General features: G+C 40.2%; 1 protein-coding gene and 1 long non-coding RNA gene across 2 annotated transcripts; both read right to left on the bottom strand.

Moving 5' to 3' along the window:
* Window positions 1–53,176: 53,176 nt before the first annotated feature.
* Window positions 53,177–119,083, bottom strand: LOC124551317. The gene is made up of 6 exons (XR_006967812.1): window positions 118,985–119,083; window positions 63,360–63,411; window positions 59,860–59,943; window positions 56,139–56,192; window positions 55,905–55,985; window positions 53,177–53,335 (listed from the first exon to the last, which is right to left on the bottom strand). It is a non-coding gene; the product is annotated as an uncharacterized LOC124551317 (long non-coding RNA).
* A 5,066-nt stretch (window positions 119,084–124,149) lies between these two features.
* Window positions 124,150–140,250, bottom strand: LOC124550737. The gene is made up of 6 exons (XM_047125457.1): window positions 140,244–140,250; window positions 139,741–139,792; window positions 138,493–138,580; window positions 137,037–137,120; window positions 124,404–124,457; window positions 124,150–124,234 (listed from the first exon to the last, which is right to left on the bottom strand). Exons 2-6 carry the CDS (start codon window positions 139,787–139,789, stop codon window positions 124,150–124,152), a joined length of 360 nt encoding a protein of 119 aa, XP_046981413.1. The 5' UTR covers window positions 139,790–139,792; window positions 140,244–140,250.
* Window positions 140,251–144,179: the final 3,929 nt, after the last annotated feature.

The following is a 144,179-nucleotide window of genomic DNA, read 5'->3' on the forward strand; positions in this document are numbered from 1 at the left end:
AGCACTTTTTTCTGATTTGTTTCGAAATGCTTTCAAAGAAATAGTTGAGTTTATTTTATTGCGCATCATATGTATTTGGTCAAAGCAGACGTGCGGGATCGGACGCTTCCGTATTTAAAATTATTTGGTAACGAAATTTTATGTGGCATGAACAAAGGATAGAGTGGCATAGCCAAGTAAATATGTAACACGTGGAGCATATCTACAGCAGAAGTAGACGTTCTAAACTTAAGCATGAAATTTAGGTAGGATAGTGTAGCCTTAAACCTGTTTCCGGTGGCCCGATTTTGAATTAAAACCGTATTACAGATTCAACATGGCGAACACGTGGAAAGGCAGTACACGTAAAATGGCTCCCGCTATTCATATTTGACTGGGTAACACTTCTGTTCAGCATCGTGCTTAAACTCTTGCGGTCCTGAACATATGTAAGTAGTAATGCTAGAAATCTACCGCGATCCTAAATCGGAAATAAACCACGTGTTTACCTATGCCGCTTTACAGCTAACGTACTGTGTACAAAATGCAGGCGTCTGTGCAGGGAAATGCGTCACAACATAAAATACCAGATACATGTTACTTAAATCGACTAGCAATGCATTCTTCATCACTCAACAGACTCTGCCGTCTAAACTATTTGTAAAATACTATTTGCAAACGCTTACCGTCAGCCATTACAGATGTTCGATTATCAAACACTCAAACAGCAACTACACCTGATACAGCAAGAATAGAACTGCGCTCGTTGTCTCGCCTGAGTGACTCATCATTGCTTTAGCTGTGCCAACATATACGACTTTCTTACGCCATGTTTCGTGGTGTAATCGATTACATGTTGGATTATTTTGCACCAACAATAGGTAATGAGCATCATAAACAAATTCGACAACAGAGCAAAAAATAACTGATGACAGGAAATTCACAGAACATGAAATTCTGCTTTAAAGACATAAATCCCAAAAATATCCGTAGCGGTAACAGAATAATAGTGAAGTATTTTGTCGATTGTTCTACCAGTTTCCGAAAAATGGTACAATTATCAACATTTCCTCAAAAAAATTGTATGTAACGGAAACAATAGCAATAGTAAAACCATTTAAATAACGAGCAGTGTACGAGAGATAATGTTATGGCCCGATTAAATTTTATGTACCGCAGCCACGACGTAGTGTGATTAGGCCCATGTTGTCAGCGCCCCTTGAATGCAGGGAAATATGTGGCATTTGTGTTAATTTTTCGTATACCCGCAAACGATGTCTTATAAGATGTTTCGTTGACGAGAATAATTAATTTACTGAGATGACGATGGTTTGCCCAATTAGCTATTTGTAAACAAAGGCGAGAGTGCTGATAGATATGACAAAAGAAAATTGTGCATTTTCTTTTCTCGAAAGATCAAGAACGACCAACACGGGTGTAATCGACAGATAAGCACAATAGACGCCACTGACAAATTTCTTAAATACAATCCGGCGTGGGTGTCATACGATAGCGTGAGAAGGAAGTTTATCTGAAATCGGCCACGTGACGACCCTCGCGCTGTGGAGAGAGATCTTTGTCTAGACCACCGAATTCGCGAAAATGTTGCTAAGAAATAAGATTGCTATGATACATCGCAACGTATAAGTTCTCTGGCATGAAGTACGATACAGTTAACTGTGTAGTTTTTCTAATAAGAATTAACTGACACATATACAAGACCTCTTAAAATTTTGATGATATGCGTTTTATTTCAGATTATAGTGGAAATAGGGATTTGTGGAAGGCACTCTGCGGAATATATGGTTTCAATTTTACAATCAGGAAGGATTTGTACAGACATTTGAGAACTTTCCATGAAATCGACGTAAATTAAAAAGCAAATAATGAAATAAGTAACATGCCAGTATCTTACAATATGTTTACGTACAGTGTTTCCCTCGATCGCCACTAGAAAACGCATATGCCAGTTCCTCAAACACTACTAAAAGAAATGTGATACAGTATTATAGTGTAATGTTGGTTTTTTGTTTCAGATGTATATAATTTATAAATTTATTAGCACGTGTTTCCCACTCAATAAATAACATGCTTTTAGTTTCACATTTCTTACCACACTTTTAAATAATTGTACACAGAGTGGTGTTTTTTTACATGCTGTACCAGAGAAGAGTTAAAACGGAATGAATCTGAAAAAAACAAACAAGAAATGTAATTTGATTCGTTGGGACAAAAATGGAGAAATCTGCTCTGATCTTACGCCTTCAAAGATAATATACATAGGACAAATTGACTGAACTGTTTCAGATATGAATATGCTGGGTATCCAATACATTTAGTGTACTGTCACAAAGTCTTTTGTAATCAGCTGCAGTAAATCAAGCTCATTAATGAGTGTGTCTGTTTTTTAAAAGAATATTCACATTGTAAGGCTAATGTCCTCCCTTAATATTAATTATTGGCGTTACAAAAATTTTAAGATTTGAGTAAGTCCTAGCAAGGCTGTAAAGTTCTAAAAAATTTTATGATCTACTGGCTGTGTCATAACATCAGCTTGTTGCTCATTTGTGCTAACATGCATTAACACAACTTCTTCACAAAAGCTTTCCCCCCCACAAGCAAAATTTTGACATATATATGCTTAAGTTTGATGGAGCTGTGGGGTCTTGCAAAAGATTGTTACGGGCATATTATCTTCATGCAGTTCAACAGCTCTTTGACTGCCAGAAACACTATGTTACATAGTACTGTGCTGACAGCCTTCACTATTCGTCATACTTAAGGCTACCACAGAACCTCTGCTTCAGAAAAGAAGACGGAAAACTGGCACTTACCAACAAAGAAAACTGTGAAGAGCTCGCGAAGTACTTTTCAAAATTACTAAATTGCCCGGAACCTAACTCAACCTTCGAACCCCGAGAACCGGCCAACGCACCGGAAGACTCACCATCACCAACGAAAGAAGAAATCCTCCACTGCATAAAGAAACTGAAAAACAACAAGGCAGCCGGTGAAGACGGAATAACGGCAGAACTGCTGAAGAACCTAGGACCAAACTCGCTAAACGAAATCACACAAATCATACAGAACACCTGGACAACCGAAATCATACCTGACGACTGGAAGACCGCACTCATTCACCCGCTACACAAGAAAGGTGACAGGACAGACACAAACAATTATAGAGGAATTTCCCTGCTACCGGTCATCTACAAAATTCTATCAACCTGCCTTCTCACCAGAACGCAAGGACAACTGGAACCCGCCATCTCGGAATACCAAGCGGGTTTCAGACCCAACAGAGCCTGCCCTGAACAAATCTTCAACCTGAAATCAATCATAAAATCCCACATGACAAGCCCCAAAAAAATCATCTGCACTTTCGTCAACTTCAAAAAGGCTTACGACTCGATCGACAGAAAGTCCCTCATCCAAATCCTCAGAGAAAAAGGCCTAGACCAAAAGACCCGAAGACTAATCGAACAGACACTAACCAATACAAAATCCAAAGTCAAATTCATGGGCGAAATCTCGGACCCCTTTGAAATCCACACTGGCCTAAGACAAGGAGATGGACTATCCCCGCTATTGTTCAACATCGTCCTGGACAAAGTAATGAGCGAATGGGAAGCTGAAGTCAGGAGACAAAACACCTGGAGACCAGTCACATTAGGAAGGAAAAGACTGGAAATCCATTACCTAGCATTCGCAGACGACCTAGCGATACTGACCTATGACCCAACATCAGCAAAAACACAGATCGAAATCCTGAAAGAATGCGCCGAGAAAGTCGGCCTACAAATCTCTTTTGAAAAAACGCAAGTCCTAACAAGAGAAGGCGACGACATCACAACCAAGTACGGCAAAATTAAAGGGGTCACACACTTCAGATACCTAGGCGAAATCATCGAACCGACCGGAACAGAGAAACTGGCTTACAAAGACAGACAACAGAAGACACGGAAATCACTAGGCATGGTACGAAACGTCTACAACAAACAATGCATTTCCAGAAACACCAAGATCAGACACTATAACACAGTGATCAAACCCGCCGTACTGTATGCCAGCGAAACACTAGCACTCAACAGGAAAATCAAAATTGAAGAAATCAAAAAAGAAGAACGCAAAATCATGAGGAAAATTTTAGGAGGAAGACCCACACCAGATGGCTACAGACTACAGAAGAACTCGACAGTAGAAGCATATTCGAACATCGAGAACCATATGAGAAAAAGTCGCCTTAAATTCTACGGACATTTAGATAGACTCCCTGAAACAAGACTCACCAAGAAAATTCTAGAACACATCAAGACACTTAAAGTCTCGACACCCTGGATGGAAGGAGTCCGAAAAGACCTACAAGCAATTGGCACCACAAACACCACAGACAGAAGCACCTTCCGAAAACACATAGACAATTGGGAAGTAAAGTCAGAAGCGCTAAAACAGCGGACCAAACAAGAATGGTCTGAGGAGAGAAAAGAGGCCCTCTCCAAGAGAATGAAGGAGTACTGGAAGGACAAGAAGAACAAGCCTTCAAAGTCATAAGCTTAACGATTTCCTTTTAGGGAAAATTCGCCAACAACAATAATAATAATAATAAATAAAAAAATAGGAGTGCAGGTTAGCTACTACAAACAGCATAGTGAACGCATTATTGTGGCCAAGATAGACACAAAGCCCATGCCTACTACAGTAGTACAAGTTTATATGCCAACTAGCTCTGCAGATGATGAAGAAATTGATGATGTGTATGATGAGATAAAAGAAATTATTCAGGTAGTGAGGGAGACGAAAATTTAATAGTCATGGGTGACTGGAATTCGTCAGTAGGAAAAGGGAGAGAAGGAAACATAGTAGGTGAATGTGGATTGGGGGGAAGAAATGAAAGAGGAAGCCGCCTTGTAGAATTTTGCACAGAGCATAACTTAATCATAGCTAACACTTGGTTCAAGAATCATAAAAGAAGGTTGTATACCTGGAAGAACCCTGGAGATACTGAAAGGCATCAGATAGATTATACAATGGTAAGACAGAGATTTAGGAACCAGGTTTTAAATTGTAAGACATTTCCAGGGTCAGATGTGGATTCTGACCACAATCTATTGGTTATGAACTGCAGATTGAAAGTGAAGAAACTGCAAGAAGGTGGGAATTTAAGGAGATGGGACCTGGATAAACTGAAAGAACGAGAGGTAGTAGAGAGTTTCAGGGAGAGCATAAGGGAACAATTGACAGGAATGGGGGAAAGAAATACAGTAGAAGAAAAATGGGTAGCTCTGACGGATGAAGTAGTGAAGACAGCAGACGATCAAATATGTAAAAAGACGAGGGCTAGTAGAAATCCTTGGGTAACAGAAGAAATATTGAATTTAATTGATGAAAAGAGAATATATAAAAAGACAGTAAATGAAGCAGGCAAAAAGGAATACAAACATCTCAAAAATGAGGTCGACAGGAAGTGCAAAATGGCTAAGCAGGGATGGCTAGAGGACAAATGTAAGGATGTAGAGGTCTGTCTCACTAGGGGTAAGATAGATACTGCCTACAGGAAAATTAAAGAGACCTTTGGAGAGAACCACTTGTATGAATATCAAGAGCTCAGATGGAAACCCAGTTCTAAGCAAAGAAGGGAAGGCAGAAAGGTGGAAGGAGTATATAGAGGGTTTATACAAGGGCGATGTACTTGAGGACAATATTATGGAAATGGAAAAGGATGTAGATGAAGACGAAATGGGAGATAAGATACTGCGTGAAGAGTTTGACAGACCACTGAAAGACCTGAGTCGAAACAAGGCCCTGGGAGTAGACAACATTCCATTAGAACTACTGATGGCCTTGGGAGAGCCAGTCATCACAAAACTCTACCATCTGGCGAGCAATATGTATGAGACAGGCGAAATACCCTCAGACTTAAAGAAGAATATAATAATTCCAATCCCGAAGAAAGCAGGTGTTGACAGATGTGAAAATTACTGAACTATCAGTTTAATAAGTCACAGCTGCAAAATACTAACGCGAATTCTTTACAGACAAATGGAAAAACTGGTAGAAGCGGATCTCGGGGAAGATCAGTTTGGATTCCGTAGAAATGTTGGAACACGTGAGGCAATACTAACCTCATGACTTATCTTAGAAGAAAGATTAAGAAAAGGCAAACCTACGTTTCTAGCATTTGTAGACTTAGAGAAAGCTTTTGACAATGTTAACTGGAAAACTCTCTTTCAAATTCTGAAGGTGGCAGGGGTAAAACACAGGGAGCGAAAGGCTATTTACAATTTGTACAGAAACCAGATGGCAGTTATAAGAGTCGAGGGGCATGAAAGGGAAGCAGTGGTTGGGAAAGGAGTGAGACAGGGTTGTAGCCTCTCCCCGATGTTATTCAGTCTGTATATTGAGCAAGCAGTAAAGGAAACAAAAGAAAAATTCAGAGTAGGTATTAAAATTCATGGAGAAGAAGTAAAAACTTTGAGGTTCGCCAGTGACATTGTAATTCTGTCAGAGACAGCAAAGGACTTGGAAGAGCAGTTGAACGGAATGGACAGTGTCTTGACAGAAGGATATAAGATGAACATCAACAGAAGGAAAACGAGGATAATGGAATGTAGTCAAATTAAATCGGGCGATGCTGAGGGAATTAGATTAGGAAATGAGACACTTGAAGTAGTAAGGGAGTTTTGCTATTTAGGGAGTAAAATAACTGATGATGGTCGAAGTAGAGAGGATATAAAATGTAGACTGGCAATGGCAAGGAAAGCGTTTCTGAAGAAGAGAAATTTTTTAACATTGAGTATAGATTTAAGTGTGAGGAAGTCGTTTCTGAAAGTATTTGTATGGAGTGTAGCCATGTATGGAAGTGAAACATGGACGATAACTAGTTTGGACAAGAAGAGAATAGAAGCTTTCGAAATGTGGTGCTACAGAAGAATGCTGAAGATAAGATGGGTAGATCACATAACTAATGAGGAGGTATTGAATAGGATTGGGGAGAAGAGAAGTTTGTGGCACAACTTGACTAGAAGAAGGGATCGGTTGGTAGGACATGTTTTGAGGCATCAAGGGATCACAAATTTAGCATTGGAGGGCAGCGTGGAGGGTAAAAATCGTAGAGGGAGACCAAGAGATGAATACACTAAGCAGATTCAGAAGGATGTAGGTTGCAGTAGGTACTGGGAGATGAAGAAGCTTGCACATGATAGAGTAGCATGGAGAGCTGCATCAAACCCGTCTCAGGACTGAAGACTACAACAACAACAAGCCTTAAAATTCTGATTCTGTTGACAACAGGGGCACTGTAGGCTGTTTCGTAGATGACTTTGAAAAGACAACCACTTGTGGACTTGTATGTCCTCTGTGACCAGCCCAGTCAGAGTGAACATAACCAATTATGGTATAAGTACAGTTTTTATCCTTAGCACACAACAAGCTCATTTTATGGTTCACGTAATTTAATGCAGCACAAATTTTAAAACATTCCATAAACACAGACTAGCTTATGTTTGGTACCTGGTCACAATACTTATAGCTACATGAATATCTAGTATGGAACCTAATGTGACATACATCAATGATCCCATTAACTTTTTACATCAGTTCTCAATGTCTTTTTTTTCTTTTTTTTAGGTTAGCAGAAGAGCCAACACCGTGTTACGAATGGAGGCCGAAATGCATGTGTTTTAGCTCACACAGGCTGGTCTGAGGAGGGAAGAACTACACTGACGTGAGGTCTGGAACATGACAAGGAATGAGAATTCAGAAAGCGGACGTAATTAGTTTGATACTTAATTTTAATCCATTAATGATGAAAGTCGCTCTTGACGGTACATGAGTCACAATATTATCTGTTCAGAATACATTCTTGAAGAAATTATAGTAACTGAATATGGCGCCTTGTAAGGTCGTAGCAAATGACGTAGCTGAAGGCTATGCTAAACTGTCATCTCTGCAAATGAGAGCGTATGTAGACGGTGAACCATCGCTAGCAATTTCGGCTGGACAACTGGGGCGAATGGTAGGGAGTCTCTCTAGACTAGACCTGCCATATGGCAGTGATCGGTCTGACATATACTAATGGACCGCAGCCGATTTAAAGGCTACCACCTAGCAAGTGTGGTGTCTGGTGGTAACCCCACATTCCTCCCCTGCAAATCAGCGGATGATTGTGGTATAAGGCCTCAGCCCGCCGTAAGGAGGACCCCATGTTGACGTATGCGACGAGCTGGGGAGCCTAACAACAGGAGAGGCTGTGCCACCCACACCCTGTCATTTGGACTGTGGGGAGATAGGGAATGCCTGAAAACCTACTCCAGGGTGCACGCCAACGTGCAGTGTATGTGCCCGTAGAGAGACAGGAGGGACGGAAGGGTCAACCTCCATCGGCCCGGGGCACCCGACAGGCGAAGACGACATATGGTCCGGAGCGGGCAAGGGTTCCATGTTGGAGGACAACTGGTCACGGGGAGCGAACAGCGGCGTGTGACCCAGGGGGGCGCCTGGCGGATGCAGCGACGCATCCACTGTGGGCATCCCTGGCAGGAGAACAGGCGGCAGCGGTGGCGCATCGCCATGGGTCAAAATGGAAGGCAGGGTCGGTAACACATGGGGCTGAGGCGAGCCAGTAGATGCGTCCCTGGGGCGCTGACCGTACAGCACCATCGCTGAAAGCAGACGGCAAGCGACAGATCCCGTGCGACGGCAGAGGCGCAGCTGATTGAGATGCTGGCGCACCTCACCAGAGGCCCCCAAAACCAGGTACATAGTGCGTCCGAGGCAGCAGAGAATGCGCCCTTCGAGCCAATGCCGTGAACCATGATAGTGACGGTAGTAGACAACGTCGCCTTTGGCAAAAGCACGTGTCTGCCCCTGCACAGGAACCAGATGCGGTGGATGTAGCAAAGACATCAAGGTTTGATGATGGTAACCGTGCAGCAACTTAGCCAGCGAGCGACCATCTCGGGGCTGAGAGCAATACGAGGACAAAAAGAGCAGTAACGCATCCTCCCGAGAATGTGACTCTTTAAACTGAAACATCTGTGAATTGAAAGTCTTGACGAATCGTACAGCAGCACCATTTGACTGTGGCGAAAACGGCGCGGACATCAGATGTTGAATACCATTGGCTTTGCAGAATGACTGAAATTCTGCAGACATGAATTGTGGGCCATTGTCGGAAACAATTGTCTGTGGAAGACCTTCAATGCAAAAGATAGCAGATAACACCTGTATGGTTGCAGATCATGTCTTGGAAGACATCCAGGCAACAAAAGGAAAATTCCTGAATGAATCTATCACAGCCAACCATCGAGCATTCCAGAATGGACTAGCAAAAACGATGTGTAAGCGTTGCCAACGGAAAGTGGCTTTTGGCCACGCAAAAAATTTCTGCGGTGGTGCTGATTGTTGTTTGGCACACACCATGCAAGAAAGGCACATATTCATAATCACAGGATCCATTCCGAATCAAGTACAGTGCTAACGAGTAAGTTGTTTGGTTCTCACTATACCCCAATGTCCTCAGTGGAGAAGCTTTAAGACAGAGGACTGTAACGAACGTGGGACCATGACCCTGGACTGATCATTATCAGAACACAACAGCAAAACACCACGTTGAACAAAAAGTCTCTCCTTGTGAGCAAAATGTCGGCCAACCAACAGGTCCCTGGTCCATAACTTTGACAAGGGCCATTCTGTAGCAACAAAATGCAGAACGGTAGCAAGGACAGGGTCGGCAGTTGTGGATGTAGCTACACGACAAAAATCAATTGGAAATGATTCAACCACGTCATTGGTTTCCGAATCAATGAACATGCAAACAAGTTCGGAGGAATCGAATGCCCTATTCTCATCAACAGGGAAACGGGACAATGCATCGGCGTTTCCATGCTTAACAGTGGACCGATACAAGATATCGTAGTGGTACTGCAAGAGTAAAATAGACCAGCGAATGAATTTCTGTGCTGTACATAAAGGTACAAGCTTGTTTGGATGAAAAAGTGATGTCAAAGGTTTGTGGTCTGTGATTATGGTAAAGTGACGACCATAGAAGAAGTCATGAAACTTTGTAACACCAAATACGAGAGCCAATGCTTCTTTCTCGATCTGTGAATAATTACTTTGCACAAACGAGAGCAATTTGGACGCAAAGGCAATAGGTCGATTGCGCGAGCCATCTTTGTGCGCCGGCCGGTGGGACCGAGCGGTTCTAGGCGCTTCACTCTTACGGTCGCAGGTTCGAATCCTGCCTCAGGCATGGATGTGTGTGATGTCCTTAGGTTAGTTAGGTTTAAGTAGTTCTAAGCTCTAGGGAACTGATGACCTCACATGTTAAGTCCCATAGTGCTCAGAGCCATTTGAACCATCTTTGTGCACGAGCACAGCACCCATCCCGGAATCTGATGCATCCACCATCAACAAAAGGGGCTTCTGGAGATCGAATGGCATAAGGCAAGTATTGGAAAGCAATGCCGATTTCAACCGGCGAAAGGCACATTCGCATTCCGTCGTCCAGACGAACGGAACACCTTTACGGCATAAGCGATGAAGCAGAGCTGAAATGGAAGAGACATGCAGCACATATCTGTGATAATAGTTGATTTTTCCCAGCACACACTGTGGCTGCTTCAAATTCTGCGGCGAAGGCAAGTCTTGTATGGCACGGATGTGTGTGGGACTGGGATGTATGCCTTGGGCATTGAGTACATGGGCCAGGTAAGGCAAGTCACGAGCAAGAAACACACATTTGTCCTTCCGTAAGCGAAGACCATTGTGTCGCAAGACCTGAAATAATGTTCTGAGATTGGCTAAATGATCTTCTTCCGTCTTTCCAGAGATCACAATATCGTCCAGACAGTTTGCTGCAGTAGGGACCGACGCACAAACAGTTTGTAGATATTGCTGAAACAATGCAGGGGCGGATGCACACCCGAATGGCAGTTGTTTGAATTGATACAAACCAAGATGCATGTTAACCACCAAAACGCGCTTAGATTCTTCATCCACCGGCATTTGCAAGTACACATCTGCTAGGTCCAACTACGAAAAATATGTGCCTGGGCACAGTTTGTCAAAAAGATCTTCCAGGCGGGGTAAAGGAAAATTTACAATCACTAGTTGTGGATTCACTGTTGCCTTGTAGTCCACACAAAGTCTCAATTTTCCGGAAGTTTTTGGCAAAAATACTAAGGGTGATAGCCAGAGAGAAGCCTGCACACGTTCAATTACACCTTGTGATTCCAAATCATGTAGGCATAATGTTTTTGCAACGCCATCACGCAATGTGTGGGGAACATTGCGCGCTCTGAAATATTTCAGTTGCGCGTTTACTTTCAGTTCCAGATGTGCTTTATAGTTCTTAGTGCAACCGAGGTCCAGTGCAAAAATGTTTGCAAATTCTTCACATAGACGAGAAACACTGTCTGAAGCCATAGTCTGGTTCACTGATAGGATCTTATTTATTATAGACAAACAACTGAAATAAATCGAAACCAAACAAGTTCACTGCAAAAGAAGAACAAAGGACGTAAAATGACAAAAAATGTGTTTGTCATTTGTATGTTGCAAGAAGGCTGCACTGTCCTAACACAGGGATCTCTTGACCTGAATTGCTAGTTATTACAAAAGTTGCGGCACACAACGGAGGTGTGCCCAGCTGTTTGAAAGTGTCGTGATTGATCAGTGAAACTGCAGCTCCGGTATCGAGCTGGAATGGTATCACTTCGCCGTTAATGTCCAAGTTGAAAAAAAGTTTATTTTCCTGCTGACGAAAAGAGCGACTGTCTCGCGCAACGTGAACGGACACTGGTACAAAATCACTTGCGACTTGACGAGAGTTCTGGCGATGTCGATGCACACTATTTGTAGTATGAACACAGTCACTGTTAGAGAGAGTGGCACTCGGCAGAGTGGAATGAATGACATGAATTTCCATGGGCAAAGTTTCGCGAGCCTGAGTATCCCTGGTTCGGTTCCAGCTCCGGCGCGAAGCAAAGGGCCTGGAATGGTTTTGAGTTTCCGATCTGAGCTTTTTCTGGCAAACACTCTGAACATGTCCTTTTTTATTATAGTAAAAGCAAATAGCTTGGCATGACAGGCAATTCTCACGCGAATGTTTAGTAGCACACCACAGGCATGATTTGAGCACTGCATTTGCTTGCCGGCACGGCACACGTGGCTGAGAGCCTGGCGGCAGCAGCGCGGCCGGGTGCGAGGGCTGTTTACTGCTCCGTGCAGCTCGCCCGGCAGGCCGATTAACCTGACACATGGCTGGCGAAATTTCGAATGATTCTTAAGCAAAGTCAAGTGTGTCCTGCCTATCCAATATGTCCATCACTTGTTGAAGACAAGGATTGACTAGTTTCAAAATCTGTTCCCTTAAATGAACATGAGAAACGTTCTGTGCAACTGCATCACGTACCATAGTATCTGAATATGGGAGTCCACATTGACACTCAAAAGCACAATCCCTAGTAAGGCCTTGCGAGGTTGCAACCCACTCCCACTTAGTCTGACCTGCCATACGTTTTGTACGAAAGAAGGTATACCGTTTCGCAACTACATTGACTGATTGTTTGAAATATGCATCTAACGCAGACAAAATTTCTTCGTAGGACAGAGTTGCTATGTCACGTCGGGGAAATAAATTGACTATCACACAGTAGGTTTGCACACCGACGGACGACTAAAGAAAAGGCTGCCGCTCGTTACTTTGAATTCTGTAGGCGGCGAGATGGAATCCAAATTGGCGTGACCACTCCGTCCGGCTTTCCAGTGCAGCATCAAAAGGTCTGAAGGTTGGTGCAACTATGTGTTGTGGCTGCATTAGCGGTGGAGCGGCGGCTGCCGCATCGTTTTGCATTGCACGTTGACCCTGGATGAGTTGTCCAAGGGCATCCAGTAATGCCTGCGTCTGCTGATTCTGTAAGCGATAAAATTCGGACAGTACATCTGGAGATTGCGGTGAAGCCATTACATTAAATCAGGGCAGTCTCAACGACATATGTCAGTACAGGTAAAACACCATTTTTACTCCTCATCACCAATTTTGGTTTAGCAGAAGAGCCAACACCGTGTTACAACTAGAGGCCGAAATGCACGCGTTTTAGCTCACGCAGGCTGGCGTGAGGAGGGAAGAACTATACTGACATGAGGTCTGGAACATAACAAGGAATGAGAATTCAGAAAGTGGACGTAATTAGTTTGATACTTAACTTTAATCGATTAATCATGAACGTCGCTCTTGACGGTACATAAGTCACAATATTATCTGTTCAGAAGACATAGTAACTGAATATGGTAGATCGTAGCATATGACATAGCTGAAGGGTATGATAAACTGTCATCTCTGCAAATGAGAGCGTATGTAGATGGTGAAACATCGCTAGAAAAGTCGGCTGTACAACTGGAATGAGTGCTAGGATGTCTTTCTAGACTAGACCTGCTATGTGGCGGCGCTCGGTCTGCAATCACATGATGGCGAAACGCGGGTCCGATGTATACTAATGGACCATGGCCGATTTAAAGGTTACCACCTAGCAAGTGTGGTGTCTGGCGATGATGCCACAACTTTCATATTATTCTCTTTTCAAACCACTTTATTACATGAGAATTGAAACAGAAGTACATTAATATACTGTATATCAAAAACTTTTAATACTTTTTCAAGACAGGAACCTTCACAATTAGTAACAGTACCCTTCAGTAAATTTTGAAAAATTTTCATTTCCAATAAGTTCTTAATCAGACCTTAATCCTTAATTCTGAAGTTATCACTTGCTAACATCTGTAAGGCATCCATTCCAATTAGGGAAGTTGAAGCTATCAGCAGATCATCAATGTAAACAAGTGCGTTTTATTGCCCTTTTCAGACTTTCTCGCGTCCGTCGGCCATCGTAATTTAATGCATATATTATTATTGTTATTATTATTTTTTGATTGTTGCCGACTTACGTGGTGGGCCTTAATAAAAATGATATTTAAGTTGAACAATGTAATAAACTTTTCATATTACTTTCCTCGGCTAGTCAGTTCACTTTAAAGCAAGAAATCTTTAGTTATTAATTAAAATTGCGGCCCACACGCGCGCGAGAGTATTTTTCTTACCTCCGTTGACCATTGTATTGTAGTCGGAGTCCTGGCTCTGGCTCTCAGCTATGCTACTGAAAATAAGAATCTTAAAGCTAAGTATTTCTGCAACTTCGTGCGGCTGTGGAGAAAAATTAATATTATGCTAATAGCGGGCGAGTTTTCAGCTTCCGTTAAATTTTCATAAGTTAATATCGCCACGTAATGGCGTCGTTGGCTGCATCGGCCGCTGCGATTGTTGAGCTGTAAATTACTTGAATGCAGGTTAATTCAAGGAAGGCGGACATGAAATCGGGATCACCTCTTACAAATTAAAAGTGCCCAATAATATTAAATCAGTATATTATATGCTTAACTCATACAAATATGCTTACATTCGTCAGCACACGCAAGATGTCCCTCTAGACACATTCAAGACAAAAGAAGAAGTGAAGTCGACTAAAAAATTAACAAAAGAGCGTATCTTGTCTCTTTAGATCATTCTGTCATAAATTATTTCTTTGCAATCTAAACCTACACAGAGAAATTATTATTTTACGGCTACATGATAAATATTTGGCACTGGGGACGCTATATTGCCCCCCGAAATGTTTATGTCATAAAAATGTTCGTGTTTTTTGACATAAATATTTCCACTTTCGTGTCCACAGTGTCCACACACAGATTTTTCTTTCATAGTCTATATATGTCACATCGTATATTTTCACAGTAGTAATTACTGAGGTGTGTTGCGCACAAGGTGTAATACAGATGAAGTTCAAGGTATACAACCACGAGTTAGTCCAGAATATTTGAAGTCCCAGGGGTGTCAACTGTTCGCTCCCCATTTGGCGCGGCCGTAGGGAAACCTGGGGAAAACCTCGGCGGAGCGACAGACTAACTGCTTTGGTCACTTTCACTTAATTGTTTCTGGAATGTCATTGGAGTACAGGATGTGCATACAAATATTTTTGTTGCACTATGCAAAAAATGAGGTCATTAAAACAATTGATTGCGGTGTCGTTGATGATCTACGCCGCGACATTTGGCTCGCGACGGCGTCGGTTGGTGTGTTCGGTGCTCGGCGTTCGCGGCGGCTGCGGAGAGGTCAACGCCCGCTCGACGCCAGCGTGTGTCTCGCCGTCGCGGAACGTCAGAATCAGCTGATCGGCTGCACCGTTGGCGATGCGCTTCTGTCTCGGCCGGGCGTGGCGGAGTGAGATGATATCTGCCCCCCGCTCTTGTTGGCAGGAGTCAGCTCTGCTACGCATCTCCGACGTAGTACATGAAACACACACACAACCAACGTAATATTTGTTTCCCGCTGCAGATGGTTACGCTAGTGGGAAAGGAGCATTTATTAGTGCGGCAGTTGTTGATAAGTTTTCGCCAGTTTCCGAGTGTCAAGCTAGCACTGTCTTGCAGAAAACATGACATGGATCTTCTCCCGTGAATGCAGTTTTGATGCAATACTGTTTCCATTACACGTCAGTTTTTGTCTTGATAAAATTATTTATGTTTTCGCCGCACTCGCAGGCACTGGTGAGTGTCCCAATACGAGCTTAGCACAAACATTCGCCGTTTCTGCGGTCGCTGTTTTGCAACAGTCCACGCATCGCATTCCAATCTCGCATTATTGTGCTCACTGAAACTACAGTCTGTCCCAAAAATATTGACTGTGGGTTCACTTCACGTTAACAGTTCACATTTATAAGCAAATTCACAGTTTTTCGTGCGTAATATTGGCGTTTGGCGTCCTCACCGCTGTTGAACGTTCAATACTAGCACTTCACTGTCCATATCACAGTTTCACCTTCACAGTATTTCACACTGTTTAAAGTAACTGTTTCGATTAGTTCACAAACACTAATGTATTTCATTCAGTCTGAACTGGATTTTGGCTTGTGCTGGATTTTACCAGTCTCTCGCACTACTTGTCTCTTTTCCTTTTCCACTTAGAGTCGTACTTGCCTTCAGATTTTTTGACTATACAATTGTATTTCCGTCTCATCTGAGGTAAGTCCCCATGTCATGTCTGCCCACTCATTGCGTACTTGCCCTCCAGAGCCAGGCTCGACTTTACAAAACTTTGCCTCTCGCATTATTGTACACATTTTATAATCTAGGCCTAGCGTGCAAGTTCCTAGATTAATGTTAGATTTGTGACTTTTGTTTGCACTACAAATTCGTGCAAATCTCTGCCTTAGCAGATGGCAATATATTTTAACACTGCTAAGCGGTAGTCGCGTTTACTGATTTGCTTTGTACCTTGTCCACAACACATGAGGTACCTTGGGTGATGTACTCCCTGCACTCATGTTGTTTAGTAAATTATGATTGAGCATATTTCGAGATCGGTATAGACATAAATACATGGAACAACATATACATTATAATATTAAATTTTCATAAGTTTCATTACTACTACAGTTCAAAAATATTCATGACACTCTAATGAAAAATTCTTTCATCATTACACGTTATTGAAATTTTTTTTTTATATATATTTTTTTAGCATTTTTCAACATGAAATTTTTAACATACTCTTAAACTTACGTTCATTTTTTTCTTCAAAATGCAATTGCTTAAAAATATTATTATTCCTTAACATCTACAAAATTGAATCGCACTAATCTTGTGTGCCTCCTTGTCTTTAAATATTACACTAAAATCGGAACATTTACACACAGAAAAAATACACTATAAACTTAACCTACTACACACAAATGTAAACGTTGCTCTACTGAGCGAACTTCTTTAAGTCTTTGTAAGTATTTTTCTTATTTCCTTGGTAATTGCCTCCTTCTTCGACCACGGGATGGTGTAGTTTGCGTGACAGAAAGTATCGTGAGGTACCACTTCGATGTTATAGGTGTAGCCCTCGATAACACCGGGTTTTTCCGAAAACACATTCTCATAATCTGTAAGTAGCTGAGTCAATTCGTTTTGTTGTGCTTCAGTCAAATGTTCTGACTCCCTAACTTTCATGGCTATCAGTTTCCTTTTTTTCTCTTTGTCTTCAGTAATAAAATCTTTAAAATATACTTGTCTTGTACTTAAGTCAGAATATAAATTCATTACCTGTATTCCTTCGAATCTCGTTTGAAAGCTCTGGCAATATTTACCGTGCACTTCCCGTGTCCTCAACAACGGCAAAACTACACGTCTATCCTCATTCATAAGGCTTACTTCCCCGCACAAGAGGTCGATTTTTGCGTCCCTCTGGCGTAAAAATTCCATCCCCAGGATGCAAGCAACACCTAATCCCCTAACTACTAGGAACGAGCTTTTCATTGCTTCATTTCCTACCGTAAACTCGACTTGCACCTGGTGCTTTATGATATGAGATTGTGCACCTATTGCACCTGTAACACGACAATTCTTCACTGGCAATACTGGTATTCTATTATTTTGACTCAAGTACTTGTAAAAATTTGCGCTCATGACATTGGTTGACGGACCGGTATCGACTATTATGTGTATTGGTGCTCCATACATATCTGCTTGCAATATAGCCTGCACAACACTTTTGTCGGTTCGGTTACATGTCTGCGGTATGTCTACAAGTTCCCTTTTCTATTTTTGTTCCTTCATTGTATCTCAGCATACAAAGTTTATGGCTGTCATCCGTGAATGTGCCCTCACTACACCATCCTGCAGCCAACAACGGAGAGCGTATTGTGGCTGTCTTTAGTTTAACGGATGAGCATTAGTGGGTTGACAGTTGTCTGTGACTTCCACTAACCTCACATTGTGGTTCTGGTTGTTGTTGCTACTGTTGAGTTGGCCGCCCTGCCTCCCCGATGGTGTATTTTGATATTGTGTATGGCTCTGGTTTTGTGGTGGTCGGTTGTAACTCCCTGACATGTTCTGTGACGGACCTGGGTTGGCGTTCCATTGTGGCGCTGTGTTTTGTTGCCACTGTGGTATCGGTTCGTTACGACCACGCCACTGGTTTCGGTTGTTCCGCCATTGCGGATTGCCGTTACCATTATATCCATTACTCATGCGTCCATCATGATGTCTCTTTCGATTTTGACGATTATAACCGTTGCTGTTACAACCATTGCCACTCTTTGTGCCTCGATTCTGTTGCCGGTGCTCTTGCCTATTCCCATTGTTACTACCGTTACTGTGGCTGCTATTGTAATCGGCTTTGTGTTGATTATAGCCTGCATGGTTCCACTTGTTTTCGGTTTTTATATCTTCAATCAATAGGTCAACAGAATCCACTATTTCCATGAATTGTTCTATATCGTATTCCGGCACATTGATGAAATATCTTTTAATTTCACTGGGCAACTTCATTTTTATTAATCTGATTATGTCACGATCGGACATTGGCTCGTCCCAGTACCTGGTTTTGTTTATATACTTTTCGAAATATTTGCGTAACGTTCCCATCTTAGGATTGTACGTTTCTGGACTGTACAACTCCTTTCGTAGTCTTTCTTGGACGCTATTGGACCAGAATTTTTGCAAGAATGCACCTTCTAACTGTTGCATCGTTAGACATTTTTCGGACACGTCGGTGGCCCACAGTGCCGCGTCACCTTGAATAAAGGAGACCACAAACTGTATTCTTTGTCTTTCCGTCCATGTCCTGGGAAACACATTCCTGAAGCTCTTAATAAATACAACAGGGTGGACATTTCGTTTTTCGCTATTGAAGGGTTGGAATGTCCTGTGTTTTATTGCATTGTCCTCTTTTTTGCACATCTGATTGCTACATTCTGGGACATTCATCACTTCGTGATGTGCGCTGCATGGTATCGCGTGTTGTTCGTGCTCATAATTCGCATTAGGTTGCGGTTGCGCACTTGCACCCTGCCTACCGTCAGCGTTATTACAGTAATCAGTACGCGGAGTCGGATTCATGATCTGTCCGCCACTGTTTACATTGCTTTCCAACGCAGACAGTCTCCGCGCGACCTCCTGTTGCCAATTTGGCAACTCCGCAGTCACACGGGATTTGATCTGTGTTAATTCGGCACGTAGTGCGGCAGCGCTAGCGTCAATATTTACACTCGCGGCTGCAGTCGCTTTTTCTACAGCTGTTTTTACGTCGCTTTCAATCTTTGCAGATATCTCGCGATCCTTTACTTCTAGCCATTCATTTAATTCTTTTTCTACTTTTTGAGCTTGCACTTCCAAATATGCGTCAATACTTTTCCGTGCATCTATCTCCACATTATCCACGCGGTTGGTTAAAGTCTGGACATTGTCTTCAAGCCTAGCCTGTGATATCTGTAATTTTTGCATCTCTCCGGCTAAGCTTTGCACAAGACCGGGGATCTCTTTGCAAGCGTCCCGCATCTCGGCAAGTTCGCTTTGGATACTATCTAGCTTTGCTTCACTGCGCTGCTCTTGCTCAATGAGCTTTTGCGTTAATTTTTTCTCCTGCTCATGCAGCATCTGAGCCAGTTTTTCGTCTCTTTCCCTATCTCTTTCTTCTAACCTGCGCAGAAATTCAGCAAAAGGGTCTGCAATCGGTGAGCATACTGGTGCCCCGCTTAATCTAGCACTCGATTGGCCCCCCTGCCCAGGCAGTGGAGTTGTTACTCTATTCCCATTCTGCTGTGGAGCGTCATTCACCGACCACAGATCCTCGCCCCCCACTCCGGAAATTATGTTATTCGAGGCAGTGGCTTGGGATTCGTTTACGTATTGCAAATGATCCTCACTTTCCATATTAACAGAATTTTGTTCTTCTGGTACGGATGCTTTAGGTTGTCCTATCTTACCCATACTAAATTCACTTTAAGCCACTGACAAATCTTTAACACTGATACACACACGATTAATTATCCCCTCCAAAAATAAACATTAAATACACAAAACGAATAATTATCCCCTCCAAAAATAAACACATAAATACACAAAACACCGAAGATATCTCATGTGCACATGGGTTCGATATTCCACACAGAGCTACACAGGATGCTTGCACAATAGGCCTTACCTTACTTATTTTTCTTTCTCGCAATCCTCTTTCTTTTCTACACTTTTTCCTCTCCAGATCTCCTCAGGGTGTGGTTTTGTTGTTGTACATGTAAAAGAATTCATACAAGCATTAATATTTTACAACAATTAGACACATACATAATTACATTCAATACAATAGAATGATATTAATCGGGCCCCAAAGTTGCGGCGCCAATCTCGCGTCCGTCGGCCGTCGTAATTTAATGCATATATTATTATTGTTATTATTATTTTTTGATTGTTGCCGACTTACGTGGTGGGCCTTAATAAAAATGATATTTAAGTTGAACAATGTAATAAACTTTTCATATTACTTTCCTCGGCTAGTCAGTTCACTTTAAAGCAAGAAATCTTTAGTTATTAATTAAAATTGCGGCCCACACACGCGCGAGAGTATTTTTCTTACCTCCGTTGACCATTGTATTGTAGTCGGAGTCCTGGCTCTGGCTCTCAGCTATGGCACTGAAAATAAGAATCTTAAAGCTAAGTATTTCTGCAACTTCGTGCGGCTGTGGAGAAAAATCAATATTATGCTAATAGCGGGCGAGTTTTCAGCTTCCGTTAAATTTTCGTAAGTTAATATCGCCACGTAATGGCGTCGTTGGCTGCATCGGCCGCTGCGATTGTTGAGCTGTAAATTACTTGAATGCAGGTTAATTCAAGGAAGGCGGACATGAAATCGGGATCACCTCTTACAAATTAAAAGTGCCCAATAATATTAAATCAGTATATTATATGCTTAACTCATACAAATATGCTTACATTCGTCAGCACACGCAAGATGTCCCTCTAGACACATTCAAGACAAAAGAAGAAGTGAAGTCGACTAAAAAATTAACATAAGAGCGTATCTTGTCTCTTTAGATCATTCTGTCATAAATTATTTCTTTGCAATCTAAACCTACACAGAGAAATTATTATTTTACGGCTACATGATAAAAAATTTGGCACTGGGGACGCTATAACTTGAATACAAGCAGTCCTCATAACCACTGCTCACAGATCCTAACTCAGCTATTGCCTTTTTCAAATTTAACATCCATAATTTGAGGGAGTGCTTTAAACCATACAGAGCCATGGATCGAAGCAGCTAAGCCTAAATGACAACAGGTTTCTCACCCAAGAAAAGCTAAATTGCAATGGACATACGTGTTTCTACATCTGAACAAATGTATGTACAATCTTGAATTAAAGTAGCAGGAACTTGAGTTGATTTACATGTATTCCTGAGTAACTGGAGTAGTTGAGATACATTTATCCTGTAAAATCTGGATTCTTCTTAACTGTCAGCCTCCAGATTCTTCTTAACTGTCAGCCAGCCACATTTTGCTGAGTTCTATAGCCTTCTACAGGTTATTCTCTCTAAATTTTACAACAGAGACCATGTTACAGGTATTGTTATTTCAATGATAATGTATGTGAAAATGGGAGAAGGAAGGAGAAGATGTCATGTATAAATCCATCATACAACCATCACTTGAATATTGTTTCTTGTTGTGGGAACTTTTCCTAAGTTAATTAACTGTAGGGACAGAAAAATTCAGAGAAGAGTTGCTGTGCTTGTCTCATGTTTGCTTGGGCAGCATTTGAGTGTCACAGGAATGCTCAAGAAACTGCATAGGGAGACTTCACAACAAAGACATCTAAGCAAAAGAAGCCTTACTCTTAAAATTCCATTAGCCCTACTACATGTTCCAAAATGAAAACAGACATGTGTTATTCCAACATAAATACAACATAATGAGACTGCCCTCAAAATTAAAATAACTCAGGCTACATCTACATCTACATCTACATTGATACTCCGCAAGCCACCCAACGGTGTGTGGCGGAGGGCACTTTACGTGCCACTGTCATTACCTCCCTTTCCTGTTCCAGTCGCGTATGGTTCGCGGGAAGAACGACTGTCTGAAAGCCTCCGTGCACGCTCTAATCTCTCTAATTTTACATTCGTGATCTCCTCGGGAGGTATAAGTAGGGGGAGGCAATATATTCGATACCTCATCCAGAAACGCACCCTCTCGAAACCTGGCGAGCAAGCTACACCGCGATGCAGAGCGCCTCTCTTGCAGAGTCTGCCACTTGAGTTTATCAAACATCTCCGTAACGCTATCACGGTTACCAAATAACCCTGTGACGAAACGCGCCGCTCTTCTTTGGATCTTCTCTATCTTCTCCGTCAGACCGATCTGGTACGGATCCCACACTGATGAGCAATACTCAAGTATAGGTCGAACGAGTGCAGTGTTGTAATGACACTCTTTGTATATTACAGTAATATTACTTTTCTGGTCATTCATTTAAAAGGAATGATTAGAGAGTATTGCTTACCATTTGGAACGTGAGTTATAACGTTAACTTTCCAAGAGAATTACACAGAAAAGAAATATAACAATATACAACATTTTCGTTAAGTAAACATTTAATCAGTAACGTAAATGTTATCCAATAGTGAATTATCTCTCTGACCATGATGCACAACTAGTCAAACTAAATTGTATCATACAAAACATATGAATAAATGACCAAACAACAGAAACTTTCAATGCAGTCTTACAAAAGATTGATTAGAAAGATGTATGTAATGTGAAAGACATCAAATCCAACGAGGTGAATGTATTTATATACTGGATACGATCAAGCTCTAACAGCTGCTTTCCCAGTGAAATGACATAGTATGGATCAAATAAGCCCTGGATTATAAAAGGAATCAAAATATGAGCAAGGGAAAGGAAAATGTTTGAAATGATAAAATAGGACTGACTTTGTATTGGGAGAAACACTGTACTGTACTCAAGAAAGTGATCAAAAATCTCTGTATACTGACTGAAATCAACACCTGAGATAATAAAATTAAATCTATTGAGCAAAAGCTAAAGGAGAACTCAGTTAAGCAGTGTGGTGACTTTAATAACAAAGAAAGTAGTCCATTAATACAAGATAGCCAGAGAGGCAATGTTCTTAACAATCACTCCCTTGAAGTAATGAGTGTTGATCGAAATGTAAGGTTCCCTTCATTTTTACAAACAGACGACATTGATTTTCTTCGTAGAAATTTACACTGTTAGAAAGAAGAAACTTTTTAGCTCTATTTTTACACTTAATTGTAACTTTTTCCATGCATTTTTTTAGATGGTGCTCCAATTTCTGATTCCCCATGCCGTAGAACTCCGCCACCAACCCACTGAGGCACTTCACCTCTTCTTTCGCTTCATTGGCACTCCAGAAGCGGTGGCCATCTTCATGATCCTTTAACTTGGGGAATAAGTGTTAATCGCTAGGCACATGGTCTCCACTGTAAGATGGGTGGGGCATGTAAGTCCAACTAAAGTTTGTCTTAAGTTCTTGGGTTTGGTGGGAGACATGAGGTCGGGCATTATCGTGAAGCAGCATTACACCCACTACCAGTTGTCCTGTCTGGTGGTTCTGCATAGCTTGCCTGAGTTTCCCTACTGTTTCAATATAACTGTATGAGTGACTGTTGTCCCAGATTCCTTGAAGGCTAATACCAGTATCCCCTTACAATCCCAAAAGACAGTCATCAAGAATTTGCAGGCAGAAGGAGTTTGTTTAAACTTCTTTCCATCTGTTGACCCTGAGTGATGCCACTGTTTGGATTTTTCTTTCGCTTTGGGAGTGAATTAAGCACCCACATGGCGTATTCCATGACTATGGAGTCCAACAATCCGTCCTTATCTTCTTCACAATGTAGAAGAAACTGGTCAGCACAGCAAAGTCATATATCCTTGAGTTCTGCCATCAGAATACACAGTACCCATCGAAGGCAACAATTGTGATACCCCAATTTTTTCCTCAAAGAGCTTTCAACTGTACCGTAAGAACTCCCAGCAAAATGTTTACAGGTGCACTGAACGGACATACACGTCACCATACACGTGCATCAGCTGACAATGAATATCCATGCATGGAGTCCCTTACATGTGCAAAAGCGAATTATGAATGAATATTGCACTTCCTTTGCTGATGGCTCCTTAGACAATACAGCTGCACACAGCAGTGTTGACAGTTTTTCCTAGCACCTTCCAGTGCAGTTGGAGATCTTTGGGAACGTTACTTCAGGATCAACCCTCATAGTTCATAAGATCTGCATGGAAAGTTCAATACTGCAATTCCATCTCCAAATTTCTTCTTGCTTCCCTATACCCCTTGCTCAATATACAAACTGAACAACATACAGGATGGGATACAATGCTGTCTCACCCCCTTCTCAACCACTGCTGCTCTTTCATGTCCTGTGACTCATAGCTACTGTCAGGTTTCTGTACAAGTTATAAATAACTTTTCACCTTCTGTATCTTATCTCTGTTACATTCAAAATACCGAAGAGTGTATTCAAGTCAACATTGTCAAAAGCTTTCCCAAACTCCACAAATGCTATAAATGTATGTTTTCCTTTCTCTAACCTGTCTTTTTAGACAATTTGTAGAGCTGGTATGGTGTCACATGCTTTCTACACTTCTCCAAAACCCACACTGAAGGTCGGCTTCCATCAGTTTTTCTATTCTTCTGTAAATAACCCACATCAATATTTTGCAACAATTACTTATTAAACTCTTAGATCAGTAATATTAACACTTGGCAGTATCTGAGTTCTTTAGAATTGAAATTATAGTAGTCTTCTTGAAGTCTGTCTTGTATATCTTGCACACCAGGGAAATGAATACTCAAAGCCCTTATCATCACAGTATAATTTCATATTGTAACAGTACATTACACCTACATCTACATCTAATCTCTGCAAAGCACAATGGGGTCCATAGTGGAGGATATGTCCAATGTACCAGTTACTACCATTTCTTCCTGTTCCATTAACATGTGGAGTGTGGGAAGAATGTCCTATCTGGTATGGGTCCCACACACTCGAGCAATATTCCAGAACCAGTAACACAAGTGATTTGTAAGAAATCTCCTTTGTAGATTGGTTGCACTTGCCCTGTATTCTACCATAAACTGAAGTCTCCACTGCTTTATCCATGACTGAACCTATGTGATCATTCCATTTCATACCCCTACAAAGTGTTACAGCCAGGCATTTGTATGAGTAGGCTGACTCCAGCAGTGAATCATTGATATTATACTCATAGGATGACTCTCCACCCAAATCAGCATGCTGCGTCCTCCCTACCACAAAGTCCTCAATCCAGTCACATAATTCACTTGATACCCCATATGATCATACTTTTTGCAAGTATAGTTATGGTATCAAGTGAAATGCTTTTCAGATGTCAACAAATACTGCATTTACCTAATTGCCTTGATAGAAAACTTTCAGTATGTCATTGGAGAAAGTGTGAATAGGGTCTCACATGATTAATATTTCAGGAATACTTGCTGGTTACATTGATGGGATCATCCTGTTCAAGATATCTCATTACGTTTGAGCTTCAAATATATTCAAAGATTCTACACAAATCAATGTTACCTCCCTTCTTGCACATGGGTGTGCCCATTGCATTTTTCCAGAAACTGGGCAATGTTTCTTGTCAAGTGATCTACAATAGATTATAATTAGAAGAAATGCGTTGTGGTGGTGGTGGAGGGGGGAAATCATCTGAAAGTTCTGTATAGAATCCAACAGGGATTCCATCGAGCCCAGGATCCTTGTTCATTCTTAATGATTTCAGCTTTTTCTCAACATCAATGACAGTAATACTTATTTCACTCTTCTTTTTATTTGTACTAGGATTATACTGGCGTAATTCTTCTGGGATTTCCTTTGTAAAGGAACATTTGCAAAATGAGTTAAGTGTTTCAGCATTTGCTTTTCTACCCTCAGTTTAAGTTTCTGTCACATTTACTAGCGACTCGACAATAAGTTTGGTGCCACTAACAGCCTTTACATATGACCAGAATTTCTTTGGGTTCTGTGAAAGATCACAGGTCAGTATTCTGCTATGGCGCTAAAGGCTACATTACCCTCTACACAGCCAAATACGTTTCATGCTGTATCTCACTATCTATAGCCCTACGCTTCGATTTACACATTTTATGCATTAATCTCTGTTTTCTTATGATTTTTTAAGTAGTTTACAGGACATACATAAATATTTCTGCTTGTTTTAGTTGTTCTTTGTTCTTCGGTAATCATTGTTGCCACAAGTGCAAAATGGTCACTGATACAATTTCTGATGTGAATATCATCAAATGGGTCAGATCTACTTGTTGCCATTAGATCCAATATATTGGCATAATGAGTGGGGTTCCAAACCATCTTTTCTCAGCAGGTTTCAGAGAAGGCATTTAGTAAAATTTCACAGGACATCTTATCATGCACACCACTAATTAAACTGTAATTTTCTCAATTAATTGTTGGGAGATTAAAGTATCTGCCAATGATTACAGTATTATTGGTGAACTCATACATAAACAAACATACAACATAACTAACACAACATTAGTACTGAATATTATTTTGTGGACCTATATTGAATTCTCACATTGAATCAAATGCCTGCTGTCTAAGCCAGTTATTTGTGGTGTTTTGAGTACAGTGTCAGACCTCACACATGTGCTAGCAGTCTGTTAATTATTAGTAACTGTAAACCCAAGTGTATGTAACCAAGTGTGGCAGATGGGATGTCTGTCTGCTGCTTTTAATTCCTCTGATGTTGATGAACTGTCATTGTTCATGAGGTGTTCCCTTCCTATGAGTGTACTGAACAATTTAGAATAAAGAGGGACATTACTATTTGTACTCTTTTTTTTTTTGTAGTATGGTGTACAATTCTTCAATTTTCAGTCTAGAATTGTATCTGATTGCCTTCTTTTGCCAACTAAGAATTGTTTTCTTGTTTGTCGGGAATTCTCTATTACAGTATTACACTATTTAGATTAGAGATGACAGCAGAGAAAGGCATCTTTTCTACACGAGAGAAGAGAATACTAACATTATCTTCATAACTAACTGTGTACTGACTGCTTCAAGGTGATTTTCACTTTGATACTTGAGTGTGGCTAAGTATTTCCAGCTATAACATATATTGTGGCATATGCGTATAGAGTGGACACATACAAAATACCACTTCACAACAAAGCTGCTAATCAATCAACACATGTAATAAAAGTAGAAGCAGCATGTCCCCATATTTCGCTATAGCTGTGCACCCTATTTGTGTAGCACTGTAAGGGTTATATGGTATGGTAGCCCTTTCTTCCCACATCCATGAAAGTGGTTTTGTTTTGGAACTGCATGAATAGGTTTAAAAGATATAGATGCCAAATGAGAGCTTCATATCAATGCGATTATTACAGAATGGTGCAAAGCAGCTGGGAATCGAGTGCCAAAGTTTCTGTGACTGGCCAGAGTGTTCCATAATGGCTTAGAATGTTTTGGAATACTGTAAAGTCTTCCAGAAGGTTTGAGAATCTTCCACAATGTTTCAGTACATTGTAGAGCAATATTGAACATTTCATCACCCTGCTTTGTGTTGGAGGGGATCTCTAGGTCACACCCAAACCTCCAGATGTCAGACACTGAGATCAGTACGAAACATTGTGTGTCGATAAAGTGTCAATCAAAACACCGACTTAGTTTGTACTGTATGCTACCATCCAGGAGAAGATGTGTAAACAGTCTAGGCAAACAGTATCTATAAGCTCTAAACATGAATATCTCTGGTAGGTGAGTTGGTAAAGTGTCAGATCATTCTAGTAAAGGTCATGAGTTCAGAACCGTCTAATGGCAATTTATTTTAACAGATGACATGTGAAATTGTTATATGGGAGAACATATTTCTGCTATGTAAAAGGATTTTTCAGAGTATGTAGCAGTGTATTTTTTGGTAGCCCGCTTTTCCTTCGTTAGTTGAAAGTAGCAAACCTACAGAGTACATTTTTATAAATAGGTGTGATTATCCATACATATATACACTATAGGTTTAGTAGTTTGAACTAATGAAGCGAAAGCAGATTGTCAAAAGGTCAGTGCTACAAACTCGAAAATGTCCTTTCCCTATCCCTTACACAGGTATGTCTTGCCTATACTCTATACTTTTGATTTTACTATTAATTACTGTTCATGCATCTTCTATTGGATGACAGCATACATCACAACCAAATCAGTGTTTTGGTTGATACTCTATCAACACGCAATGATTAGTACCAGTGTGTCTGACATCAGGAGGTTTAGGCATGTGAGAAGTGTATATGTAGGCAATGGTGAGACAACTGCTGCATGAGTTCCCATCTGTCAAATTCTTCTGGATTCAGTAAAAGTTATGGACTCTGACCAGACACTCATTATGTATTCATTACAGTAGTTAGCAGCCTTACCAGTGGAGTATTCTGTCGGCTCTAGGATAAAAGGACATTTTCACCTTCTCTTCTGCATCACACAATGACTGACTTGTACTGGATAACATATTAGTGATCAAAATAAACCTCATACAAATAATGCAGTTGACATTACTTTCCATTGGGTGTTCATGTTGTCTACATTCCTTTGAGCAGTGTAAGATGCAGTGCACTTGTGGTGATGCCAGATGCAGCTCAACTATACTCAGTGCTGCACAAAGCTCAAAAGGAATATTACAGACAATCAGAACAACAGGTTATAACCCAAAGAAACCATCATTTGAAGCAGAAGTAACTTTATTTCTCTAGACAGTGATGATGCCCCACTTCTCACAAACATGAAGTTTGTCATGGTCACTTATATTCTATGATCTATGATGGCAAGGGACTTTCTGATCAGTCCAGTAATTTTACTCAGGATTATTACTGATAACACCACAGAAAATCTTGTATCCTCTCACTGTGTAACTGTATTTTTGGAAATCTATTATGGTCAATCAAGGGAAAGTGAAAATGAAATAATGTTAAGTGGAAGTGGATTGTTTAAGATAGTGAACTGTGTAGTAAGTGGCATTTTACTGTGTTGTGCAAGATTAACATTTATCAGGATGCTGTTATGTAACAGCAGAGAAGATACTGCCTGTGGTGAACTGACAAGAAAGAAACAGAGCAGTGAAGAAATGAAACAAATCAAGAGTGTGAAGTGTGTTTAGCTTCAAAACCTAAGAGAATGAACAGACTGAGAGAAAACAGATGAACAAAATAAATTAGGAATGAGGATCAAGTGAGACACTCAGCAATCTGACACGGAGAAACTGCTGAAGAAACAACATTATGAAACAGAATAAGCATGGTTACAATGAGTTTAGTTCATGAAACGCATCATTCACAAGCACAGGAGCAGTATATTAATGTATGAGAAATGAAAAGGAGATGTTGAGATTATAGTTTGGCAGATGGATCATTCCATTATGATACCACTTAAGACTACTGACACAAACACATCATCACTTGCAAAATGGATCAAGTGATTCAGGTCTGTGGCACCAAGAAATACTTTAGTGAAACACCAGGAATGTGTTCCTTGAGCAGAAAATTTCAATTAATATCACTGAAGGTGTCTTTACAAGAATTATACGATGTCTGGGGAAAATACCAAGTCAGAACATTTTCTATAAAATATGAGAGCAAGCAATACCTCCTTTGAAATAGCATCATTTTGTGCTACTTACATGATCAGTGAAGAACATAAATTCATCACTCTGTTTTCAATTAATGGAGAACTGTCATGGAGTGAGATCATACCATTGCCAAACAAATTTTATACATTTTTGAACGAATATTCCAGCGGCTATGAGCAAATGGAAATTCCACTGCTCACTCTATTTCACAATTTTACCATTTTATGTATGAACATTTTGCAATGTTTCTGAATGTTTTAGGATGATCTAAAATATTTTGCAATATTCGTGTTGTTCTATAAAGAAATGTGTAACAACCATGTAGTAAACAAAAACAATTCAAGTAACACAAATATGGTTTTATTCATAACCTGTAACAATAACAGAAATAAGTCTCAATCCACATGTAACAAGACACAGAACAAATGATGTGAGTGGTACAACTAGAAGAACAGAGAGGATCACTGAGTGTTGCTCTGCCCATTTATATGCACAAGTCCCCAGCAGATGGTGCACTGGAGACTGCATGGTACCCAAACCTCCCATAGGGGGCCTCCAGCGGCTGCCCTGGGGTGATACATTTGACGACTAAGTCAAGCACACATGCGCAGTAACATGATCTCTCCATAGTCATGCTAACTAGTAGCAGTTTACAGAATACTTCATTTCAAATTAGGTTACTGTAATTTAATTAAGTGGATTTAACAGTACTTAGAAATAGTACGACTTTCTTTGGGGAGCTTGTTTGCCAGTAGGACACCTTGAGATCAAGTATACTGAAGTATTTTGTATTGTAATACTTTAAAAGCTGTAGGTCCAAGATGTCTGGTCTCATGCACACTGTTAAAAAAATCTTATTGATACCTCTAGCATCAAGAACTAAACTTACAGACCCATCTGGTTTACTTACTGGTAATATAGTACTCCAATAGGGTGAAAATGAAGAGTATATAATTTCCCATTTGATCATATGATTGATCTCTTCCCTTACTGCCTCTCGTTTTGCCCATCGAGTAGGATATTACATTACACAAAATGTTTCATGTGGTTGAACTTCAAATTTATATTCATAGTGTTTGATTACTACAGACTTCTTACTGAAAACATCTGCATACTTAAAGAACAACTTTGAAAGTTCTTGTCGCTGCATATCATTGAGCATCAGTGATTCACGTAGTGTATGCTCTACCATTTTGTTGCTAACATCAGTGTTTGCTTCTCGTTTGGGATCAACTTTGTAAAATTCAGATTTGGAAACGAATATTGTGCTGTTACATTTGAATCTGGTGTGTTTTTATTACTTTTATCACGTTTTTTGACTAAATCAACAGAAAAAATTTAATCCTTTATGTAAAAGTGGCATTTACCATTACCTATGTCAATCTGTGTTCTGTATGTTCTAAATGTGTCCGTGCCAATATGACAACGAGAAGCTTGTGAATTATAAGAAAGTTGCACTTGTCTGTAAAATGTTCAATTTGTAATGGAATATGTGCCTGATGTGTCAGCAATTTTGTGTTACTGCCTGTAGCAGTTCACACCTAGCAATTCTGGACAGGATAAGTTGGAAATTGCCTCTCTTCTTCAATTCACAGAAAAATGATTTTGACATTAGGTTTGTATATGAAACTGTATCTAAAATTAACTGTGTGTCAATATTAACTATTTTCAGCTTAATAATTGCTTGTACTTGTTGTCCCTGCATATTATTCATTATATCTAACTCATGCTGATGGAGAGCATCCATGACGTTCCTTGTTTGTCAAATCTTATGAAACAAGTTTGTAGTTTTCCTTTGCTGTACAGCATAAAGCATGTTGTAGTTGGCACATGCCGGCCACTGCTGTGGCTAACTGTTTGTTTGCATTTGGCGTACGGCATTGTGATGGTGAATTGTAATTTGAACATGTATTGAAATTACTCCTTTTTCAAAATTTCTTTTAAATCTTATGTATTTTCCATTCCCATACTCGTTACTTCTGGGTATGTAACTGTACTGTTTTGCGTACCATCACCGCTGTGTGTTTAGATCACATTGCATGGCCTGATGTACGTAACTATGCAGTTGTGCCCGATTTTCTGTTGCTCTATTCAGAACAGGTCTTTCTTGATATATTAAGTTGATAGGATGAACCACTGACAGAAAATATGCAGTGTCATGCTCTGGCATTGACTAATTTTTCTCTTATGTTCCATGCTAGACGACTTTTCAAAATTTTTAATATTTCTACCTGTGATATTGGTTTCATCCAGTAGAGTGTCTTGCTCAGGTATTCGTGTAGACTACCTTACTTGGCAATGAATGATGCGGGGTTGAAAACCTCGTGTGTCAGTCTGTCCTGTACTGCCTCAGACCAGTATTTGTCAAGGAAAGCTCATTCAAATTGTATGCAAGTGCTGGAACGTTTGGCTATTTCAGTTTCCCTTGAAAGTAAATAACCTCGTGTATACCCCACAACAAATCTGATTTTCTGTGCTTCTGTCCAGTTGCATGGGAATACAGAAAAAAAAGCACTGATAAATACTACCTGATTCTTTCTTTTACCTTTGGTAGTGAATGTAGGAAACTGTCGATGTATCAGCAAACCTTCATCTGCAAAAATTGTTGATAGACATGTGGCATTTTTGGTCATATTTATGTTGTTATTGTAGTTACCTGTAATTCCAGTTGGTAATTGCTCAAGTGTTGGAGTTGTGGTTAAGTTTACATTTAGCGCTATACTACTTCATTTATGGATAAATACCGACAGGTTGTGGTGTGCTCCCTAGCATGTGGCTTATTTACATGCATATTGCAAGATCTGGTAATATTTTCTTCTAAAAGATTGCAGATCCTACTTTCCATGGCTTATAGGCTAATGGTCAATGTTTACCTTGCTCACTATTTCATTTTATTTTTTCTGAATAGCTTGTTCTACTACATCTATGTATAACTTACAGTCAGTTACTAACAAATGTGTAGAAGCCGGTTAATTGGTAGGAACATTTTGCATGATGTGATTCTTCTCTAATTAGTAAATATAACAAGTGTATTGTTAACATTTGATACCTAAGTGTTTATATACGATACAATTAATAGAGAGACTAGAATTGACCCATGTGTTTAATATATAAGGGTCTAGGTAATCATTGAAATGTGTCAAATAATCATTTTTAACAAAGCTGAGGATTGTTAAGAAAGTATAAATATTTACAGTCATGTTGGCAATGATCATGAGTAACTATTAACAACCCCATTATTACGAGTAGTTAAGAATGTTATAATTGGCGGAGGAGCTGGGATACAGTGTAATTATGTAAACTAATCTTGTATTTTGTTTCAGAGTTGGCCTGCTTGTTGAAATAATAGTCCATTTTTGAGACCAGTACAAAGAAAAAGTGAGTAACACTACAAAGGACGTAATGATACTTATCTGAAATCGCAACTTGGAGAACCAACTGTAAGTACAAAAATTATTTACATTTTTATTTTTTGAAATTGTTTTTCATCTGCATTGTCATTATGGAGGAAAATGGGGAGGTTAACAACAATAGGGAAGTTGATGGTAAGGAGGAGGTTAATAGAAACTTGCAAAGCAGCGTAGATATTATTGATAATAATGTAGTTGATCGAGAAAATGAAATCGAAGAGGATAGTGATCACAGCAGGGCCAGCGCAAGGCACTGTGGCAGGACTGTCATGTTTACGCTGGAGGAACAGAGAGGGAGAAGCAGTTTGGCGTACACGCCAGTATTATGAGTGGAGCGCTGCCAGCCTGTTACGCGCCGTGTGTTTACTCACAACTAATTTTGCAGAAGATGAAATCTAATTTGGAAATTCGAATGCAGCGTTTGATACTGCTGTTACATGTTTAGCCTGAAGCAATTTTGCTAAGCTCTTCAATGGCAGTTTCCAAGTGTTTTATTCTTCCCGCATTATGGAAAAAAATGGTTGAGCATTGCTACAGTCAAATGGCTAGAAGTATTCAGAATGGTAAATACACTGCAAGTAATTTCAAGGGATGAAGTCATTGCTAATAAGCCTGGCATAAGTTGGGTTTTGACATATTTTTGAAAATTTTTGCTAACCGTTGCTGAGTGATAGCCGGACATTTTGGTTTCTGAGCCATGAAACACCTGTCTCTGCATGCATGAACAACAGACTCTGACCAGCACTTTTGTTTGACAAAACTACTCACACACTATCTCTTTGCCAATATTTATTTACTGTATAATCCATGTGAATCCATGTTTCATTTTAGTTAACTACTGGTTGCTAAGATTCTGATGAAAACCTGAGAAGGTATGGTCTTTTAGCAACAATGCCCTCTTGTCCACACAAAACAAGATGTTAATTTTGACACCTTCTAAAACGAAAATCCATAGACAGAACATTGCTTCTAAGGGTTTCCTAGCTAGCTTTGAAACTCATTTCTGTTTGACAAAAGTTGTGCAGCTTTCGCAAAGTTCGTATTTCCTTCTATTGTTCATAATGCCATAGAAATTGCTGCCTGATAATACATTTATCCATATCATCAGTCACATACTGATTGTGAGCTTCTTTTTCTTTGGCGCTAGTTTAACTGTAGCCTCACTGTACCTCGTCATGTGACCTGCCGCGTCAACACTTCGCCTTTCTAGGGAATAGGTACTGTTGCGTTCTCTGCAACAAAAACTACAGAATTCGTTTCGGTAGTTGTTCGAGGGAGTCAGGACTAGACAGAAGCACTTTCATTGCGTTTCGTACGAACAGAATAATTTGTGCGTCTGAATTTCTTGCAACTTGGGATGTAATAGGTAAATGCTTTTCGTATACAGGGTGTTTCAAAAATGACCGGTATATTTGAAAAGGCAATAAAAATTAAACGAGCAGCGATAGAAATACACCGTTTGTTGCAATATGGTTGGGACAACAGTACATTTTCAGGCGGACAAACTTTCGAAATTACAGTAGTTACAATTTTCAACAACAGATGGCGCTGCAAGTGATGTGAACGATATAGAAGACAACGCAGTCTGTGGGTGCGCCATTCTGTACGTCGTCTTTCTGCTGTAAGCGTGTGCTGTTCACAACGTGCAAGTGTGCTGTAGACAACATGGTTTATTCCTTAGAACAGAGGATTTTTCTGGTGTTGGAATTCCACCGCCTAGAACACAGTGTTGTTGCAACAAGACGAAGTTTTCAACGGAGGTTTACTGTAACCAAAGGACCGAAAAGCGATACAATAAAGGATCTTCAAAATATCCACGGGTGTGCTGCCGGTCTATAGTGTCCAACGGGCACAATATTTCGGCGATCATACATGTCGCCATCATCAGGTGAACTGACGGACTGAGCTCCTGTGAATGTGCCGGCACGGAGATCCGTACACTATGGCTGCTCAGAGGGAACTGGGTTCGGTCGCGGCGGCGGCCGATTTAAATACCCTCCGCCCGCGGCGCGCTCCCTCCGCCGTCCGCGCCCCGCGCCACGGTCGCGCGGTGGAACAGATTGCGAAGGCGTCTTGAGATGACATCGGAGTGATGGCTCTGTCCGCCGTGGTCGTCACAACTATACGTTTGCTCGATTTACTCTTGATTAACCCGATCGCTGGTTCCCAAGCCTTGCTAAGATTATAGCCACAGTCACGGTTTATGAGGTCGTCATTGGTGCGAATTTCGATGGCCTCTCTAACAACGCTGTCCCAGTATCTCAACGTCTGTACCAGAATCCTCGTGCGGTCATATTCCATGGCGTGATTTTCCAACAAACAATGTTCAGCGACCGCCGACTTGCTCGGATACATCAGGCGAGTGTGCCTCTGGTGTTCACGGCATCGATCCTCGACGGTACACATCGTCTGACCAATATACGACTTGCCACATTGACACGGAATCTGGTACACGCCGGCCTTCCTCAAACCGAGGTCATCTTTGGCGCTCCCCACCAGTGCACGAGTTTTATTTGGAGGACAGAATGCAAGCGATTTTCCCCGAGTGCACCTGTGTATGGAACAAATACACCAGGAGAAACTCAAGAATCACAATAAAGGATCTGTTTGAAAAATTTCAACGGACTGGGAACGTGACGGATGAACGTGCTGGAAAGGTAGGGTGACCGCGTATGGCACAGAGGGCAACGCGCAGCTAGTGCAGCAGGTGATCCAACAGCGGCCTCAGGTTTCCGTTCGCCGTGTTGCAGCTGAGGTCCAAATGACGCCAATGTCCACGTAGCGTCTCATGCGCCAGAGTTTACACCTCTATCCATACAAAATTCAAATGCGGCAACCCCTCAGCGCCGCTACCATTGCTGCACGAGAGACATTCGCTAACGATATAGCGCACAGGATTGATGACGGTGATATGCATGTGGGCAGCATTTGGTTTACTGACGAAGCTTATTTTTACCTGGACGGCTTCGTCAATAAACAGAACTGGCGCATATGGGGAACTGAAAAGCCCCATGTTGCAGTCCCATCGTCCCTGCATCCTCAAAAAGTACTGGTCTGGGCCGCCATTTCTTCCAAAGGAATCATTGGCCCGTTTTTCAGATCCGAAACGATTACTGCATCACGCTATCTGGACATTCTTCGTGAATTTGTGGCGGTACAAACTGCCTTAGATGACACTGCGAACACCTCGTGGTTTATGCAAGATGGTCCTCGGCCACATCGCACGGCCGACGTCTTTAATTTCCTGAATGAATATTTCGATGATCGTGTGATTGCTTTGGGCTATCCGAAACATACAGGAGGTGGCGTGGATTGGCCTCCCTATTCGCCAGACATGAACCCCTGTGACTTCTTTCTGTGGGGACACTTGAAAGACCAGGTGTACCGCCAGAATCCAGAAACAATTGAACAGCTGAAGCAGTACATCTCATCTGCATGTGAAGCCATTCCGCCAGACACGTTGTCAAAGGTTTTGGGTAATTTCATTCAGAGACTATGCCATATTATTGCTACGCATGGTGGATATGTGGAAAATATCGTACTATAGAGTTTCCCAGACCGCAGCGCCATCTGTTGTTGAAAATTGTAACTACTGTAATTTCGAAAGTTTGTCTGCCTGAAAATGTACTGTTGTCCCAAGCATATTGCAACAAACGGTGTATTTCTATCACTGCTCGTTTAGTTTTTATTGCCGTTTCAAATATACCGGTCATTTTTGAAACACCCTGTAACATACAATTAGTATTGTGCATGCATGTTACTCATAAGTTAGAATTTTTCTCATTCAAGATTGCAGAATAGCAAAATATATTTTTCTTATGATCTGTTACTTCAAAAATTGACAAGTCAGCAAATAAGCACGCATCGTCCCAATAGCTAGAATGAAAATAAAGCGAAGAAAAGTGAAATGATATGGCGATGACTAATTTGTTACCCCTTATTCCATGATCAGACAGGAAAGAACCGACACCTGGAACTTACAACAGTGTCGAGTGTCAGTTCTTTGAAATGAAAAACCACAGTTCAGCGAGTTAATATATTTTGACCTGCATTAGTACCCATCAATGTCCCGGTGTGTATTTATTACGTTATTATGTTACTCCATCTCCTTATTCTTCCTCTCTCCATTGTCTTCCACCCAACTCTTTGAGCAGTTCACCTGTGTCCGTAGCGAAATTTGGCCTAAAATTCAATTTCACGTGGCTCAGTTATTATGACTTCATCTCCTGAACAATGTATCCTACAGTAATATAATTTTCCATTCACGTGCAGTGGGATATCAGGAAATTGTCTGCGAAGTGTTGCAAATAAAGTTAGTACACTAACATCAACAGTTTCTGTACAAACTCACCCTCTTCCCCTTTCTGATTTGGACAAATAGTTCAATTGTACAGTAACAGTCTAACAAACTAATTTAAACACGTAAATTTTAACCAGAAACAGTAATTTCATAACAGAGGCGAATGGAAATATGTAGTTGTGAAAAAAAGTCACGAAGAAAATAATTATAGAATCGTAATTACACTAATGTGTAGAAGTCTGTTAATTGATAGGAACATTTTACATGATATGAATCTTCTGTAATTAGTTAATATAACAAGTGTATTGTTAACATTTGATACCTAGGTGTTTATACACGATACAATTAATAGAGAGACTAGAACTCAGTCATGTGTTTTTAGTATATAAGAATCTAGGTAATCATTGAAATGTGTCATTTGTTTTAGGATGGGAGTTTTATTCGTTAGTTAATAAAATAATCATTTTAAACAGTGCCGAGGATTGTTTGGGATTGTTAAGAAAGTATAAATAGTTACAGAGATGTTGGCAATGTAGGTCAGTCTTGTTTTGGTATTTGTGCAAGCTCCTTTTGTATTGGAAGTATTGTAGGCTAATGGAGTAGAACTCTGATTTTGTTTTGAAAGTATAATAAAAATGATTAAACTTAACGCAGGATTGAAGTAAATTAACTCTCCAGTAGTTAATTTACAGTGACTGTCAATGTACTCAGGACGTCGACTGCGGCAGATGATGAGTAACTATGAACAACCCCATTACTATGAGTAGTTAAGAATGTCATAAGCTAGAGGTACACCTTCATGGTTTGTTTATTTTGTTTAACAACATGGCAAATTTTTTTACTGTCAAGCACAACTCATTTTGTGTTGCTTCGATATACGTCTTCACATCTGCAATTTTCTTTATCTGTTGCTCTACTAGTTATGATGGTCATTAAAAGAATCTACCTTCTGTTTGAACTCCGTAATGTTATTGTTAACTTCAGAAAGTACTTCAAGCTTTGCTTGTTTTTCATATCATTCAATATTTCGTCAATTTCAATGTGAACATTCTTGGCTAAGTCGTTGAACTTCTGTGGGACTGACTCGCAAATACTTGTTTTTGTTCTTGTTTCATTGTATTTAGATCTTATGTAACACTTTTGTTGCTAGTTTACTGTGTTCATATCTTGTGTCAAATTATCAATTTCAGTATTCGTATCTTGTTCCATATCACTGAAATTGGTGTGCACATTATCTAATTTCATGTTTATGTTAGGTAATAACTGTCATAGCAGTCCATCAGTTGTACTACTGTGGGTACTGTCAGCTTTGTAACACGTTGTCCAGATTCATATTTGTATTGTCCTGTTTCATTCGTAAGCAGTATGTCTCTCTGGGAGCTGCATGACATTTGTCTTGTCAATTGTAAACATTGTGTTGTCAAAGTTATTCTGCTGTGGAGTGTCGCTATCATTTGTCACACCTGGGACACTCATCTCTGACCTACTTGAACTTTTTGCAGTAGACATGCATGGCACCTGAACTTCAATTGTTCGTTTGCACAGTTCTATACCACTTCAGCTGATTGCATTTTCTTTATTGCTATCAACAATGGACATACATTTTTCTGCCATGTATGAATATGCAAAAATAAAAATTTCACAAAAATGCTAAAATTTCCATATGCTACTTATTGCACTTAATTGTAATTTACATGATGTCAAATTCTGTTTTACATCTATTATGATATGCAAACTATTGTGTCGCAATTCTTTATGTTTTACTGGCAACGTGTAACACACTGGAAGATTCCGGTAAATTTTCCACAATAAAATTCAAGGAAGGGAATAATAAGGAAAAGCTACGTATTTACATTAAAAGAGGTGCTACCAAGCCTAAGCATATAAGCAACTTGCAAAGCCATCCTATCTTTGCTGCGCCGAACAAAACTGCTTACTCTGGAAAATTTCACATAACCAGGGTCCAGTTCTTATTTCTCTCCAAAATTTTGTTCCTTTTTACTTTACTTGCTTCCCATTGTGATTAATGTAAACAGAAAATACAGATGATTAGTTTTTGTGACTAATAACAATGTCACAAAAATCTCTTTCTATAACAATAGTTAACAAACCCTACTTACACAACTGGCAGCCTGAAGTAGTGGCACTTATCTCACCAGTTTTATTATAACAATAATAGAATTGGAAAAAATTAATGGATAGTACAATTGCATTTTTTAGTAAATGATCTGTGTGTACGAAATTGTGCTAGTCTTCCTTCACTTTACCTTGCGTCCCTTCTTTTTTTGTATTTTAATTATGTCGTATTCTGAAAGCTATTATACTTCTGTTTATCTTATGAAATAGGACCGTGGACTTCTTCTCACATTTCATTTCAATTGTAGATGCAGGCAGCTGACTCCAAGGACACCAGTGCCTTTCAAGATGACGGAAATCCTCCCAGCTGCGCTCCATTTCACTTCAATAAAAATAATTAATGCTGTTATTAAGTCTTCTCTTATTCCGAATCACACATAATACAAAGCACTCATTGCACATCTTACTTCAAGCAACACATTGAAGCAATTCTGCATACGAGAGAGTGAAACAAAAAAAATGTACAAAGAAAAGTGAATAATGTTTTTTTGTTCATTTGTCTGCTCCTTACTGACCACTCATAATTAATGGCTTTGCTGACGTACATAGTCAGTCTTTGCTTCTGTCATAATCAGTATTTCATTTTTTGTTCTTTAATGAATTCTAACTTTACCACATCCAGAACATCTTTCACCATGTACCTACACACTGTTATCCTGACAAACTTTTGTAAAGACTCAATTAATTAAAGCTTATGAGCTTCCATGCAATCAGTCGAATGGTATAAGAACGAACAGAAGAAAAACAAAGATGTATTTGTCTTTATAGTTGTTGTATTTATGTATGAATGAATAAAGTCAAAACTAGAAAATTATACACAACACAGTAATATAAGACAACCAGTCATGCAAACTAATCCTTTCCACAAACTGCTCTCTGCACATCGCAGTTTGCTGCACTGATACTGAAAGTGTTTCAGTTCTGTGGCAATACTACTGGAATAGACATATTAAAAGGCATTGTCACTTTTTAAAGTTTCCAGCTTTCTCTTCTTGCTACCTTTTGACTGAGTGCCTGGTGTGTATTTTTTATTACACCAGTAACAGATTTGTTGCAACACACAATAATTTTCAGAATGTTTTCAATCATTTGATCGTCACACAAATTAGGCTACTCAAAATTTGATGACAAATTACACAATATCAATCCCTCAGCGTGTCTGGTTATACTCCTGCAATATGGGCTTTTCATAATAAAGATGAACAAGTTTGAAACAGTGATATAGCTGTAGCCTGCATTGCAACCTTAATGATAAATGGCCTTATGCCAAGGAAGCTACTTCTATCTGAGTACCTTATATGTGTAACAAACTCTTCAAAAATGTAGACAATCAGTTTTTTCTGCGCTTAAAAGTATTGGCCTGATTGATACATGTCGATGTGACCCAGCCAGTTGTTGGCTTTCCAAAGTGGTCTTCAAGAAGATCAGTGTGAAATTTTCCAGGCTAAGTGGATTTCACATACGCAATATCTGTAATCTCAAGACTGGAACATGTAGGCAACTTCAGAGCAGATAATGTTTCTTTTGTAAAGACTGATATGCCTCTTGCCTCCCCGTCCATTTATCAAGATGAGCTAGAAAGTATTTGAGTTAATGAGCTGCTCATCTGTATTTAACAATGCAAAATCCAGGACAGTATATTGACAATTTTATGAAAAGGGTGTTGCTACTCACCTTATAGTAGAGATGAGTGGTGCAGTCAGGAGGAGCAGGGCAGGGTGGGGCAGGGGCGGGGGCAGCGTGAAGGAGAAGAAAGAAGACTGTGCGCACTTGTGGAAGAGTGCTGTTTAGTGCTGTAGTGGGATCAGGAAAGGGGATATGAGGGTAAGGATATTCTATGGTGACATGACAAGCAACAAGCTGTCTGCGTCAATGGTCACCAACAAACTATGGCCAAGAAACAGCTGGACCACCCAGTTGTGAGCATGCTGCCAACACAACCTCCTTCATTTCAAGGACTGCTTCACAGTATCTGCCAAGTGGATTCTACCCACCAATACCAGCTTTTCTGAATTACACAGGTGGGAACTCTTCCTGCAACATCTCCTGTGTCTTTGAAACCCTCATGGCCTCAACCTGGGTCAGTCACCTAAAATGTTAACATCTGTCTTTGTGAAAGTTCTTTTAGTATTCAATGCAATAACATTTTTGTTTATGAAGTTCATGCTTGCTAATTATTTGATCAATGTGTAATCATAATCAGTTTGAGTTTCAAAAGATCCAATATTTATTGGTCACAGCAATAATGAGCCATCCCCATTGGCTACACTGTCTCCTACCACAAGGAGTGTGTGCTTCTTGATTGCAATAGATCTGGATCCTGTCAGCAAAATGATTTATTTAGACAGACAAAGATACCAATACCGCTTTCAGAAGAATTTCTTCTCTTGGCAGACGCAGTAGCTTATTTGCTTTATTTATTTATTTTCATTGGATCAATACACAACATACATTTTATGGACCCAGTCAAATTTGTATTGCAAGAGTTGAAGTAGTATAATATGCTTAATAACTAGCATTTAGCAAATTATGACTGTATACATCACTATTTGAGTACCATACCATACCTTTTAATTACAATTTGCTTACATCATCTAAAAGTTCTGGTTGGTTGGTTTGTTTGTGGGATTAAAGGGACCAGACTGCTATGGTCATCGGTTCCTTTTTCCAGAACTTAAAATACCCACATAGAGTAAAAACGACAATGGAAAAAAGACAGACGACACAGGACAAGAGAAACTTAGACAAAGACCAGACAGGACGAACTAAAATCACACAGAGTGTGATGGTGGTTGGCCAACCATAGAGACAAAAAAAGGAAAAGCCAACCACCGAGAAACATATTAAAAGATCAGACTAAAATCGTAGGCCATAGGCCAGAATCAACACAAAAAGACAAACACTTACATTAAGCGATAAAAGCCCCCTGCCCGAATAAAACGCAAAACTAAGCCCGCCATAGCAGTGTCATCAGTTAAAAGGGCAGGGAGCGTATCAGGCAGCGCAAACGTCTGCCTGAGCACACTTAAAATTTGACAGTCCAACAAAATGTGGACCACTGTCAAAGCCGACCCGCACTGACATAGAGGCGGGTCCTCATGCCGCAGTATAAAGCTGTGTGACAAGCGGGTGTGGCTAATGCGGAGCTGGCAAAGGACTACTGAGACCCTGCGAGTGGCTCGCAGGGATGACCGCCACACAGTCGTCGTCTCCTTGACAGCACGGGGTTTGTTAGGGGTGGTCAGATTGTGCCATTCAGCGTCCAAAAGCGTGAGAACTGCACGGCCTAAGACTGCCCGCAAATCAGTCTCCGGGAGGCCAAAGTCCAGAGATGGATTACTGGTGGCCTCTTTCGCCAGGCGGTCTGCATGTTCGTTGCCGGGTATCCCAACATGGCCTGGGGTCCACACAAGTACCACAGAGCGTCTGCAACAGGCAAGAGCATGGAGGGACTCCTGGACAGCCATCACCAGACGAGAGTGAGGGAAACACTGGTTGATAGCTCGTAAACTGCTCAGGGAGATGTTACAGATAATGAAGGATTCACCTGAGCAGGAGTGGATATACTCGAGGGCACGAAAGATGGTGACCAGCTCAGCAGTGAAAACGCTGCAGCCAGCCGGCAAGGATCGTTGTTCGTAATGGCCCCTAGAGTTACAGCATAACCGACACGACCAGCAACCATCGAACCGTCAGTGTAAAAAAGCCCTGATACACGCCTAGGATGGAATAAAAGCGGCGGCGGAATGCTTCCGGAAGGATAGTCCTTCGAGCCCTGTGCCAATTAGAGCCAAAGGCATGGGTGGGGCACACACCACGGGGATGTACGCAGAGTGGCCTGGAAAGGAGGTGGAAGAGGGAAAACCGCAAGCCCAGACAGAAGCTCTCTGATGGGGACCGTGATCGTACAACCCGACCGGGGCCGACGTTCTGGGAGATGGACATGCGCCTGGTAGAGCCGTAAGAGGGTAGATCGGTTGGCACCCCAGCTGGTGTGGCTCAAGCATCGCAGAGCATTTAGATGCCACCAACACATCTGTATAAGCTGCCGAATATGAGGCAGCCAAGTCAACCGGGCATCAAAAACCACTCCCACAAACCTATGTGTGTTCACCACAGCAAGAAGTTTGCTGGCAAGATAAAGCCGCGGCTCCGGGTGAACAGTGCGTCGCCGGCAGAAATGCATAATGCAGGTCTTTGCTGCCGAAAACTGGAAGCCATGTGCTACAGCCCAAGACTGCGCCTTGCGGGTAGCGCCCTGCAGCTGACGTTCAGCAGCTGCAATGCCAATAGAGCTATAGTAAAAGCAGAAGTTGTCAGCACACAAGCAAGCTGAGACAGACGGTCCCACCACCACAGCAAACCCGTTAATTGCTATTAAAAACAGGCAGACACTTAGAACAGATCCCTGTGGCACCCTGCTCTCCTGAACTCTAGAGGAACTATGGGAGGCCGCAACTTGCACACAGAAGGTTCGATGCGACAGAAAATTTTACGTATACAGTTGCACAGAGATATTCACTTATGCTGTAATAAGTTCTTTATAACAGTTTTAAATTTATCCTCATTTTCCAGCTCTTTGATATGTTTTGGTAGTGCATTAAAAAGTTTGATGCCTTGATTACATACATGTTTCTGACTTCGGGTCCTTGTTACAGCTTGACAGATCTAGATTTATCCCAACTACACTATTTCCTTCTTCCAATTTAGTGATTATTTCTTTTGTGTATTCCAGTACAACTGTTTCGGTACTTCTTCCAACTTGAAATCCATGCTGATTACTGTTTATCGGAATGTGGATATTAAGATAATGTGTGACACTATATTTCATTAGTATCTCTAAAACCTTAAGAGAAAGTTGGGAGAAGTGAGACAGGTCTGTAGTTTTCTATTTTACGCTTATCACCCTTTTTCAACAGGGGAACGACTTTAGAAATTTTCAGTTTCTGTGGAAACACGCCCTCAGCCATTGACAAGTTTGCTATGTGCACCAGTGGTTTCGCTATTTGATTAGCTGTTTTCTTTACTAGTATTACTGGCACCTCATATACTCCAGCTGACATCTAGGACTTGAGACTTTTAATCACTTTTAAAACTTTCTTTTCATTTGTTGGAACTGCCATCATGCTGCTGGTTGCCTTGGGTGCTTCCATCTTAATCTGCTCCCCAAAATTCCTGCTTAATGTCTGGGGTACATTTAAAAAGTAATTTATATAATTAGGCATGGCATATTTATCTACCATTTTATTCTCCTCATCTTTTAGAATAATTTCCTTGTCTTTGATAGGCACCCCAGTTTCTTTTCTCACAATTTCCCATGCTGTTTTAGTTTCATTTCTGGACTGTTTTATGCCCATATCATTACTTAGCAACTTTGCATTTGCAATTACTCTGTGGTATATTTTCCTTTACCTTTTAACATATTCTATAAAATCAGTATCTGTACACTCCCTCAACTCTGAATTCAGTTTTTTCATGTTTTCACATGATTTCTTAATGCCAAGAGGCATCCAAGAACTTGACTTTGTGTATCCAGTAGACTTGACTCTGGTCAGTTTCTTTGGAAAACACATCTCAAAGTTCATCATATAAATCAATGCAAATATACAATATGCCTCATCTGTACTTGTTTGTTTCATAACATCTAACCAAATTTTATTTTCTAAGATACTTAAGAACTGTGACAGCTGTCCACAGTGAAGTTTCTTTTGTAAATATTATTTACACCTTGATCTTCCTTTGACCTTAAAGGGATTTCTATGGTGAGAGCACTGTGGTCAGATAATCCTAAATCTATGTTTGTTACCTCTATGTCAGTTGCTGACATATTTGAGAAAATGTTATCTATGAGGCTATTGGAGGTGTTTGTTATTCTAGTTGAATTGTTTATGTGTGGTCACAACTTCCAGTAAGAAAAACAACAGAAACAAGAAACCTGTGGTACAACAGGATTTTTGGTATCCGGTCATAATGAAAACTCCACGTTAACAGTGTTAAACGAAAGGAGAAATACCATTGGTGCTCACTCCCCTGTTCTAATGATTATGACTAAATGTGCAATGGCTCAAGAAAAAATATTGTGAACTTTAAATAGCAGTAAGTAACACCCGACCTGATGTCTTGTTTATAACTGAACATTGCTGTAAGGACCATGATTTATTAGTATTCATATTAATCCATTTAAACTGGCAAATCATTAAGAGTAGGAAAATTGGAAAAGGTGGTGGAGTCAGTATTTACCTTGGACAAGAGTTAGAATTTAAAAAGAGATGTGAAGTAGAGAATTTAAGTATGGAAAAGTTTTTTGAAGCAGGTGCTGTCCAGCTATATGGCCTGATGAAAAGAGTCAGTCATAACAGTGTATAGGTCACTATGTGGAAACATAGAAGTCTTTTTTGATAAATTAGAATTGTTGGTAAATACATTTTACAAAAAAGAAACTCCAGAATGAGATTTTCACTCTTCAGCAGAGTGTGCGCTGATATGAGATACTGGCAGAAGTAAAGCTGTGAGTACCGGGCGTGAGTCGTGCTTCGGTAGCTCAGATGGTAGAGCACTTGCCCGCGAAAGGCAGAGGTCCTGAGTTCGAGTCTCGGTCGGGCACACAGTTTTTATCTGCCAGGAAGTTTCAAAAAGAAACTGATTATTCTTTGTGGTGATTTCAATATTAATCTTCTAGTTGAAAGTCAACACCTCAGAAGGAAGTTTAGGAAGTGCCTCTGCTAGTTAAATCAGACGAACGAACAGATCACGAGGCTGGACAAGAACTTGCCAGCATCAGACATGGATTATATGACAAGGTCATCTGTGACAACAGTTACAGATGCCACTTAGAGAAGCATAATGAACTTGTGTACCATACATACTTATGATTCACTAGCGTAGCAATTCTGCTCATAATATTCAGTAAGCTTTCATGTGGCAATAGTTGTTTGTTTTAGTTACTTTACTTTTTGAACATTAAAAAGAACTTTTTGGTGCAAAAGCGATACTAGTCCAATTTCTTCAATTCATTAAATAGGGAATTATAATTGCGTTGATAGTCTAAATAAGGTTGGATGAAGACAACACCAGTTAATGAAGTTCTTCTATTTCAGGAATTAGTGTTTTACTTTGAAGAATGAAAAATGTAACTTATTTGGTTATTGCACCAATGCATTCATCTGACTGTGCATTTGAAGCAGGAACAGCAAAAGTGAAAAAAATGGTCCTAGTATTACGGTACCTAAAATTTCTGTTGTTGCAGAGGGTATTAACCATGTTATACTAAATTTCATGTTCTTAACAAATTGCCCTTAAATAAATTGCAATTTCTTCCTACATGGGGTTGAAAGTGATTGCCAACACCTCCGTGAGTTTATGCATGACATATGTACATCCGCCAAGATACTTCTCAGGAACTACTCTTCTACTCTATACAGGTTTTCTCAATTCACCTGCCAGTTTCAGTTTTTATAATGAACAGTGCATTGGATATGGCATAAATGTAGACATCAAGCTATGATACAAACCAAACTGCAGTTTTTAACCACAATCATTACTTCCATATCAGATTTGTTGGCTGTGCAACAATTTTTTCACCTTTCAAACTTATCTATATCTGGGTCTGAACTATGGATTGGTTTGTCACCACAACCACAAAAAAGGAGAAATTAGTGAGCTTGCACACTGAACCCCACATGTAGTTTCTGACAACCAAATTAATTTGGCTCTGGCACTTCAATAAACAAAGCTGATTTAGAGGAACATGGCACACTGATAATCTCAACAATTATTGATGCTAAGTGACTAATCATGAGTGTCATTACTGCTACAAGAGCAAGATCAATGTGAATCCAGGCATTTGGGTCAGTTAATAGCCTTTCACAAGGTCAGCAGTCAGTGGCTTTCAGGAGTGGCTCTAAACTGGCAGAGGCTGGTAGCACCACTTCTGAAGGTTCTACAGAGTAAGATAACCATGATACACTGATCACTTTATACAGAAACTCTCAAAATGAATACTTCAACTGTTTCACTTTATTATTGCAGGTGGCAGAATGAAAGCACCACCAGGTGATCCATCATGTCTAGAAAGTTACCGGAAGCATCCATGCAGTACTGTAAATACATATTCCGTCTTGTTATGCAAGTATTCACTTAGGCAGATGAAAAAAACATTTACACAGGCTGAAATATAATTAACTTTATGAATGTGTAAGAAATAGCTTTTGGACCAATGTTACTGGAGAATGGTGAAAGTTTTATGAATAAATTTAACAGCTAGGGAGGTGGTACTGAATCTAGTTGAGGAGAACAATTTATGGCATAATATGACTAAAAGATGAGATCAATTTATAGAACAACACTGCAGTACAGCGTATAGACCTGCAATGACGACAAACAATGTATTACAGTGTTCACAATACACATTTTTATGGGACTTCAGAGGATACTTACACCTTTCAACAGCAGTGAAGCCACTGTCACTACAAAATACTCAGTCCAGTTAATACTGAAAATTAGCTATGTATTTCAGTTGAGGCTTGTTAGTTACACATAATAGGATAAAGATGTGAACAATGAAGGTGAAGAGAAACATGTACACAAATTATTTACCTTATTAACACCACTTGGATTTCCACATCACCACAGAGGTACCAAGAATGATGCGTTACTCTATATTTTACATGGCGAGTTCCCCAGTAGGCCTATGAACCATGGTAACACACAATCAAGAATATATGTGTTTTGAAGATACAAGAAAATACCATGTATCAGCAAAATGTGTCACCAAATATGAATAAGAAGGGACAAAATTAAATATTTTCAGATATCTATGTAAGAAGCTTAGCAAGTGTTATGGCTACGTTGAAAATCAAATACAAAGTAACTGGCATTAACAAGCCTTGTGACCTACAGGAAGCACTAAAACATGTGAGACAGGGATGAAAAGGATTCAATGATCATTAATGGCAGAGCAAAAGTTGTCAATAAAAATCCAAACAACAATGCAAACAGGGTTCCAAAAGGAACTTCTGAAAGAATTCCACATGCAGCAAGTGTTTTTTCTTGTAAGCATTCCACACAGGCATGGTCTAAATGAAGCCTGGCGTGTTAATAAAGACTAACAGTACAAACAGAAAGTTCAAGAATACACATAGCTATGTCTTCTCCTGGAGCTACAAGCTCAGAAAAGGAACATTTCATGGAACATGTCCTGCACAAGAATGACTTTAAAAAACCATGCTGTGCAAACGAATGCCAGATAGTATAAGCTATCCAAGAAAAGAAATACAGATCAATCCCACAGTCAACAATGAAAGAAACAATCTATATCAGAATGACAACCACCACTGACTTAGGAAAATGAAGGAGAAACATCATCAGCCCATGTAGAAGAAGGCATCACTGATACCACCAGAAAAAGCATTATCATTCACAGAGCACATGGCAGGAAATTGGGGGAGGAGGAGAAAGAACCAAGAAACACAAAAATCTAGATGACTAGGTTTTCTGCACCAGCCTCAGGAGGGGTGGGGGTAACAAAAATATAGATAGAAATACAGATGTTCTACTATTGAAGTTTAACACTACAGTATACAGTATGCATGGAGTGAAACAGATGAAACAGAAGTAACAGTAGCAGCAGCACTAACAAATTTCAATATTATAGTACATGAATATTATTTAATAACAAACGGAACTATAAAAAAGTGGCCGATTTCTGTAGGCATGAATAGAAGTGTGGAGGGACTGCAGCACATGAAAGGAGGAATTGCATTCCGTGATCAGCGGACAAGTGAAAAGAAATGTAATAATTTGAATTAGCAGGAATACTGACGATGCTTAAAAGAGAAAAGTGTTTGACATCAGGGCTAGGGTTTCTGAAGGAGCTAGATCTGTTCTCACCCATGACGTCAGTGAATTCTCTTGCATAATGGCAGCAGGTGATCTAAACATGAACTCATTGGAAGACAACTGTGATATTGAAACAGCCCTACAAGGTGCAGTCAAATTACAGACACACAGATCACTAATTATCAATTTACCACTTTACAGTCGAGTTACAGGTCTTAAATAGAGCCACTGCAGACGGCAGTCACGAAGATACAGGAAATTACAGACCAGTAAATATTACATCAACATTATCTAAAACAACACAATGTAATTAAAGCCAATAGTTTATTTTATAGGAGAAATATGCCCAGCATGGCTTCAGGAAGTGTAGAACTACCAGAACAACAACATCTGTCTGTTTAGTTTTTGTAACTAAGGCACTAGGTAAACAGACATTTGTGGCATATTTCTTGAATATTCAGCAGCCTTTGTGTGTGCCACAACATTACTACTAGATATTGTCCTTGACTGTGTACTGGGGAAAGGAGCTGGTATAAAATTATCAATGGAAAATGAAGATGTGTGGAAAGAAAAGTGAACAGCTCTATTACAAGTATCTGTTAAAATTTTTAATTTATTTAAACAGTGTAAATTCTAGGTCAGAATATAAACATTATTATGGAAAGGATACATTGGTACTCACTGTGAAGACTAATCACTGAGATCCAGATAGACATGATGGAAAGACTGACATATCAGTTTTCAGCCAAAACCTTCTTCAGAAAAGACACACACTGAAGTCCCTATTCCACAATGTGCCTAAACAATAGACCTGTGCACCAGCATCCCAAGCGTGTATATCTGTAACTGCAGGACGGTTCACGTAGACCTATTACAACATCCTAGCGTTCATGCTCAGTAGATAGTGGTAACGCACGAAATGTGAACATATGTGTCATCCGTTTGAATTATTCAGAAGAAAATGGATATCATTACTTATTAAGTAACAGTTATTCTCTCATGTAGGTTACTACTGTTCTGAATTAAAGACTAAACAGTTAGTTTTATATTACGACACTCAGTTGCACAGGTATATGTATTTATACAACATTTTGCACATGGAGTACCCATCTGCGTTTGGAGCTATTGCCCTGGTAGTGACAGTAAATCTTCAGATTAGAGCAGAACGACGACAAAAATAGAAAGCCAGACATCGAGTTCAATCCTGGCTGAAAAGAAGGGACAAAGTCAGGGGATTATATTCACTGCTTATGAAAGAACTGGGGGTCTAAGATCTGCACGAATTTCGGGGCTTCGTGAGGATGGACATGACCTGTTTCGAGAAGCTGCTGTCTATAACAGAAGATGGAATCACCAAGTGTGACAGTCATGAGGAAGGCTGTCTCACATTCTCGAAAATAAGAATTAAATATATGCTTATACATTTTGTGATTTTACCAACCTAAATCATGAATAAAATACATTATGTTTACAGGCAACTGGGGAATCTTAAGAGTCTGGCTTTTAGCCACAGAATAGCACAGCACACTATTTCAAAAGTCTGTGTGGGTGCTACTCAGTTTCGCAGTCATCTGTCACACTAAGTGAAACTGCAAGGACTTTCTCCCTTTCACTGCCAGTTTCCCGTCTCTGGCATGCTGAAATAAAGGACGAGATGCAATCTAATCAAATATGAGCTTTCATAAGATAAGGTATTACGATACAAATCGAAAATCACCCTGTAACATTACACACATACTACTCGGAAAGAAATGATTTTCTACTACCTTATTAGGATACAGTGGGTCATGCATACACCTTTCCTCACTGTATGCCTGATTTAGGACACTTAATGCCTCTTTGCTCCATTTCATTTCTAGAATATGAAGCTATTAATGGAAAAAATCCTTTTGCAAACAGCTAGTATGAGAGGGTCTACTGCAAAAAAATTCAGACATAGCAATCATGTGTACACACGTCTGCTTTGGTGAATGAGTGCAAATTTCTTTTTTCTGATGAATGCTTTGACTGAAAGCTTATATATAATAGTCTTTTCATCATGCCTACCTGGAAATCAGGATGTCATCTTTATAGTGAATAGCAATCTATCCTTTCTATTCTAAGTTTGAATTTCTTTCATTCCTCGTCTTACACATCTGGTTCTGTAGGACAAAAAGGAAGAGTGAATCTCCAAGTCATGGAGTGAGTCAGTACATCAAACTGACATCCGATAATTAATGATGGAAAATTAAAATGTACACCAATTCAATCTAAACAACATTATGCTTGTGTATATTAGCACAATCAACGTAGTAACACTAGAATCAGTTTAATCATTTTTCAGTAATTTCCCAAGGATGTGTGCGAGTACTTGACCTACTACCTTTCTTTTTACATGCAAATGATGTGCCTCAAAGTAGGTGGAAATACTTCATTTCTAGTAATTTCAGTTTAACAGTCGACTTACAAACAAAACATTCTCAAAGTATGAAACTGGGAACAGTCACTTCAATAATATTTATCTTTTATAAAATATTAACATATCCACACGTAAGCAAATACATGCTACCAAAACAATTTGAAAAATTGTTTTGAGCTAAAAGAATTCTTGGATGTGGTATGGATATGTACTCGAGATGGGACAATAATAAATAACATCTGCCGTGAATTGAGTTCAACAACATTTCTGATGACAAAATGTCACTACATCATACACATGGACGCTACTAACAGCGTACCATGGGCTACATAATTCACAACTATTTTATCGTATCGTGGCCTGTGGAAGTTCTGCAAATACACTCATACAAACATACGTGAAGTTAAAAAAGAAAGCTGTAAGATATACTAAAATATGACTTTTTAAATATACTCAAAGGCATAGATTTAAGGAACTAAACGTTAAGGCTAAAGGGCACTTTCAGTGACAGCAGCTCCCGCATTGTGCGCAGATGTTGGCAAATTGTGAATGTTGGTCACAGCCAAACAGGTGATTGTATTCAAGAGCCAATGAGAATGGATTCCTTCAGTGGAACACACAAATTAATTACATTTCTTTTTGATATGCAGAGCACCAGAGTAATTTTTGCTCATCTGGTTATTAGGAATTGCAGATTTGGTTAATGTTTCATGTACTTTGTTAAGAAGAAAGTGCTGACAGACTGACCAGTAGCATAGCCTGAGGCCTATGTTATGTTTGAATGTAACACTCTGGTTGAGTTACCGAGTGCCAACAAGTCAACAAGAATATGTGAGAGTTCTAATAGCTTGACATATAGTGCAGCTGGAGAGAGATGTTCATCATTGCAATAACGTACTGCCACTTCTTATTTCTGATTTTGCCTCAAATTCTAACAACTTAGTCAAATTCTAATCTACTGGAACAAAAACCAGTTAACTTTACTGACAAACTATTAAATATAGGTATGAGCATTCAGGTTGGCTATTGACAACTGACTCCTGATCCATCAGATTCAGTTCTCACTGTTTATCAAGAGAGTTGTTACCGTCATCAGTACACAATGCTAACGCCACCAACAACCTAAGTGCAATTTCACTAAAGACTAAACAGTATGATCACTGCACTTTAAGGAAACCAATATGTATGTAAAAACTAAGAGTGATGCAGTATTAACCACATGCTTATGATTTTAACAGAAGGGGAAATTGTAATCACACTAAAGCAAACATGCTAAAATTGACCGACAGAATCCATGAACGCAATGTGCTTCCTACACAGTAATCTGCCATTGTACGTACAGATGAAACAAAAAATGGTTGTTTTCAAAGAAAATCTTTAATCCAGTGGGTAACAGTACCTGGAAGCTAACCATTATGTAACATACAGAGAATCACTTATTTTCTTTATATATTCATGTAACTAATTCTGAACTACATTCAGTCATGATGTGTCAAGTATCATTATTTGAAAGAAAAATGATAATACTAATTGTGCACAAAAATCAAGGTCATATTGATTTAATTCTTACCTTATGTGTTCAGGATGAACATCCTTCGTCAGTACTTTCCTTTCACATGCGCACTAGAGAATGTGGCAAAAATCCCTCATGACAGAGATTCATCCACATCCTCTCTGCTTCAGTGTGGGTGGAGAATCCAAAATCCATTTTACACTGACAGAGGCCACCATTTACCTGCAACATTGCACTTGTTACTTCAACTGCCATCAAATCAGGAACTACCAATAACTATACCTTATCTTTCAAATAAATAAATACACTTTTTACATAATTCCATCATCCTGGGTGACAGGATATGGCTGAAGCAAATTACAGACTGGAATTTTTGATATGTCTAACATGTGGAAAAGATAGAACTAATATGTTTGGGTGATTATTCTGTGCCATTTGAATTTGGAGGATATACACTCCTGGAAATGGAAAAAAGAACACATTGACACCGGTGTGTCAGACCCACCATACTTGCTCCGGACACTGCGAGAGGGCTGTACAAGCAATGATCACACGCACGGCACAGCGGACACACCAGGAACAGCGGTGTTGGCCGTCGAATGGCGCTAGTTGCGCATCATTTGTGCACCGCCGCCGTCAGTGTCAGCCAGTTTGCCGTGGCATACGGAGCTCCATCGCAGTCGTTAACACTGGTAGCATGCCGCGACAGCGTGGACGTGAACCGTATGTGCAGTTGACGGACTTTGAGCGAGGGCGTATAGTGGGCATGCAGGAGGCCGGGTGGACGTACCGCCGAATTGCTCAACACGTGGGGCGTGAGGTCTCCACAGTACATCGATGTTGTCGCCAGTGGTCGGCGGAAGGTGCACGTGCCCGTCGACCTGGGACCGGACCGCAGCGACGCACGGATGCACGCCAAGACCGTAGGATCGTATGCAGTGCCGTAGGGGACCGCACCGCTACTTCCCAGCAAATTAGGGACACTGTTGCTCCTGGGGTATCGGCGAGGACCATTCGCAACCGTCTCCATGAAGCTGGGCTACGGTCCCGCACACCGTTAGGCCGTCTTCCGCTCACGCCCCAACATCGTGGAGCCCGCCTCCAGTGGTGTCGCGACAGGCGTGAATGGAGGGACGAATGGAGACGTGTCGTCTTCAGCGATGAGAGTCGCTTCTGCATTGGTGCCAATGATGGTCGTATGCGTGTTTGGCGCCGTGCAGGTGAGCGCCACAATCAGGACTGCATACGACCGAGGCACACAGGGCCAACACCCGGCATCATGGTGTGGGGAGCGATCTCCTACACTGGCCGTACACCACTGGTGATCGTCGAGGGGACACTGAATAGTCCACGGTACATCCAAACCGTCATCGAACCCATCGTTCTACCATTCCTAGACCGGCAAGGGAACTTGCTGTTCCAACAGGACAATGCACGTCCGCATGTATCCCGTGCCACCCAACGTGCTCTAGAAGGTGTAAGTCAACTACCCTGGCCAGCAAGATCTCCGGATCTGTCCCCCATTGAGCATGTTTGGGACTGGATGAAGCGTCGTCTCACGCGGTCTGCACGTCCAGCACGAACGCTGGTCCAACTGAGGCGCCAGGTGGAAATGGCATGGCAAGCTGCTCCACAGGACTACATCCAGCATCTCTACGATCGTCTCCATGGGAGAATAGCAGCCTCATTGCTGCGAAAGGTGGATATACACTGTACTAGTGCCGACATTGTGCATGCTCTGTTGCCTGTGTCTATGTGCCTGTGGTTCTGCCAGTGTGATCATGTGATGTATCTGACCCCAGGAATGTGTCAATAAAGTTTCCCCTTCCTGGGACAATGAATTCACGGTGTTCTTATTTCAATTTCCAGGAGTGTATTTTGGCCACCCTGTGTATCCTCTCATACTGCACAATTGACAGCAGGACCCATTTTAAGAATGATCAGACCCTTTTAGTATATGTTTTATCTCACGATATTTTGATAAAACTGGCAACCTCTCATCACTTGTAGTCTTAACAAATATTATTTGAAAACAGAGCAATTTACTGAATTCTAATGTCTCCCATGCATTAACTCATTCATGTTGATGATGATTATAGACTTTTCATATGACACGAGAAACATTGTACATGATACATTAATGTAACATCACCATGCAGTGTAGGTAAGAAATTATTAATGAAGTGCATAGAGGTAATGCATACTAAATTTATGAATCCCACTGGTATCTCATACAGATCAGTCACGAACACTGTCTCACTGTGATGGAGCGGAATTGGAGGTATGAAGGTACAAAGGAGAAGCAGCAACTATTTGTTCAGTTAAACAGCTACATAACAAGCAAGACTAATATGGGTATTTTCAGCGACCAGCGATGTGTTGACAGTCCCACTACCCTCAGTACAGGTTTACAACAGTGCGGCAGAATGAAAAAACTGCCCCTTTGTTTCTCAGGTTCTAAGCTCTCAGTTGTACATGCACACACACCAACAATAATGGTCATGTATCGACTGTGCCCAGCAAGCTGCAACCTCAGCAGTATAGTAACATCTGCCAGTCACTGACTAGCCTGTCATAACTGTCTCCTTTTGTACCTCGTGTCCCACTTCTGAAGTATGGGTTGCTTGTTAAAATTGTCTTTCACATTTACACCTCATCCTGAGTCTCAATGTCTGAATGATCAGTACCCAACTTGAAATGTCACTTTATGGTTCAGTTATTTTACTGAAAGAATAGGGGTACTGTTTGATGAGCAACTATCAATGATGCACTGAACACAATTATGCTCTACCCGTGGAAAACTGGTGCCCATGGATTCAAGTTTGACACTGGATAAAGGTCCACTGGATGTCCATCTGTCTCGCTGAGTGCACTGTAAAGACATAAAAGTTGCTGATATTAATTTGAGACAAACTCTATTTGGCAGTTGACACTACAATTACATTTGAAGAGTAGCACAGCATCAAGTATGAGTAATAGGTGGACAAGAAGAGATTTAATTATATCAAACATGAGTATACTGTACCTCACGAAAATTGGCGCCTCTGGATTCAGGACATGTTTTTTTCTTTCTCTTGCACTGAAATTGAAATATTTGTGTTACATTAGAAAGCATCATTACAACCAAATTGATGAAATGAACATATTTTAACATACAATCAAGTAACTACTTACATCTGTAATAGGGAAACAAAGATAGCAAAGTCAACATAAATATAATAGCAATTCACACCATTGTCTCACATGCCATAGGATTTCAACAGTTGGACAGATACAGGTAGTTATAAAAATAGATACATGGTTGATGCATGGATATAGACAAATACAACTTCAGATTATATGTAGACAGTTCTTGCACCATTCATTATGCTGATAAGATAGCTGTAATCATTTCTGAGCATGAGGCTGTGTTCTTAGTTCTTGGACTTGAATAAGCAGTACTTCAACAGAGAAGGATGGATAGAAGTATTACCTTTGATATGGGACCTTGAGGAACAGCTGCAATGAAATGCCTTTTTGCCATACACATATTTTGTGGTATCCGTAACATGTAAGATCATTCACTCAAGCTAACCAACATCCAACAATTTCTTTTATCCAAAATCAGCTGATTTTTTTGTCTAAACAAGCAATTCCATGATTTGGAAAAATATCTATGCTGAGGGTCACACAAAATTGGACAGTAACAAACCATTACATACGTGGGATCATTCATTGTTAACACCCTCAATTGTGCAGACCACAATAGGAATGAAACTAAATTAAGAGTGATCAGACAGCATCACTCTACGCTCAGTACGTGGCACACCAACCAATACAAATATAAAATTACACAAATCCACAGTGTCTGTTCCTTCAGACATGTTCAAAAGAACACACCGCACAGTCATAACTAATTTGCCTCAATGGCCAATAGATCCACCTGACTCAGTGTCCGATCTCCTTCAGGAATCGGAAAGTAGTGAGCATGGAGGAAATGAACAGGGACTGTAGACAGGTGGCACAAGGTAGGAAGAGGCATGCCAAGATAGCTGCGATAAACATTGTGTCTGGGTGGCGCTGCGGTTCCCAACTTTGAATCTCAGGCCAGCACTCATATTCACTCATTGGCATTGATGCCGAGCAGGGTCCTGATGCAGCACATGTCAATATTTCTTTCCCTCCCTTTCTTCCCTCTCCTTCAATTTACATAATAAACATAAAAGACACTGAATGACTCCATAAAATGAAGTTTGCCGATGTAAGTACGAGGATTAAGAGCAAAAACAGTTATTGTAAAATAAACAATAACAGTGAAATGTTTTCAGTTTATTATTATCAAATTCCTTATACTACCCATTTTCCTACAAAGCAGTGTAAGGTGATAACTGCCAAGCACTCAGCATTCTCAAATGAAAATGGCCGAATTTTTTTTCTTTTATGCCCTAAGTAAATTAAATTTACTCATATTTCCATAAATTGAGTCACCAGGATACTGTTTTCCAGAAATTATGAATAAATGTCAATAATAAATTGAATGCTAATGGGTTAATACCATTTATTTTTTAATTATTCTTTAGGAAGTTTCTACTGTTTTTGTGGATGATAACTGTTGTTATCCGTAATAACACAAATCTCTTATGAACCACAAATTTCAAAACCCATGTTCCTATACATCACCATTCCCTTCCTGATAACTGGATTTGCAGGATGCAAGTATTAGCCTAAAGTGGTATTCAGATTATCCCACTGAAGTTTTCTTTGCCAGGCAGTGCTTTGATCCTGCCATTACCTTCTGAATCCTCTCGAATGTGTTTTCTGGCATCACCTTATTGATTGAGCCAAAGTGAAGATCTTCCTTCATGTTTTGTCTTTTCTGAAAACTAGCTCTAGCTACTACAACATCAGAAACTCTCCATCAAAACTAACCTTTCTAGCCTTGCACTTTCTGTACCAGTGTTACTGTACTGAAACATGTGCCACCTTTTGCCTCAGAAAGCAAGCAATAGTCATAAAATTCCAACCAGCACAATGAACGATGTACTGCTGTAAATCGTCCAAATAAGTGACAGTTCTTCATTAGTATCTTTCCGAAGACAGAAACCGCTTATTGACCACAGCATTCCATTGCCTGTACTTCTGCAAAGCTTCTCAGTACAATTTTTAGTGGAACACCACACGCTTTGGGTGATTCAGTCTGTTGTTCCAATGCTATTTCACCCCTTCTGTCATTATCTTGAAGCCTGTGAAAAAATTCATATCCCTCATATGTGACTACCTCTCAAACGAAATAGCAATACTAACCAACACAAATCACCGCTCTCTTTGCACACACTTCCACACAATAATGACACAACCAAATGCTGGTTACTGTGTAGCACTAAAATTGCAAAATTACTCCACAAACAGCACAAATTAGGCACAGTATTGCCACATGAATACTCTGAAGGACAGGTGTGGGTTCGAATGTCATTACTTCATCCAATGTTACCCGAACAGCACTTGTAGCACAAATAATACTGTGCCAATGCTGTGAGCTTAGAATCAAAGTCAAGTCAGGCTTCCCCAAAGTCTTCCCTCTGTTTTTCACAACCTAAGGGAAGATGAGGGGGTGAGAGAACTGACCTACACCACACCACCCAAGTGGCACCCTAGCTGATATCTAGTACATCAACAAATGCCAACAAAAGCGAATAAAAACTATTTTAAATTCATTTAAACATTGGCATACCATACATCATAAATATCGGGTCATCTGTATACCCAATTGTATGGTCAGTTTTGAAAACTCACACATTGAGAAATATCAGAAAGGATTTTTACACCTAAACAACAAATGTATACCCACATTACATGAGCATGTAAAACAAACGGGTAAGTAGCTTTGTACAGCCAACTTCAATAGTTTTCAGTGCCCTTCACACATGGCAAATGCACCAATTACAAATCCTCTTCTGAAAGACAGTCCCATCTACTGGAATATCCAACATCAAACCTACGACAAGATTATAAAAATGTAAACCCTTATGCACACTGGTACGACACAAAGCTACAATTTTCTAAATATACCCCAACAGACTAATCACAAAGATAGTTCTGTTACAATCGTACCAATCTTCACTTTTGCATACCACTGAAGAAAGTAAATTATCAGGGGCTGGAGCTAAAATCGGTGTCTTTGACAAGAGAAGCTAGTGTTGAATGTTTCCTGCCTTTTTATCGAAACACCCTAACCAGCACTTTGTGACATTTCTCTTAATGTAATATTGTTGTTACATAGATCAAGTAGACCACTAGGAGATGCCAACTTCCCACAATCCAGTGCAAGTAGAATACAGCGAACAATGCCTTCCTTACAGTACAGCACTTTTGGGAAGTACCAAAATACCTGGAGGTTGTAACTGGCAATTTAACAGAGGGACAATGAAGCACTTGTTTTGGAACTGAAGAGTTCTGACTGTATACTCCGCAGCTAAGAGCTCAGTTTCATGAGTGATTGAACAATACACGAACACTAAAGAATTACCTCCATGAGTAGAAACAGGTTTTCTTATCTAAGTATACGTATCACTCACTGTCGCCATTGCAATAAACTTACCCATAATAACAACACTTTTCTTATTTCACAATTTCAGTGTTTAATAGTTATCTCATAATGAAAATAACTTTATGTTGCCACATAATATAATTAGCACTGCCAATCAGGCAAATATGAAACAAAGCATCAGAAATAAGCTTAATAAACCAGTCTATTGCACAAACCATACCTGACTTCCACCAAGCCCTTAGCAGTACATCCTGGACGTACAGCTTCCAGCCTGCTCTGCAGAATAGATTGTCTGGTCTGCACACTGCAAAAACAATGTTAACTGTCAAAGCAGGTTTTTTCAGTGCAGCAACGGAAAGAGAAATTTTGTAGCAAAATCCGACAACTCAGTTTAAGGAAATCCCAGTTTAAGAAGTGGTACCATGCAGCTGCAGTTCTGTAGATTTAGTGAGCAATTAAAAAAAGAAAATAATAAAAAAAAAATGGTAGATGCATTAAACTGAAGTGTCACAAATATACAGGAAAGTTCTGCTGGTAAGTCAGAAATAGCTCATTGCATATTAAAGGTTTATTCAATTTTCTACACCACTACATTAGCTATGGGAAGGTAGCTCTAATGAAGTGTAAAAAATACAAGGAAAAGCAGCATCCAGTCTTTTCCCCCCACAGCAAGTTGCCTTCCCAGCACTCAAAATGCTCAGAACAATAGTATGGTATGTACCTTACACAAATCACTTAATATCCACAATACAATTGAAATGATCACAAATCCAAGACAAACACCACCAACATGCACGTTTCATTGATGTTTCCATATCAGTGGATTCTCTTTACTCCTGTAACTGCATTTACTGTCATCCACGTAACTGCTTTGTTGCGAGTGCAGCTTATGCACTTTTATCATTGCCATTTATATAGTTACCACCCTGTCATGCATATGAAATTATAGCCAAACATACATAGTGTCACTGTTTATGAAATATTCAACAGCTCCACCTTGTTTTAATCGTACATGAACATTAAACGAGAAAGCAGACAATCTGAACATTTCACACACAGAATGTGTGTTAGTAGTTCATGGAGTCGTGGAAATGTGGATGCCAGAAACTACAGACCAACTGCACTTCACTTCAGGCGTATACATGAACAATATGTGGTATTATGGAAATGAAATTCCTGATGACTAAATTTCGCTAGACCACGTTCGGATGAAAGAGAAAAATATTGTCGTCTGTCAAGGAACAATCCTTCCCCAAAATTTATTTTCAAGTGAAGCTGGGGACAGAAAGTATGATTTAAGCTCAAGGTAAATGCTTAAATGTGACATACCCGGCATAATTAAGCCCTGGGATATAGCAAAATTAATTATTTTTATGGGTCGACAGAAGCGTCCGATCCCACGTGTCTGCTTTGACCCGTGACATAAGGGTGCTGACGTGTGTGACGTCATGATGGCGCGGAGTTTGGTTAGAGTGTGGCTGTCTCCGGTTCTGTTTTATCTTATTTTATTTACTTTTCTGATCTGTTCGTTCTATCTCGCGAGATTTTTTTTTTTAAATTTAAAAACACTTATTACCTATTTTAATTATCTGTTTCCTCCAATTTCTGTTTTAGTTTATTATATTTATCTTTCTGATCTGTTTGTTCTATCCCGTGAGATTTTTTTTTTCTCAAAAAGACAAAAAATACTAATCAGCTACCGAAGCACCTTTATCTTCTATAGGTTGCACTGGTTACGACCCCTGGGGAGGTGGGTGGGTATTCATGCATGGCTGTCTTCACTTACACGTTGTAGCTACCCAACGTGCCTAAATTTGTTTATATTTAGTTTGTCCCCCACCCAAAACACCCCATTTCCCGCGCTTGTCCGTTAGTGTCATTAGGCTTCTTGTTGGAAGTGTGTGTGTTTGTTTTTGTTTCTGCCATATTTGTGACGTCATGGGTCAAAGCAGACGGGCGGGATCGGATGCTTCCGTATTTCCATATTTATGCATCACATGGATTGGAGAAAACTTTTCAAAGCTCCTACTTCAAACACAACATGAACAACTCATGGTAAAATACTGGGATCAACTGAGAAGCAGGGATGCAGTTTTCCATCATGGGCAGAATCTATGAATGCACTATCCACAATATCAATGCTTTGGTTTTGCATTTTATCCACAAAGTCAATGCAGATTGTGAATTAGTGCACCAGGTCCACAATGTACATTGATCTCTATATGAAAAACACTAATATTCTGCTTTCACACTCGGATTAACTGCACCGAGGTTCAACAGCACAACCAATACTGCATTAATATACTACAGAAAGACAACACACAAAACATGGAAAACAGTAACTAACAGATGGAGAATGGAAGCAGACAAATATAAATTCACCATTTCATAGCACAAACACACTCCCAAAGCAAAAATAGGACACTGTACCTTCATTCTCCGTACATACCACAAGTGGCTCCATTTGAGCTGACAGATAGATTTAGGGTGGCTTGGTGGCAGAGTAATTTAGATTTTGACACAGAGTGTAAAAATCTGAAATGAAAAAATTCTAGTACCTCCTAAACTAACTTAAGAGGTAACAGTTCCTATGTATGTTACACTAAAATAATATTCCACTATTAACATCAAGTAACTTAATGTTCTCCAGAAACAAATTGCCGTAACACAGTGGTAGCTGCAGCATCTTGATGTCAGCCTGTTTCATCGAATATGTTACAGCACAATATTCTGGTGCAAGATGCTAACATCTCACATGCCAGGTTGTACCAAGGACATAAGAAATATACATCCTTGCTAAAGGCTGATTTAAGGAAGTACTGCCCAATATCACTTTACAGTATGAAAAGATCTATACTTTCCCCAGTACAAAAAAAAAATTGTGATGTTCAAATTCTACACACTATGAAATATTCCTATCAACTGTCAGTGGCAAACAAAAAAATACTGTTGAATATCCTACTGTTTATATACACTACTCATCAGACTCATTGCATCTTAATATTACAGTTATATATGCACCGGTAATGATAGAAGTTGTGACTCATTCCACTTACAAGCCAATCGCCTACACAAATAACACTACAAATAAATATAATAACAGGTAATATCATTAATTCCATTGTTTGGATCTGGAATATCAACTCAAGCAACCTCCTGACATAGCCAATACCTCAGACTAGGTGACATTATTGTCTCCACTAAAAGAGGAAAAGGAACAAAATAGGTTAACTGATAATTCATACAACCTAATGTAGAACTCTGGTTTCAGTACACTGTGTCACAACATCCTCTAAAACAAAAAGGTAAAGAATGTTTTCACTGGTGGTAGGAGAACAGCGTAATGACGACAAATGTAGAAACATCTCAAATAAATTTATGAGCTATCAAACGTCACGAACAACAGATACCCCCCCCCCCCCCTTTCTCACAAGATTTAAATGATATTTTAATTTTAAACACAAACAAAATACATCTGGCCACTACAGATACTTGGAGAAGCCTACAAAAGGCACTTCGAAGACTATACCATTGAACCACGTCATTTGCTAGATAAGCAAAGACAGTTAAATGGACTGTTCTGCTTCTGCTTGTAGATGTCACATGCCATGTTATATCACACCTCAAATCAGAGGTCCAGTACTGTTGGTTGGACTCAAGAACAGGTACCTGTTCATTTGCTACACATTTAAAGCCAAATCTAAGGTAAGCATACTGTACCGCACAAAGATCTCCAGCCATTCGGGTAGATTACAGCACGGGCAGTCATTGTCTGGAGAGAAAGAAAAGAAGAACATTAATTTTCAGTGAGACCTCGAACAATGTATTTTAAATAACAATTCTTACATCATTTTGCAAAATTCCAAGAGATTAAAAACTGTATCAGTTATGACGTGTACTTAAGTATGTGGCAATTAATTTACTGCGATGGCCATATATTTTTACATTAAATCTAGTAACACTACATAGAGCACTTTTTTCTGATTTGTTCCGAAATGCTTTCAAAGGAATAGTTGAGTTCATTTTACTGCGCATCATATGTATTTGGTTTCATTTTTTCCTCCATGGATTATAACCGATAATATTTTCAAATTTTTCCTGGCTAATGTGAACTTTGTGAAAGTTCTCAGTATGGTTGCAGCAGAAAACCGAAGCAAGCTTTAGTATATGGAACAAAATGCCTTCACTTTGCAAAATCATCTACCGATTATACTGTATGAATAATTTGGTAACGAAATTCTATCTGGTATGAAGAAAGGATAGAGTGGCATAGCCAAGTAAATATGTAACACGTGGAGCATATCTACAGCAGAAGTAGACATTCTAAACTTAAGCATGAAATTTAGGTAGGATAGTGTAGCCTTAAACCTGTTTCCGGTGGCCCGATTTTGAATGAAAACCATATTACAGATTCAACATGGCGAACACGTGGAAAGGCAGTACATGTAAAATGGCTCCCGCTATTCATATTAAACTGCATACGAAACGGAAACCTTCATTTTCTCGATCTTTATTTCACTGGGTAACACTTCTGTTCCGCATCGTGCTTAAAACTCTTTCGGTCCTGAACATATGTAAGTAGTAATGCTAGAATTCTACCACGATCATAAATCGGAAATAAACCACATGTTTACCTATGCCACTTTACAGCTAACGTACTGTGCAGGGAAATATGTCACAACATAAAATACCAGATGCATGCTACTTAAATCGACTAGCAATGCATTCTTCATCACTCAACAGACTCTGTCGTCTAAACTATTTGTAAAATACTAACTGTTCGATTATCAAACACTCAAACAGCAACTACACATGATACAGTAAGAATAGAACTGCGTAGACTTGGCCACTGTTTCTATGTTTCGATACAGTGTATCGATACGTGGAACTGTTTCAGTGTTTCGGAACGGCTGTGGTTCACTGTTTCGAAACAGTAGTGTTTCATTCCGCCCCTGTCTCGGACCAGATTCGATCTCACTGTGGTTCACTGTTTCGAAACAGTGGTGTTTCATTCCGCCTCTGTCTCGGACCAGATTTGATCTCGAGCCAAACACAGATACTGTATCGTTGTTTCAAAATAAGGCTGTTTCAGTCCACCTGTGCTTGGAACAGACTGATTGTATTGAAACAGTGATGTTTCATTCCGCTCTGTGTCGGACGAGATTCGGGCTCGGCACAGGTACTGAAACACAACATACCACTTCATGAAACACTTTCACGAGTGTCGAAATCTTTTTGACAAACAATAGCATGAAGCTTAAGATATCCGAAAATAAAGCTTTGTTTCTAGCTGACTGTCCAATTTCGAAATGGCGTAACATCTACTTTATAAACACTAACCAACAATAAAACAGCGCATACTATTCACATTCAAAACAATGAATATGTGAAAATCATTCAGTTAAATTATACTTTTTTTTATAACATACACTTCAAATGCAGGAGTAGGTTTAATAATGAATAAAATAATCTGCCAGGAAGTTTCATATCAGCGCACACTCCGCTGCAGAGTGAAAATCTCATTCTGGAAACATCCCCCAGGCTGTGGCTAAGCCATGTTTCCGCAATATCCTTTCTTTCAGGAGTGCTAGTTCTGCAAGGTTCGCAGGAGAGCTTCTGTAAAGTTTGGAAGGTAGGAGACGAGGTACTGGCAGAAGTAAAGATGTGAGTACCGGGCGTGAGTCGTGCTTCGGTAACTCAGTTGGTAGAGCACTTGCCCGTGAAAGGCAAAGGTCCCGAGTTCGAGTCTCGGTCGGGCACACAGTTTTAATCTGCCAGGAAGTTTCATAAAATAATAGGAGTGCGGGTTAGCTACTACAAACAGCATAGTGAATGCATTATTGTGGCCAAGATAGACACAAAGCCCATGCCTACTACAGCAGTACAAGTTTATATGCCAACTAGCTCTGCAAATGATGAAGAAATAGATGAAATGTATGACGAGATAAAAGAAATTATTCAGGTAGTGAAGGGAGACGAGAATGTAATAGTCATGGGTGACTGGAATTCGTCAGTAGGAAAAGGGAGAGAAGGAAACATAGTAGGTGAATATGGATTGGGGGTAAGAAATGGAAGAGGAAGCCGCCTTGTAGAATTTTGCACAGAGCATAACTTAACCATAGCTAACACTTGGTTCAAGAATCATAAAAGAAGGTTGTATACCTGGAAGAATCCTGGAGATACTAAAAGGTATCAGATAGATTATATAATGGTAAGACAGAGATTTAGGAACCAGGTTTTAAATTGTAAGACATTTCCATGGGCAGATGTGGATTCTGACCACAATCTATTGGTTATGAACTGCAGATTGAAACTGAAGAAACTGCAAAAAGGTGGGAATTTAAGGAGATGGGACCTGGATAATCTGAAAGAACGAGAGGTTGTAGAGAGTTTCAGGGAGAGCATAAGGGAACAATTGACAGGAATGGGGGAAAGAAATACAGTAGAAGAAAAATGGGTAACTCTGAGGGATGAAGTAGTGAAGGCAGCAGACGATCAAGTAGGTAAAAAGACGAGGGCTAGTAGAAATCCTTGGGTAACAAAAGAAATATTGAATTTAATTGATGAAAGGAGAAAATATAAAAATGCAGTAAATGAAGCAGGCAAAAAGTAATACAAACGTCTCAAAAATGATATCGACAGGAAGTGCAAAATGGCTAAGCAGGGATGGCTAGAGGACAAATGTAAGGATGTAGAGGCTTGTCTCACTAGGGGTAAGATAGATACTGTCTACAGGAAAATTAAAGAGACCTTTGGAGAGAAGAGAACCACTTGTATGAACATCAAGAGCACAGATGGAAACCCAGTTCTAAGCAAAGAAGGGAAGGCAGAAAGGTGGAAGGAGTATATAGAGGGTTTATACAAGGGCGATGTACTTGAGGACAGTATTATGGAAATGGAAGAGGATGTAGATGAAGACGAAATGGGAGATAATATACTGCGTGAAGAGTTTGATAGACCACTGAAAGACCTGAGTCGAAACAAGGCCCCGGGAGTAGACAACATTCCATTAGAACTACTGATGGCCTCGGGAGAGCCAGTCATGACAAAACTCTACCATCCGGTGAGCACGATGTATGAGACAGGCGAAATACCCTCAGACTTCAAGAAGAATATAATAATTCCAATCCCAAAGAAAGCAGGTGTTGACAGATGTGAAAATTACTGAACAATCAGTTTAATAAGTCACAGCTGCAAAATACTAACGCGAATTCTTTACAGACGAATGGAAAAACTGGTAGAAGCCGACCTCGGGGAAGATCAGTTTGGATTCCGTAGAAATGTTGGAACACGTGAGGCAATACTGACCTTACGACTTATCTTAGAAGAAAGATTAAGAAAAGGCAAACCCACGTTTCTAGCATTTGTAGACTTAGAGAAAGCTTTTGACAATGTTAACTGGAATAATCTCTTTCAAATTCTGAAGGTGGCAGGGGTAAAATACAGGGAGCGAAAGGCTATTTACAATTTGTACAGAAACCAGATGGCAGTTATAAGAGTCGAGGGGCATGAAAGGGAAGCAGTGGTTGGGAAAGGAGTGAGACAGGGTTGTAGCCTCTCCCTGATGTTATTCAATCTGTATATTGAGCAAGCAGTAAAGGAAACAAAAGAAAAATTCTGGGTAGGTATTAAAATTCATGGAGAAGAAGTAAAAACTTTGAGGTTCGCCGATGACATTGTAATTCTGTCAAAGACAGCAAAGGACTTGGAAGAGCAGTTGAACGGAATGGACAGTGTCTTGAAAGGAGAATATAAGATGAACATCAACAAAAGCAAAATGAGGATAATGGAATGTAGTCGAATTAAGTCAGGTGATGCTGAGGGAATTAGATTACGAAATGAGACACTTAAAGTAGTAAAGGAGTATTGCTATTTAGGGAGTAAAATAACCGATGATGCTCGAAGTAGAGAGGATATAAAATGTAGACTGGCTATGGCAAGGAAAGCGTTTCTCAAGAAGAGAAATTTGTTAACATCGAGTATAGATTTAAGTGTCAGGAAGTCGTTTCTGAAAGTATTTGTATGGAGTGTAGCCATATATGGAAGTGAAACATGGACGATAACTAGTTTGGACAAGAAGAGAATAGAAGCTTTCGAAACGTGGTGCTACAGAAGAATGCTGAAGATAAGGTGGGTAGATCACGTAACAAATGAGGAGGTACTGAATAGGATTGGGGAGAAGAGAAGTTTGTGGCACAACTTGACTAGAAGAAGGGATCGGTTGGTAGGACATGTTTTGAGGCATCAAGGGATCACAAATTTAGCATTGGAGGGCAGCATGGAGGGTAAAAATCGTAGAGGGAGACCAAGAGATGAATACACTAAGCAGATTCAGAAGGATGTAGGTTGCACTAGGTACTGGGAGATGAAGAAGCTTGCACAGGATAGAGTAGCATGGAGAGCTGCATCAAACCAGTTTCAGGACTGAAGACCACAACAACAACAACGCTTCTCTGTTCATGTACAGTAATCATAATAAGAAACGCAAGTAAGCCTACAATATTTTGAATAAAAAAAGGCATAGAGTGACAGTTATTAGACATATACGTAAATTTGATGTAGGTATAATTGCAAGCAATCTGTTTGACATATCACTGATAGTGCAATGGTGAACGGGAAGGGCTGGGAAGCATGATGAATTTATAGGAACGGTTCGGAACACCTTGAAAGACCAAAATTTTTTTGTTATATTTTGTTATTTATTCGAATTATTTGGCGTTATTTGTGAGTCTACAGTCACTGTGCCTATTATCCACAATGATTCTCTTGAGTGCGTGGAAATAAGCAGGATGGGTTGTTTCTGCAGTTTGCTCCCATCTCCAGTTCCGTTCGTGGTGGCTCTTCTGTCTTCAGCTATGCCTGTCCTCAGCCAATTGAAAAGTATGAAAGTCACAGGACACGAAAGCAGCGCATTAGCTGCAGGAAATACGAAACTGCCAAGACGTCTAAGTGATAGTTTCACACTTTCTGCGATATGATTATCGCTCTCGCACCTCATTTGTGCTTATATGGACATACTTATACAGTAGACATTCAAGATGATAAAATGTGTAGGTTTATTAGATTACAAAATACAAACTGTTTCACTGTTTCGAAAATTTCGTATTGAAACATTACATTGTACTGTCTCACTTGTTTCGAAACAGTTACGTGTTTCGGTTTGCCCGTCTCTGGCCCAACTGCGCTCGTTTTCTCGCCTGAGTGACTCATCTTTGCTTCAGATTTGCCAACATATACGACTTTCTTACGCCATGTTTGGTGGTGTAATCGATTACATGCTGGATTATTTTGCACCAACAATAGGTAATGAGCATCATAAACAAATTCGACAACAGAGCAAAAAATAACTGATGACAGGAAATTCACAGAACATGAAATTCTGCTTTAAAGACATAAATCCCAAAAATATCCGTAGCGGTAACGGAATAATAGTGAAGTATTTTGTCGATTGTTCTACCTGTTTCCGAAAAATGGTACAATTATCAACATTTCCTAAAAAAAATTGTATGTAACGGAAACAATAGCAATTGTAAAACCATTTAAATAACGAGCAGTGTACAAGATATAATGTTATGGCCCGATTAAATTTTATGTACCGCAGCCACGATGTAGTGTGATTAGGCCTATGTTGTCAGCGACCCTTGAATGCAGGGAAATATGTGGCATTTGTGTTAATTTTTCGTATACCCGCAAACGATTTCTTATAAGATGTTTCGTTGATGAGGATAATTAATTTACTGAGATGACGATGGTTTGCCCAATGAGCTATTTGTAAACAAAAGCGAGAGTGCTGATAGATATGACAAAACAAAATTGTGCATTTTCTTTTCTCGAAAGCTCAAAAACGACCAACACGGGTGTAATCGACAGAGAAGCACCAAAGAGGCCACTGACAAATTTCTTAAATACAATCCGGCGTGAGTGTCTTACGATAGCGTGAGAAGGAAGTTTATCTGAAATCGGTCACAACTTCTTCACAAAAGCTTTCCCCCTCACAAGCAAAATTTTGACATATATATGCTTAAGTTTGATGGAGCTGTGGGGTCTTGCAAAAGCTTGTTACGGGCATATTATCATCATGCAGTACAACAGCTCTTTGACTGCCAGAAACACTATGTTACATAGTACTGTGCTGAGAGCCTTCACTATTCGCCATACTTAAGGCTAAAAATTCTGATTCTGTTGACGACAGGGGCACTGTAGGCTGTTTCTTAGATGCCCAAGAAACTCTGCAACCCAAAACTTTGAAAAGACAACCACTTGTGGACTTCTATGTCCTCGGTGACCAGCCCAGTCAGAGTGAACATAACCAATTACGGTATCAGTACAGTTTTTATCCTTGGCACACAACAAGCTCATTTTATGGTTCACGTAATTTAATGCAGCACAAATTTTAAAACATTCCATAAACACAGACTTGCTTATGTTTGGTACCTGGTCACAATACTTATTGCTACATGAATATCTAGTATGGAACCTAATGTGACATACATCATGATCCCATTAACTTTTTACATCAGTTCTCAATGTCTTCATTTTTTTTTATTTTATTTATTTATTTATTTATTTTTTTGGTTAACAGAAGAGCCAACACCGTGTTACGAGTGGAGGCCGAAATGCACGTGTTTTAGCTCATGCAGGCTGGTCTGAGGAGGGAAGAACTATACTGACTGAGGTCTGGAACATGACAAGGAATGAGAATTCAGAAAGCAGACATAATTAGTTTGATACTTAATTTTAATCCATTAATGATGAAAGTCCCTCTTGACTGTACATGATTCACAATATTATCTGTTCAGAATACATTCTTGAAGAAATTATAGTAACTGAATATGGCGCGTTGATAGGTCGTAGCAAATGACGTAGCTGAAGGCTATGCTAAACTGTCATCTCTGCAAATGAGAGCGTATGTAGACGGTGAACCATCGCTAGAAAATTCGGCTGTACAACTGGGGCATGTGCTAGGGAATCTCTCTAGACTAGACCTGCCATATGGCGGCGATCGGTCTACAATCACATAGTGGCGACACGCAGGTCCAACATATACTAACGGAGCGCGGCCGATTTAAAGGCTACCACCTAGCAAGTGTGGTGTCTGGCGGTGACACCACATTCCTCCCCAGCAAATCAGCAGATGATTGTGGTATAAGGCCTCCGCCCACCGTGGGGAGGACCCCATGTTGACGTATGCGACGAGGTGGGGAGCCTAACAACAGGGGAGGCAGTGCCACCCACACCCTGCCATTTGGACTGTGGGGAGCTAGGGAATGCCTGAAAACCTACTCCAGGGTGCACGCCAACATGCGGTGTATGTGCCCGTAGAGAGACAGGAGGGGCGGAAGGGTCGACCTCCATCGGCCCGGGGCACAAGACAGGCGAAGATGACATATGGTCCGGAGCGGGCAAGGGTTCCATGTTGGAGGACAACTGGTCACGGGGAACGATCGGCGGCATGTGACCCAGGGGGGCGCCTGGTGGCTGCAGCGACGCATCCACTGTGGGCGTCCCCGGCAGGAGAACAGGCGGCAGTGGTGGCGTGTCGCCATGGGTCAAAATGGAAGGCAGGGTTGGTAACACATGGGGCTGAGGCGAGCCAGTAGATGCGTCCCCGGGGTGCTGACCGTACAGCACCATCGCTGAAAGCAGACGGCAAGCGGCAGATCCTGTGCGACGGCAGAGGCGCAGCTGATTGAGATGCTGGCGCACCTCACCAGTAGCCCCCAAAACCTGATACATAGTGCGTCAAAGGCAGCAGAGAATGCGCCCTTCGAGCCAATGCCGTGAACCATGATAATGGCGGTAGTAGACAATGTCGCCTGGGGCAAAAGCAGGTGTCTGCCCCTGCACAGGAACCGGATGCGGTGGATGTAGCAAAGACATCAAGGTTCGATGATGGGGACCGTGCAGCAACTTAGCCGGTGAGCGACCATCTCGGGGCTGAGAGCGATACGAGGACAAAAAGAGCAATAACGCATCCTCCCGAGAATGTGACTCTTTCAACTGAAACATCTGTGAATTGAATGTTTTGATGAATCGTTCAGCGGCACCATTTGACTGTGGCGTAAACGGCGCGGACATCAGATGTTGAATACCATTGGCCTTGCAGAATGAGTGAAATTCTGCAGACATGAATTGTGGGCCATTGTCAGAAACGATTGTCTGTGGAAGACCTTCAATGCAAAAAATAGCAGATAACACCTGGATGGTGGCAGATGATGTCTTGGAAGACATCCAGGCAACAAAAGGAGAATTCCTGAATGAATCTATCACAGCCAACCATCGAGCATTCCAGAATGGACTAGCAAAAACGATGTGTAAGCGTTGCCAAGGGAAAGTGGCTTTTCGCCATGCAAAAAATTTCTGCGGTGGTGCTGATTGTTGTTCGGCACACACCATGCAAGAAGGGCACATATTCATAATCGCAGCATCCATTCCGAACCAAGTACAGTGCTGACGAGCAAGTTGTTTCGATCTCACTATACCCCAATGTCCTCGGTGGAGAAGCTTTAAGACAGAGGACTGTAACGAACATGGGACTATGACCCTGGACTGATCATTATCAGAACGCAACAGCAAAACACCACGTTGAACAAAAAGTCTCTCCTTGTGAGCAAAAAGTCGGCGAACCAACGGGCCCTGATCCGTAACTTTGACAAGGGCCATTCTGTAGCAACAAAATGCAGAACGGTAGCAAGGACAGGGTCGGCAGTTGTGGCTGTAGCTACACGACGAAAGTCAATTGGAAATGATTCGACCACGTCATCGGTTTCCGAATCAATGAACATGCAAGCAAGTTCGGAAGAATCAAATGCCCTATCCTCAGCAACAGGCAAACGGGACAATGCATCGGCGTTTCTGTGCTTAGCAGTGGACCGATACAAGATATCGTAGTGTTACTGCAAGAGTAAAATAGACCAGCGAATGAATTTCTGTGCTGTACATGGAGGTACAAGCTTGTTTGGATGAAAAAGTGATGTCAAAGGTTTGTGGTCTGTGATTATGGTAAAGTGACGACCATACAAGAAGTCATGAAATTTTGTAACACCAAATACGAGAGCCAATGCTTCTTTCTCGATCTGTGAATAATTACTTTGCGCAAACGAGAGCAATTTGGACGCAAAGGCAATAGAGCGATCATGCGAGCCATCTTTTTGCGCAAGCACAGCACCCATCCCGGAATCCGATGCATCCACCATCAACAAAAGGGGCTTCTGGGGATTGAATGGCGTAAGGCAAGTATTGGAAAGCAATGCCGATTTCAACCAGCGAAAGGCACATTTGCATTCCGTCGTCCAGACGAACGGAACACCTTTACGGCATAAGCGATGAAGCAGAGCTGAAATGGAAGAGACATGCAGCACATATCTGTGATAATAGTTGATTTTTCCCAGCACACACTGTAGCTGCTTCAAATTCTGCGGCGAAGGCAAGTCTTGTATGGCAAGGATGTGCGTGGGACTGGGATGTATGCCTTGGGCATTGAGTACATGGGCCAGGTAAGGCAAGTCACGAGCAAGAAACACAAATTTGTCCTTCCGTAAGCGAAGACCATTATGTCGCATGACCTGAAATATGTTGTTGTTGTGGTCTTCAGTCCTGAGACTGGTTTGATGCAGCTCTCCATGCTACTCTATCCTGTGCAAGCTTCTTCATCTCCCAGTACCTACTGCAGCCTACAGCCTTCTGAATCTGCTTAGTGTATTCATCTCTTGGTCTCCCTCTACGATTTTTACCCTCCACACTGCCCTCCAATGCTAAATTTGTGATCCCTTGATGCCTCAAAACATGTCCTACCAACCGATTCCTTCTTCTAGTCAAGTTGTGCCACAAACTTCTCTTCTCCCCAGTCCTATTCAATACCTCCTCATTAGTTATGTGATATACCCACCTTATCTTCAGCATTCTTCTGTAGCACCACATTTCGAAAGCTTCTATTCTCTTCTTGTCCACACTAGTTATTGTCCATGTTTCACTTCCATACATGGCTACACTCCATACAAATACCTTCAGAAACGACTTCCTGACATTTAAATCTATACTCAATGTTAACAAATTTCTCTTCTTCAGAAACGATTTCCTTGCCATAGCCAGTCTACATTTTATATCCTCTCTACTTCGACCATCATCGGTTATTTTACTCCCTAAATAGCAAAACTTTACTTTACTACTTTAAGTGTCTCATTTCCTAATCTAATTCCCTCAGCATCACCCGATTTAATTTGACTACATTCCATTATCCTCGTTTTGCTTTTGTTGATGTTCATCTTGAATCCTCCTTTCAAGACACTGTCCATTCCGTTCAACTGCTCTTCCAAGTCCTTTGCTGTCTCTGACAGAATTACAGTGTCATCGGCGAACGTCAAAGTTTTTATTTCTTGTCCATGTATTTAAATTCCTACTCCGAATTTTTCTTTTGTTTCCTTTACTGCTTGCTCAATATACAGATTGAATAACATCAGGGAGAGGCTACAACCCTGTCTCACTCCTTTCCATTTCATACCCCTCGACTCTTACAACTGCCATCTGATTTCTGTACAACTTGTAAATAGCCTTTCGCTCCCTGTATTTTACCCCTGCCAGTTAACATTGTCAATAGCTTTCTCTAAGTCTACAAATGCTAGAAACGTAGGTTTGCCTTTTCTTAATCTTTCTTCTAAGATAAGTCGTAAGGTTAGTATTGCCTCACGTGTTCCAACATTTCTATGGAATCCAAACTGATCTTCCCCGAGGTCCGCTTCTACCAGTTTTTCCATTCGTCTGTAAAGAATTCACGTTAGTATTTTGCAGCTGTGACTTATTAAACTGATTGTTCAGTAATTTTCACATCTGTCAACACCTGCTTTCTTTGGGATTGGAATTATTATATTCTTCTTGAAGTCTGAGGGTATTTCGCCTGTCTCATACATCGTGCTCACCAGATGGTAGAGTTTTGTTATGACTGGCTCTCCCAAGGGCATCAGTAGTTCTAATGGAATGTTGTCTACTCCCGAGGCCTTGTTTCGACTCAGGTCTTTCAGTGCTCTGTCAAACTCTTCACGCAGTATCTTATCTCCCATTTCGTCTTCATCTACATCCTCTTCCATTTCCATAATATTGTCCTCAAGTACTTCGCCCTTGTATAAACCCTCTATATACTCCTTCCACCTTTCTGCCTTCCCTTCTTTGCTTAGAACTGGGTTTCCATCTGAGCTCTTGATGTTCATACAAGTGGTTCTCTTCTCTCCAAAGGTCTCTTTAATTTTCCTGTAGCAGTATCTATCTTACCTCTAGTGAGACAAGCCTCTACATCCTTACATTTGTCCTCTAGCCATCCCTGCTTAGCCATTTTGCACTTCCTGTCGATCTCATTTTTGAGACGTTTGTATTCCTTTTTGCCTGCTTCATTTACTGCATTTTTATATTTTCTCTTTTCATCAATTAAATTCAATATTTCTTCTGTTACCCAAGGATTTCTACTAGCCCTCGTCTTTTTACCTACTTGATCGTCTGCTGCCTTCACTACTTCATCCCTCAGAGTTACCCATTCTTCTTCTACTGTATTTCTTTCCCCCATTCCTGTCAATTGTTCCCTTATGCTCTCCCTGAAACTCTCTACAACCTCTCGTTCTTTCAGTTTATCTAGGTCCCATATCCTTAAATTCCCACCTTTTTGCAGTTTCTTCAGATTCAATCTGTAGATCATAACCAATAGATTGTGGTCAGAATCCACATCTGCCCATGGAAATGTTAGCTATGATTAGGTTATGCTCTGTGAAAAATTCTACAAGACGGCTTCCTCTTTCATTTCTTACCCCCAATCCATATTCACCTACTATGTTTCCTTCTCTCCCTTTTCCTACTGACGAATTCCAGTCACCCATGACTATTACATTTTCGTCTCCCTTCACTACCTGAATAATTTCTTTTATCTCGTCATACATTTCATCAATTTCTTCATCATCTGCAGAGCTAGTTGGCATATAAACTTGTACTACTGTAGTAGGCATGGGCTTTGTGTCTATCTTGGCCACAATAATGCGTTCACTATGCTGTTTGTAGTAGCTAACCCGCACTCCTATTTTTTTTATTCATTATTAAACCTACTCCTGCTTTACCCCTATTTGATTTTGTATTTATAACCCTGTAATCACCTGACCAAAAGTCTTGTTCCTCCTGCCACCGAAAATCACTAATTCTTACTATATCTAACTTTAACCTATCCATTTCCCTTTTTAAATTTTCTAACCTACCTGCCCAATTAAGGGATCTGACATTCCACGCTCCGATCCATAGAACGCCAGTTTTCTTTCTCCTGATAACGACGTACTCTTGAGTAGTCCCCGCCCAGAGATCCAAATGGGGGACTATTTTACCTCCGGAATATTTTACCCAAGAGGACGCCATCATCATTTAATCATACAGTAAAGCTGCATGTCCTCGGGAAAAATTACAGCTGTAGTTTCCCCTTGCTTTCAGCCGTTCGCAGTACCAGCACAGCAAGGCCGTTTTGGTTAATGTTACAAGGCCAGATCAGTCAATCATCCAGACTGTTGCCCCTGCAACTACTGAAAAGGCTGCTGCCCTCTTCAGGAACTACATGTTTGTCTGGCCTCTCAACAGATACCCCTCCATTGTGGTTGCACCTACGGTACGGCCATCTGTATCGCTGAGGCACACAAGCCTCCCCACCAACGGCAAGGTCCATGGTTCATGGGGGGACCTGAAATAATGTTCTGAGATTAGCTAAATGATCTTCTTCCATCGTTCCAGAGATCACAATATAGTCCAGACGGTTTGCTGCAGTAGGGACCGACGAACAAACAGTTTGTAGATATTGCTGAAACAATGCAGGGGCGGATGCACACCCGAATGGCAGTCATTTGAATTGATACAAACCAAGATGCATGTTAACCACCAACACGTGCTGAGATTCTTCATCCACAGGCATTTGCAAGTACACATCTGCTAGGTCCAACTACGAAAAATATGTGCCTGGGCACAGTTTGTCAAAAAGATCTTCCGGGCGGGGTAAAGAAAAAGTTACAATCATTAGTTGTGGATTCACTGTTGCCTTGTAGTCTACACAAAGTCTCAATTTTCCGGAAGTTTTTGGCAAAAATACTAAGGGTGATACCCAGAGAGAAGCCTGCACACGTTCAATTACACCTTGTGATTCCAAATCATGTAGGCATAATGTTTTTGCAACCTCATCACGCAATGTGTGGGGAACATTGCGCGCTCTGAAATATTTCAGTAGCGCGTTTACTTTCAGTTCCAGATGTGCTTTATAGTTCTTAGTGCAACCGAGGTCTGGTGCAAAAATGTCTGCAAATTCTTCACATAGACGAGAAACACTGTCTGAAGCCATAGTCTGGTTCACTGATATGATCTTATTTACTATAGACAAACATCTGAAATAAATCAAAACCAAATAAGTTCACTGCAGAAGAAGAACAAAGGATGTAAAATGACAAAACTTGTGTTTGTCCTTTGTATGTTGCAAGAAGGCTGCACTGTCCTAACACAGGGATCTCTTGACCTGAATAGCTAGTTAACGTAAAAGTTGCGGCACACAGCGGAGGTGTGCCCAGCTGTTTGTAAGTGTCATGATTGATCAGTGAAACTGCAGCTCCGGTATCGAGCTGGAATGGTATCACTTTGCCGTTAATGTCCATGTCAACACAAAGTTTATTTTCCTGCTGACGAAATGAGCGACTGTCTCACGCAACGTGAACGGACACTGGTACAAAATCACTTGTGACTTGATGGGAGTTCCGGCGATGTCGATGCACACTATTTGTAGTATGAACACAGTCACTGTTAGAGAGAGTGGCACTGGGCGGAATGGAATGAATGACATGAATTTCCATGGGCGAAGTTTCGCGAGCCTGAGTATCCCTGGTTCGGTTGTGGCTCCGGCGTGAAGCAAAGGGCCTGGAATGGTTTTGAGCAATATGTAGGAATTTGTAATATGTCCCTAGAGTAATCATTTAAAGCCAGTTTTTGAAACTTTATTTGCAGACTTTCTCAGGATAATTTACATCTGTCTTCAAGAGCCTTCCAGTTAATTTCCTTCAGTACCTCGCAAGACTCTCCCACAGTTTAAATAAACCTGTGACCATACATGCTGCCCTTCTCTGTATATGTCCTATCTGGTATGGGTCCCACACACTCGAGCAATATTCCAGAACCAGTCACACAAGTGATTTGTAAGAAATCTCCTTTGTAGATTGGTTGCACTTGCCCTGTATTCTACCATAAACTGAAGTCTCCACTGCTTTATCCATGACTGAACCTATGTGATCATTCCATTTCATACCCCTACAAAGTGTTACAGCCAGGCATTTGTACGAGTAGGCTGACTCCAGCAGTGAATCATTGATATTATACTCATAGGATGACTCTCCACCCAAATCAGCACGCTGCGTCCTCCCTACCAAAAAGTCCTCAATCCAGTCACAAAATTCACTTGATACCCCATATGATCATACTTTTTGCAAGTATAGATATGGTATCAAGTGAAATGCTTTTCAGATGTCAACAAATACTGCATCTACCTGATTGCCTTGATAGAAAGCTTTCAGTATGTCATTGGAGAAAGTGTGAGTAGGGTCTCACATGATTAGTATTTCAGGAATACTTGCTGGTTACATTGATGGGATCATCCTGTTCAACATATCTCACTACGTTTGAGCTTCAAATATATTCAAAGATTCTACACAAATCAATGTTACCTCCCTTCTTGTACATGGGTGTGCCCAATGCATTTTTCCAGAAACTGGGCAATGTTTCTCGTTCAAGTGATCTACAATAGATTATAATTAGAAGAAATGCATGGTGGTGGTGGTGGAGTGGGGAAATCATCTGAAAATTATGTATAGAATCCAACAGGGATTCCATCAAGCCCAGGATCCTTGTTCATTCTTAATGATTTCAGGTTTTTCTCAATATCAATGACAGTAATACTTATTCCACTCCTCTTTTTATTTGTACTAGGATTATATTGGGGTAATTCTTCTGGGATTTCCTTTGTAAAGGAACATTTGCAAAAAGAGTTAAGTGTTTCAGCTTTTGCTTTTCTTCCCTCAGTTTCAGTTTCTGTCACATTCACTAGCGAATCGACACTAACTTTGGTGCCACTAACAGCCTTTACACATGACCAGAATTTCTTTGGGTTCTGTGAAAGATCTCAGGTCAGTATGCTGCTATGGCACTAAAGGCTACATTGCCCTCTACACAGTCAAACACGTTTCATTCCGTATCTCACTATCTACAGCCCTACGCTTCGATTTACACATTTTATGCATTAATCTCTGTTTTCTACTGATTTTTTATGTAGTTTCCAGGACATACATAAATCTTTCTGCTTGTTTTAGTTGTTCTTTGTTCTTTGGTAATAATTGTTGCCACAAGTGGATCATGGTCACTGATACAATTTCTGATGTGAATATCATCAAATGGGTCAGATCTACTTGTTGCCATTACATCCAATATATTGGCATAATGAGTAGGTTTCAGAGAAGGCATTTAGTAAAATTTCACAGGACATCTTATCATGCACACCACTAATTAAACTGTAATTTTCTCAATTAATTGTTGGGTGATTAAAGTATCTGCCAATGATTACAGTATGATTGGAGAACTCATACATAAACAAACATACAACATAACTCACACAACATTAGTACTCAATAGTATTTTGTGGACCAATATGAAATTCTCACACTGAATAAAATGCCTGCTGTCTAAGCCAGTTATTTGTGGTGTTTTGAGTACAGTGTCAGACCTCACACATGTGCTAGCAGTCTGTTAATTATTAGTAACTGTAAACCTAAGTGTATGTAACCAAGACTGGCACCTGGGATGTCTGTCTGCTGCTTTTAATTCCTCTGATGTTGATGAACTGTCATTGTTCATGAGATGTTCCCTCCCTATGTGTGTACTGAACAATTTAGAATAAAGAGGGACATTACTATTTGTACTCTTTTTATTTGTAGTATGGTGTACAACTCTTCAATTTTCAGTCTAGAATTGTATCTGATTGCCTTCTTTTGCCAACTAAGAATTGTTTTCTTGTTTGTCGGTAATTCTTTATTACAGTATTACACTATTTAGATTAGAGAGGACAGCAGAAAAAGGCACCTTGGGCATTGAGCAATACACTGCATACAGTAATTGTGTGTGTGTGTGTGTGTGTGTGTGTGTGTGTGTGTGTGCGTGTGGGCGTAAACGCGCACGTGCGCACGCAAACAATCACAAGTTCATTAGAAGCACGATGATTGTCATCTTTTCTACACGAGAGAAGAGAATACTAACATTGTCTTCATAACTAACTGTGTACTGACTGCTTCAAGGTGATTTTCACTTTGATACTTGAGTGTGGCTAAGTCTTTTCCAGCTATAACATGTAAGGTGGCATATGCGTATAGAGGGGACACATACAAAATAACACTTCACAACAAAGAATCTTTGCACTACACCCCTTGTGACATCCAGAACATTTGGCCTCCTATTGTTGAACCATACTTTTTTCCTATCCCTCTTGTATGAGCTTATCAAATAGAATTAAGTGCAACAGAGTTACTTTATCAGAACCATCGGATAGCTTTCTGTGATCCACTACCATAACAATAACAAATGACTGTGATTCAAATAAGCAAGCACACAGAGATTACCTGTAAATACAACAAAACCTTTCAAAATTCTGAATAAAAATCTCAAAAGCTGATAATCAATCAACACATGTAGTAAAAGTAGAAGCAGCATGTCCCCATATTTCGCTATGGCTGTGCACCCTATTTGTGTAGCACTGTAAGGGTTATATGGTATGGTAGCCCTTTCTTCCCACATCCATGAAAGTGGTTTTGTTTTGGAACTGCATGAATAGGTTTCAAAGATATAGATGTCAAATGAGAGCTTCATATCAATGTGCTTATTACAGAATGGTGCAAAGCAGCTGGGAATCAAGTGCCAAAGTTTCCGTGACAGGTCAGAGTGTTCCATAATGGTTTAGAATGTTTTGGAATGTTGTAAAGTCTTCCAGAAGGTTTGAGAATCTTCCAGAATGTTTCAGTACATTGTAGAGCAATACTGAACATTTCATCACCCTGCTTTGTGTTGGTGGGGATCTCAAGATCACACCCAAACCTCCAGATGTCAGACACTCAGATCAGTACGAAACATTGTGTGTCGATAGAGTGTCAACCAAAACACTGACTTAGTTTGTACTGGATGCTACCATCCAGGAGAAGATGTGTAAACAGTCTAGGCAAACAGTATCTATAAGCTCTAAACATGAATATCTCTGGTAGGTGAGTTGGTAAAGCGTCAGATCATTCTACTAAAGGTCATGAGTTCAGAACATTTTATTTTAACAGATGACATGTGAAATTGTTATATGGGAGAACATGTTTCTGCTATGTACAAGGATTTTTCAGAGTATGTAGCAGTGTTTTTTTTTTGGTAGCCCGCTTTTCCTTCATTAGTTGAAAGTAGCAAACCTACAGAGTACATTTTTATTAATAGGTGTGATTATCTATACATATATACACTATAGGTTTAGTAGTTTGAACTAATGAAGCAAAAGCAGATTGTCAAAAGGTCAGTGCTACAAACTCGGAAATGTCCTTTCCCTATCCCTTACACAGGTATGTCTTGCCTATACTCTTTACTTTTGATTTTACTATTAATTACTGTTCATGCATCTTCTATTGGATGACAGCATACATCACAAACTAAATCAGTGTTTTCGTTGATACTCTATCAACACGCAATGTTTAGTACCAGTGTGTCTGACATCAGGAGGTTTAGGCGTGTGAGAAGTGTATATGTAGGCAATGGTGAGACAACTGCTGCATGAGTTCCCATCTGTCAAATCCTTCTGGATTCAGTAAAAGTTATGGACTCTGACCAGACACTCATTATGTATTCATTACGGTAGTTAGCAGTCTTACCAGTGGAGTATTCTGTCAGCTCGAGGATAAAAGGACATTTTCACCTTCTCCTCTGCATCACACAATGACTGACTTGTACTGGATAACATATTAGTGATCAAAATAAACCTCATACAAATAATGCAGTTGACATTACTTTCCATTGGGTGTTCATGTCATCTACATTCCTTTGAGCAGTGTATGATGCAGTGCACTTGTGGTGATGCCAGATGCAGCTCAACTATACTCAGTGCTGCACAAAGCTCAAAAGGAATATTACAGACAATCAGAACAACAGGTTATAACCCAAAGAAACCATCATTTGAAGCAGAAGTAACTTTATTTCTCTAGACGATGATGATGCCCCACTTCTCACAAACATGAAGTTTGTCATGGTCACTAATATTCTATGATCTATGATGGCAAGGGACTTTCTGATCAGTCCAGTAATTTTACTCAGGATTATTACTGATAACACCACAGAAAATCTTGTATCCTCTCACTGTGTTACTGTATTTTTGGAAATCTATTATGGCCAATCAAGGGAAAGTGAAAATGAAATAATGTTAAGTGGAAGTGGATTGTTTAAGATAGTGAACTGTGTAGTAAGTGGCATTTTAGTGTGTTGTGCAAGATTAACATTTATCAGGATGCTGTTATGTAACAGCAGAGAAGATACTGCCTGTGGTGAACTGACAAGAAAGAAACAGAGCAGTGAAGAAATGAAACAAATCAAGAGTGAGAAGTGTGTTTAGCTTCAAAACCTAAGAGAATGAACAGACTGAGAGAAAACAGATGAACAAAATGAAATTAGGAATGAGGATCAAGTGAGACACTCAGCAATCTGACACGGAGATACTGCTGAAGAAACAACATTATGAAACAGAATAAGTATGGTTACAATGAGTTAAGTTCATGAAACGCATCATTCACAAGCACAGGAGCAGTATATTAATGTATGAGAAATGAAAAGGAGATGTTGAGATTATAATTTGGCAGATGGATCATTCCATTATGATACCACTTAAGACTACAGACACAAACACATCATCACTTGCAAAATGGATCAAGTGATTCAGGTCTGTGGCACCAAGAAATACTTTAGTGAAACACCAGGAATGTGTTCCTTGAGCAGAAAATTTCAATTAATACCACTGAAGGTGTCTCTACAAGAATTATACGATGTCTGGGGAAAATACCAAGTCAGAACATTTTCTATAAAATATGAGAGCAAGCAATACCTCCTTTGAAATAGCATCATTTTGTGCTACTTACATGATCAGTGAAGAACATAAATTCATCACTCTGTTTTCAACTAATGGGGAAGTGTCATGGAGCGAGATCATACCATTTCCAAACAAATATTATACATTTTTGAAAGAATATTCCAGGGGCAATGAGCAAATGGAAATTCCACTGCTCACTTTATTTCACAATTTTACCATTTTATGCATGAACATTTTGCAATGTTCCTGAATGTTTTAGGATGATCTAAAATATTTTGCAATATTCGTGTTGTTCTATAAAGGAATGTGTAACAACCAAGTAGTACACAAAAACAATTCAAGTAATACAAATATGGTTTTATTCATAACCTGTAACAACAACAGAAATAAGTCTCAATCCACATGTAACAAGACACAGAACAAATGATGTGAGTGGTACAACTAGAAGAACAGAGAGGATCACTCAGTGTTGCTCTGCCCATTTATATGCACAAGTCCCCAGCAGATGGTGCACTGGAGACTGCACTGCACCCAAACCTCCCACAGGGGGCCTCCAGCGGCTGCCCTGGGCTGATACATTTGACGACCAATTCAAGCACACATGCGCAGTAACATGATCTCTCCATAGTCATGCTAACTAGTAGCAGCTTACAGAATACTTCATTTCAAATTAGGTTACTGTAATTTAATTAAGTGGATTTAACAGTACTTAGAAATAGTTTCGAGCATTCGAGAGTATACTTGAGTGTCAAATACTAAAATTTTTATGATATTTGAATTTTTATTTAAATTAAACCAAGCAAACTACTGGCAGTGAGCCAGATGTCTCTCGTGGTGGCTGCCTCAGATTCTGCAGAAAACAAATTGGCCTCTGTGGCCATTGTCTGCAATGTGTACTAAGATACAAGGTGAGTGCAGGCCAGGTTTAGCTAGAAGGTATTTGTGCCAGCTGTGACAGACAACATGGCCACCCACTGGATGTTGATGTGTGGTTGGTTGGTGAGTGGCTGAGACAGACCAGTTTTCCTGAACTCCACAGACAAGATCTCACCACCTGACATGCTCACATCTCAACAACCACCTTGACATAATATCCCTTAGCAAATTCCACTCCTGCATTTTTCTTCACTATACCCCCTTTTCACTCACCATCAATTATTGTTGTCATACACTGTCAGGTGGCTACCCCTTCACATATGCCTACCCTCACTATAATCACACATGGGTGTCTCTCAGACTGGGACTGCCTTTCCTTTCTAACGTTCTTCAGTCTACCCTCCTCTCCTCTCCAGGTAAGGAACTACTTGTTCCTAAAGCAAGAACAGTGTCATCACTTCTACTTTTGTGTGTTTCTATTCACAATGCTAAACATTTGACCTCTTGAAGTAAGTGCTGGCTGTACATGATATTACAGAAATGCTTAGCTTGAATCAGTAGATAATAACAGCAGACAGATAATCTTAGAAGAAGCACAGAGGCTTTTTCCAGAGATAATACTTCTCACCTACTATGGTTTGTTATTAGTATAACTACAGAGCAGCTCGCAATGGCTCTTTCTGCTAGTTAATGTGTAACTGATAATTATCAATTTTTTAATGTCACATCTTCACACCCCCAATGCCTTTCCTAAGGGTGATTCAGGTATGTTACTTGGACAGTATTTTTACACACATCATGACTCATAAATATACAAAATTTGACAAACTGCTAGAAATTTTCCTGAGCTAAGCTTCTGTAACACCCGCTCTTCGCTCTTATCTCTATGGGTAGTTGGTTGTTATCCTCACAGGCTGAGCACAACTCATTACTGCTTAATTGTAATCAGTTGAATAGTATGAAAACAAATAGAATACAAACAGGTATTCATTTTTATAGATGTTGTATTTCTGAATGAATAAAGTCAAAAATAGAAAATTACTCAACACAAGACAACTAACCACGCAAACTGATCCTTCACACAATCTGCTCTCTTCACATCAAAGTTTACACCACTGATACTAAAGCAGTCTGTTCTGTAGCAATGCTCCAAGAAGAGGCAGATTAAAAAGGATTGTCGCTGTTTTTTAAAGTTTCCACCTTTGTTTCCCTGCTACCTTTTAATTGCATGGCTGGTGTGTATTTTTTATTACAGCGGTTTTTAATAACAAATTTGTTACAAGTCATCAGACTCAGTTTTCAAAGAGGTAGATTGATATTCTGGGGGTACCAGGAGGGGTGCTTGTCCTGGGACTTACATCTCTTTTGGATGTGGAGGAGGGTAGGGCACAGAGGGAGTCTAGAATTGTGAAAGATCCAGAACCGAAAGAGAGCAAGAAATCTCAGTATGCACAGATAGATGGTGTGTCTCATGGCTGAGGTATGGTAGTTGCCTTCCAGTCAAAGAGACACCATGGCGAAGGGCTCCGGGGAAAGGGGGGGGGGGGGGTCGGTGAGTGCAATCACCGGCAGGTGGCACAGAATGGGGCCACTTCTTCAGCAGGGGAGGAGAAATGGCTCCTCAAGGGAGGGCATGGGAAGTGCAGCGGACAGGAAGGGGAGAGGGGATTAGTGCTGTTGTAAGGAAGAGGTACGAGTGGGAATGGATGTTGTTGTTGACTTCAGTGCAAAAATTGTTTTGATGCAGCTCTCCATGCTATGCTATCTTGTGAAAGCTTCATCTCTGAGTAACTAGTGCAACCTACATCCCTCCATCTGCTTACTGTAATCTCTTCATCTCCCTCTACGATTTTTAACTCACATACATTCTTGCAGTACTAAACTGGTGATCCCTTGACTCAGAGAATGTCCCCTACCAACCGATATCTTCTTCTGGACAGGTTGTACCACAAATTTCCCCTCTCGCCAATTCTATTCCATACCTCCTCATTAGTAATGTGCTCTAGCCATCTAATCTTCAACATTCTTCTGTAGCACCACATTTCAAATGCTTCTATTCTCTTCTTGTCTAAAGTGCTTATCATCCATGTTTCACTTCCATACATGTACTTTCAGAAAGGACTTCTTGACACTTAAATCCTAACTCAACATTAACAAATTTCTCTTCTTGAGAAATGCATTTCTGGCCATTGCCAGTCTTCATTTTATAGCCTCCCTACTTCGACCATCAGTTATTTTACTGCCCACATAGCAAAACTCATTTACTACTTTAAGTGTCTCATTTCCTAATATAATTCCCTCAACATCACCTGATTTAATTCGACCACATTTCATTATCCTTGTTTTGCTTTCGTTGATGTTCATCTTATATCCTCCTTTCAAGGTACTGTCCATTCCGTACAACTGCTCTTCCAAGTCCTTTGCTGTTTCTGCCAAAATTGCATTGTCAGTGACAAAGAATGTAATGGAGGCAGAAGTTGATGAAAGTGACACTAGATGGAGTCTCTCATGTTTTTGTCAAGCCTCAGCATAAGACAGGTGATCCAGTGACTTGTACTCTCGGATCTTCTCTTCTCCCTCGTAAGTTGGGCGATCTGGCAAGTGAGGAGAGTACAGGTCATGACAACTAACACACGCAGGTAGAAGAACACAGGTGCTTCTGTCATGGAGTGGATGTCCACAATCACCACACAGAGGGTCCTCCGTACAGCGGGAAGACTTATGCCCTAAAAGCAAGAACTGAAAGCATCTCTTGGGTGGTGGGACTTATGGCTTTGCATCACACCTGTAGCACATAACCTTGACCTTCTCTGAGAGGGTATCCCCCTCAAAAGCCAGACTAGAGGCACCAGTATTGGTTCGCTCATCTTTATGACCATTCTCCACACATAAAAAAATAATGATCGCCACGTCACTCCAGATTAGTCTAAAGTTCCTGATCAGATTTCAAAATGAGGTACCTATGAAAAACCATTCCCTGGATTATATTCAGAGACTGGAGAGGGGTAATAGATACTGGGACATTGCCAAGATCATCGCAAGCATGAAGACCTGGGAAGGGGGAGATAAATTCATGCCACAGACACTAGGAAGAGTGTTCTTGAGAAAAAGGCTCAGACTAGAAACAGAAAATTTAGACATGGAGGTCAAACATCAATTGGGGAACTACACACCAAAAAGGATGAAAGAACTGGCAGGAGGAACACAATTGCAAGCAATACAAGGAAACAAGTGGATAGCCTGATTGACATAAATCAGAACACAGAAGAAGGGGAAGAATGGGGCAGCGGGGGAGCGAGGATAGGGAGAGAGGTACAGGGTGCAGGAAATGCAGCCAGTGAAGGAAAAATGGGCTGCAGTAACACTGGGTCCAGTATGCACCATACAAAAACTCATGAAAAAACTGTGAGCCCCCTGAGGGGGGTGAACAAATCTCTTAAATTTTTTGAAGTGTATTTAACTGGTGACAAACAAACAGAATTTCCATCCTCAGATTATATTTATGAATATTTTGGGGTTTTCTCAAATGTTTTAGGATGTTGTCAAATGTTTTGGAATGTTCTCCATGTTCTGTAAAGGAATTGTAAGTGGATACAGAATGCTTTATTTCAAATTAGGTTATTCTTTATTAATTATGTCAATTTAAGAATACTTAAATTATATATAAAAACAAAGATGAGGTGACTTACCGAACAAAAGCGCTGGCAGGTCGATAGACACACAAAAACATACACACACAAAATTCAAGCTTTCGCAACAAACTGTTGCCTCATCAGGAAAGAGGGAAGGAGAGGGGAAGACGAAAGGAAGTGGGTTTTAAAGGAGAGGGTAAGGAGTCATTCCAATCCCGGGAGCGGAAAGACTTACCTTAGGGGGAAAAAAGGACAGGTATACACTCGCACACATGCACATATCCATCCACACATACAGAGACAAGCAGACATATTTAACTATCGACCTGCCAGCGCTTTTGTTCGGTAAGTCACATCTTTGTTTTTATATATAATTTTTCCCGTGTGGAATGTTTCCTTCCATTATAAGAATACTTAAAGATACTCTTGAGTGCATTCTTGGAGTGTGAAATGCTAACTATTTAAGATTGTTTAGTTTTTATTTGTAGTATGTTCTTGAATGTATTGGAGTTATCCTGAATGTTTCCAGGAAACAAATGAAATTAGACCAAGCAACGTCGGTCTGTTTTATCTATTAGACCCAGTACATGGAAAAGTAACAAAACCTAAATATGAAGAACCACGCTACAGAATGACAGTCTCTGAGTCCAAATACGCTAGTTGGCCACAATACTGTGTGTGAGGTGCTAAATCGTGGAGAACAATTATGCGTGGAAATGACAAAAGGCTGGCAGCTCCAAGTTCCTTCATAGGTGGCTGTCCCAAGGGCATGCTGGCTGCAACTCTGTCCACGATCAGTTTTGGAAATGCAGGACAACTGACAGAGAGGCACTGAGGAACTGTGGCAGTAGTCAGCTCAACTGTCCAGAGCACCCGTGACATGAACTCATTCGATGTCTGAGACTGAACAGCCATTCTGTGATAGTGCACTTGCATAAATACCACTGTGGTACGTAGGTACGGTGTGCCCTGCTAATGGGCACATGACATGATGTCAGTAAAACAGAGACTGTGATAGCAACAACGTGGTCAACATCCACACACTACCACCAGCTAAATGGGGTGCCTCTCATTTCAACTGTCAGAGATTCCACAGACAACAATTCGGCCTCTATGGTCACCGTCTGGAAAGTTTACTAATATAAGAGGTGAGCACAGGTTAGGGTTTAGCTTCCGACTCCTTTGTGCTGGGTGTGGCAGATAACACATGGAGCATGGCCACAAAGTTGGTATGGATGTATAGTCGATTGACGAGTGACTGAGACCAAGCAGATTTCCTAACTCCAGAGACAGGAGCTCACCATCCAACACACTCAGAGCCCAACAACCTCCTAGACTTCACATCCATTTACTCCCACTTGATTTCACTATGCCTCCTTTCCACTCACCATCCATTTTTCTTGTCCTTCCTCATATCTTTCTGTTTCTTCTCTCCCCTCCTGTTTCTGCATTGGACTATTGCTCTTCACCTAGTCTATCTTTACTTCTCACTCTGCCCTCATCTCTGGTCTGAAGCAGACACAGCGCTTGCCAGTATACTATCTTTCACCTTGTACTCTCTCTGGTGTCTCCCCCTTCGTCTTTGCCTACCCTCACCATAACCACATGTGGGTGTCGCTCATACTGGGCCTACAATTCCTTTATGAATTTCTTCAGTCTATCAATCTCTCCTACTAAAGGAAGAAGCTAATAGTTCCAAAAGCCAGAATAGTTTCATTGCTTTTACTTTTATGAGATTCTATTCACCTCTTGAAGTAAGTGCTGGCCGTACGTAAAGTTACATAAATACGTAGTGTATAGAAGTAGGTAATAACAGCAACCGACCATCTGAGAATAAGCAGAGATGCTTTTTCCAGAGCTGATACTTCTCACCTATCACTGTTTGTCATTAGTATAATTTACAGTAGCAGCTTCCAATGGCTTCTTCTGCTAGTTAATGTGTAACTTATCATTATATTTTTCAGTGTACATCTTCACACCCTCAATGCCTTTCCTAACAGTGACTGAGTTATGACTCCTGGACACTATTCCTATACACATAATGAGTTATGAACATACAAAATTTGACTGAAATTGCTTCAAATGCATCCGAGTTAACCTTTCGTGCCACCACCTCATCACTCCTACCAATATGAGTTTTAAGTGCTTATTGTATTATAATTATAATAATAGTAAAAGATATGTAATTAATATGGAAAAATTAAATGATAGTAAAATTGCATTATTAGTAAATGATCTGTGTGTACAAAATAGTGCTATTCTTCCTTCACTTCCATCACTATATATGTATATTTGTCGCCTTCAGCAAGTTCTTATACTTCTGTTAATCTTACGAAATAGGACCGTGGACTTGCTCTCTTACATTTCAATTGTAGATGCAGGCAGCTGACTCCAAGGACACCAGTGCCTCTCAAGATGAAGGAAATCCTCCAAACTTGGCTCCACTTCACTTCAATAAAAATACTAATACTCCTATTAAGTCTCCTCTTATTCAGAATCACATCTAATAACCAACACTTGTAGCATGTCATACTTCAAGCAACACATCTCAACCATCCTTCTACATATGAGAGAGTGAAATAAAATAATGTAGAAAGAAAAGTGAATGATGATCTTTGTTCGTTTGTCTGCTCCTTGTATTGCTAATACCATTTACTTACCTTCCCACCTTCATCTTGCATGACATTACTCCAACTGCAACCTCGCTGTTGTATAATTTTCATTTGCTTACAAAACTTATAACCATATGCTTGTGTAGTACCTTGGCTTTATAACATTTTTAATTTCTTTATCTTGCTCTGTTAATTCACTAAATTCCTCAAAATTTTGTGGTAACCTAGGCATCTGCATCAACATCCTTTAATATAAATGATCCTGAAACTGAATTCTTGTAAAATATAGACACCACCTAGTAGACACTACATAGCTAATCTATGGTGCAATTGTTTAAATGTTAAAAGAAATGACAGTGACTGATGATCACAACATACTTTGGTATTTTTGCCCCACAAAAAATATTCACCTTCTCACATCTGGAACAAGCATGCCCCCCAGACCCCGAGACGATGCATCTGTGCATAGATAAAAATTATTGGCCATGTAAGGGTGGCTAAGAATGTTTGTATGAATTAATGCCTGCTTAATATTATTAAATTCCTCCTGACACTTATCATCCAATACCCAAAGCCAGGATACTAGTCATAAATAAGCTTTTAGTTGTTTTTTACTCCTTGGAGCCGGACAATTGCATATAGCATTAAGTTTTACCAGGTCAAGTAATACGGCTTGTTCTGACATGTCCTAAAAATTTGACTTGTTCCTTACCAAAATTAGACTTTCTTAAATTGGCTGTTACTCCGTGATCTGCCAATAGTTCAACTACCTGTCCAGTCAGCCAGTCTAACCAAGCGGGTGTGGCTATTAGCATGTTGTCTACATAAACAGTGACTTTGCTAAGCAATTCTGGTACTAAGACCTTGTCCAGTGCCAATATAAACATGCCTGCACTGATGTTCAGTCCAAAAGGTAGAACACAGAATTCATGCCTCCTGCCGCCACAAACATAAGCTGTATCTTAACGACTTTCTTTGTGGAGCTTCGTTTGCCAGTAGGACACCTTGAGATCAAGTATACTGAAGTATTTTGTATTGTAATACTTTAAAAGCTGTAGGTCCAAGATGTCTGATCTCATACACACTGTTACTAAAATCTTATTGATACCTCTAGCATAGAGAACTAACCTTACAGATCCATCTGGTTTACTTACTAGTAATATAGGTCTCCAATAGGGTGAAAATGAAGAGTAATTACCCACTTAATCATGTGATTGATCTCTTCCCATACTGCCTCTCATTTTGTCCATGGAATAGGATATGACATTACACAAAATGTTTCATGTGGATTAACTTTAAATTTATATTCATAGTGTTTGATTACTACAGATTTCTTACTGAAAACATCTGCATACTTAACCAACAACTTTGAAAGTTCTTGTCATTGCAGATCATTTAGTATCTGTGATTTACATAGTGTCTGCCCTACCATTTCGTTACTAACATCAGTGTTTGCTTCCCATTTGTGATCAAATTTGTAAAATTCAGATTTGGAAACAAATATTGTACTATTACATTTGAATCTGGTGTTTTTTTTAATTACTTTTATCAGGTTTTTTGACTAAATCAATTATAAGAAAGTTGCACTTGTCTGTAAAATGTTCAATTTGTAATGGAATAAGTGCCTGATGTGTCAAAAATTTTGTATTACTGCCTGTAGCAGTTCACACCTTCCAATTCTGGACAGGGTATGTTGGAAATTTGCCTCTCTTCTTCAATTCACAGAAAAATGATTTTGACATTAGGTTTGTATATGAAACTGGATCTAAAATTAACTGTGTCAATATTAAATATTTTCAGCTTAATAATTGCTCATACTACTTCTCCCTGCATATTATTCATTATATCTAACTCATGCTGATAGAGAGCATCCTTGACGTTTCTTGTTTGTCAAATCTTATGAAACAAGTTTCTAGTTTTCCTTTGCCCCCACTCCCACAGTAGTCAATAGCCTGGTGCTTACTTAATAACAACCTGTTGGGGTTTCCTGACAGCTTAGAGTGACTTAATTCATTACCTGGAGTGCCAGTTTGTGTAGCTGGCTGCTCATGACGTTTCTTTGTGAGTGTTATTGGTAGAAACTGCTCTTCCATTACATAGCTGTCCAAAAGTTAGCTGCTGTACATGTCATTGTTGGCCACTGCTGTGGCTGACTGTTTGTTTGTATTTGGCGTAAGGCATTGTGATGGTGAATTGTAATTTGATCATGTATTGAAAATTACTCCTGTTTTCAAAATTTCTTTTAAATCTGATGTACTTTCCATTCCCGTACTTGTTTCTTCTGGGTATGTAACTGTACTGTTATGCCTACCATCACTGCTGTGTGTTTAGATCACGTTCCATGGCCTGATTTATGTAACTATGCAGTTGTGCCTGATTTTCTGTTGCTCTATTCAAAACAGGTCTTTCTTGATATATTAAGTCGACAGAATCAAGCACTGACAGAAAATATGCTGTGTCATGCTCTGGCATTGTGACTAATTTTTCTCTAATGTTCCATGGTAGACTTTTCAAAATTTTTAATATGTCTACCTGTGATATTGGGTTCATCCAGTAATGTGTCTTGCTGAGGTATTGTTCAAAGTATTCATGTAGGCTACTTATTTGCCATTGAATGGTGCGGGGGTGAAAACATTGTGTCTGAGTGTCTTGTACTGCCTCAGACCAGTATTTGACAAGGAAAGCTCATTCATATTGTGTGCAAGTGCTGCAACGTTTGGCCATTTCAGTTGCCCATGAAAGTTCATTACCTTGTGTATATCCCACAACAAATCTGATTTTCTGTGCTTCTGTCCAGTTGCATGGAAATACATGACAAAAAGCACTGATAAATACTACCTGATTCTTTCTTTTACGTTTGGTAGTGAATGTAGGAAACTGTCGATGTCTCAGGAAACCTTCATCTGCAAAAATTGTTGATATGCATGTGGCATTTTCGGACATATTTATGTTCTAATTGTAGTTACCTGTAATTCCAGTTGGTAATTGCTCAGGTGTTGGAGTTGTGGTTAAGTATACATTTTGCGCTATACAAGTGTCACTGGTAACTGCTATAGGACATAATTTGCGAATAAATACCGACAGGTTGTGGTGCTCCCTAGCCTGTGCCTTGTTTACATGATTATTGCGAGATCTGGTAATATTTTCTTCTAACAGATTGCCGATCCTACTTTCCATGGCTTATGGGTTAATGTTTACCTTGCTCGCTTTCATTTTATTTTTTCTGAATAGCTTTTTCTCCTACATCTATGTATAACTTACACTTGGCTACTAACCAATGTGCAGAAGTCCGTTAATTGGTAGGAACATTTTGTATGATATGATTCTTCTGTAATTAGTAAATGTTGAAATAATAGTCTATTTTTTGAGACCAGTACAAAGAAGAAAGTGAGTAACACTACAAAGGAGGTAATGATACTTATGTGAAATCGCAACTGCAATGTCATTATGGCGGACAATAGGGATGTTAACAACAATAGGGAAGTTGACGATGAGGAGGAGGTTAATGGAAACTTGCAAAACAGCATAGATATTATTGATAATAATGTAGTTGATCGAGACAATGAAATCGAAGAGGATAGTGATCACAGCAGGGCCGGTGCAAGATACGTGCGAAACTTGCGGCCATATGGGGCAGCAAATCTGCTGCCCCAGAGGCGGTGGCTTCGGGAATTGTAGCATGGTGCCTCGAGTACCTGCCGGTTGCCCCTGTTGAACAAGGGGAGGGAGGTGGACTAATTTCTTCCTTGCCACTGTGGCAGGACCATCTAGTTTACGCTGGAGGAACACAGAGGGGGAAGCAGTTTGGCGTACATGCCAATATTTTTGTGAGTGGAGCGCTGCCAACCAGTTATGCGCCGTGCATTTACTCACAATTTTGCAGAAGACGAAATCTAAGTTGGAAATTTGAATGCAGTGTTTGATACTGCAGTTACATGTTAAGCCTGAAGCAATTTTGCTAAGCCCTTCAATGGCAGTTTGAGTGTTTTATTCTTCCTACATTATGAAAAAAATGGTTGAGCACTGCTACAGTCAAAGATGTCCAACACCTACAATGGCTAGAAGTATTCAGAATGGGTAAATATGCTGCGAGTAATTCCAAGGGATAAAGACATTGCTAATAAGCCTGGCATAAGTTGGGTTTCGACGTATTTTTGAAAATTTTTGCTAACCATTTCTGATTGATAGTCAGACGTTTTGGTTTTTGAGCTCTGAAACACCTGTCTCCATATGCAACAATTAAACTCTGACCGACACTTTTGTTTGACAATACTACTCGCACACTATCACTTTGCCAACATTTATTTACTGTTTAATGCGTGTGAATCCGCATTTCATCTTAGTAAACTACTGGTCGCTTTGATTCTCATGAAAACCTGAGAAAGTTGATCTTTTAGCAACAATGCCCTCTCATCCACACAAAACAAGATGTTAATTTTGACACCTTCTAAAACGAAAATCCATAGACAAAACATTGCTTCTAAGGGTTTCCTTGCTAGCTTTAAAGCTCATTTCTGTTTGACGAAAGTTGTGCAGCTTTCTCAAAGTTTGTATTTCTTTCTACTGTTCGTAACACCATAGAAATTGCTGCCTGATAATACATTTATCCATATCATCGGTGACATACTTATTGTGAGCTTCTTGCTTCTTCTTCTTGGGCACTAGTTTAACCATAGCCTCGCTGTATGTCGTCATGTGACCTGCCACGTCACCACTTCGCCTTTCCAGGCAATAGGTATTGTTGCGTTCTCTGCAACGAAAACTACAGAATTCGTTTCGGTAGTTGGCAGAGGGAGTCAGGACTGGTCAGAAGCACTTTCATTACATTTCGTAAGAACAGAATAATTTGTGTGTCCAAATTTCTTGCAATTTGGGATGTAATAGGTAAATGCTTTTCATGTAACGTACAATTACTATTGCGCATGCACATTACTCATAAGTGAGAATTTTTCCTCCTTCAAGATTGCACAAAGGCAAAATTTATTTTTCTTATGATCTGTTACTTCAAAAATTGACAAGTCAGCAAATAAGCACGCGTCGTCCCAATAGCCATAATGAAAATAAAGCGAAGTAATATGGCAATGACTAATTTGTTACCCCTTATTCCATGATCAGACAGGAAAGAATTGACACCTGGAAATTTCGACAGATGTCGAGTGTCAGTTCTTTGAAATGAAAAACTGCAGTGCAGTGAGTTGTTATTATGTTACTCCATCTCCTTACTCTTCCTCTCTCCATTGTCTTCTGCCCCACCTGACCATTTCACCTGCGTCTGTAGTGAAATTCAGCCTGAAATTCAATTTCACACGGCTCAATTCTTACGACTTCATCTCCTGAACAATGTATCCTACAGTAATATAATTTTCCGTTTACGTACAGTGGAATATCAGGAAATTGTCTGCGAAGTGTTGCAAATAAAGTTAGTACACTGACAACAGTTAGATTCACATAATTGTTCTTTACAGGCTGGATCGGAACATGTCCAATGGTAGAAAAAGACTGTCTTGCAGTGAATATAAGAAAAGATGGGCGCTGAAGGAAGACGACGATAAGAAGCAAAAGGATGCACTACAACGATATTTCAAGCCAAAGAGAGAATGACCTAGCAGCGGCGAGAGTGGAAAAATAGATCCTGACCAGAAAGTTGATGAAGACAGTACTGCAATGCTGACAGTGGGCCATCCGCAACATGTTCAATACACCTCATCTGGACTCAAGATCTGCTTTGTGACGAAAGCTCCGAGATTGAAACATCAGGCAGAACTGACATTAGGCGACCTGATTTGGAAAATACCAGAGGACTATCAGCCGAGGTACTCACCACCAGAGAATGGATTGAAAGTGAGCCTAAACTGGAAGACGCAATTGACTCAGATCCCAGGAGATGGCCGGAAATTATTACCAACTGCATTCAAATGACTTTGGTCATGCGAGGTCCTTCCAAGCACATTAAGGAAGCTGAAGAATATCCTAAAAACGTGGACAACCGACATGTCAGCCCTGTGCACTACAGCTATTCTTTGAAGAATTTAGAAGAAGCAGATAGACATTGGTTGGTGTACTCAAAGAGCAAGGATGATAAGTTCTGCTTTTGTTGCAAACTTTTTTTGTCATCTACAGTAATAATTGCAAAGAACGGTATAAGTGACTGGCAGAGCCTTGCTTCGTATCTAGAAAGTCACAGGAAGTCTACCGATCATTTGAATTCACATAAAAAGTGGATCGTCTTTTCTGAAGGACTGAAAAAGTCACGAACTGTCGACGCCCATCATCAAAGGCTTCTAAATACTGAAAGCGACCATTAGAAAAATGTTCTTGAGCGCTTAAGAACAATAATTCATTTCCTGGGTCTGCCATGTCTGCCTTTGAGAGGAAGTACAGATAAACTCTTTCAGCCTGCTGTTTCCATGTTTTCGACAGTGAAAAGCTTGTATGACATCTTCTCGTCCTCCGTTTGACGTTGAGATGTCTTTAAGAAGTATCTACCTATCCTGTCACTGAAGCCACTGAGCGATACTATGGGGGAAAGTTGCACTAATGCTCTTACTACCCTGACATTTCAAATTGGAGGCGTTTATGATGCACTGGTTCAGATATCAGAAGAATTCGATGGCATGACCACTCAAGAAGCAACTTCACTTGCAAATCAAATAAAAAAATTACACCTTTCTCACTTCCTGGTAATCTGGTACGACATTCTGCTTCACATCAGTGTAGTCAGTAAGATCCTCCAGACCATTGACATAAATGTTCCTGATGCCGTGAATGCTTGAAAAAATGAAAGCATATTTTGAGACCTGCAGAACAGAAGAAAAGTTTGTGTCTTTTTTGACGGATTCCAAAGAATTAGCTACAGAATTAGAGCTAGAAGATCTAACATTACCACGGATGAGTGTTTCCCAGCGACAAAGTAAGAAGCCAATACACTTTACCTATGAAGGAAGGGATGAGGCAATACATGACCCGACAAGACGTTACAAGATTGAATTCTACCATTATCTTTTTGATGTAGTAACCACATCTTGGGATGAGAGATTCAATCAACTGAAATCTCATTGTGATATTTTGATTTTCTCTACGACATCGCTGAGCTGAAGACTGCACCTCCTGACAGCCTGGACACAACGTGTAGAAATCTCTCAGTGATTTTGTGAGATCATGAGTCAAGCGCCATTAATTCACTGGAGTTGAGGGAAGGAGAACTAAAAGTGCCTTCAACATTGTTGAAACCCGGAATAGGTCCAAAAGAGACTGAAGTTTATAGGAAGACATAATTATTGCCCTAGTGTTAACATTGCTCTGAGAATTCTCCTAACACTCCCTGTGACAGTTGGGAGTGGAGAGAGGAATTTCTCAAAAACTGAAATTGATAAAGACATATCTCCGATCAACGATGAACCAAACTTGTTTGAATGATCTTGCAACAATATCAATTGAGCACGAGCTTGCAGAGGACTTAAATTACACAGATCGTGCGAAAGAGTTTGCACTAGCAAAAGGCGGGAAGGTTCGATTAGTCTAGTATTTTTTTAAATTTTCATATTATGACCAGTGTCTTGGTTATTTACTATGTTGTTTCTTATTTTGTTGAACATTGTAAATATTAATGTTCAAACCAAATTATTGTTACATGGAAAATATATTTTGTTTTCCATTGAATGCATTATCTATTCACAATCATTGAAAATTGTTTATTTACATTAACTGTAAGTTCATGCCATGCCGGATTAGTTGAGTGGTCTAAGGCACTGAAGTCATGGACTGTGCGACAGGTCCCGGCGGAGGTTTGAGTCCTCCCTCGGGCATGGGTGTGTGTGTTCGTCCTTAGGATAATTTAGGTTAAGTAGTGTGCAAGCTTAGGGACTGATGACCTTAGCAGTTAAGTCCTATAACATTTCACACACATTTGAACATGTTTGTAAATTCACAGTGCTTATTAAAATTAGCTAGATTTCTTCAATCAGATGTGACTCCATTTTTTAGCTGGTGCCTAGCGACTGTTTTGTACAATTCTGTAGAGAATGTCACCAATTAGTCACAATTCTTGTTTTTATTTTCCACATCTACATAGATTTTGGGCACAGTGTGGCTATTGTCAATGCTCTGAGTTATGTTTACACCTATACCATCATGCTGAACATAACTGTCAACATTGAGATAGATTGCTGAATTCCCTACAGATTTCCTTAAATAAAATTCCACAAAACATTTGAAAAAAAAAAAAATAAATAAAAAATTAAAAAAAAGGTGGGGGGGGGGGGGGGGGGGCGGGGGGCGGGAAATATAGCAGCTCACACGGGGTGGCACTTGGGCTTCCGCCAGCCCTGGATCATGGTAGTGGATGTTCACCCTTTCGTGGATTTGAACCTAATGTATCAGCCTTGGATACGTAAGTTCAACTTATGAAAGAAAAAAAAGATCAATCAAAGAACAGAAGAAGACAATTGAAAAATCGTTTGATGAACAAAAATGGTCAATTGACTAGCATAGAATCACTCTTGATCAAAAGGTTGATTTGATCGATAGAAAATTAGGCAAGTATGAACCCAGATTTGCGAGACAAAAGAGAGTTTACAGAGATGTTGAGAAAAAGTAGACGAGAATACCAAAACTGTGTCGACTACAGAAGGGAAAATTATTGTACCTTAAAACAGGAATACCAAAAATTCGAAGAGAGGCTAGATTCCGTGGAAAATTTCGAAAAAGTTGCTACTGTAGAAATGTTAAGATTGGAAAAGCTCAACAAAGATTTCGTAAAGAAGTTCACAGAAACTGACCAAAATTTCACTAAAATTGCAAATGAGAATTTCGCAGAACTAAAAGATGAAGGCACTTGTTTAGGTGACATTTCGAACTTCAAATCTAAATTTCAAGAAATGGAAGACTCCGTTGCTGTGAAATCTTTCTGTAGTTACAGTCCAATGTGGAACAATGTTAACATAAAACCATTTTGAGGGGAGGGAAATACACATCCAGTTGATTTCATGTACCAGATAAAAGACAATTTCAATGATAAAATGAGCAATAATTTGAAAATTAAATTTTTTAAAAGTTTTTACATGGGGAGGCTTTGTCATGGGCAAACCAAGCAATCAAACCCAAAATGTCGTTTAATGAAGTAGAATGAGCTTTCATTAACAAATTCTGGTCAGAAACTAAACAAGCCAGAATTAAGTCAGAATTTTTGATTGGGCCAAATTTCAAACCGGGTAGTGGACACATGAAAACGTTTTGTGAACAACAGTTAAAAACTTTAGTACATCTTGATAAACCACTCAATGAAATGATCCAAATAGACGCATTAAAACGTAGATTGCTGAGCAGGGTAGAGTGGAGTCTCGTCTACGGACCTGATGATACAATTGAACAATTTCTTAGATATATAGATAAACTGGATTTAGCATGGGAGAGACATGACATCTGTCATGACAGACCTGATGACAGCAGAAACAACAATAACAGTTTTCAATTATCATTTCAATAGCAGATTCAGAAATGATGACAGAAGAAATGGAGAAAGGAATGATATGCAGAGACCTGAGAATAGGAATTTCAAACCAAGAAATAGGCAGTGGGGACAAAATCAGGGAAAGAACTGCAACACTTTTGAAAATAGAAGAAATGATCTGATAAACTAAGGCCTGCCCCTTTTGTAGCCTGGCAAAATGGGGCAAATAGACATGGGAATTACAATCAGGCACATTGCAGTAATTTCAGAAGGGTAAGGGGCAGAACAAATAGGAAATACCAAAATTTTGTACCCAGAATACAACCTGAAGTGAATAGAATGACGTTCGATAGGGAATTTTGGGAAAATGTTTTATCTGAAAACAAAGACGAACAAAATGGTAAAATATCTGAATTAGAAGGACAAATTTCTTTAACAGTACTCATGCAGTAGTAGTTGCTGATTGTGATGAGAACAGATCTGATGCGTTTGGTTTAGTGAGAATGTTGAGTGACTGTGAAATGAGCTGTATCTGTGGAAGCTGATGTTCATGTGCTTGGTAATGGAAATGAGAATGACAGAGTAATTCCAGATGACATTGCAGTAGATAATAGACAGGAAAATGAGGACGTGGTAGACCAGAGTAGTGACAGTGCTGAGGTTGTTGAAGTGTGTGAAGAGTGAAATGTGTTTGATGTTGAAAATAATATTAAGTGTGATGATAATGTTTCTGATGAGAATGTTTCAGATGATGATGATGATTATTATCATTTTACTTACAGAATTAGTTGGGATGGTATATGTAGAAGTTAAAGTTGATGATTTGATGCTGAATGATTCAGCAAATTCAGATGTGTGATGTGTGTTAAAGTAATGAGTTAGAAACCAGTAGAGCAGTGCCTGATAGATTAATGTTACCAGTTGATGTTAGTGATGAAGTATCTGAATGCGTTTGTGAAAATGGAAAAGAAGATCTAATTAGTGATAGAGTACTGAGTGTAGTCAATGACCATAGTAACAAATGTCAGTATGGTGATCAAAAGTGTAAGGTCTAAAGTGAAATTTGTCAAAGTGTGTACTCAGATGATAAAATTGCCATGAAAAATATGGAACAGTCTCCAGGTGGTAATATAATTAGTAAATGACTTTGAAATTAGAAAAATGTAAGTTTGTAATGAAAGAATCACAATTTCTTGGCCATTGCATAAATGAAAAAGGGATTTTGCCTGATGGAGAAAAGACTGAGGCCATTGCAAAATTCCCAAAACCTAGAAATAAAAAAGATTTAAAGTCTTATTTTGGATTAGTAAACTTATCAAAAATATGTGAAAACACAGGCACTTTATGCACCATGCTCGAACAACCTGTTCAGGAAAAATTGACTGAATTAAGAAAGAACTGGCAGAAAGTGAATTCCCCCATAGACCTGAGTTATCTTTACCAGTTTGTTTGATGACAGACAGTTGTGATTATCGACTGGGGGTACATTTATTCCAAGAGAAAGAAATGAATGGGAAAATTGAACATCATTCTATAGCATTTGCAAGCAGAACCTTACAGAAACATGAGAGAAATTACATGATAACTGAAAAGGAACTGTTGGCAATTGTATGGGGATTCAAAAAATTTAAAAATTATTTGTTTGGGCATGAAGTCAAAGTTTATACAGATCATAAAGCATTAACTTACTTACAAGAGTGTAAATTGTATCATGGGAGAATTACCAGGTGGTCAATGTTCTTACAGCAATTTAAATACACAGTTCATTTTATAAAAGGTAAGGAAAATGTCATCGCTGATGCCCTATCAAGAATGCCAGTGGGTAATGAAAATGATAATGGAAACAATAGTCAGGAGGGAAAGTTTAAAATAATGTATTTTAAAGATGTCAAAGGGGAAAGTGAAATTAGAAAAATCTGTAATCAGTTTAGAAGATATCAAAATGATCAGTGGAAGCTTGTTAAGTTATTTCGGGAAGAAAGGTCATGAGAAAGTACAAATGTATTATCAGGTCTTCAAAGGTATTCTCTTTTATAGACACAGCACAGATACTGATGCCTGGAAAGTTTGCTGGCCAGATTCTCACATAAATACTTTGATAAAGTACACACATAAAAGCTTCGAACACTGTGGCACATTGCAATTATTGTACAAGAGTGTATACATTTTCATAATATGTCCAGGAGAGTTAGGACCTTACTCGCCTACTGTGATAGATGTCAAGGAAGAAAAGTTAATAACAAAACCAACAAGGGACTTTTACAAAATGTGGTACCACATAAATATTTGGATTTGATAGGGATAGATTTGTATGGTCAACTTCCAAGAGCTAAACGGGGATTTCAGTATACTTTCGTCATCGTAGATTTGTTTTCTAAATATGCGAAATTTTATCCTTTAAAGAAAGCAACTAGTAAGAAAATAGCTTCTACATTTGTAAAGGACTACTTCATTAATGTGAGTACACCTAAGGGCATTTTATCTGACAATGGGAGCCAATTTACTCCAAAATTTTGGAAGGAATTTGTAGAAGAACATAACACCAGAAATATCTTAATATCATCCTATTTACCTAAATGCAACCCAACTGAATGGTACATGAGGCAAATTGATAGATTATGTAGAACTTGCTGTCAGAAAGATCACACAAATTGGTTATGTTATTTTAATGAATTTGAAGACATTATGAATAGCCTACAACATACTACCACAGGATACTCTCCTTATGAGATCATGTTTGACCAAAAACTTCCTTACCTAATCAAAGAACTTATTGAGTTTCCAGCTTGTAAAAGTATAACATCAGCTGAAAGAGAGGAGATATTTAGAAGAACTATGAAAGATTATAATGAAAAAAGAAAGAAATGACATGACAAACAGATAAAAATACACATATTTCAAAGTTGGGGATCTAGTTTTGACAAAAGTTTACACCAAATCTAAAGCACTAAATAGAGAAATAAAGAAATCTTTTGATATTTATATAGGACCATTTGAAATTGTAAACCAGCACCCAAATGCTTATAGACTTGTATCCTACGTAAAAAATATTATTTGGACTCAGGAATGTTAAACAGCTGAAATGATTGAAACAGCTTTCATCACTTATATGACATCACAAGAATTCTCTTTCCTCAGGAGGTTGCAAGCTCTTTTTGCAATTTGGGGGTGGTGAACCCAAGGCTTGGAGCTGGTGTGACGCTTTCCTTTTCAAGTCACATCCTTTTTTACTTTTCTGTACAAATTCACCTCTTCCACTTCCTGATTTGGACAAATAGTCCAATTGTACAGTAATAGTCTAACTGAAACTAATATAAACACACAAATTTTAACCATAAAGAGTAACTTCTGACAGAGGTTTATGGAAATATGTACATGTGAAAAAAGTTACGAAGAAAATAACTGTAGAATCTTAATAACACCAATGTGTAGAAGTCTTAATTGGTAGGAAGATTTTACATGATATGAATCTTCTGTAATTAGTAAATATAACAAGTGTATTGTTAATATTTGATACTTAGGTGTTTATACATGATACAATTAATATAGAGACTAGAATTCACTTGTGTTTAATATATAAAAATCTAGGTAATCATTGAAATGTGTCATTTGTTTCAGGATGAGTTTTATTTGTTAATTAATCAAATAATCATTTTAAACAATGCCAAGGATTGTTTGGGATTGTTAAGAAAGTATAAATAGTTACAGCCATGTTGGCAATGTAAATCAGTCTGGTTTTGGTTTTTGAGCAATGAGCATGTAGCTGTTCCTTTTGTATTGTAGGCTAATGCAGTAATACTTTGATTTTGTTTTGAAAGTATAACGAAAATGATTAAACTTAACACAAGACTGAACTAAATTAATTCTCCAGTAGTTAATTTACAGTTACTGTCAATGTACTCAGGACGTAGACTGCGGCAGATCATGAGTAACTAAGAACAACCCCATTATTACGAGTAGTTAAGAACATTATAAGCTAGAGGTACACCTTCATAGTTTGTTTATTTTGTTTAACAACAAGGGTAACTTTTTTACTGTCTAACACAACTCATTTTGTGTTGCTTTGATATTTGTCTTCACATCTGCAATTTTCTTTATCTGTTGCTCTACTAGTCATGATGGTCATTAAAAGAATCTACCTTCTGTTTCAACTCGGTAATGTTATTGTTAACTTCAGAAAGTACTTCAAGCTTTGCTTGTTTTTCATATCATTCAATATTTCATCAGTGTGAAAATTCTTGGCTAAGTCATTGAACTTCTGTGGGATTGTGACTCACAAATACTTGTTTTTATTCTTGTTGCATTGTATTTAGATTTTACGTAACACTTTTGTTGCTGTTTCACTGTGTTCATATCTTGTGCCAAATTATCAACTTCAGCATTCGGATCTTGTTCCGTATCACTGAAATTGGTGTACACACTATCTAATTTCATGTTTATGTTAGGTAATAACTGTCATAGCAGTCCATCAGTTTTACTACTGTGGTTATTGTCAGCTTTGTAATCTGTTGTCCAGATTTATATTTGTATTGTTCTGTTTCATTCGTAAGCAGTATGTCACTCCGGAAGCTGCATGAAATTGTCTTGTCAATTGTAAACATTGTGTCGCCAAGGTTATTCTGCTGTGGAACGCCACTATCATTTGTCACACCTGGGACACTCATCTCTGACCTACTTAAACTTTTTGCGGTAGACATGCATGGCACCTGAACTTCAATTGTTCTATACCATCGCACTGATTGCGTTTTCTCTGTTGCTATCAACAATGGACACATTTTTCTGCCATCTATGAATATGCAAAAATAAAAATTTCACAAAAAATGCTAAAATTTCATATGCTAATTATTGCACTTAATTGTAATTTACACTGTGTCAAATCCTGTTTTAAATCTATTATGATATGCAAACTATTGTGTCGCAATTCTTTATGTTTTACTGACAACATGCACAACACTGGAAAATTCTGGTAAATTTTCAACAATAAAATTCAGGAAAGGGAATAATAAAGGAAAGCTATATACCTACATCAAAAGAGGCGCTACAAAGCCTAAGCAAAAAAGCAAGTTGCAAAGCCATCCTATCTTTGCTACGCCAAACAAAACGGCTTACTATGGAAAATTTTACGTAACCTGGGTCCAATTCTTATTTCTCTCCAAAATTTTCTTCCTTTTTGCTTTACATGCTCCCCATTGTGATTCATGTAAACAGATAATACAGATCATTAGTTTTTATGAGTAATAACAATGTCACAGAAATCTCTTTCTATAACAATAGTTAACAAACCCTACTTACAACTGGTAGGCTGAAGTAGTGGTACTTATCTCACCAGTTTCATTATAACAATAATATAAATGTAAAAAGTTAATGGATAGTACAATTGCATTATTAGTAAATGATCTGTGTGTACGAAATTGTGCTAGTCTTCCTTCACTTTACCTTGCGTTCTTTTTTTTATTTATTTATTTTTATTATGTCATCTTCTGAAAGCTCTTATACTTATGTTTATCTTGCAAAATAGGACCGTGGACTTCCTCTCACATTTCATTTCAATTGTAGATGCAGACAGTTGACTCCAAGGACACCAGTGCCTCTCAAGATGAAGGAAATCCTCCCAGCTTCACTCACTTCACTTCAATAAAAATATTTAATGCTGCTATTAAGTCTTCTCTTATTCATAATCACATATAATACAAAGCACTCGTTGCACATCTTACTTTGAGCAACACATTGAAGCAGTCCTGCATATGAGAGAGTGAAACAAAAAATGTATAAAGGAAAGTGAATGATGTTTTTTGTTCATTTGTATGCTCCTTACTGACCACGGCTTTGCTCACGTACATAGTCAGTCCTTGCTTCTGTTATAATTGCCGTTTCATTTTTTTGTTCTTTAATAAATTCTAACTTCACCACATCCAGGACATCTTTCACCATGTACCTTCACACTGTTATCCTGACAAACTTTTGAAGGCATGAGCTCAACTCATTAACACTTAGGTGCCAACGCCCGAAAAATACGGGACTGCGCGGCCTGCCCGGAAGTCCGGCGCCCGTAATTTTACGAGAGCATGTTCTTGTTCTTCCCCTTCCTCCCTTTGTGTGTTCTTACGGCTCCCGCTTGTCTGGAGGTGCTGCATGGACTGTAGTCCGAGTATTGGTCACTAGATGGTGCGGGCATGCTGTGGAAGGGTGTGCTTCCCTTTCTATTTGTCGGGTTTTGTGAGCGGCGATTTTTTCCCAGGCGGTCTCAGTAGTGTCGACATGGCAAAGTGGTGGAAAAAGTTGGCATTCCATGTTATACTAATTGCGATTGTAAATTCCTGCATATTATACAATAAAGTTACTGCAAAATGCCTCACAATATCTCACTTCATGACAGTTATCTGTGCAGATCTTGCACAAAGCTAAGTTCTTTAACCCCGACCTGGTCCATCTGGACTCTCAGGACTATCAACTGGAAATCATTTCCTGGAAAAGATTGAGACAGAAGTAGGTAAGAAACAGAAACAAAAACAATGTGTAGTGTGTTCTCTGAGAGGAAAAAACTGACTGGAAAAGTGTGGCAAAAAGACACAAGCTACAAGTGTAGTGAATATAAAGTAGCATTGTGCAAAATGCCGTGCTTCAAAATTCACCACACAAAGAGCAAAATTGCATCCTAAAATAGTTACAGAAGGTTACTGTAGATGAGACATACTGTATCCATCATAGTTACAATTTTTGTGTAAAATAAAAAAAATTTCCTTCTAGAAAATACAATGAATATACCTTTGACCAATTTTTCCTTTTTTCAAAAACAATGTTATAATAATAATGCTTGTCCAAAGTATGTATTAATTCAAGAGAAAGGTATTATATATGGTTTTAAACAAGAAAGTCTACGTTTTTCAATAAGAGTAATTTTATTGCTATAACTGAAACCTTTCGTGAGTTGAAGTAGTTTAAAATACGTTAAAATCAGCCAGTCTTTATGGTAGACACCCGTGCGCAACGGCTCAGGACCCAAAGTGTTAAAGATTTTCAGCTTCACTGCAATCAGTCAAATGGTATAGGAACAAACAGAAGAAAAACAAAGATGTATTCGTCTTTGGAGTTGTTGTATTTATGTATGAATGAGTAAAGTCAAAACTAGAAAATTATTCACAACACAGTACTATAAGACAACCAATCATGCAAACTGATCCTTTCCACACTTCACATCGCAGTCTGCTGCACTGATACTAAAAGTGTTTCAGTTCTGTAGCAATGCTACTGGAATAGGCATATTAAAAAGGATTGTCACTTTCTTAAAGTTTCCAGCTTTTTCCTCTTGCTACCTTTTGACCGAATGCCTGGTGTGTATTTTTTATTACATCAGTAAGAAATTTGTTGCACCATAGAATAATTTTCAGAATGTTTTCAATCATTTGATTGTCACACAAATTAGGCTGCTCAAAATTTGATGACAAAATACACAATATCAAACCCTCAGCGCTTGTGTTTGGTTGTAATCCTGCAATATGGGTTTTTCAGATTAAAGATGAACAAGTTTGAAAAAGTGATATAGCTGTAGCCTACATGACAAATGGCCTTATGTCAAGTAGGCCACTTCTATCTCCATACCACATATGCCTAACGAACTCCTCATAATTCATGACTCTGTGAAAACTAGACTATTCTAGCACACATTGCATTTCAGTTTTCTTGCAGCCACTGGGGTACATGATCAATGGTAAGTAGCTGCTAACACCATTAGTGTCAGAATCTGATTCACAGGCAGAGGCAGAACAGTGCGGAAATAGTGAGTATCCCTTCTATGGTTATGAAACACAGAAATAATTTACTTTGGTTGGTCTACCTATCACAGATTTATTAAATATCTTCAAAAATGTAGAAAATCAGTTTTTTCTGCGCTAAAAGTATTAGCCTGATCGATACATGTCAATGTGACCCAGCCATTTCTCTGCTTTGCAAAGTGGTCTTCAAGAAGATCAGTGTGAAATTTTCCAGGCTAAATGGATTTCACATACACAATATTTGTAATCACGAGATTGGAACATGTAGGCAACTTCAGAGCAGATAATGTTTCTTTTGTAAAGACTGACATGCCTCTTGCCTACTCCTACCACTTATCAAGATGAGCCAGAAAGTATTTTTGAGGTAATGAGCTGCTGATCTGTATTTAACAATGCAAAATCCAGGATGGTTTATTGACAATTTTATGAAAAAGATGTTGCTACTCACCTTATAGTAGAGATAAGTCACAGATAGGCACAAGGAAGAGAGACAAGTAAGGTCTGCACTTGTTATGGTTTTAGGGCGCAAAACTGCTATGGTCATTAGCGCCCAGTCTGTTACTTAGGAAAAGGCAGAAATGGGAACGAAACTCAAAAAATTGGAGAAACTAAAAATAAATGGAAAGCTTAAAAAACCACTATAGAAGGGGGTTGATTGTCCCCAAAAACAGCTTCAAATGACTGACGTCATCTCACTGGCACTAATAAACGCGATCAGCTGAGCGCGTATCATCTGCTAAAATGGAAGATACATCAGGCGACAGCTGTAAGACGGACGCGTAACAGAGTAAAATAGGGGCACTCTAGTAAAAGGTGTCTCACCGTCCACAGCTGAGAGCAGTGGGGTCAGAGTGGGGGAGGATCACCATTTAAAAGATGTTGATGGCTAAAAAGACAGTGCCCTATCCGGAGTCTAGTTAAAATTACCTCCTCCCGAAAACGCGTTCGGAAGGAAGAGGTCCAAGCACAGGGAAGAGCTTTCACGTCCCGCAATTTATTATTGGGAAGTGTTGACCAATGTGCGTGCCGTAAGAGTAACACGACGACATAAAACACTCCGTAGATCGGCGAAGGGAATCGTGTGAATAACTGGCTGCAGAAGAGAGACTGCAGCCTTGGCCGCTATATCGGCCGCCTAATTTCCACAGATACCAATGTGTCCTGGGATCCAGAGGAATGCCACAGAGACGCCCCCCAATTGGGGCAAGTGGAGGCAGTCCTGAATCCGGTGGACCAGAGGGTGGACAGGGTAGAGAGCTTGGAGACTGAGGAGAGAGCTGAGAGAATCTGAAAAGATAACATACTGTATCCGCTGATGGCGACGAATGTATTGGACAGCCTGGAGAACAGCGTAAAGCTCCGCAGTATAAACCGAACACTGGTCGGGAAGCCGAAATCTATTTGGGGTGTCGCCAATAATATAGGCACTCCCTGCACCTAACGATGTTTTCGAGCCATCCGTGTAAATAAATGTGGCTTCCTTCATTTGTGCACATAGAGCAGCAAATGCCAGACGATAAACAAGTGAAGGGGTACCTTCCTTGGGAAATTGACAAAGGTCATGGAGCAGGCAGGTCCAGGGACGGAGCCAAGGCGGTGCTGTACCCCAAGTTGTCAAGAAGGTTTAAGGAAAACGGAAGGAAAGAGAATGGAGCAGTTGACGGAAGCGGACTCCCGGTGGTAGTAGGGAGGAAGGGCGGCCTGCATAGTCTAAATCCAAGGAGGCGTCGAAAAAAATGTCATGGGCCGGATTAGCAGGCATGGAAGACAGATGGCTAGCATAACGACTCAGAAGGACTGCTCGCCGATTGGACAGCGGAGGTTCAGCAGTCTCAGCATAAAGGCTTTCCACAGAGCTGGTGTAAAAAGCTCCAGACACTAAACGTAATCCACAGTGGTGGATAGAGTCGAGACGACTAAGAATAGACGGCCAAGCAGAGGAGTAAACTATGCTTCCATAGTCCAATTTCGAGCGCGCTAAGGCGCGATAGAGGCGGAGAAGGACCACTCGGTCTGCTCCCCAGGAGGTACCATTCAGGACACGGAGGGTGTTGAGGGATTGCAAACAGCAAGCCGAAAGATAGGAAACGTGGGAGGACCAGCACAGTTTTCTGTCAAACATAAGACCCAAGAATTTAGTGACATCTGAAAACGGAAGGTTGACAGGTCCTAGATGTAAGGAGGGTGGAAGAAACTCCTTACGTCGCCAAAAATTAACACAAACGGTCTTACTGGGAGAAAAACAGAAGCCGGTTTCGATGCTCCAAGAGTGGAGGCGATCGAGACATCCTTGAAGACGTCGTTCAAGAAGGCTGGTCCGTTGAGAGCTGTAGTAGATCGCAAAATCGTCCAAAAGAGGGAGCCCAAGACATCATGAGGGAGACAATCCATAATTGGATTTATGGCAATGGCAAACAGTACAACACTCAGCACGGAGCCCTGGGGTACCCCGTTTTCTTGGGAGAAAGTACGGGAGAGAGTAGTGTTCACCCGCACCCTAAATGTGCACTCTGCCATAACTTCGCGACGAAAAAGGGGCAGCCGACCTCGAAAGCCCCAAGAGAACAGTGTGCGGAGGATGCCTGTCCTCCAACAGGTATCGTATGCACTCTCCAGATCAAAAAATATAGCAACAGTTTGGCGTTTCCGGAGAAAATTGTTCATGATATAAGTGGAGAGAGCAAGATGGTCAACTGCAGAACGATGCTTTTGGAATCCGCATTGGGCAGGTGTTAAAAGACTGTGGGACTCCAGCCACCAAGCTAAATGGCAATTCACCATACGCTCCAAGACCTTACATACACTACTCGTGAGAGAAATGCGATAGCCAGAGGGGAGATGTTTGTCCTTTCCAGGTTTCGGAACAGGAACGACGATAGCTCCCCGCCATCATCTGGGAAAAGTACTGTCGGTCCAAATTCGAAAATAAAGGCGAAGGAGGTAACGCAGACTATGGGTTGATAAATGCAGCAACATTTGGACGTGGATACCATCCGGTCCTGGGGCGGAGGAGCGAGAAGAAGAGAGTGCATGTTGGAGTTCCCGCATGGAGAAAACAGTATTGTAGCTTTCGCGATTTTGAAAGGGGAAAACAAGAGGTTGCACTTCAGCTGCACGTTTCTTCGGGAGAAAGGCTGGCGGGTAATTTGAAGAGCTCAAAATCTCAGCAAAGTGTTGACCCAATGAGTTAGAAATTGCGACGGGGTCCACTAACGTATCATGCGCGACAGTGAGCCCAGAGACCGGGGAGAAACTAGGCATGCCAGATAACCGTCTAATCTGACTCCAAACTTCCGAGGAGGGAGTGAAGGTGTTAAATGAGCTAGTAAAGAAGTCCCAGCTTGCCTTTTTACTATCACGGATGACGCGACGGCATCGCGCACGGAACTGCTTATAGCGGATGCAGTTCGCCAAAGTAGGATGGTGGCGGAAAACGCGAAGAGCACGTCGTCGCTCATGTATTGCGTCATGGCATGCCTCGTTCCACCAAGAAACTGGGGGGCGCCGGGGCAATTCGGAGGTGCGTGGTATTGAACGTTCCGCAGCTGTAAGAATAACGTCGGTAATATGTGTGACCTCATCGTCGACGCTGGGAAAGTGACGGTCGTCGAATGTCGCTAGAGACGAAAAAAGTGTCCAATCGGCTTGGGCAAACTTCCAGCGTCGCGGGCCTGTATATGGCAGTTGAGGCTGCAGTCTAAGGACACATGGAAAGTGGTCATTCGAGTGTGTATCATCACGGGCGAACCATTCGAAGCGCCGAGCTAGCGGAACAGTACCGACCGCAAGGTCCAAATGAGATAAATTTGTCGTGGAGGCAGACAAAAATGTGGGGACCCCAGTGTTGAGGCAAACTAGATCCGCTTGGTGGAAGACGTCTAGCAATAGTGAGCCATGTGGACAAGGATGTGGAGACCCCCAAAGTGGGTGGTGGGCATTGAAGTCCCCAACCAGCAAATACGGGGGTGGAAGCTGACCAAGAAGATGAAAGAGATCAGCTAGTGCCATTGGTGTGGACGATGGAATGTATACAGTACAAAGAGAGAACGTGTATCCAGAAAGGGAAAGACGGACGGCGACAGCTTGGAAGGAAGTGTTTAAATGGATTGGGTGATAATGGAGAGTATCATGGAGAAGAATCATGAGTCCTCCATGGGCTGGAGTGCCTTCAACAGAGGGGAGATCATATCGGACGGACTGAAAATGAGGGAGAACAAAGCAGTCATGGGGACACAGCTTTGTTTCCTGAAGACAGAAGATGACCGGCGAGTAGGATCGTAAGAGGATCGACAATTCATCCCGATTGGCTTGAATGCCGCGGATATTCCAGTGGATAATGGACATAGGGTGAACAGAAAATGGAGGAATGTGACCAAGGTTGCTGTCAACTAAACAACTGCTCAGAGCGTGCGACCGACAGCATGGAATGGCATTCAGCCAGAGACAGAAGCTCCTGATCCATAGGTTGTTCAGGAGCAGCTCCTGCCACCAGTGATCGGCCAGTTGATCGGCCGCCAGCAGTGCGCCTCGGCGACACAGAAGACGGCCGAGGGCGATTTCCGCCAGGTGGTGCTGTAGATGGGACACGCTTTCGCGGAGAAGGAGATGAACTGGGTTTCTTTGTAGCCTTCTTGGAAGTATGATGTTTAGATGAAGGAGGAACTGATGGTTGTGAAGTTGGGGTACGTAAAAAAATCTTCACGAGTATGCTCTGTTTTCGAAGTCGTGGTGTCTGACTTGGGCTCGAGATTTAGCAGAACCCGACGAAGGGTGAGCCAGAGAGTGGGCAGGCGAAAGTGGTGAGGTTGAACGGGCGATCTTTGCGCTGGCCGATCTGACTATCGTGGCACTAAAGGTGAGGTCGCAAGTCTGCGTGGCCGCCTCCTTTGTTGGCCGAGGAGAAGCAAGGACAGTGCTGTATTTTCCTGTCTGAGGCACGGTGGGCTGTCGACTGGCGAATAATTTTTGAGCAGCAAAGGTTGACACCTTTTCCTTCACTCTTATTTCCTGGATGAGCTTTTCGTCCTTAAAAATGGGGCAATCTCGAGAGGAAGCAGCGTGGTCACCCATACAGTTGATGCAGCGAGGGGATGGAGGTGGACAAGCACCCTCATGGGCATCCTTGCCACACGTAACACATTTGGCCGGATTGGAACAGGACTGGCTGGTGTGATTGAACCGTTGACACCGATAGCAACGCGTAGGGTTTGGGACGTAAGGGCGAACGGAAATTCTCATAGCCTGCTTTGATTTTCGATGGGAGTTGAACTTTGTCAAATGTCAAGAAGACAGTGCGGGTTGGAATTATGTTTATGTCAACCCGTTTCATAACTCTACGAACAGCCGTTACGCCCTGGTCAGACAGGTAGTGCTGAATTTCTTCGTCAGACAATCCATCGAGGGAGCGTGTATAAATGACTCCACGTGAGGAATTTAAAGTGCGGTGCGCTTCAACCCGGACAGGGAAGGTGTGGAGCAGTGAAGTACGCAGCAATTTATGTGCCTGGAGGGCACTGACTGTTTCTAACAACAAGGTGCCATTCCGTAATCTGGAACAAGACTTTACAGGACCTGCAATTGCGTCGACACCTTTCTGAATAATGAAAGGGTTGACCGTGGAGAAGTTGTGACCTTCGTCAGACCGAGAAACAACAAGAAACTGTGGCAACGATGGAAGAACTGTCTTTGGCTGAGACTAAGTGAACTTACGCTTGTGAGCAGACATAGTGGAAGGTGAGGAAACCATTGCGGAAGAATCCCCCATGATTACCGGCGTCTCCGATGGCGCGCTCCTCCCTTGTGGGGGGCCTTCTCTGAGGGCACTCCCGCCTTAGGTGATTGTTCACACCTCAGGTCACACCTCCCGACAAACGGACGGAGGGACCAATCGGCACTTTCAGAAGGTATCAGCTCGGGTAATCACCCCTCCCTGGGCCTGGCCGTTACCAGGGGGTACGTATGTGTCCTACCTGTCTACCCGGGGCGGGGAATTACGCGTTACCCCGTCACCGGCTACGCACAAAAATGCGTGGGTCAGGCTTCAGACACGCACAGGGAGGAAGAAAGAGAAAGGGAAAAACAAAGAAAGAGAAAGGAAAGAGGAGAGGTCTCAAACGCCGTAGCGGAGAAAAGGGTAAAGAGAAGAGGTAAAGAAAAGAGACTGACAAAGGAAGGATGAAGACATACAAGTAGAGAAAGCGAGGAATGTGGTACATTTACGAGCGTCCGTCTCCGGACGTAGGCACAAACCATACTCCCAGAGGGGGAGAAAGGGAAGGAAAGAGCCAGAGGTGAGGGGAGGAGGGGCGAAGGTGGGGGAGAGGGAAGGATGCGGAAATGGAAGGTATGCAGCCCGGAAAGGAAAGAGGGCCACATTAGCTCGGGGTCCCGTGCTCGCTACGCACGTATCCACAAAAGAGTTGTGGTCCCCCTGGGGGGTTCTGTAGGCATGAATAGAAGTGTGGAGGGGCTGCAGCACATGAAAGGAGGAATTGCATTCCATAGTCGGTGGACAAGTGAAAAGAAATGTAATAATTTGAATTAGCAGCAATACTGACAATGCTGAAAAGAGAAAAGTGTTTGACATCAGGGCTAGGGTTTCTGAAAGAGCTAGAACTGTTTTCACACTGGACTGTCAGTGAATTCTCTTGCATAATGGCAGCAGGTGATCTAGACATGAACTCACTGAAAGACAACTGTGGTACTGAAACAGCCCTACAAGGTGCAGTGAAATTACAGAGACACAGATCATGTAATTATCAATTTATCACTTTACAGTCGAGTTACAGGTCTTAAATAGAGCCACTGCAGATTGTTATGGGATATTACTGAAGCACCAGACAAGACACAAATGCTACACAACAGCTTTAATGAATTGCGACAAAGCCAGCAAGCCTAGGCAAACTACAAAGATTATTTAATACGAAACAAAGGATGACAATCAGATTGCACAACATTGGCCTACAACATAAATCTTGCAGGTCCAGTGGTAAGCAGAAATAATAATGGTAAATAAAGCACACACTAGAACACAACACACATAATAAGGAAGAGGGAATAACTAAAAACTACATTTAACACTTGTCAGATGAAACAAGTAAACTGTGATACCTATAGCGGCAAGAAGAAATCATCCAATAAAGTGTTCAAAGAAACCAAACTGAATCAGAACAAAATGGGTTCCACTAATATCACAGAGACTGTATAGATCCTCAAAGAAAGAGTAGACACAAGGAACAATGGGAACTTAACCAAGAATAATGGGAATAAAATCACTCTCAGTAAACCAGTAACATTTTAATTAATTAATTATGTAAAAGTCTACTGTCACAAAATGCACACAAAGTACTCCTCACAAGACAATGTTTGTTCTTCATCTGACTCAGTAAAAATAGAACACAGTTTAAAGACAATCTACGAGGTACTAAACAATATGTCTACTCAACTATTTAAATGCTGTCTGCAGTGGCTAGCAAAGCCTACAGCTCTTCTTATCTTAGCTATGGAAGAAGGAATATTCACATTACGTTTAAGAGGACAATGTCAAGTGATACTAGTACACAAAGACGGCAGTCAGGAAGATACAGGAAATTACAGACCAACAACTATTACACCAACATTATCTGAAACAACAGAATGTAACTGAAGCCAATAGTTAATTTTATAGGTGAAATATGCCCAGCATGGGTTTAGGAATTTTAGATCTACCAGAACAACAGCTGTCTGTCTAGTTTTTGTAACTAAGGCACTAGGTTTGTGGCATATTTCTTGACTATTCAGTGGCCATTGTGTGTGCCACAACATATACTACTAGATATTCTCCTTGACTGTGTACTGGGAAAAGGGGCTGGTAAAAATTATCCATGGAAAATGAAGATGTGTGGAAAGAAAAGTCAACAGGTCTATTACAAGTATCTGTTCAAATTTTTAATTTATTTAAACAGCGGAAATTCTAGGTCAGAATATAAACATTATTATGGAAAGGATACATTGGTACTCTCTGTGAAGACGAACCATTGATATCCAGATAGACATGATGGAAAGACTGACGTATCAGCTTTCAGCCAAACCTTCTTCAGAAAAGACACTCTCAAGGCCCTATTCCACAATGTGCCTAAACCGCAGACCTGTGCACCAGCGCCCCATGCGTTCATTTCTGTAACTACCGGCAGGTTCACAAAGACCCATTACACCATCCATGTGGGATATACCTGGCATGCATGCACAGTGAACAATGGTAACACATGGAACATGAACAAGACTGTCTTATCTCTTGTAGTCATTCGTTCTACTGCATGAAACAAAGGTGGACTGTGTGACATATTGGAATGCCATCCGTTTGAATTATTCGTAAGAAAATGAATATCATTATTTATCAAGTAACTTATTCTCTTATATAGGTTACTACTGTTCTGAATTGAAGACTAAACAGTTAGTTTTATATTACGACACTCGGTTGCACGGGTATATGTATTTATACAACATTTTGCACATGGAGTACCCATCTGCATTTGGAGCTATTGCCCTTTGCCCCGGGAGCGACAGTAAATCTTCAGATGAGGGCAGAACGACAAAAATAAAAATCCAGATGTCATCAACTTGGAAGCTGGCTTTAAGGAAGGGACAAAGGCAGGGGATTATATTCACTGCTTATGAAAGAACTGAGGGTCTAAGATCTGCGCGAATTTCGGGGCTTCGTGAGGATGGACATGGCCTGTTTCGAGAAGTTGCTGTCTATAATAGAAGATGGAATTAGCAGGTGTGACAGTCACGAGGAAGGCTGTCTCACATTCTCGAAAATAAGAATTAATCCATATGTTTATACATTTCGTGATTTTACCAACCTAAATCACAAATAAAATACCGGTAAATGCCCTGTTACGTTGCAGGCTGGATTTAACATTATGTTTACTGGCGACTGGGCAATCTTAAGAGTCTGGCTTTTAGCCACAGAATAGCACAGCACACCATTTCAAAAGTCTGTGTGGGTGCTACTCAGTTTCGCAGTGATCTGTCACACTAAGTGAAACTGCAAGGACTTTCTCCCTTTCACTGCCAGTTTCTTTTTCCTGGCATGCTGAAATCAAGGACGAGATGCAATCAAATCAAATATGAGCTTTCATAAGATAAGGTATTACGATACAAATCAAAAATCACCATAAAACTTTACACATATATTACTCGGGAAGAAATTATTTTCTACTACCTTATTAGGATACAGTGGGTCATGCATACACCTTTCCTCACTGTATGTCTGTTTTAGGACACTTAATGCCTCTTTGCTCCATTTCATTTCTAGAATACGAAGTCTAAAAATCCTTTCGCAAACAGCTAGTATGAGAGAGTCTACTGCAAAAAAAAAAGTTCAGAGGTAGCTATCGTGTACACTCATCTACTTTGGTGAATGAGTGCACATTTCTCTTTTCTGATGAATGCTTTGACTCAAAGCTTATATATAATCGTCTTTTCATCATGCCTACCTGGAAATCAGGATGTCATCTTTAAAGTGAATAGCAATCTATCCTTTCCATAATAATTTTGAATTTCTTTCATTCCTCGTCCTACACATCTGGTTCTGTACGACGAAAAGGAAGAGCGAATCTCCAAGTTATGGAGTGGGTCAGTACATCAAACTGACGTCCGGAAATTAATGATGGACAATTAAAATGTACACCAATTCTATCTATGCAACATTCTGCTTTTGTATATTAGCTCAATCAACATTGTAACAAGAATCAGTTTAATCATTTTTCAGGAATTTCCGAAGAATGTGTGCAAGTACTTTACCTACTGCTTTTCTTTTTTTACATTCAAATGATGTGCATCAAAGTAGGTGGAAATGCTTCACCTCTTGTAATTACAGTTTAACAGTCAACTTACAAACAAAACATTCTCAAAATATGAAACTGGGAACAGTCACTTCAATAATATTTATCTTCTATAAAATATTAACATATCCACATGTAAGCAAATACATGCTACCAAAACAATTTGAAAAATTGTTTTGAACTAAAAGAATTCCTGGATGTGGTTATGGATATGTACTCGAGATGGGACAATAATAAATAACATCTGCCGTGAATTGACTTTGTCGGGTTCAGCTTAACTGGTGGCTGTCCGACCTTTGCTTAACATGATTCAGAAGAATAAAGACCTTCAGTTCAGCAACAGTAACTTTATTGCGAGCGCGTATATGACAACATCCAGCATGCATGGACTGATTGAAGTTACAAAATTTGCTTCCGGCCTCTACAGAAGGATCCTTAATCCTGGGAAAACTTCCGTAGTTATTAGAGAGAAAACAAGTACTTGTCCACACAAGCCAGGAGGCACGTAACTACCAATTAACTAAAAAAACAAGGAATAATAATAATAAACAGAACGTATATAAAAGCTAGAAAACACAGCGCCTCTAGACGCTGGGCGCGGAACTACGCAAACGTCGTGTACAGTAATTACGACTGCACTGCACTGCACTGCACTGCACTGCACTGCACACACACACACACACACACACACACACACACACACACACACACACACACCGGCGAGCTTTTATTAATGCGCGGCAGCGTCGCTACAAGTTCTACAAGTTCAACAACATTTCTGATGAAAAAATGTCACTACAGCATACACATGGACACTACTAACAGCGCACCATGGGCTACTTAATTCACAACACACATACAAACATAAGTGAAGCTAAAAAAGAAAGCTGTAAGATATACTAAAATATGACTTCTTAAATATTCTTACAGACAGATTTATGGAACTAAACATTATGCTAAAGGGCACTTTCAGTGTCAGCAGCTCCCGAATTGTGTGCAGATGTTGGCAAATTGTGAATGTTGGTCACAGCCAAACAGGTGATTGTATTCAAGAGCCAATGAGAATCACTGAATTTAATGGCTTTCTTCAGTGGAACGCACAAATTAATTACATTTCTTTTTGATATGCAGAGTACCAGAGTAATTTTTGGTTGTATGGTTATGAATTGCAAATTTGGTTACTGTTTTACGTACTTCCTTAATGACAAAGCTGCTGACAGACCGACCTGTAGCATAGCCCAAGGCCTATGTTAGGTTTGAATGTAACACTGTTTGAGGTGCCCACAGCCAACAAGAAAATGTGAGAGTTATAATAGCTTGACAGGTAGTGTAGCTGGAGAGAGATGTTCATCATTGCAATAACGTACTGCCACTTCTTATTTCTGATTTTGCCTCAAATTCTGACAACTTAGTCAAATTCTGATCTAATGGAACAAAAGCCAGCTAACTTTACTGACAAACTATTAAATATAGGTATGAGCATTCAGGTGGGCTACTGACAACTAACTCCTGACTCATCAGATTCAGATCTCATTGTTTGTCAAGAGAGTTGTTACTAACGTCAGTACACAATGCTAAAGCCACCAACAACCTAAGTGCAATTTTACTAAAGACTAAACAGTACGATCACTGCAATGAAAGGAAATCAATATTTAAGTAAAAACTAAGTGTGCTGCATTATTAAACACATACTTATGATTTTAACACAAGGGAAAATTGTAATCAAGCTGAAGCAAATCTGCTGAAATTGACCAACAGAATCCATAAACACAACATGCTTCCTACACAGTAATCTGCCATTGTACACACAGATGAAACCAAATATGGCTGTTTTCGAAGTAAATCTTTAATCCAGTGTGTAACAGTACCTGGAAGCTAAACATTATGTAACATACAGAGAATCGCTTCTTTTATTTATATATTCATGTAACTGTAATCCTGAACTACATTTAGTCATGATGTGTCAAGTATCATTATTTGAAAGACAAATGTTACTACTAATCATGCATAAAAATCAAGGTCATATTGATTTAATTCTTACCGTTGTGTGTTCAGGATTAACATCCTTTGTCAGTAATTCCCTTTCACGTGCGCACTAGAGAATGTGGCAAAAATCCCTCATGACAGATTCATCCACATCCTCTCTGCTTCCGTGTGGGTGGAGAATCCAAAATCCATTTTACACCGACAGATGCCACATTTTACCTACAACATTACACTTGTTAGTTCAACTGCCGTCAAATCAGTAACTACCAATAACTATATCTTATCTTTCACTTTTTATATAATTCCATCATCCTGGGTGACAGGATATGGCTGAAGCAAATTACAGACTGTAATTTTTGATATGTATAACATGTGGAAAAGATAGCACTAACATGTTTGGGTGAGTATTCTGTGCCATTTGAATTTGGAGGATACACACTCAGCTAATTCTATTTACTGTGGCACACTTACTGGCAACAGTCTGGTGCAGTATACAGTCTGCCATAGCAGCACACTATTTAGAGCAGAATATGACAGCAGGTGATCACAAGACTATTACTAGGCTACAGGCTGTCTAAAATAAAACCATCCTTACGAAAGTTTTGTGATACTAGTTTGGTAGCTTATTTAAAACAGTGCCCATTTCTGGCATGTTCTATGTAACATTCATTGACTAGGTCAATGTATTTCATGTCAGCATGATTTAGTTTCCAGTCCACATTTATTTCAGCCACCCTGTGTATCCTCACATACTGCACAAGCGTCAGTACTAAAACATTTAATTAGCCATCCACCATGCAGTCTGTAACGAAGCAGGACGGATTTTAAGAATGACCGGACTCTTTAGTCTATTTTTTATCTCACTTATAATTTTTTGATAAAACTAGCAACCAGGTTGTGCAAGATGGTGGCTAGTGTCGATGTACAGTGTTCATGCGAAAAAAGTGAAAATTACACCGAACAAAACAGCGTGTGCACAAATTGTAGTGATGAAATCAGAAAGGTAAATGATCGTGTAAGTAGTCTGCATCTAACCATTAATACTCTGATGAGCGAACTAAAAAAACTTGCATCCGGGAAGTGTGAACCTACATCAAACTTGCCTCACAGTTACCACAAAATTCCAGGCAAAGTGAAAAACAAAGTCCCTCATTCTCAACGAAGCTTATTGTATGAGCGTAACATCGTGTTTACAAGCAGATTCAGTGAGCAATCAACTGTGCAAGATAAGAAAGATTGTGCATGTGATAAAACTAACTTCCGAGCCGAATATGAAACTGCAAATACTTTGTTGTGCTAATTTGTGGGTCAAATGACTTATATAAAAACAAAACACTCAACAAAGCAAAACAAGAACTAAAAAGGTGCAGTAACAGCTCTACCAATTGCATACCCAGCTCTTAACACCAGCAGCAATATTATCAACAGTAGGATCAGCAGCTGAACAACTACCAGGGGAGCCAGACACAGAAGAAAACTCTGTTGCAGACGATAGTAAAAGAATAGGTGCAGTCGGGAAAAGGAAAGCAGTACTTCCAGCACACCTCAATGATTTTTTATTGACAAGGTAAAAGTAAGTGATCAATTAAAAATGCCAAAGCCTAACAAATCCTTTAATTTCATGCTGATTCATCAAAATGTCCAATCATTGCTAAACAAATTAAGTGAAGTTGAAATTATATGTACGGATGAGCTACAAAACACTTCTGTAATGTGTATAACTGAACACTGGCTGCCTAAAGATGCAATGTCAGTCACAAAACTTGCAGACTTCAATCTTTCATCATCATCATTCTCTAGAATTACATCCAGTCATGGAAGGTCATGTATATTTGTTAAAAGTGGCATTGACTATTGTAACATAAAACCCATTTAACTGTTAGCTGAGGAAAAAGTCTTTGAAGTATCCGCAGTTGAATACTCTGCATTAAAATCAATAATCATCTGTGTATATAAAAGCCCGGACGGGAACTTCAATGATTTCTGTCATCAACTAGAAGCAGCTTTAAATACTACAAAAAACTTCAACAAAACAGTGATCATATGTGGAGATTTTAATATTGATTTTCAAGAAATATCAAAAGACCAGCAAAGCTTGATGACCCTACTGGAAACATGTAACATAAAAGCCACCATAGACTCTCCTGCAAGAGTTACACCAACAACTAGCTCAACAATTGATCAGATATTAATAAACACAAATGTAAATCACAATTTCTGTGCCGGAAATCTTAATACTGGCTTCAGTGATCACTATGCACAGTTTGCTTTGAACACCCCAAGTGAAACAACTGAGAAAGAAGAACTTGTAAAAGAAGCAAGGAAATTCACTAACAAACACATAAACCTTTTTACACAGAGACTAAGTGAAGAAACTTGGTATTAAGTGTATACTTGTGAAAATACTAACAAAAAGTTTGTAAAATTCATGAAAATCTTCATGTTATACTATGAAGCTGCATTTCCATTAAAAAACAAAAATGTCAACCTAACTTCAAAAAGAACAAATGGATTACAACAGGTATTAGAATCTCTTGTACAGAGAAAAGAAGATTACACGATATAGCAAAGACACAGAACATGCCTCATGAATTTCATTTGTACCTGAAGAATTACAAGAGGATCCTCAAAAATGTAGTAAGGAAAGCTAAAACAATGGCAAATGACAAATACATTGAAAATTCAAAAAACAAATCTAAAGCTATATGTAAAGTTATAAAAAATCAAACAAGTGAAACTAACCAATATAAAAATATGAACTTATGTTATGAAGGGCAAATGATTTCTTGATCAACAGAAATTGCAGGGACCTTCAACAAATATTTTGCAAAGGTAAGTGAACAGTTGATGAGTGGACTGGAAGAACACAACAAATTATCACCTCCATCATGCAATAGTGTGAGAAATGTGTCTACATCTTTGTTCCTTTCACCCACAAATACTGAAGAAATTTTACCAGTTATAAAAACCTTGAAAACAGGGTACTCATGTGGAACTGATGGAATACCAGATGCAATTATTAAAAAATGCTGTCTTGCCTTAGCTGAACCCTTGACACACTTGTGCAACAGCTCACTGGCATCAGGAACCTTCCCTTCATGCTTAAAAAACAGCAAAACTGAAACCACTCTTCAAAAAAGGAAATCCGGAATGTGTTTCAAACTACATACCAATAGCCCTACAGCCTGCATTTTCAAAAACGTACAATTTTTTTGTTTTGTTTTAAGAGATTGTCTGATTTCTTAATAAAAATAAAATTCTCTCTCCTTCACAGTAAGGCTTCAGGAAAGGCTATTCAACTGAAAGTGCAGTATTTGAATTTCTTAATGAAATCTATACTAAACTGGATGCAAGTAAGTTTGTGACAGGCATGTGTCTTGATTTATCTAAAGCTTTTGATGTCATTGGCCATAATGCCCCACTGCAGAAGCTTGACCAATTAGGAATTAGAGGTATATCCAATGAGTGGCTCAAGACATACCTATGTGGTCGCAAACAGGTGGTTGAAGCGCAATATTCTGACCGTAACAAAATCAACTACTACTGTTCAGGACATGAAAATGTGAAATACGGCACCCCTCAAGGATCAGTATTAGGACCAATTCTGTTTCTCCTCTATGTCAATGATCGTATGTACAACAAGTATTGCCAAATCACCCTCCAATTTGCAGACAATACAAGCTTCCTTATTAGTGGTAAAACAGAAGAGAAACTAAAATACTCAGCTATTCAAACAATGAACAGTGTAGAACAGTGCCTCAGCTAGAAGAAGCTAATTATAAACAAAGAAAAGATAGTAGCACTGAACTTCTATAATGTAAAAGGAAGACACCACCCAAACATAGAAATAGAACTTAAGGACAGAGTTCTTGAAAGTGTTGACAGCACAAAATTTCTGGGACTCTAGCTCCAGAACAACACAAAATGGGAGGTACATATTGAATATTTGAAAAGAAAACCAAGCAAAACCTGTTACATGATACGGATCTTAAAAATTTGTTGCAGCAAAGCCAGCCTGTTAAATGTATACCACTCCTATGTGCATTCTGTAATTAAATATGGCATAATCTTCTGGGGCAATGCAACAACAAATATTAAACCTTTCAGGATGCAAAAAAGAATATTAAGAATTATTGAAGAGGTAAACAATACGAAATCATGCAGACCCATATTCATAAAACTGTCAGTTCTTCCTCTTCCTTGCATTTTTATCTATGAAACATCAGTTTTCATCAAACAATATATTGATAGACCCCAGATATCTTATTAAAAATGAAGATATATATGCACACAATACAAGGTAAAAATCTGACCTTCATATGAAACAGGTGAGAACATCATTGTGCCAAAAAGGCACACTGCATACTGGCAGAAACATTTTTAATAATCTACCTAACCATATTAAATAGCAAGTAAACTCTGTAGTTTTAAGGCTGAAGTAAAGGCATGTTTAATTCCTCATTGCTTTTACGGTCTGACAGAATACATAAACGCCAAACAACAAAAATAAAGATGAATTATGAATATTCTACATTGTATGTTGCCTGTAATGTTTGTTGTATGTATGAATCTCTGCTAAATTACTTCAATATCCAGTCCTTAGGTTTGCAATACAAACGGTATTTTATCTTGTAAATAACTAACCATGTCCAATATCCTTCTATACATTCTATACATGTAGGATTTGAAGGACTAAATAAATAAACTGCTCATCCGTTTTAGTCATAAACTATTTTTTGAAGACAGCGCAATTTACTGAATTCTAATGTCTCCCATCCATTGCCTCATTCATGTTAATGATGATTATAGGCTTTTCATAGGACACAAGAAACACTGTAAATGATAAATTAATGTAACATCACCATGCAGTTTAGGTAAGAAATTATTAATGATGTGCAAAGAGGTAACGTGCACTAAATTTATGAGTCCCACTGGTATCTCAGACAGATCAGTCTCGAACACTGTCTCACTGTGGTGGAGCAGAATTGGAGGTATGACTAGCCTGTCACAACTGTCTCCTTTTGTATCTCATGTCCCACTTCTGAAATATGGGTTGCTTGTTAAAATGGTCTTTCACATTTACACCTCATCCTGAATCCCAATGTCTGAATTATCAGTGCCTAACTTGAAATGTCACTTTCTAGTTCAGTTATTTTACTGAAATAATAGGGGTACTGTTAGATGAGCAACTATCAATGATGCATTGAACACAATTATACTCTACCCGTGGAATACTGGTGCCCATGGATTCAAGGTGGATGTGGGATAAAGGTCCACAGGATGTGGACCTGTCTCGCTGAGTGCACTGTAAAGACATAAAAGTTGCTGATATTAATTTGAGACAGTTTATCAACAGAAAATTCTATTTGGCAGTTGACACACTACAATTACATTTGAAGACTAGCACAGCATCAAGTATAAGTATTCGGCGGACAAGAAGAGATTTAATTATATCAAACATGAGTATACCGTACCTCGCGAAAATTGGCACCTCTCTATTCAGGAAGTATTTTTGTGTCTCTCTCGCACTGCAATTGAAATATTTGTGTTACATTAGGAAATATCATTACAGCCAAAATGGTGAGATGAACGTATTTTAACATACAATCAATCAACTACTTACATCCGTAATAGGGAAACCAAAGATAGCAAAGTCAACATAAATATAATAGCAATTCACACTATTGTCTCACATGCCATAGGATTTCAATAGTTGGACAGATACAGGTAGTTATAAAAATAGATACATGGTCGATGCATGGATATAAACAAATACAACTTCAGATTGTATGCAGACATTTTCTGCACCATTCATTATGCTGCTAAGATAGCTGTAATCATTTCTGAGCACGCAGCTGTGTCATTAGTTCTTGGACTTCAATAAGCAATACCTGAACGGAGAAGCACGAATTCAATTATTACCTCTGATATGGGACCTTGAGGAACAGCTGCAATGAAATGCGTTTTTGCCATACACATATTTTGTGGTATGCGTAACATGTAAAATCCTTCACTCAAGCTAACCAGCATCTAACAATTCCTTTTATCCAAAATCAACTGATATTTTGTCTACACAACAATTCCACAATTTGGAAAAATATCTATGCTGAGGGCCACAAAAAATTGGACACAGACAAACCATTACATACGTTGGTTGGTTGTTTGAGGTTTAAGGGACCAAACAGCAAGGTCATCAGTCCCTTGTTTCAAATATACTCCATTCTGCTAACGGGATATCTCAGAAAAGTCAGAACAATAAAACGGAAAAAGGGAAAACGTAAAAGGGCAGTCACGTTGTCATTGGTAAAAAACAAATGAGGGAAGTCGGCAAGAGAACGAACCCAACACTATGCTGAAGCAGCATAGGCACGACCACCTGTGACTTAAAAGGTACAATTGCTATAATGCAGAAAGTACGTATGGGAATAGAAAGACTAACCAAGCCTTAAAAAAAAAGGGGGGTAAAAACAGAGTAAAAGGGGAAGAAAAGAGGATTCCGGTCAGGGAGGTGAATCGGGAATCTCTGAACACTGCCTACAGTGGGAGACACCCAAACACTCACCGCCCTGCCCCAACACCAGAGAGAGATTAAAAACCTTAAAACTGGGAATAATAACCACTCTCCCGGAGGAAACCGAGAACCAGAGAGACCATCCGGGAGTCGTCAGCCAACATCAAAGGTAAAGTGTGGGGGAGTCTGTACTTAGCACGCAGAGCCAAAAGAAGGGGGCATTCAACCAAAATGTGGGCCACTGACTGGAAGGCTCCACAACCACATAGCGGGGGTGGCTCATCACGCAAAAGAAAACCATGGGTCAGCCTGGTATGGCCAATGCGGAGACGACACAGTGTGGTCGAGTCCTTTCGGGAGAGGCGTAAGGAAGAACGCCATGGGCCTGGTGTCACCTTCATTGCATGAAGTTTATTAGATAGTGGAGTAGCCTCCCAAGAATCGGCCCATGACTGTGTGAAGTGGGATTTGATGTGAAGCCATAAATCCGCTGCAGGAGGGGTTACAGAAAACGGGGGGTAAGTAACTGCTCCCCCAGCCAAACGATCAGCGAGCTCATTACTTGGGATACCCACATGGCCAGGGACCCATAGGAAGTCAATGGAACAAGCAGCACGGTGAATATCAGCGAGATGGTCATGGATGGCAGAGACCAAGGGATGGCGCGAAAAACACCGGTCAATAGCAAGAAGGCCACTCATCGAGTCCGTACATAACAAAATGCGGTTGTGTTGGGATTGTTTAATAAAGGTAAGGGCCCGGGAAATTACCATCAATTCCGCAATAAACACCCCACATGTAGGTGGCAGCAGATGATTTTCCGTTCCAACAGAGGACGTGAAGGCATACCCAACATGATCAGCAGATTTAGAGCCATCAGTGTAAAAAACAACAGCATCCCGAAACTCCCATAAAATTTGGCGGAAAAAGGAACGGAACACCACCGGGGGGATGGAATCTTTCGGACCGCGGCGGAGATCCATCCGAATTCGAGGCCGAGGAACTAACCAAGGAGGGGTGGAGGGGAGGGAGCGAGGAAGACAGGACAAAGAAGGAAGCTGAAAATCACGATAAAGAGACGCAAGGTGCAGCCCAACTGGTAAACCCGCCCGAGGGCGGGAGTCGGGTGGGTGACGTCTATGGTCTGGGAACAGGATAGAATAGGAAGGATGAGTGGGAGAAGAACGGATAGTGAGGGCATAAGACACCAGAAGCTGGGACCACTGAACAGAAAGGGGGGGGGGGATCCCAGCTTCAACCAGGAGACTATCAACAGGGCTAGTAGGGAAGGCACCGGTGGCCAAACGGATACCACGATTGTGGACTGGATCCAGCACGTGCAGTGTGGAAGGAGCAGCTGAACCATAAACTTGACAACCATAGTCCAAGTGAGACAGAACTAGAGCACGATAAAGACGGAGGAGGAGGGAACAGTCCGCACCCCAAGAGGAGTGGGCAAGGAAGCGAAGGACATTGAGTTTACAGAAACATCCTACCTTCAGGAGTCTGATATGGAGCAGCCAAGTGAGCTTGTTGTCGAAAAGAAGACCCAGGAAACAAAACTGTGGGACCACAGGCAATCTTCGTGCAGCGAGAGAGCTCTGGATCAGGGTGGACCGTAGTACGGCGACAGAAGTGGACCACCCGCGATTTTAAAGGAGAGAATTGAAACCCGTGTGAGAGGGTCCATGCAGAGGCACGCCGTATAGCCACCTGGAGCTGCCATTCTGCAGATGCCATTGAGGAGGAACTAACCCAAATGCAGAAACCATCCACATACAGGGCAGGGGCGACCAAGGGACCAACAGAGGCCACAAGTCCATCGATAGCAATGAGGAAAAGAAGGACACTCAAGACAGAACCCTGTGGGATGCCCGTCTCCTGGGTCCGTGGAGAACTAAAAGCAGTACCAACTCGAACTCTGAATGACCGATGGATCAGGAACTGGCGGATAAAAATCGGGAGTGGGCTCCGAAGACCCCACTGATGAAGGGTTAGTAACATGTGATGGCGCCAGGCCGTGTCATAGGCCTTGCGAAGGTCAAAAAACACTGCAACCAAATGGCGGTGCTGGGAAAACGCCTGCCGAACTGCGGATTCCAAGCGAAGTAAATGATCGATTGGAGATCGTCCCTCTCGAAAGCCACACTGGTAAGGGGACAATAGGTCCCAAGATTCGAGGACCCAAGTGAGCCGATGGGCTACCATCCGTTCAAGTAACTTACAAACAACATTGGTCAAACTAATTGGCCGATAGCTGTCAACAGATAGGGGGTTCTTACCAGGCTTAAGGACAGGAACCACAATGCTATCCCTCCACTGAGAAGGGAAGTTACCCTGGAGCCAGATACGGTTAAACACCCGAAGAAGATGTTGCCGTTGTGGAGCACTGAGATGTTGAAGCAGTTGGTTATGAATGGAATCTGGGCCAGGGGCCGTATCATGAGAAGAAGATAGAGCAGAAAGAAATTCCCATTCAGCAAAAGGTTCGTTGTAAGATTCTGACTCACAAGTGGTGAAACATAAGGTGAGAGCTTCAGCCTGCTGTTTGTGATGAAGGAAAGCAGCTGGATAGGAGGCTGATGCTGATGCCACTGCAAAATGGGTCGCAAGATGTTCTGCGAGAACTAATGGGTCCGTACAAATGCCATCTGGGAGGTGAAGGCCTGGGAGGGTGGACTGCCGATGGCAACCTTGGAGAGAGCGAAGTGTAGCCCATACCCGTGACAGAGGGACAGTGGAACCAAGGGAAGAAACGAATCGTTCCCAACATATCCGCTTGCTCTGTTTGATTAAATAACGGGCTTTAGCGCGAAGGCGCTTAAAGGTAGTAAGGCTGGCTACGGATGGGTAGCTCTTAAAGTGTTGCAAAGCTCGACGGCGATCACGGATGGCAATGGCAATGGCCGTACTCCACCACGGGACTTGCTGGCGACGAAATGGTCCAGATGAGCGCGGGACAGCAAGGTTAGCAGCGCGAACAATCGCGTCAGACACGTCACGTAGGACATCATCAATACAACCCAACAAAGAGGGAGAAAACTCGACCTGTGCAGTGTATAGAGGCCAATCGGCACGGTGGAAAGACCAACGAGGTAACCTGTCCATCGGGGAGTGGGAAGGGAGCGTGATAATCAACGGGAAATGGTCACTATCACAAAGGTCGTCGTGTGGCGACCAGTGTAATGAAGGGAGGAGAGAGGGAGAAGAAAGAGAAAGATCAATGGCAGAAAAGGTACCATGACCGGCACTGAAATGAGTAGGGGAGCCATCATTAAGAAGGCACAGGTCGTGGTCTGCAATAAATTGGTCTATAAGAAGACTTCGTCTAGATGGAAAGGCACTGCCCCACAAAGGATGATGAGCATTAAAATCCCCAAGGAGGAGGAAGGGAGGAGGAAGTTGCTGAAGAAGGGCGGTTAAGGCAGCAGGTGTAAGAGTCCTGTCAGCAGGGAGATAAAGATTGCAAACTGTGACTGCAGAGTCTAAGTGGACCCTAACAGCAACCACTTCCAATGTAGTTTGGAGAGGAATCCACGTGCTAGCAATGTCTGTACGGACCAATGTACGAACACCACCAGAAGCCCGCAAGGGTCCGACCCGATTTCGACAGAAAACACGGAACCCACGGAGGGTCAGTAAAATGAGATTCCTGGAGAACCACACAAGCTGCAGAGTAGGACGAAAGAAGGGACTTCAATTCCAGAAGGTGACGATAGTAGCCATTACAATTCTATAGGAGAACCACAGAACGATGGTTTAAATGAGGGCGGAACACACTAAATCCAGTCATACCGCCGGGTCCCCACCCGTCACCGACAAGGAGGGGGCGACATCCATGAACGACAGGTCAGAATCTGGTTGTGAAGTCGGGGAAGGGACCTCCGGTGACACCAGAGGCTCTTTGTCCCGGGACTTATGTTTCTTCTTCTTCTTTTCAGGCTGAGATCGAGGAGGGCTGTGTGGCATAAAGGAGCCAGCTGCAGCAAGATCAGGAACAGAAAGAGACCGGGCGACCTGGGGGCCGACAGACCGCGGCTCTCGCGGTCGCCGCGCGGCAGCAGACCTTTGACCTGGAAGGTGCCGGGAAGGGGCATCCCGGGAGAGGTGCCCTTGACCGGCAGACGCCGAAGGAGTGGGACACTTCTCCAGCTGGGGAGGGGGAGCAGCACCCAGAGGAGGTGGTGTGGGAGCTGCAGGGGAGGGGGGGAGGAGAGGGGTCCAGGATGGGGGTAAGGAAGGGGTGAAGATTTAACCAAGGCATAACTAGATGTCATGGACACAGGGTGCAGTCGTGCATATTTCTTACGGGCCTCTGTGTAGCTTAAACGATCGAGGGACTTATACTCCTGTATCTTTTTTTCTTTCTTATATACTGGGCAATCTGGTGAACGTGGAGAATGACTACCATGAGAATTTACACATACAGGAGGGGGAACACAGGGACTCCCCTCATGGAGTGGACGTCCACAGTCACCACAGAGAGGGTCCTGGGTACAGCGAGAAGACATGTGGCCAAAACGCAAGCACTTAAAACACTGCATAGGAGGTGGGATGTACGGCTTCACATCACAGCGATAGACCATAATCTTAACTTTCTCAGGAAGGGTATCCGCATCAAAGGCCAGGATAAAGGCACCAGTATCAACACGATTATCTTTACGACCCTTCTGAACACGCCGAACAAAGTGAACACCCCGCCGTCCGAGATTGTCCTGAAGTTCCTCATCAGTTTGAAGGATGAGGTCCCTGTGAAAAATCACACCTTGTACCATATTTAGAGACTGGTGAGGGGTAATGGACACAGGAATTGTGCCAAGATGGGTACAGGCACGAAGGGCCGCAGATTGGGCAGCTGAAGCAGTTTTTATCAGCAACGAACCCGACCGCATCTTGCTCAGGGAATCCACTTCGCCAAACTTGTCTTCAATGTGTTCCACAAAGAATAAAGGTTTGACACTGGTGAAAGTATCTCCATCAGTCCTGGTGCAAACTAGATAACAGGGGAAAGGTTTTGCCCCTAGACGATGGGCCTGACCCTCTTCCCAGGGGGTAGCCATGGAAGGGAAGGCCGAAGGGGGCAAGAGAAGCAGCACTTGAGGAATCAGTACCACGGAGAGAGACGGTCGCAGAAGAACGGCCAGAGTTTTGGACCCGTATAGGTTTCATCTGCATAGCGTCCGCCCTGATACCGCCCACTCCGATCAGGGGCTCTCCTCACGGGCGCAAGCCAGCCACAGCAAGGGCCGTCTGGCACGGCGGCCATTGCCGGGAGTTCCGATGCTCCAGGATGACGAGCAACCACTCCAAGGCATGCATGAGGAGGTCACAGCTCAGGTATCAGAAGTGTGATCCCTGTGTGTTCAGGGGGCTCAACCAAAAGGGTACATAGCGACCCCACCACACGGGCTGGCTACCGTGCTGGCTATGCACCCTAGCATCAGACAATGACGTGAAAGAAAAGGTGGAATGTACTAGGAGGGCGCACATCGGAGACACTAGGTAAGGTGCTCTTCCCCAAATGGCTCACACTACGGAAGAGAAATTTTGGAATGGAGGTCAAACCCCAGAGGGGGACCAAGGAATGCCAAAAGGAGGAGATGATTACCCAACAAAGCCAGAGTGTAAAACCAACAGAACCAGGAGGATAGCGGGGGCCAACATAAGCAAGGACACCAATAGAGGGAGAGGAGAGGGCGAGGGGAAAGGAGCATGGAGGGGAAAGGAGGGGAAGGGAAAGGAAATGCAGCCCGGGAGAGAAAGAAGGCTGCAATGGCTCGGGGCCCCGTGCTCGCCACGCACGTATCCACAAAAGAGTTGTGGACCCCCTGGGGGGCATTACATACGTGGGATGATTCCTTGTTAACACTCTCAATTGTGCAAACCACAAAGTTAGATTATGGTGAAGCATATGCCATTAATGTATGCCTTTGTGTATGGAGTCTTATACCAACTGAACCGATCATCATGTTAGCAAATGTCAGAAGAGGAATGAAACTAAATCAAGAGTGGGCAGACAACATCACTCTAGGCTCAGTACGTGACACATTGACTAATATGAAATAACACAAATCCACAGTGACCATTCTTTCAGACATGTTCAAAAGAACACACACCACACAGTCATAACTGATTTGCCTCAATGGGCAATAGATCTACCACATTCAGTGTCCGATCTCCTTTGGGAATCGGAAAGTAGTGAGCATGGAGGAAATGAACAGGGACTGTAGACAGGTGGCACAAGGTCGGAAGAGGCATGCCAAGATAGTTGCAATAAACATTGTGACTGGGTGGCGCTGTGGTTCCCAACTTCGAATCCCAGGCCAGCACTCACATTCACTCATTGTCTTTGATGCTGTGCGGAGTCTTGATGCAGCACATGTCAATATTCCTTTCCCTCCCTTTCACCCCTCTCTCCTTGAATTTACATAATAAACATAAAAGACACTGAATGACTCCATAAAATGAAGTTTGCCAATATAAGCACGAGGATTAAGAGAACAAACAGCCACAAAAACAGGCTATTTGTTCAGGGAAAACAGTTTACCTTAATACTGCAATTCAAATCAAATGAAGACCAGTTGAGGGCTGTTTTGTGCTCATAAAAACCACTATTGTACTATTTTGATCCCATTTTCTACAAAAGCAGCTTATGCATACGACATTGGAAAAGTCTACCGGTAAGTAGGTTACAGAAGTGAAAGCAGTTTATGCGTACATTAATACTGCAAATAACACTTAATTCATGTGTGCCCACTGTACATTTAATAAAATTAGATATTTTCGATTGGTGTGAAAGCAGCGATGCTGCAAATTTGATGTGAGTGATGTATAATTTTCTTCTTTGCCTGGTAAAGTGGTGGTGATCCATTTTTTAAATATACTGTGCTTCCCTTCTAATTTTATTTTCTGTAATGTAGGTACATGGTTAAAAGAGGAATACCAGAAATCTTTTTCATAGTTTTACTCAAGAGTAGGCTTTCATCCAAACACGATTCTAACTGCCTTTGTTTTGCAGTTTCAATGTGCTCATAGCTGCTTTCAAGTTTCACAACAGTGACCCCATATTAAAGGTGAGAATGAAAGTAGGAACTGTATGCATTCTTAACTGTTTTCTCACTACACCAGGATTTTAGTAAGCCGACTTGGCAACAGCAATGTTTCTTTACATTGCATACATTTACTCTACACTGTATTATGGCAACCTTCCGAGACGGTGCACCTAAGGTTGAAAAAAAATTTGGAAGTATGCTGCAAAATAGAATAAGTGTGGAAAAAATCATGAACGGATGTATTTCATGCAGCATTAGATTTTCTCTCTTATGGTTTTGGGAGGCACACTACAAACAATTCATTTTATCGCTACTAATCTGTTAAATTATAAAGTAAATTAGCTTTGATTATGTGAATGTTTAGCATTCTTTAGATTCTCACATCAATATTAATCTTAGTACAAAACCAGGGTCTTCAACAAACGTGACAGCAACACAATGTTGTATGTACAATGGTCCGTCTGCCAGATATTTACGTATTTTTTGGGAAGGGAGGAAAGGCTTTCAGGAGATGAATGAACAATGTTTAACCCTTCTGTGGCCATTGCCCTCAATTACAATGTACGCTGCTTCCAACAAAGAATGCCGTCATTGTGGTAAGGTGAGGTTTCCTTTGACAATGAGTGCTTGTGTTATATTTCTCTTACAGTTATACAGTTCAAGACTGTTAAAAAGAGTAGACCTTCTCAGAACCTGCTGCTTATTTCTATTTTTATTAGTGTGGCAGCACCTATGGTAAGACACTGTCACTTTCTGGTTGCTGCATAAATAATACTGTAGTAGTGTGTGTAGGTCAATACTTCATTGTATTTTGTGTTCCAGTGCATCAAAGCCTGCTGTCCTCATCTGCCAACACTTCCTTGGTAAATGTTCTGTATTTTGTTCTTCCCAGACTTCTGAACAACAGTAAGCATCACTGGAGAGGAAACTCAAGATATGCTGGGAAATGTAAAAATAAAACACATTCTTCGGTTGTACGTAATGAAATTCGTGTATTTGTTGTGTTGTCGATCTTTACTGGCTATCAAATTATGCAGTGAAAGAAATTATTGGTCTGATGATGACCTTGGTGTTCAAACAGTGAAATATTCTTTGAGTCATAATAGGTACCTTGAACTGAAACCTGAATTACATTTCAATATGGGATACATCTTATAAAGCAGTTTATCAGACTCAAGTCCACACACACTTTGGATGTAAACCATGTGCCTTAAATCTTCTACTATATACTGGGAAGGACCAGAATGATGACAATGAGGATCTATCACTAAGTTCCAAAGTACTTTTGGATATGTTGTCCATTGTCACTAATTATTAGTCATGACCACATCCACCAGTAGGGACTAGGCTTCTGTGCATGTGCCACCTTAAGAGAAAGCAGAACAAAGATGTCATCCTTATCACCAGATAAGGTAATGAAAAAGAAAGGTGGGGAGGGGAGGTTCTCAGCTTGAATTTGATAGAGAAGGAAATCTTTGTCACAAAATGGAATGGTAAGAAGTATGTTGTACTAAGAACTGATTTTGACCCTGTACCCCCCACGGTCAAAGTCTAACGTAGGAATTCATCCCAGAAACCAAAGCTCAGTAATCCAAAACAACAAGCACTGAACACACAAGAATATCATGGAGGTGCCAATCTTCATGGATAACTAAAGAGAAATATACAATTGCAGTACATGGTTAATAGCGATACTGGTTCCTTTTTGTTTTTACAACAACTGTAGATATGATGGTTACAAATGCACAACTGGCTTCCAAGAGGTGCAATGAAGGAACTTCTCCCGCTGAAAGGGTTCAGAAAACAAATTGCCAGAACATATCAAATGTCAACTAATGGAACACTTATGAATCCCTTGTCATGCCCCAGCACGATACGACCACAAACTGTGTGTCAGAGAAATGAGAAAAGCGAAGATTATGCCAGTCTGAGAATTGTAAAGGAAAGGCTAGAACATATTGTGGTGAGTGGAATGTTACGCTCCCTACCAAATGCTTTCCAAACATAGCATTTGGCCTTAATTAAATTTTTGTTTTGGAAAGATGATAGGTTAAATCTTTTATAAACGCGAGTTATTGTAAAATAAACAATAATAGTGAAATGTTATCAGTTTATTATCAATTTTCTTATACTACCCATTTTCCTACAAAGCAGTGCAAGGTGAAAACTGCCAAGCACTTAGCATCGTAAAATGAGAATGGCCCAAATTTTCTTTTCTTTTATGCCCTAAGTAAATTAAATTTCCTCATATTTCCATAAAATGGGCCACCAGAATACTGTTTTCCAGAAATTAAGAATACATGTAAATTAATAAGAAACTGAATGCTATTGGGTTAATAGAATTGTTGTTTAATTGTCCTTTAGGAAGTTTCTTCTATTTTTGTTGATGATAACTGGTTTTATCCATAACAACACTATTCTGTTATGAACCACATGAATTTCCTATACATCACTATTCTCTTCTTGATAACTGGATTTCCAGGATGCAAGTATTAGCCTAAAGTGATATTCAGATTATCCCACTGAAGTTTTCTTTGCCAGACAGTGCTTTCATCCTGCCATTGCCTTCTGAATCCTGTCAAATGTGTTTTCTGGCATCATCTTTTTGATTGAGCCAAAGTGAAGGTCTTCCTTGACATTTTGTCTTTTCTGAAAACTAGCCCTGGCTACTACAACGTCAGAAACTCCGAATCAAAACCAGCCTTTCTAGCCTTGCACTTTCTGTACCAGTGTTACTGTACTGAAACTTGTGCCACCTTTTGCCTCAGAAAACAAGCAATAGTCAAAATTCCAACCAGCACAATGAACGATGTACTGCTGGAAATCGTCCAAATAAGTGACAGTTCTTCATTAGTATCTTTCCGAAGACAGAAACAACTTATTGACCACAGTATCCCATTGCCTGTACTTCTGCTAAGCTTCTCAGTAAAATTTGTAGTGGAACACCACATGCTTTGGCTGATTCAGTCTGTTGTTCCAGTGCTATTTCACCCCTTCTGTCATTATCTTTAAGCCTGTGAAAAATTTCAAATCCCTCATATATGACTACCTCTCAAATGAAATAGCAATACTAACCAATGCACATCACTGCTCTCTTTGCAGACACTTCCACGCAATGATGACACAAGCAAACGCTGGTTACTGTGTAGCACTAAAATTGCAGAACCATACCAGGAACAGCACAAATTAAGCGCAGTCTTGCCACATGAATACTCTGAAGGACAGGTGTGGGTCTGAATGTCACTACTTCATCCAATGTTACCCAAACAACACTTTTAGCAGAAATAATACTATGCCAACGGTGTGAGCTTAGAATCACAGCCAGATCAGGCTATCCCAAAGTCTTCCCTCTGCTTTTTAGATCCTAAGGGAAGATGAGGGGGTGAGAGAACTGACCTAGACCACACCACCCAGGGGCCACCCTAGCTGATACCTAGTACATCAACAAATGCCAATGAAAAGTGAATAAAAACCATTTTAAATTCATTTAAACAAGGGTGTACCATACATCATAAATATCAGGTCATCTGGATGCTCAATTGTATGCTCAGTTTTGAAAACTAACAAATTGAGAAACATCAGAAAGGATCATAACACCTAAACAACAAATGTATACCCACATTAACTGAGCATGTAAAATTAACCTAACTAGCTTTGTACAGCCAACTTCTATAGTTTTCAGTGCCCTTCACACATGGCCAATGCACCAATTACAAATCCTCTTCTGGAAGACAATCCCATCTACTGGAATATGCAAAATCAAACCTACCACAAGATTATAAAAATGTAAACCCTTATGCACACTGGTACGACACAAAGCTACAATTTTCTAAATATACCCCAACAGACTAATCACAAAGATAGTTCTGTTACATTCGTTGTACCAATCTTCACTTTTGCATACCACTGAAGAAAGTAAATTATCAGGAGCTAGAGCTAAAATCTGTGTCTTTGACAAGAGAAGCTAGTGTTGACTCTTTCCTGCCTTTTTATCAAAACACCCTAACCAGCACTTTATGACATTTCTCTTAATGTAATATTGTTGTTACATAGCTAAAGTAGACCACTAGAAGATGCCAACTTCCCAGAATCCAGAGCAAGTACAATACAGTGAAGAATGCCTTCCTCACAGTACAGAACTTCAGTGAAGTACCAGAATACCAGGAGGTCGTAACTGGCAATTTAACAGTGGGACAATGAAGCACTTGTTTTGGAACTGAAGAGTTCTGACTGTATACTCCACAGCTAAGAGCTCAGTTTTATGAGTGACTGAACAATACACAAACACTAAAGAATTACCTCCATTAGTAGAAACAGGTTTTCGTATCTAAGTATACATAGCACTCACTGTAGCCATAGCAATAAACTTACCCATAATAACAAAGCTTTTCTTATTTGTGAATTTCAGTGTTTCATTAATAGTTATCTCATAACGAAAAGAAATTGATATTGCCACGTAATATAATTAGCACTGCCAATCAGGCAAACATGAAACAAAGCATCAGAAATAAGCTTAATAAACCATTCTATTACACAAACCATACCTGACTTCCACCAAGCCCTCAGCAGTACATCCTGGACGTACGACTTCCAGCCTGCTCTGCAGAATAGATTGTCTGGTCCGCACACTGCAAAAACAATGTTAACTGTCAAAGCAGGTTTTTTCAGTGCAGCAATGGTAAGAGAAAGTTTGTAATAAAAACCAACAACTCAGTTTGAGGATATCCCAGTTTAAGAAGTGGTACCATGGACCTGCAGTTTTTAACATTGAGTGAGCAATTAAAAAAAAAATTTGTACATGCGTTAAAATGAAGTGTCACAAATATACATGAAAGTTCTGCTGGCAAGTCAGAAATAGCTCATTACATATTAAAGCTTTATTCAAATTTCTACAGCACTACATTAGCTATGGGAAGGTAGCTCTAATGAAGTGTGAAGATACAAGGAAAATTTTCTAAAGTTTGGGTGGACCCTGCAGATTCGAGGCATGGCACTGCAGGCGTAATCAGCATCTAGTCCCTGCAACTGCAATTACTGTCATCCATTTAACTGCCTTGTTGAAAGTGCAGCTTGTGCCATTTTATCACTGCCATTTATGCCGATACCACCCTGTCATGCATATAAAATTATAGTCGAACATACATAGTGTCACTGTTTATGAAATATTCAACAGCTCCACCATGTTTTATTCATACATGAACATTAAACAAGACAGGAGACAATCTGAACACTTCACATACAGAAAGTGTGTTAGTAGTTTAATGGAGTCGTGGAAATGTGGACGCAAAAAAACTACAGACCAACTGCAGTTCAGGCGTATAGATGAACAGGTTAAATTTCACTAGACCATGTTGGGATGAAAGAGAAAAATATTGTCTTCTGTCAAGGAACAATCCTTCCCCCAAAATTTATTTTCAAGCTTAAGGTAAATGCTTAAACCTGACATGCTCGGCATAATTGAGTTCTGGGATATAGGAAAATTAATTATTTTTGTGCATCACATGGATTGTAGAAAACTTTCAAAGCTCCTACTTCATTCACAACGTAAGCAACTCATGGTAAAATACTGGGATCAACTGAGAAGCAGGGATGCAGTTTCCATCCTGGGCAGAATCTATGAACGCACTACCCACAATATCAATGCCATGGTTTTGCATTTTATCCACAAAGTCAATGCAGATTGTGAATTAGTGCACCAGGTCTACAATGTACATTGATCTCTATATGAAATATGGAACACTGACAATAAGCGAAGCTCAGTATCAACAAAAACACTAATATTCTGCTTTAACAATAGTCACACTCAGATTCACTACACTGAGGTTCAACAGCACAACCAATACTGCATTAATATACTACAGAAAGACAACACACAAAACATGGAAAACAGTAACTAACAGATGGAGAATGGAAGCAGACAAATATAAATTCACCATTTTATAGCACAAACACACTCCCAAAGCAAAAATGGAACACTGTACCTTCATTCTCCGTACATACCACAAGTGGCTCCATTTGAGCTGACAGACACAGATTTGGGTTGGCTTGGTGGCAGAAGAATTTAGATTTTGACACAGAGTGTAAAAATCTGAAATGAAAAAATTCTATTGCCTCCTAAACTAACTTAAGAGGCAACAGTTCCTATGTATGTTGCACTAAAATAATATTACACTATTAACATCCAGTATCTAAATGTTCTCCAGACACAAATTGTCTTAACACAGCGATCCCCCATTTTGGTAGCTGCAGCATCTTGATGTCAGCCTGTTTCATCGAATATGTTACAGCACAATATTCTGGTGCAACATGGTAACATCTCACATGCCAGATTGTAGGAAAGACATAAGAAATAAACATCCTTGCTAAAGGCTGATTTAAGGAAGTACTGCCCAATTCCACTTTATCCCATTGTTTCTACACATTACTCATCATACTCATTATCACATTAATATTACAGTTATTTATGCACCAGTACTGACAGTAAGTTGTGACTCATTCCACATACAAGCCAATCGCTTACACAAATGACACTACAAATAAATAACATTACAGGTAATAATATTATTCATTCCATTGTTTGGATCTGGAATATCAACTCAAGCAACCCCCCCGACATAGTCAAGACCTCAGACTATGTGACATTATTGTCCCCACTAAAAGAGGAAAAGGAACAAAATAGGTTAACTGATAATTCATCCAACCTAATCCAGAACTCTGGTTTCAGTACACTGTGTCACACCAACATCCTCAAAAACAAAAAAAGGTAAAGAATGTTTTCACTGATGGTAGGAGAACAGCATAATGATGACAAATGTAGCAAACATGTCAAATAAATGTATGTGCTTTTATCAAACTTCATGAACAACAGACACTCTCCCCTCCCCCTCTTTTTCACAAGATTTAAATGATTTCGTAAAGACAAACAATAGACATCTGGCCATCTATAACAAACTACAGATACTTGCAGGAGCCCACAAAAGGAACTTCGAAGACTATACCATTGAACCACGTCATTTACTAGATAAGCAAAGACAGTTAAGTGGACTGTTCTGCTTCTGCATGTAGACGTCACATGCCACGTTATATCACACATCAAATCAGAGGTCCAGTACTGTTGGTTGGACTCAAGAACAGGTAACTGTTTATTTGCTACACATTTAAAGTGAAACCTAAGGTACGCATAAATGAGTGTTTAAACAATCATTAACTAAGAACTTGTATAGAATATATAGGTTAAGCATACTGTACCGCACAAAGATCTCCAGCCATTCTGGTAAATTACAGCAGGGACAGTCATTGCCTGGCGAGAAAGAAAGAACATTAATTTTCGGCGAGACTTTGAACAACATATTTTAAGTAATAATTCTTACTTCGTTTTGCAAAATTCCAAGATATTTAAAACTGTATCAGTTATGACATGTCTGTAAATATATGGAAATTAATTTACAGCTATAGCCATATATTTTTACATTAAATTTAGTAACAGTACATAGAGCAGTTTTTTCTGATGCCATTATTTGTTCCAAAATGCTTTCAAAGGAATAGTTGCGTTCATTTTACTGCGCATCACATCTATTCGTGAAAGTTGTCAGTACGGTTACAGCAGAAAACTGAAGCAAGCTATAGTACATGGAAGAAAATGCATCTTCTTTGGAAAATCATCTAACGATATACTGTATGAATAATTTGGTAACGAAATTCTATCTGGTATGAAGAAAGGATAGAGTGGCATAGCCAAGTAAATACGTAACATGTGTAGCATATCTACAGCAGAAGTAGACGTTCTAAACTTAAGCATGAAATTTAGATAGAACACTGTAACCTTACACCTGTTTCCGGTGACTCGATTTAGGATGAAAACCATATTACAGATCCAAAATAGCTAATATGTGGGAAGATAATATACGTAACATAGCTCACGCTGTTCAATATTAAACTGCATACAAAACGGAAACCTTGATTTTCTCGATCTTTATTTCACTGGGTAACACTTCTATTCCGCATCGTGCTTGAACTCTCTCGCTCCAGAACATATGTAAGTAGTAGTGCTAGGATTCTACCACTATTCAAAATCGGAAATAAACCACGTGTATACCTATCCCGCTTTACAGCTAACGTACTGTGAACAAAATGCAGGCGTCTGTTTAGGGAAACACGCTACTACAACTGACGCTACATAAAATACCACATGCATACTACTTAAATCGACTAGCAATGCGTTCTGCATCACTGAACAGACTCTGCCGTCTAAACTATTTACAAAATACTATTTGCAACGCTTACTGTCAGCCATTACATATGTGTGATTCTGTTATCAAACACTCATACAGATACTACACCTGATACAGCAAGAATAGAACTGCGCTCCTTTCCTCGCCTGAGGTAAAATGAATCATCTTTGCTTCAGCTATACCAACATATAGAACTTCCTTATGCCATGTTTTGTGGTATAATCGATTACATGCTGGATTATTTTGCACCAACAGTAGGTAATGAGCATCATAAACAAATTCGACAACAGAGCAAAAAATAACGGATCACAGAAAATCCACAGAACATGAAATTCTGCTTTAAAGACATAAATCCCACAAATATCCGCAGCGGTAACGGAATAATAGTGAAGTATTTTGTCGATAGTTCAACCTGTTTCCGTAATAAGGTAAAACTGTCAACATTTCCTAAAAAAAAAAAAAAAAAAAAAGAATAGAATGTAACGGAAACAATACCAATAGTAAAACCATTTAAATAACGAGCAGTGTACGAAAGATAAAATTATGACCCGATTAAATTTTATGTACCGCAGCCACGGCGTAGTGTGATTAGGACTATGTTGTCAGCGACCCTTGAATGCAGGGAAATATGTTGCATTTGTGTTAATTTTTCGTATACCCGCAAATGATTTCTTATAAGATGTTTCGTTGACGGGGATGATAAATTTACTGAGATGACGATAGTTTGTCCAATGAACTATTTGCAAACTAAAGCGAGAGTGGTGATAGATATGACAAAACAAAATTGCACATTTTCTTTTCTCGAAAGATCAAGAACGCCCGACACGGTTGTAGTCGACAGAGAAGCACCATAGAGGCCACTGGTAAATTTCTTAAATACAATCTGGCATGAGTGTCATAAGATAGCGTGAGAAGGAAGTTTGTCTGAAATCGGTCACGTGACGACCCTCGCGCTGTGGAGAGATATCTTTGTCTAGACCACCGAATTCGCGAAATTGTTGCTAAGAAATAAGAATGCTATGAGATTCACAACGTATAAGTTCTCTGGCACGAAGTGCGATATAATTAACAGTTAACTGTGTAGTTTTTCTAATAAAAATTAACTGGCCCGTATACAAGACCTCTTAAAATTTTTGGTATTCTGCGTTCTATTTCAGATTATAGTCGAAATACGTATTTGTGGAAGGCATTGTGCGGATTATATGGTTTGGGTTTTACAATCAGGAAGGATTTGTACAGACATTTGAAAGCTTTCCATGACATGGACGTAAAGGAGCAATCGTCCGATCCCGCCCGTCTGCTTTGACCCATGACGTCACAAATATGGCGGAAACAAAAACAAACACACACACTTTCCACAAGAAGCCTAATGAGACTAACGGGACAAGCGTGGGAAATGGGGTGTTTTGGGTGGGGGGCAAACTAAATATAAACAAATTTAGATGCCTTGCGTAGCTACAACGTGTAAGTGAAGATAGCCATACATAAATACCCACCCACCAACCCAGGGGTCGTAACCCCTGCAACCCATAGAAGATAAAGATGCTTCAGTAGCTGATTAGTGTTTTTTGTCTTTAAAAAAAAAAAAATATATCTCACGGGATAGAACGAACAGATCAGAAAGATAAATATAATAAACTAAAACAGAAATTGGATGAAACAGATAATTAAAATAAGTAATAAGTGTTTTTAAATTTAAAAAAAAATCTCAGGAGATAGAACGAACAGATCAGAAAAGTAAATAAAATAAGATAAAACAGAAGTGGAGACAGACACACACAAACCAAACTCCGCGCCGTCATGACGTCACACACGACAACATCCTTAAGTCTCGGGTCAAAGCCGACGCGTGGGATCGGACGCTTCTGTGGACCCGACGTAAATTAAAAAGGCGAATAATGAAATATGTAACATGCCAGTATCTTACGATATGTTTACGAACGTAGTTTCCCTCGATCGCCACTAGAAAAGGCGTACACCAGCTCCTCAAAAACTACTAAATAAAATGTGATACAGTGTTATGGAGACCTGCACCAAACCAGTCTCAGGACTGAAGACCACAACAACAACAGTATTATAGTGCAATGTTGGTTTTTTGTTTAAATTTTATCAGCACGTGTTTCCCACTCAATAAATAACATGCTTTCAGCTAAACATTTCTTACCGCACTCCTAAATAATCGTACACGGAGTGGTGTTTTTTTTACATGCAGTACCAGAGAAGAGGTAAAACGGTAATGGATTGTGAACATGGAATGAATCTGAAAACACAAGAAATGTAGTTTGATTCGTCGGGACAAAAACGGAGAAATCTGCTCTGATCTTAGGCCTTCGAAGATGATATGCATAGGACAAACTGACTGAACTGTTTCAGAAATGAATATTCTGGGTATGCAGTACTTTTAGAGTACTGTCACAAAATAGATCTATGTCTTTTGTAATCAGATGCAGTAAACCAAGATCACTAATGAGTGTCTCTGTATTGAGTTTTTTAAAAGAATATTCACACTGTAACGCTAATGCCCTCCCTCAATGTTAATTATTGGTGTTACAAAAATTATAAGATTTAAGTAAGTCCTAGCAAGGCTGTAAAATTCTAAAAAATTTTATCACCGACTGGCTGTGTCAGAACATCAGCTTGTTGCTCATTTGTCCTAACATACATTAACACAACTTCTTCACAAAAGCTTTCCCCCTCACAAGCAAAATTTTGACATATATATGCTTCAGTTTGATGGAGCTGTGGGTTCTTGCAAAAGCTTGTTATGGGCATATTATCTTCATGCAGTACAACAGCTCTTTGACTGCCAGAAACACTATGTTACTTAGTACTGTGCTGACAGCCTTCACTATTCGCCATACTTAAGGCTAAAAATTCTGATTCTGTTGATGACAGGGACACTGTTGGCTGTTTCTTAGATGCCCAAGAAACTCTGCAACCGAAAACTTTGAAAAGATAACCACTTGTGCACTTCTATGTTAGCAACATGGCGTCCGGTACAGTTGTTTATAGTGAGAAAGTGAACAAAAGTTATAGTTGTGTGGTGAAAAACGGAACATACATAAATTATAACAGTGAAATAGTGAAGCTAAATGAACGTGTATCAAGCCTGCAATTAATTGTAGATGTACTAAGGCGGGACATTGCGCATTTAGAAAATGAAAATGCCGAACTGAAAAAGGCGCGTAATATCCCGATCGCCAAAGCAAGTAAAACACGGAACTGGGAGCACAGGACTAGCATGATCACGGAAGAAAGAAGCGAAAAGGTGATAAATACAACGAATGGAACGAACCGCGGCAATAAAAGCAGTTTCAGTGTCCTACCTACAATAAACGAGTGCTCTGAAGTGGATATAGGCCTAAAGGCAGAAACAACAAGACAACATATGTTTACTACGCCAAAAAGGGTTGGTCGTGTGAAACTCAGTGACTGTAGAATTACTGTGGTAACAAA

The sequence above is a fragment of the Schistocerca americana genome, chromosome 9, assembly GCF_021461395.2.
Source record: "Schistocerca americana isolate TAMUIC-IGC-003095 chromosome 9, iqSchAmer2.1, whole genome shotgun sequence".
NCBI lineage: Eukaryota > Metazoa > Arthropoda > Insecta > Orthoptera > Acrididae > Schistocerca > Schistocerca americana.

Coding starts and splice junctions, on each gene's coding strand:
- LOC124550737 (XM_047125457.1), bottom strand. CDS start 139,789: ATGACTGTCCCTGCTGTAATTTACCAGAATGGCTGGAGATCTTTGTGC. Junction 137,121..138,492: donor CTCAAATGGAGCCACTTGTG/GTATGTACGGAG, acceptor TTGTTTTTGCAG/TGTGCGGACCAGACAATCTA. Junction 124,458..137,036: donor GAGGGCTTGGTGGAAGTCAG/GTATGGTTTGTG, acceptor TTTCAATTGCAG/TGCGAGAGAGACACAAAAAT.